Source organism: Plecotus auritus, assembly GCF_963455305.1.
Source record: "Plecotus auritus genome assembly, chromosome: 2".
In the NCBI taxonomy this organism is placed as follows: domain Eukaryota; kingdom Metazoa; phylum Chordata; class Mammalia; order Chiroptera; family Vespertilionidae; genus Plecotus; species Plecotus auritus.
The window spans coordinates 12181391-12324549 of NC_137771.1; the positions used below are offsets into that span (position 1 = coordinate 12181391).

The following is a 143159-nucleotide window of genomic DNA, read 5'->3' on the forward strand; positions in this document are numbered from 1 at the left end:
CCAATCCTACTTCCCAGGTTCGTCCAGAACAGAGCCTGGCCCAGGGAAGAGGGTGAGTGCCAGCTGGCAGGGATCTTTGAGAGGGTCCCAGCCAGCCTTCCCATGCCATTCCCTCCCACAGACAGGCCAGCCGAGGCGGGGGTTAGTGTGCCTTGTGTTAGCAGGGTAAGGAAATGCACAGCTGTGGAGCCCCGGGCTGCTGCTCTGTAGTGTCTCACCTGTCTCCGAAGCTGCAGGAGTCACCAGGCCACTATGATCCCTATCTGCTGCCATTCCGAGTTTTTAGGAATTAGGTGGGGAACACATTTTCCAAACACATTTAGCAATCCCATTTTACAGACAAGGAAACGGAGGCTCAGAGCGGGAGGGGACTTACCTAAGGTCTCAGAGCCAGTGAATGGAAGAGTGGGGATTTAAACCCAGCCCTGCCTGACCCCGAAGCCTATGGCTCTTGCCAATGCCCCACTGGAGAGAGGACATCTAGCAAGGAGCCAGCTCAGAGGCAGAGGGAGACCGGGTGAGGCCACCTCCTCTGCCCCTGCTGCCACAGCACGGCTAGTCCCCGGGGGTGGCACCGCCCTTATGGCAGCAGGAAGTGGACAGAAGTCCAGTCCAGAAGGCCCTGCTCAGAGGGAGCTTTAGACACCTCCTCACCATTGCCAGAGGCAGAATATTCCTTGGGGATCTCCCACCTCTGACCCCACTGGAACCAGATCCAGCCAGGCCTGCGTCCCAGTGCCCCGCCCACCCTTGCCAGCCACGCCCACCTTTCTGATACCCCCTCTGTTGGCACCATGTCCACAGCTGTGTTTGTTTGGGGATCGCCACATTCTGTCACCACCGGCCCTATTATTTACTGAATATTTTTCTTTAAAGTGACTAAATTTAACGTGGCCTCATCCTGAAGAATAATATCCACAAAATTACAGCCACAGGGCACTCATTATTCATGTTGATATCCATAGAGGTAAATACCCAGCTATTAAAATAAAATCTGCTTATTTGCGTAATAATTCAATGATCTAACATCACACCAGTGATATGTGTTTCAAATTCCAGAAAACTCTGACATATATGTACTTAATCCTCGCAACCTTCAAGTGGTAGGTTTATCATTTCTCTCAATTTGACAAATGAGGAAACTGAGCATCGAGCGACTCACCCATGGTCACACAGCCAGCAAGTTTGTGAGCCCAGGTCCCCTGGTGACTGATGTCCCACTGCTTTGAAAAACACAGTCACCCGTTTCTTCCTCACCAATGCTTCCCTGAGTCTCTGGCCATGACTCTGGGCCCACTGCTCTGCCAGGGCTGCCATCAGGAGGTCACGTGGTCTTCTCTTTGCTCGAAGCTCTGTTTCCTTGCAGCATCTGATCCATCACATGTAGTCCAGGAACCTTCCCGGATAGCAATGGTTTCTGTGGCAACCTAGAATGGACAGGGACAAGAAACGCAAAGCAAGCTGGGAAATCTGCCTTATCCTCATGTAGTCAAGGTACTGCAAGGGAGAAAGCCAGGCAAGGCTTCCAAATGACTTAACAGAGCACGTTCCAACTCCCTCTCCCCAAAGGACAGTCGGAAGAGAGGCTTTTCCAGAGGTAAAGCTTCTTCATGTCACCAGAGCATACAGTGCCATGTCTAATTTCTGTAGCCATGAGCAACATTAGGAATCTTTGATAGCATGCAACAGAAATCCACACTGACTTACTTAGGCAAAGAACTTCATTGGGAAGATATGGGGGAGCTTGTAGGTCAAAGGAAGACTTGAAACAGACAAGCCAGTTCTCAGAAGGGACAAGAAAACAAGAACCCACATAGCAGGAACGAAAGCATAATCCCTGCTGGGGTCCTGTGGGTGAGTGGTGCTCACCCCATCGCTGTCTTCATGTGACTCCCCTTCAGACAGTTCCAGGAGCTGTCCCAGGTTCTGTGTTCACCTGGCCAAGAGGTGATGGACAGGACACTTTGATTGACAGCCCCACCCATTCTGCCCAAAGCTTAGGAGGGGAGCTCACAAAAGGAGCATCAGAGCTGCACTATCATAAAAAGGAAGGATGGGGGCTGAGCAGGCAAAACACAGACGTCCAATGTCACCAGCCACATGGCCTTTAGAAGATGCTAAGGGGTCCTCCTTTTCACACTGAAGGCCATTCTACCCCTGTCAGAGCTGTGGAATTAGGTATGCTTCATCTTGGGCATTCTCAGATAACTAGCTAAACTGAAGGAAGCTCTCCGGGGGATGTCTGGGCCTATAAGGGGTTCTACCTCCAGATAGCTGTCAAGTCCTGTGGCGGTGACCAGAGGTCCAGGGGGAATTCTGAAGGTTCCTGCTCACTCATCCTCGAAGCCTCTGTGAGGCTCACTTTCAAAATGGGCACACGATCCCTCCCATCTGCTTGCCCCTTTGCAGATGTGGCTTTGCCACCTCTCCCACCAAGAGATGGAATCTGTTTCTCCCGCCCCCTGAATCTGAGCTGGCCATATGACTTGCTCAGTTGACTACTAAAACCCAGTGGATATGATGCTGTGTGGCTTCCCCATCGAAGCCTTAGGATAACCTGTGGCTTGCATTTTTGCCCCTAGTACCTGGCCCTTAGGACATGTTAGCTATTATGGACTGAATTGTGTCCCCGCCAAAAAAAAAATCCATATGCTGAAGCCCTAACCCCTGATGTGATTGTGTTTGGAGATAGGACCTTCAAGGACATAGTTACGGTTAAAGGAGGTCATAAGGGTGGTCCCCCTGATTGAATAGGACTGGTGTCCTTGTAAGAAGAGGAAGAAACCAGACATACATGTGCACAGAGGCCAAGTGAGACACAGCTAGAAGGCAGCCATCTGCAAGCCAGGAAGGGAAGTCTCACCAGAAACCAACCCTCCTGGACCTTGATTTTGGAGTTTCAACCTCCAAAACCATGAGGAAAGCAATTTCTGTTGTTTAAACCACCCAATCTGGTATTCTGCTAGGGCAGCTGAATCAGACTAATGCATTGCCCAACCTTTAGTTGATGGAATCTCTCAAAAATTAATCCTGTTCCCTTTCCTTATTCCACACTCTATTCCTAGTAGATCCATCCCAGTACTTAAATGCCACCTATATGTTGACAACTACAAAATACATCTTAACTACCCACTTCTCTCTAGCCCCATTGTCGTCATCTTCAATGCAACCTCATCTTAGTGTATTAGTCAGCTATTGCTATGATAATGCTACATAGCGAGCAATGCCCCCCAAACCTCAGTGGCTGGCCACAACAAACTTGTACTTTTCCCGATGACAGATTTATGAATCATGTGGGACGTCCTTCTTTAGGCTACAAGTTAGAATCTGGTGTTCTATATAGGCCTCATTCTCCAGGGACCAGCAGCGACCCAGGGCACCTTCTCATGGCAGGTGGCAGGTGCATCAGAGTGTAAGCCAAAACATGCAAGTACTTTTAAAGCCCCTGCTTGTGTTATATCCACTAACATTCTATTAAAGTAGGTCATATAGTTAAGCCCAAAGACAATGGGACAAATATGTATAATATATTATTTCTCCCATAGAAGTGAAGCTATCTCGAGCCAGGAAGGGAGAAAGAATTGAAGGCAAATAATGTAATCTACCACCCCTGAGCTACTCCGATAGCCTCTATAATGGGCATCCTCCCCAAACCACTGGAAAGACCATCTTTTAAAAAAACATTCTGATCAAGTTGATCTTCTGCTTAAAACCCATTGGTGGCTTTCCTCGCTTGTATTGAAGGAAGTCCATATTCTTACTGTTGCCTGCTGTGTGATCTGGCATACAAAGATAAGGTTGGGACACACACACACACACACACACACACACACACACACACACACACACAAGAGAGGCCATGTAAAGACACAAGGGGAAGATGGCCATCTACCAGCCAAAGAGGCCACAGAAGAAACTAACCCTACCACCACCTTGATCTTGGACTTCCAGCCACCAAAACCATGAGGAAATAAATTTCTGTTGTTTAAGCCACCTACTCTGTGGCACTTGGTAATGACAGCCCTAGGAAACAAATACACTCCGTGCTTTCCTTCACAGCGTGAATCACAATGCTAATGGCATGTTATTATGTAATGTCTTGTGTGCCTGTCTTTCCCACCTGACTGTAAACTATGCAGCCATACAGGTATCACATCACGTTATCTGCAGCTCCCTCCCCAGCACCTAGCATGGTGCTTGGCACATAGTAGGTGCTCAAAAAATTTTTGTATGCATTAATGAGCCTCATCGCAGGTGGCAAGGCAAGGGGAAAGGTAGGAGTCGGACGCGGTGCAGATCCACCCTGCGACTCCCCTGCCACACTGATTCTTTCCTCGTTTCTAACAACCCTCCCAACCTAGAGCAGTTCCACTTTGAGATTTGCAATTTGATTTACTCCCGAGTGACATCATAGCCATCACCATGGCAACACCCAGCGATGCCTGTCTGCCAGACAATGTCTCTCCCATTAAGAAAGGGCAAATGAACCCAAGATTGGAAGGAGTCGTTTGCGAGGCACAAGCGCCAGCCCTCAGCAGCGCAGGCCTGGAGGGGCTGCTGCTGATGTGTAACGGGCTAGTGTCCGGATGGAGGGAGGATGACTGCCCTCCCTGCTTATTGAAGAATTCTTTATCTCTGAGACAGGCCAGGCAGCCAGAAGCAAAATTTCGTGGGTGGAGGCCAAGTATAGCACAGGCACATCTTGCAGCCTGCCTGCAGGATCTGCCCCTAAGAACACCTGAGCAGGGATCAAAGCCCTAACTTTCCTGTCTGTCTGTCTGTCTGTCTGTCCATCTCTCTTTCTCTTCCTGATTTCTTACTTCCCTTCCTGTCCACTGTTCCCTTGCCCCTCACTTTCTCTCTTGTTTTGTCAACATCTACTAAGAACATGCTGCGTATCAGGCACTGACCCAGACAGAGAGTTCCTGGTGTCCAGACAGGTCTCTCCCTGCAGATAAGGAGTGAAGCCAGGGTCTCTCCCTGCAGATAAGGAGTGAAGCTGCCATCCTTGCCCTCGGGGAGGAGTGCTGAGGCTCAGGAGTGTGGGACACTGAAGACAAGAGACCTTGCTGGTGACATCTTGGAACGCGTTTCCTGCAGCAACAGGGTTGTGACAGTTCTGTAGAGTTGAAATACTACTAATGGTCCTCCAAATATTTGAGGGTCAAATGGGATTTTGTGGCCAGTCTGGAAATCCAAGCACCATCTTACCTAGGCAAATGGATTCCAGATAATTCTTCATATAAGCTGAGAGCCATAGCTAGTGGCCTCTCATATAACCCCACTGTGCTTAAGGCACTCAGAACGCTTTAATCCCCACAAGCAAAGGGATCAGCAACTTAGACGGTATCACAATTTTGTACAATGCTTGCCCTGAAGGCAGGGCTGCCTGGCTGAGAAACAATATGGTATGTGCTATACAATGATTGGTACAGGCTGCCACAGAGGAACCCCGACTGCTGCCTGGCTGTCTGATCTTGAGCAAGTTGCCCTCCTTCAATGAGCCTCAATACTTTCATATCTGTAAAATGGGGATAATGGACCCCAGATGCCAGGATTATTGTGGGGAGTGGTGATATCACCTAGAAAGAGCCTGGCCCACAGAGGGCATGGAAGAAACGCCAGCTATTCCAGCAGCTTCCTCAAGAAGGCAGAGCTTGCCTGACAGTCACCCTGCTGGCAGAAGCGTCAACAGGAAGAGCAGGATGTTGAGAGATGCCTCCTGAGCGGACCCTGACAGAGGAGCTGTGACAATCTGCCTCTTGAAAAAACTCAGCAAGCTGCCTGGGCCAGGGGAAATCCAACAATAACGACGTTGCCCGGACTCTGCAAGATGTCTCCTAATTGTTGATGTTCATGAAGGGCAAGCAGCAGCTGAGCTCATTCCTTTCCTTATCAATTTCAGCATCTGCCCCAGCCTTTACTGGAGGTGAAAAAAATAAGGACTTTCCGGGCATGACAACAGGCTGCCAACTTTCGATGAGTCACTGGGCCCTTCCAGAAATCAGATTGTCTAACTGGTCCCTGAATTGTCACTGATAGCTTCGATGGGCAGGAAATAGCACTGGCCTGTGGGTTCCTTGAGGGCCATGCCTTTTTGATCTGCCATATTCCCAGCACACAGTAGGTACTAATCAATGTTTGTTGGATGGGTGGATGGATGAATGGATGAAGTTCAGTGAACTGAAGTGAAAATTGCCTCCTTTCTGCCAGGGAATCCCATAAACACGTGAAGACCCTGAGCTGGAGGTGTAGTGGGGCTCAGGCTCTGGGAAAAGCTATGAGGACCACAAAAGTGGGTGAGCCCCTAATGACCTTGAGACCTAGGGTAAACCATTCCTTGTACGTGTGCAAGGCATCTTTCATAGAGTTAGAGACTGCGGCTTGGGGCCAACCCAGGCAGCCTCTCTTGCTGTAAATGAGGGCTTAAGTCTCAGTTTCCTCTTCACAGGAAGGGTACAATCATGGCACTTCCCTTGCTGAGTTCTTGTAAAGTTTTTCTTGAGTTAATGCTAGCTGGGCAGTTTGCACAGAGCCTGACACATATGCATGAACAATAACATATTCATGTTATAACATATAAATGATATATAACACATAGATGCTTATGACAGACAAACACCCAATATTAATACCATCGAGACAGTGAGACCTCGAGCAAGGAGCCCATACAGGGGAGTAAGAGGTTTGCCTTTATTTAGTTGCATTGTTTTCTGATTCTGTTCTTTCCCAGGTGCAATGAACCCCAGGAGGCCAAATGGCATGCCCTTCTCGCAGCCCTGCTCAGGGAAAGGCAGCTGCCATCGTGTAGAGTGGATTTGGGGGCGGGGGGGGGGGGGGCGGGTGGCAGACAGATCCCAATTCTGCCCCTTACTTGCAGCATAACCTTGGGCAAGTTGTTTTCCTTCTCTGGGCCTTGATGTTCTCCTCCTTAACTATTTTATAAATAACAATATTTTCTTTACATGACCATTGTAATGAGGATTAAATGAATTTATGTACTTTTAAGATCCTGGTCTGGGTTGATGCTCCAAAGGACATCAATTCTCTCTCTCACCTAAAGAGGCAGCCTGGAAATAAATCAGGATCTGGACCAACGTACAGGAAAGATGCCAGGCTGGGACCATCAAGGAGGATGAGGCAGAACCGTGGAGCTGGAAGAAGAAGACAGCATTCCAGGCAGAGCGCTTGCCTGGAGATAAAAGTCACCCTGAGTTCGGGGAGCTGGAGGGGAGCTTGGGAGGGGAGGAGAGGGGGAGATGTAACTGCAATGAGAGAGCCCCTCATTTCAGGCTGAAGGAAGGAAGACACAGAGAACCACCCTGCAATCCATGGAGAACATGCTCAGACTTGGAGCTTTGACTGGGAACTCTGCCAGCCATTGCGGGGCGGATGACAGATGGGAAATAGCCGAGGCCAGGAGTCCAGTTCGGGACTGGTTGGAGCTGCGTGGAGGAGATGAGATGCCTGAACCACGGTGCTGGCAGTAGGGAAAGGAGACAGATTTGGAAAAGAGTCTCAAAATATTTATTGAGTACTTTTCCAACCACCTCTGATCCCTCGATATCCACACAGAGCCTTTCCCCAGATCTTCACCTGGCAGCTGTGTAATCATTTCAAAACGGATCTGCCCACGTCAGCCCTGCTTTAAAGCTTTCTGATGGCTTCCTATTGTCCTCGAGATTAAAGCCAGCTTCCCCAGCACCATCTGCAAGGCCCTGCAGGGTCTGATCCTCATCCCGTCCCCACCCGACAGCCTTTGCACATGCTGTTCCTCCACCTCTGCTCTTCCTCCACCTCCTCCTCCTCTAGTTAACACGGACGCATTCGGATCTCAGCTCAAGTGAACTCCCCCACTTCCCTGATTAGGTCCAATTCCCTGATGTCAGGCAAGCACCGAGTAGCTCTCTTGGTGGCATTTGTCATAGTTGCTTTTACATTAATTAGCAGCTCCCTCTTCCACTAAAATGGAAGCTCCATAAGGGTCAGTGCTGTGTGTATTTGTTCTCTCCTTACATCTCCAGCACACATACGTGTGCTCAGTAACATTGGTTGAATGAATGCATGTACACTATATGTCAGGCACAGTGCTAGGCACTTTGGGGAGTCGTCAACAGGCAGGGAAATTTAAGGACTAGAGGACCACCCCCTAGGAGAGAGAGGTCCTTCTGAACCCCTGTCCCTGCTCCCTATTGGCTCATCTGTGGTATTCACAGCATCAGAGCATCTTGAAGGCCGGCATCCCCTTGGCAACACTGCCACCAGCCTGGCCTTAATCTAATGCTTATCTGGACTGTGCTGGCTGGGCCCAGCCTCAGAGGAGCAAAGGCAGATACCATGACAACGGCCTAGCTCCTGGGGATGCCAGATCAGGCTTCTCCATTCTCTGGGGACTGATCTGGGATCCAATCTCAGAGGGACAAAGTATTAAGGGAGAAAAACCATCTTCAAAGATGCTGGGAATGCGTCATTGCGATCAATCGCCTGAGATCCCAGGGGAGCCACAGATCAATTCATCCTATTGATAGGCTTGTTCACATGCCTGCAGTGACTGCCACCACAGGGGGCAAGGCTCTATGGTGGGGGGAGGAGCCACAATTAAAGCAGGTAACAGGAAACTTCCATGGAGGTGGGGGAGAGGAGCGTGGTGCTGAGGAGATAGGTACCTGGGTTCAAATCTTTATTCTGCCCTCTAATTCCCTTCGCCTCTCTGAGTCCCAGCATCCTCATTTACCAGATGGGATCACAATAAAGACATAGCTTGCAGTTCTGTGGTGGGGATCAGCTCTATTGACAGGTAAAAGCTTCCTGGAACATGGAGTGCAAACCAAATCATAGCTGTTTTCATTACGTCATCTGATGCTTGTTGGCACCAATTCAACACCAACAAGACTCCCCAGTTTGGAATGAGGTGAAGAAAACTTTATTCAATGCAAAACAGCTCAAGTGCAATGCAGCACGGCTATGAAAACAGCATGACTATGGGGGAATTCCTGGGGCCAGGCGGCCCTGGAGCTCTGCACCTCGCTTTCAGCTCCATTCTGCTCTGGCAAGACATCTTTGGTATTTCAGCTCAACCAGGGAAACACAGCCCAGCCTTCATTGGAAAGAGAAAGTGTACTCCCAGGAACAGAGGGGAACTGGTTTATATAGATAGACGGCCCCTGATTGGTCCATCCTTATGCAAATGAGGACTCCAAATCTTCACAGTCTGATTAGTACCAAAGGCACTATCCTGATTGGTCAGAAATGAGCTGTTCTGATTGGTCGATGAAGATACTGATGGGGATATAGCTGCACAGCTCTAATTGAATGGGGAAAGACTCAGTCCTATTGATTGAAATAGGAACTCTTTTATAAAGCGGGTGGCTCAGATGGCAGAAACACAGAACAGGCAGACAATTCAGTACAGATACAGGTAGTTAGTTCAGTGCAGGCTTTTCCCTAAAGTGCAGTTTGCAGAGGTCCCTGAGTAAAAATGGCTGCTAGGCTCTGATTTTTGTTGTTGTTGTTGTTTTAATTTGAGCCCAGTTAGCCACCAGAAGCCCTTCTTAATAGGTATCTTCTTTCTCCGGGCCCACAGTTAGCATCACTGCGGAGAGTGTAAACAGGGCGCTGCTAAACGGTGTGTTATGTTCTTATGTGGATACTTAGTAAATGGAATTGATAGCCTGCTGAGAGTGGTCTGCCAGGTCCTGGCTCTGCGACAAGGGCTGAGACCAAGGCATTTTCCCCAGGACCAAGTCATGTTGTTTCATGAAGACCCTCCACCTCTATCAGAGACAACTTTAAAAAGGTGGCTGAGCCTGACTCTGTTGGAGGATGCTGCAAGACTGGCAGCAATGCAGACAAATTTGCTAAACCCAAATGCAAATTAACTTACCACTAAGAGCAAAGGGCCAAAATGAAGGCAAGCAACCATTAGCAAGTATCATGAGCATGAATACACAAAACCTGCAGGCTGGGGCTCCACCAACTGGGTAGGATCTCGGAACCCCACTAAGTCACCTCCTTTAGGTGTTTCTGGAAGGCCTGGGGGGAAGAGTTGCCCTTCAGACAAGTCCATACTAGACAACCTGTGTTCTGGGTACAATTTTTGTGGGTGCTCAAACTGGTGCTTATGTTAGGGTGCTGCTACAAGGTTCAGTGCTCCCCAAGTTAAAGCCTCAAAGTGCCCAAATGCTCCTTTTCCCTTCTGTCCTCACAGTGTGGGCGACATGCTAGAGTCCATGCAGATTGGGGAGAATTGGTTCATGCAACGGCTACTTATTGAGCATCTACTATGTGCCAGGCACTGTGATAAGTTATGGGAATAAATGTGACATGCTATTTGTTCTTTGGGGAGTTTCTGGTCTAGTGGGTGAGAGCAACAATCAACAAATGAACAGAAAAATTAAAAATTATGAGAAGGTGCCCTAACCGGTTTGGCTCAGTGGATAGAGCGTTAGCCTGCAGACTCAAGGGTCCCAGGTTCGATTCCGGTCAAGGGCATGTACCTTGGTTGCGGGCACATCCCCAGTAGGGGGCGTGCAAGAGGCAGCTGATTGATATTTCTCTCTCATCCATGTTTCTAACTCCCTATCCCTCTCCCTTCCTCTCTGTAAAAAAATCAATAAAATACATTTTTTTAAAAAAATTATGAGAAGGAAATAAACAGGATGCTGTTCAATTACATAAACTAATTGGAGGAAGTACTTTGGGATCAGGTAGTCAGGGAGGACTTCCCTGAGGAGGTGACATTTATACTGAAACCTAAGAGCCATCTTGGCAAGTGAGAGACAGAGCACTCCAGGCAGAAGGAATTGAGAAGAAGGTAAGTGACTGGAGCACAGGTTGGAGTGAGAGAGGTAAGAGGTGAGGTTGGAGAGAGAGGCTAAGCCAGGTCATTCAAGACCAAAGTGAGGAGTTTGGATTTTGAGTGTGATGTGTTTTGAGCAGGGCAGAGATGTGAATTAACTTATGTTTTTAAAATATCACTCTGTGGGGCAAAGCAAGAGAGGAAGCAGAGAGAGCACGAGGAGGCTGCTGCAGAGTTCAAGGTAGGAGGTGCTGGGGGGGTAGGGGGGATGGTGAGAGGTGGGTGAATTTGAAAAATATTTTGGAAAGAGAATCACCCATGCTTGCTGATGAACTGAACATGGATATCTTGATTAATTTTGTTATAAAAATAACACATACTCTTTATGCCAATGCCTTTCTCAATCAGGTACTTTCCATAATTTCCCGTCTGGGCATTGGGACCCAAAGCTTTCTGCACACAGTTTTCCTTCCCCAAGCAGAGGTTGCAGCTCCCTACGTGTCCCAGGTTGTCCTGCATTAGCTTCAGCTCAGCCAGGAGCACCAGGCCACCCCAGTGAGCACCTATAAATTCCTACATGCTACAGACAGCAGGAAATCAGGCATCACAGACCAGTGCTAGGCTCTGTTTAAACACAGAGGTTGAGACTTACTCCAGATCACACAGCCTCCATCTAGTGAGTTTTAAAATCCCAAATGTAGTTATGTTGCTATTAGACCATATATGGTAATGCCAAGAAACATTACCTAAGAGATCCTTAGAGAATTTGCTTCAATAAATAGCTAAGAATTCATTTATTCAATAAACCCGCCGAGCTTCCATTATCTATTATGGCCATCAGTTCTCTATTCTCTGTCCCATGCCCAGCACCCAGCCAGCCTCTGGCGTTATGAAGATAAAGCCCTCCGCCCTCGCAAAGTTCACAGTTGTGTGGATGGAGGGGTGTTTGGAGGAGGGTGGTAAGGACATTTCCAAAGTAAAGGACTAAATGCAGTAAGACAAGTGCAGCAGCAAAGACACACACAACATGCTCCAGGAAAGCAAACCAAAAGCTGTAGAAGCCCCCTGACGAGTGTATTTAGCCCATTAATTTAAACCACCCACCAAGGCAGGCTCTGCGAGGCTAATGTAAATGTCAAGCCTGACTCCAAATGGTCCCAGGTTCCAAACTGGTTCTACAGCTGTTTGTCCTCTGCCTTTGAGACTGGCTTTGCTTCTGGGTGGCCTCATATAGCATAAGCTCCTTGAAGAAAGAGGTCATGTCTTTGGTTTCTTTGCATCTCCTCCCTTCAGTCTTCAATAATGACTTACCCGGTACCTACTACGTGCTAGCCGTGGGCAAACTACAGCCTGCGGGCCGGATCTGGCCCGTTCGGCTGTTCTATCCGGCCCGCAGAGCCGAAAGAGCGGAGGGTTCTCTTGCTCTCCCCTCCGCTCCTTTACTTTGAATTTATATTAGTTCACACAAACACTCTATCCATGCTTTTGTTCCGGCCCTCCGGTCCAGTTTAAGAACCCATTGTGGCCCTCGAGTCAAAAAGTTTGCCCACCCCTGTTAGGCTGTAGTTGCTGGGAGCACAGAGCAATGGCAATGGCAGGCATGGTCCCTGCTCTTATGCTATTTGCAATTGGTGCCCAACCAACTCTCAGAACCAACTCACAGGAGGTCCTGTATTACCATCTACAGCTTTACGACTCCTAAATTTGGTCTTCGGCTCAGTGTCATCTGCCCTCCAAACTCATATATCCAACTATGAACTCTACCTGGATACATGACTTGCCATAAACTCATTAGGTCCGAAACAGATTTCTAGATTCCCACCCATGTCACCACCAACCTGGTCCTCCCCAGCCTTCCCTACCTTTATGAATGGGACCATCACCCATCTAATTACATAAACCCATAATCTAGAACGCAGCTTATAGTCTTCCCTTTCCCTCCCCCCCGCCACACCCAATCTATTCATTGATCTCCGTCACCACCATCGCCATCATCTTTTACTTCTGTTATCGCAGTAACATCCCCACGCACATTCTCCCAGCTTACCCCACTCCAATTCATTTGCTATTCAGTGGGCAGGTTGATACCATAACTTGTATACAAGAGCATATCTCTCCCCTGTGTAACCTTTCAGGGACTGTCCATGGTTTTCAGAGTAAAATTCCAACTCCGCAGTCACCTGAGCTGTTCCTTGTCACCTCCTGCCTGCCCTCTGCTCAGCGTGGGCCACTCTCACCATGCCCGGCCCGTGTCGTCTCCTTTCTCTGCCTGAATCCACAGCCCCCTTCCCATGCTTTGCACCTGCTGCTTTGTCTCTGACTTCTCGTCTGCCCCGTTCTTTAGACAGCTGGATTCCTCCCTCATGCTTCAGATGTCACCTCCCTCATGGTCAGATGTCACCTCCTCAGAGAAGGCCCCCCCCCCCGCCCCGGCTTCCCAATCCAACAGACCAACCCCCACCCTAGTGACTCTGAGTCATGTCACTCAAATTCTCCCCTTCGTAGCATTCGCAAGACCAGATCTTTAATGGTCTTAAGAATGTAGACTGTAGGATTCATGGCGGTAGAGTTAGTGTCCGTCTTCATTCAAATATTTGTTGACTTGAAATAAAACAACAACAAAAGCTTCCCGGGCTGTTTTGAGGATTATGTGAAGGAGTGCTTGAGTGGGAACACTCACAGTGTCCCAGGTTGGCCTGCAGATTTCAGGAACTAGAAACGCATTATCCTCTTCTCCTGGGCAGAACGCCTGAGAGACGAGAGGGCAAGAAACATACGGAAGGGCTCTTGACCACACTGCAAGAATTTGTTTGACCTGTTTTCTTCCTTTCCTTCTGCAATGTGTCTATTTTTAAGAGCTGGAAGAGTGAGATACAAGAGTAATAGCTTCCGAGAGTCAGCCCTCTTTGTCCCCTGAGCAGCCCTCCCTCGCCTCTTTCCAATCGCTCTCAAGCAGCCACCTGTTCCAAGATGCCTGCTTCTGCCCAGCCTCCTTCTTTCTCTCCCCACCTCACTGAGCTGCCCGGGGCCGCAGGCCAGGCTGAGCTGTGCTCCTGACCCCGGGGAGGCTTTGAAGCCAGGAGTTGTCACTGCCTGTTTGATTGTACCCAGGCACCACGTATGGTAACAGATCATGAATAAGAAACGGGCACCTGATGGCAAAGCAGGCTTCTCCCGTCAACACTGACCACTGCCAGCAGTCATCTGCGAGCTCCAGGAGCCCACCTCCTGGAGAGGCAGCAGGTGTGGGGACGTGCACTGGAGCTGCAGGCAGAACCCATCTGAGCTCAGCAAGCAGGGATCGAGCCCCTCCGTGTGCCGGGAACTCTGTCTGGGTTCCTACCGGGCTCTGCTTCCAAGCAGGAGACTTGAGTACCGTCCCTTCGCTTTTCTGGCCGCCCGTTTTCCTGCTCTGTAAAGTGGGTGTAATAATAATTCCAAGCGGGTAGCTAGGATTCATATTTTTTATAAACAGAGTAGACACTCAAATATTTGTTGAATTGAAACAACACAAACAACAGCAAAAACTTCTCTGGGGACTGCTCTGAAGATTATGTGAACCCGTGTGTGTGTGTGTGTGTGTGTGTGTGTGTGTGTGTGTGTGTGTGACAGTGCTTTTTGATAAAGTCTTTTTCATCAATGGTTTCATTTCATGTCACTTAATTCAACAAATATGTACAGAGTGCCACCCTGTGCCAGGCACCATGCTATGTGTGACAATACTGTTGCCCAAAGTGATGAGGTACTGGCCTTCATTTGCATTGCAGTAGGGGAGAAAGACATCCTCCAGTGGTCCCATGGCAAAGTGTTAAATATTTAGGTACTGAGGCAATGAGAGCCTGAAATGGGGGATTCGCCTGCGAGGGTCCCCTGAGGCAATAATGCTTGAACTGACACCTGAAGAAGTAGAGGTGTCAACAAAGAGAGGAGGAAGGAATGTTCTGGGGAAAGGGAACAGCCTGGCCAAACCCTGGGTCAGAAGGTAGCCCAGAGCCCATGAGGGCCTGCAAGGAAGCGGGTGTGTCTGGAAGGTGCAGAGTGCGAGTGAAGTGAGAGAAGCTGGCAGGGACCAGGCCTGTCCTTGTTGAGTGAAGGACAGAGGGACTGTGTCTTTGTCCTGAGAGCGATGGGAAGCATTCACAGGTTTAATCAGGGTGTCATGGGAGCAGGGTGGATGTGTTGCCAGGTTCACTCTGGCTGCTGCATGGAGATGAGGTTGGAGGGGCCTGAGGGAAAGCAGGGGCCAGAAGGCTACCATAGTCATCCCGGAGGAAGATGAGGGCGTCCTGGTCATCCTGGTGGCAGCAGAGCTGGGGAGAGCATCCAGGGAGCTGGCTGCACCGAGGGATGGACGGGGCCGCTTTCACCAGCGGGAGACAGGATGAGAGAACCAAGCTTCAGAGAGGAGAAGTGGTCCCCACAAATGGCACGTGATGAGCCTAGGCTCAGCGCCAGTCTCCTGACTCAGAGGTTTGATGGAGGGGGGTGGGCAGCAGTGTCAGGTATCATCTTTTAGGCAAGTCTAAGTGGCTGAAGGAAGACTGGACCCTCAGGCCAGAGCGGCTTCTTTCCCAAGACTCATGGGACCAAAGGCGAGGAAAGCAGCCTCCAGGCTGACCAGTTCTGCCCAAGTCCAAGGAGGCCAGGCCTGGTCAGGAGGAGAACAAGCTCGAGAGCCAGGACCTGGAAAAGATGAAGATGTGCACTCTGGAGGCATGCAGGCCTGGGTGCAAATCCTGACTTTGTCTCTCCTAGCTGTGTGTCCCCTGTCCCTGCCAGGGCTTCCTGGAGTCAGACCAATGGACACTTGGGGCCATTATACCAAGACTATAACCCTTTGTAACCCAAGCTTGGTGCACTGAGATCCCTAGTGTCCCTTTTGCCTGAGAACAGCTGCCCTCTCTCTCTGAGGACATCCTCTGGTGGACAGACTCCTGTGGGGGTGATGAGTATCCGCAGCAGAACCCCAAGGCAGAGGCGGTGGGAGGGGTCATTGGGGAGGACTATTTCATCACTGACATTGTTTTACTTCACCAATGCAGGGTGAAAACAAAATGCAGACTGATTTTAGTCTGTGTGATTGTTTTTAAACTCTCCATAGACAATGCAACTCTAGTTGCTTGGTCTAAGAGCAGCTGGACCCCACCTTTCCTGCCCCTCATATGTCACTACCTCCCTCCCACCTTTTCCTGGTTTTGCCATTTCCTCTGGGGGTGAGAGGGGCAGCTTGATATGACTCTTTGGAACACTGAGATGATAGAGTCAAGTGCTCATTTATTCACTTAGCCAGCAAATCTTTATGAAGCCCTGATATGTGTCAGGGTCAGCATTAGATGCTAACAAATAAAAGTATATGTTAGACATGATACTGTCCTTGGGAGAGGCTCATTCATTCATTCCTACATTCATTTATTCACCCAATATGAGCACCTACTATATGCCAAGCGCTGTGCTGGTCATGGGAACTGTGGCCCCTCAGTCAGGTTATCTAACTGGGAATGTTAGTTTTCCTCAAGGAGATGCTACTTCAGCTCTCCTTTGCAGACAAGTAGAAGATGGAGAAGGGAAGGTATCTTCTAGATGGAGGGATCAACATGGGCAAAACCCCAGAGGTATGAAACTACATGAAGTCAGTGAACCACAAGTCATTCTAAGTAGCTGAGAAGTCCATGTGGGTGACTGGGCATGAGAAGGGCCAGGGAGAGGTCAGAGACAGATCAAAAAGGGCCTTGAGTGCTAAGCTAAGAAGGGGAACTTTTTACTAAAAGCCATTGGAGTGTCATTGAAGGGTTTTAGGCTGGGTTGAGAAAGGGGGTAACAGGTAGGGTGGCTGCAGCATGGGGAATGGATTGGAATACGTGAGACTGAAGACAGGAGCCCAGGTGGGAAGCTAGTAGGAGGCTGGAACTGAGGCAGGGGGATGGAGATGATGGATGTGCCCAAAAGACATCAAGATGGTGAAATCTACAAGGGGTGGCTTATCAGTTAGCGATTGCCAGAAAATGCTGAAAACCAAACCATTCCAAACTCAGGGACTTCAAACAACCTTTATTCTAGATCAGCGAAGAGTTGGTTGATGTTGGCTGGGCTTCACTGGGGAGGTTTGGTCCTGCCCTGTGTGTCCCCCTCCTCCTGGCACCAGTGGGGCATGTTCTTCTCATGGCAATGAGGGCACCGACACAAGGAACAGACCAAATCAGCCAAGCAGTTTACAAGATTTTCGTACCCGCCAACATCTCATTGGTTAAGTCATGGGGCTGAACCCAAGGTGAAGGGGTGGAGCTATATTCCACCTTTTTAGAGGCGGAACCTCCTAGTCACAGGGCACAGGACATAGATACATGGAGAAGAGGAAAACTGGGTCCATTCATGCAATTTCTAGCAGCAGATGAGGGTTTGGAAGGGAGGATGTAATGAGGTTTTTTTGGCCAAGAATGTGTGGCACATGTCAGCCCAACTGCCTCCAAAGCTTGGACCTGCTCCCCTTTCATCCCACAGCCATGCTCAGCTGGGTCCAGCCCCATCAGGAATTATACCTGAGACAGGGGTCATCTCAGATGCAATGTCTGTGCAGCCTGGCCATCCTGCTCAGGATGTTCTGAGGAAAGAACCAATCCCCACCCCAGCCTGAGCCCCACCCAGGCCTTCCCCAATCTGCCTGTCAAGCCCTGTCCTGGGTTCCCCAGCCCTGCCCTGGGCCCTCCAGCTTGAGTCACTGGAAGACTAGCCTTCCCTTCTCACTCAGACTGTGTTAATTACATATTTCTGAGACTTGTTTTCCTCCATGTGGGCAGAAACAGTCATGCAATTGCTTCCAGTCCTGCAAACAGAGGAGTGGGTGGGAAAAGAGGTGTGTGTCTGGGAGTGGGAGGAATCTACTACTTCTCTCCTCACCGGGATCCCCTCTGAACACACCTCTCCTCTCTTGCTGCCCCTCCAAGCTGTCTACCTGATGTCTCCAACTGCTGCAAGAATTAGGAAGGAGTTTTAATCTCCCCAGAGGGTAACCCTGGGGGAAGGACGCAGAAATGGCCTGTAAGCTGATGGCCCAACTGGGTGACCAAGGGGATGTCACCTCCCCTTTCTTGATCTCAGGGTTCACACCTATAAAACAGTAATATTGGACCAGGAATCATTGAATGTTTAACGAACACTCATATGATGCTTTCTAAGTGCCATGCTATCTTAAGAGCTCTGCAAATATTAACTCATTCTATTATCATAACAGCACTCCTCATTTTAGAGCTTGGAGACGGAGGCACAGGGCGGTTAAGTCATTTCCCCAAGGCCACACAGCCAGGGAATGACAGAGTGAGGGCTTGAACACAGGCAGTCCAGCGCCAGAGTCCACATTTTGCCACCACCTGCTTTCCTCTCCTTTCCCACTTTCTATAAATCCAAAGGACTGGCCTCTTGGAGTCATGCCTGTCTCACGTCCTTCTTTGTTTCCTTTTGAATAGGTTGAATTGTGCCCCCCCACCCCCCCACCCCCCACCAAGTCCTAACCCCTGGTATGTGAATGTGACCTTTGGAAAAGGGTCTTTGCAAATACAATGAAGTTATGATGAGGTTGTACTGGATTCAGGTGGGCTTTAATTAACCACCAGGGGTGTTTTCATAAGAGAAAGGAAAGGGTGATTTGGTGACAGACATATGGAGACCCAGAGATGCTCAGGGAAGATGGCCATGTGAAAGCAGAGGCAGAGATCCGAGTGATGCGTCTGTACGCTGAGGAACGCCAAGGAGTGCTGGCAGCCCCCAGAAGCTGGAAGGCGCCAGCAGGACCTCCCCTAGAGCCTTCACAGGGATCCAGCCCTGACTCCAGACTTCAGCCTCCAGAATTGTGAGAGAATAAATGCCTGTTCTTTTAAGCCACCCATTTTGTGGTCATTGGCTACAACAACCCTGAAAACGAACGCAATGGATAAGGAAACCTTGAATGTTTAAGCAGAGTCAGCTCTGGAAAACGCCTCCAAGCTGGCAGCCTTCTCTACACGCACCCCGCCCCCGCTTCATTCTCGTCTCAGATCCTCTGTCTCCTGCCACCTCTCATTTCTTCTTCATGGTATAGCCACCCAACCAAGCTGATCTTGATTCCCGGGGAACCTTGGTCCTGAAATGCAAGCTCCAGGCTTGGAATGACTGAGTTGAAAGGCTGACCAGTGGATATGGAACCTGGATGGGGACCTAACAGGGGGACAGAGATCTCAAACTTCATGGGGCTTTGGGAGCCTGGAGGAAGGCTCAGAATTCCAAGTGGCCATGCCCTTAAGCCCTAGTCCCTGACCTGGAGGAATCCGGGACCCTCTGAGCTGAAAAGTGGCTCAGAGCCACTCCAGGTGCCAGTCATGTCTGTCACCTGTCAGCCTCAGTTCCCGCCCATCTAGAGCAGGGCTGATTCTGCTGACGGCACTGGGTGATGGTGAGGATTAAATAGACAGTGAATGTGCAAAGACTTTAGGGAACTGTCGAGTGGGACAGAGGCTGGTTGGGAATCCTTGTGCCTCTTCTCCATGTGGCTAGGTACCTGGAATCTGGGTCTTGCTCACCATCACCTTCTCTAAGCACTGGAACCAAAGTCTGGTTCCTTGTGGGTGACCGTAACTATTAACTGAAGTGGATTTTGCCTTGTATATTGATCAGTCCTCATTATGACCAAGTCATCATTCCATTCCCAAAACCCTCATTTTCTACTTATGGCTGATCCCACACCCTCGCAAGCATGCAGAAGCAGCCAAGGCATAATAGCCACGCCGGGGAAGTTTGTTTTCCCACAGGCTAGCTGCTACCCTTTCCTCTCCACCCATCCTCCACTCGCCCCGCCCAGCAGTACCCCCCAGATCCCTCCCACCAGACTGTTCAGAATTCTCTTGCCGGGCCTCCCCTCTCAAGCTGGCTTGACACCTGCAGTGACAGGGTTTCAGGTTGACGTTTAATGAAGGTCTGGTGGGACTGACAGCTCTCGGGGATTCTAACGGTGACAGATATGAAAGACCGAGCCGGTGGAATGGAAACTTCCCAGCATGGGAATCTGACTGGCATGAATTTGCATCCCTGCCCTGCCACCTCCTTGCTGTGTGGCCTTGGGCAAGTCATCCCCCCCTCTCAAATCTGCAGTTTCTCTATAAAATTGCAATAAAGCCCCTCTCCTTGGGGTTTTTATAAGGATTAAATAAGATGCTTCTGGGGCACCTACCCTCTCAACTGGGGACCCTTTAGCTCTAGACTCCAAAGTGAGGTTTCACAGTCCCACCTGGCAGACCTCTTGGCGTCTAGATCTATTTGTCCTTGATCAGAATAAACCTCTGGCTCTGTGGGCTGTCCAATGTTGGACCCAGCGGCCAGGCCTCTGGTCTGATGCTTCCCAGAGCTCCACCTAAAAGCCTTGACATTTCCCATGTGGCTTTGGCATGACTGGGGCAGGAGGGGATGACTCGGGGACTCTAAGGCCGGACAGGCATGACCAAAGGTCTCAGTAGCTATCCTGCCATGCCCAGATATGGGCAGAGCCATCTGCTTGGCTGCATCATGGCCGTGGGGGGAGGGGAAGAATGGATTGACAGCTTGCATCATTTGGCCCTAGGATGGACTTGCCAGGGGACAAGGAGATGCAGAGGGTCCCCAGGGCCGGGCAGACCCTTCACAGTGCTCCATTTCCCAGGGAGGAGCTGCCCACAGACCTGTTAGCACTGGCCAGGTCCTCGCCATTAACCCCGGCAGGAATTAGCAGAGGCTGCTAAGTGGCCTCCTGCTTTCTCCTGTGCTGGGGAGAAAGGGGGAGGGGCGGGGTGAGGGGAGAGTAGCACCAGCGTGTGCGCATGGGGTGATTGTCATGGTTACGCTCTGACAAAACAAATGGCTCTGCTTCCTGCAGGCCACCTAAACAGCCATCGCAATGTGGGCATTGATCAAGCCGGCTGCCAGGCTTGGGTGCTGAGCCCTAGGTGCCCCCTCCAGCAGCTCTGGGTAAGGGAGGCAGCTGCTGGCACGCTGGACAGAAGGACTATTGGCCCAGACACGTGTTGCTTCTGGGGCAAGGTAAGGGCTGGTGCAGCCTGTGTGAGGATGAGGGGCCAGCAGCTGGGCTGTCCCGAGTGTGTGTGCACGGGAAGGGGTATGTATGGTGGATTTGTGTGTCAGTGGGCATGTGCATGTGTGAGTGTGAGTGTGTACTTTGTGTGCTTGCACTCATGGAGAGGTGCATCAGCAGAAGACCGCTCCGGGTGCTCCAGCATGAGAAGTGAGAGCTAACACGACCACATGTTGCTGCTCGAATTCTCTCTCTCTCTCTGCTCCCCCCCCCCCCCCCCGTCTGTCTTTTCTGTGTGATTCTCTCTGCATCTCCTTCTCCTTCTCCTGTCTCTCTCTCTCTCTCTCTCTCTCCCCTCTCTCTGCCTCCCCCCTTTCTCTATCCCCCCTTCCTACCACCTGTTTCCTCCACCTCCCAGTCCCCCCCATCTCTCGTTCATCCTCCAGAGCCCCGGGGCGGTCAGGAGCTCTCAGGCTGTTCACCCCTAGCTGACTGGCTCGTGCCTGCTGCCCTCCCGGTGCCCAGAGTGTGACCGTCCCCAAAGCCGCTGGCCGGCTGAGCGCCCTCCTCAGAGCCCCGAGTCCCCCGGCTCCTGGCAGGTAAGCGGGGCTCCAGGACGGAGAGGGGGTCCTCCGGAGGAGGGAGGTGGGCAGGCCGGCGGGCGAGGGGGACCACCGCAGTGCAGCAGTGGCGTCTGCTAACACGTCAAGCCCCGGCTGGAAGTCCCGTCATAACATCTCCTGCAGCAGCTGCAACAGTTTCCTCCCTGGACTCCCTCCGCGATCCGCACCGCAGCGCAGCGCGGGGGCCGCCCACCCTTAGCGCAGCAGACAGAGGCTGGGGGCAGGGGCATCCCTGCTCCCTGCGCTCCTTCCCTCGCCCCCCAAGAGCAACAGGCACCCCCTTCTCTGTTCCTAGTCTCCTTTCTTGCGTGCCTTTTCGGAAGAAGACTTGGAGGAGACAGAGCGCTCTTCCTCTCCTCCACGCTGGCTCGGGAGCCTATTTCCTGGGATCAGCTGTCTGAGCCCGGCCAGGACGCGGCAGCCGGGCAGAGGCTCAGAGGGCACAGGGAACCCCAGGCCTCCTGCTCAGGGGTGGAGGGCAGAGGGCACGGAGGCTCCCTTGGTTAGCTGGACAGGAGGGGGTGTCACTGAGTGCTTAAAAAGTGTCGGGCATGTGTGTGTAGGGGTGTGTCCCCGGAGGTGGTGACATGCATGGAGTGAGCCACATGAGATGGTAAGGAGGACATGTGTGAATGTACTGACATGTTTAGGGGTGCCTGTGTGGGATGCCCTGTGTCTGCGCTCATGTGAGCGCACACATGCACCTCTGCAGGCCAATGTAGATTAAACTTGACCTGGAGGTGGCTGGGCAGGCTCCCCAGGGCCTGGCGTGGCAGTTGCAGGCAGTCCCCTCGTCGCCCAGCCTCGGATGGCTTCTCTCTCCAAGGACAGTGCTTGGCTCTTTCCAATCCCGACCCACGCCGTGATGATCGAGGGCCCAAGGTGAGGTGGGCACTGTGCCCTGAGGAGTGGCCCGCAGGCTCACTGCTTTTCTGTGGTGAGGTAGGCCGAGGCTCCTGGGCTGGTGGCTGGGGCTCCGACCATCCTCCCAGCCCCAGGGAAGACCAGCCTCCAGTCCTGGCCAGATGAACCTCCCAGGAGGGACGCCAGCCATTGGCCAGGGCCTTGCTCCCTGGTAGAAAGCACTGCTAGTGACGATGACCTGGGCCCGGAGGGAAGAGTGGCATTTCTGTCCCTCCTGGTTTCTTTCCTTGTGTTCAGCTCGGAGCGAGCACCTGCACGGGCCGGTGGCCTCTCCTTAGCACACGTATTGCTGTTTGCGGTTCCACAGGACAAGGGACAATCCTGGAGGAACAGGGGCAGTGGGAGAGGCACCCAGGGGCTTTAGGTCGGCGGTTCCTCCAGGACCCTGGCCTTGGGCTCCTGCTCAGGTTCAAGTTGTCCTCTCTGCTGGGTGAATGGGTCTCTCAGCACTCCCCGGCTGACTGCCTCCAACTACATGTCCTGAGCAACCACTGGCCAAGCTGACTTAGCTTTCTTATGGCCACACGAGTGTCCCCAGTCCAGCCAGGTTGGAAAGGGGGCTTGGGCCATGCCAAACAGAGGCGCTGGGGTCAGCACTTCACACACAGTACCTCCCTAGTAACCCTCACAATAGCCCTGGGAGGGAAACTACCACTTTACGTGCCCATTATGCAGAGGGCAAAACTGAGTTTCAAAGGTTTTCCAGTGAGAAAGTGTTCGTGATGGAGGAGGCAAGGCAGGTCCCAGGAGCAGGAATCCGCTTCCTAGTCTGTCCTTGTGCCACTCGGTGTCCAGGAGGACACGGTACACGGGCCGCTCTGGTTCCCTAGAAGCCCCAGTGCAAGGGAGCTGTTCTGGAAGGGAGAGGCTACAGGCTGGATTCCACAATAGCCCTCTCTTTGCGCCATCATCCTGCCAGCTCCTCAGCAGTCAGGGAGTGGCGGGATGGAGATGCGGACGAGGCCAAGTCATGTAGAGAACCGTTTAGTGCCTTTCAATGGGGCCACAGGGATGCTGGCAGCTCAGCCGGGGGACCTCATCAGGCAAGTGTACCCCTGGAAAGGTGGGTGTAAGCTGAGCTTGTGTAAATGGAGTCCGATTTTTCCAGCGATGGGGGGCTCGTTTCTCAGGGACCCTCAGAGGGCAGAGACTCCAGTGCTGGAACCTCATTGCCCCCCAGGGAACCCACATTCATCCACCTATCAGCCAGCACCATTTATGTGTATTTAAACCACCTTCTCCTTAATGTTATACAACAAAGTCTCTCTTCAGAAACCCTACAGACAGCCCTTAATTATCTGGAGTTTTCAAAGTTGGATGTGGCTTTCTCCCTCCTTCAGCAGGTCTCGATGCAGCCTCCCAGCTACCTCAGAAGCCAGAGGTGGTTTGGGCTGACTGTCCCCACTGGCCAGCTCCAGGTATCTCAGGCCATGTGGGCACACTAAAAACTGAGAGACCTGGGCATTTTCTGTTCTGATCATCCCCCCAATTCCCCAGCCAAAAGGAGACTACAGCTATCTCTAGGATGGAATCCCACAGGCTTTGGGCTGAAATAGAGGCATTTTGCCCACTACTAGATTCTTTAACTGAACCCATAGCTAAGGCCTATTCCCATCCCTGACACATCCCATCCTATTCATTCCTCCATTCACCCACTCATCCATTCATTCAGCAAGTGAGCCCATGCCATTCATCCATTCAGTTCATTGTTAAGCACCAGCTATGGACCAAACAGTGGAGAAACAGAGCTCTGGTCTGGAGTTCTAGGAGCGGACAGCCTAGCTGGGTGGGTGGGGAATAGGACCAACACAAGGCCTCAGGGCAGGGTCCTTGTCCATCTGTTGACCTCTGTGGCCCAGCCTAATAAGTGTCTGACACAGTAGGTGCCCCATATGGACACCTACACATGGTTAATGAGATGGCTGACCTAAGAGATGCCAACTGTGCTAGTGGGGGCAATCATACCTAGCACGGGACTCTGAGAAGGCTCCAAGGAGTTGGTGGCATTTGAGCTAGGCCTTGAAGGATGGATAAGAACTCCTCCAGAGAGGGGTTTTGGGGTGGGGGTGGCATTCCTGGCAGAGCCAGCAGCACCAAAAGAGATATGGAAGCAGGGAAGCCAGGCTTGTCTGGAGAAAGAACAAGTGGTCTTGACTGGCCGGAGCATGGGGGCAGGGGGTGTCAGGAACATGGATTTGTTAGCTATATCAGCTGGGTATGGGCCCAAGGGGAAGAGCTGTGGAAGAAGGAACCAGAATGTGAGAACTTCAGGATTCTAGAAGCCTAGAACAATTGGACCATCAGACCGGATCCAGAGATCCTGCCCCCATTTTAATGGGGGTGCTGGTACAGGTCAGTGAGTGAATGGTCCTTGGAGGACAGGCTCCCAGTGGGGGCGTGATAGCATGGACTTCTAGTAGGGTCGGCGACAGGGAAAAGGATGAGGACCCCTAGCCCAAGGTAAGAGGGCAAAGCATCAGAGTAAATGAGCCAGAATTGCTTGGTGGGCTCAGTCTGCATCTGGTCCAGGCCTGGCTGAGCCCCCTCAGCCCCCCAACTCTGTGGATACAATCTGGGGGGATCTGGACAGGATGAGGGTAAGAGGTCTCCAGTGAAGGGAGGAGGTCTGCCATACTGTCTCTTGGACAACATTGAACTGGGGATGAAAGAGGACGAGGCAGATTCCATCTCCAAGGGCAGAATCAGAGGGTTACTGATATGGGCCCTTCGGAAGAGAACCAAGGATCTTCCCAGCTCTGCTGACCTGGCAGCCTGCACAGGGTCACGCAGCCCAGGAAGGGAGGGCCTATGGAAGAAGGCAGAGAAGAGAAGCCCTCAGCCCATCAGGATCCGCCCGGCTCCTGCCCACTCACTCAACAGGCATCCATTCTCTCCTTTATCCTCTCAGTTTCCTAGGAACTGGGCACCATCTTGGTCCCATTTTACAGGTGCAGAAGGCAAGGCACAAAGAGGTTAAGTAACTTGCTCAAGGTCACACAATATGCACATGGCAGAGTCCAGCCAAATAACTGACCCAAGGCCACCAGAAAGTGGCCATCAGGGATTCTGGTGCCAGGCAGTACTAGATACAGGGACCAGGCAAGTTTACCCCTTTCCAATCTCTTTCTGAAGCAAATATTCCCTGGCAAGGGGGGAGGGGGAGGCCTTCTTCTTGACCCCAGAAGCCCTGATGCAGGCATTCCCCGCCGCCAGCATGATGACTAAAGAGAGGCAGGGCCCCAGCACTGTTTTCCCTGCTCCCTTTCCTGCATGTCCTTTATTGCATCTAAATCAGGTCACACCACACCTGCTGCAGGTACCTGCTGGTCCAGTCTTTGTTCTCAGCCTAGAACACTGCACCCCAGGCAGCTGCAGGGCCCAAACTGCACCCCAGACCACAGGCCTCGCCAGTGGCCTCTTCTGGAATTGGAGAGTGGGCAGGGGCTGAGTGAGCTCAGGGTGCAATCAGGAAGCCCCGTGTCCCTAAGACCCACAATCCCAGTTCGCCAGGCTCCTGGTTCTCCCTCCACCTCATCTCCCTCCCCTCTTCTCTCCTCCCCTCCATCACGCTCTCCTGTGCTCAGCATAGACTGGGAAGCACCTGGGGAAGGGCAAGGACAAGCATTGGAGGAAGCTGCTTCCTGTCTCATCGAGCCTGACTACTCACCAGCTGCGTAATACTGGGTTCTGGACTTCTCTGCATGTCAGTTGCCCCACCTGTAAAGTGAAAGTGGGCATGAGCATTGGCAATGGTTGTAAAACATTAGAATCGGAAGGTGCCCCCATTAAGAGTCCCTCCTCTGAGCTGCGCCCTGTTCAGGAAGCTTGGATATGGGCCAAGAAGAAGGGGATGGGCCTGCTGTTCTCAGAGCTCACAGCCCTGGGCAGTGGGGGAGACAAGCTGTTATAGAAGGGCAGTTACAGTGCTTCATGATGTGGGATGTGACAGACAAGTGCTCATAGGCTGTGGAAGCCCTAGGAGGGTGTGTCTGATGGACTGGGGTACCAGGGGCGGCTTCATGGAGGAAGTGACAGTGGAACTGGGCCTTGAATGGTGAACAGGACTTTGTACAGTAGAGGAAGGCAACAATCATCCCGTAAAAGGCTCAAGGATGGGGAAGAACCTGACCTGTTCAGGGAGGTTGCTGACATCCATTTTTTATTTCACTTTATAAATATTTATTGGGCACCTACTACATGGCAGGCACTGTGCTGGGTACTTTACACATTTAATTCAATTTAGTCTTCACAGTGCCTGTGAGATGGAAGCCAGTGGCCCCTGCCCTCACCCAGTTTTATAGATGAGGGGACTGGCATTCAGGAATTAAATGACTTAAGGTGAGTGAGGCAGTAAGTTATGCACCAGGATTTAAACCTGAGTTTGGGTCCAAAGAGGCCTGTCTCAAGGACAGCGATCATTTGGGATTTACAAGTTCGAGACCATCAAGAAACAGTCTTAGTATTTAACACGGGAACCTCCTGGAACCTGTGTAGTATTCTCAGCGCTCAGGCTCAGCACGACATTTCATTCAAAGAAACACAGTCCGACACCCCACATCATTCAAAGCTTTCTTTTTGACCCTTAAAGAATATCGAATGGGGCCCAATTTGTAAATCAGGGCACCTCTTCTAAAGAATCCTCTTTTCTCCCCAGTTCTCCCCGTGGCTGCTCTAAGGCCTCTAGTAGTCCCCCCATCCCCATGACCCTACCCCTCCTTCCTCCCAACCCATTCAGTCTCCTTTCTGTTTTCTCTCATCCTTCTAGCCCATTTTCCAGATTCAGCATCACATACGTCAAGGACCTGGGTGAAGACAGGTTGGGTGGCAGATGAGGGGAAGAAGGTGGGGAGGGGAACATGTTGGTCCTGACGCACTAAACTCAGCCCATATCACCACGTCGGACCTGCTCACACCGTTCCTGGGGCTGAGCCCTCGCTTTTCACACTGTCCTGGACACAACGTCGGTGGTTTCTTCCCTGTCAAGTCTCTCCCAGGTGTTTCCTGTGGTCTGGTGCGCACTGGAGGCCCAGCTTGGGGTGGTTGACGGGTGGATGTTCAGCATTATTTGCTCTGGTCCCCATCTGTCACAGGGATGGCCCTGGGCTCCTCCCAGGAGAAAGCCCTACACAAGCGCCCATTGTACCCCTATGTCCTTCAGACACCCCAGATTCATGTGCAAACCAAACACATCTCTTTTGAGGCCTCAGTATCCTCATCTACAAGATAATACTGCACCTATGATTGATGTGGGGATTAAATGAGATCATATATGTGCCTGTCAAGTTTTTAATGGTCAACAAATTTCAGCTGCTCTTACAATTCTTCCCCCACTCCACAATCTCCTCTGCAGCTAGATTGTAAGCTCCTTAAGGACAGAGCTGTCTCGTCTTTCATCCCTCTTTGGACCCAAACTTAGATTTGAATCCTGGCAAATTTAGGGCATGGAAGGTAGTCATTGCTTATCAATGCTAGACGGATTGATGAAAATATGCATGAATTAGCCCCCAAAGAATTTCAAGTTTATTCTTCCCAAGCGGGCTGATATTATTAAGGGGCCGGGTCCCAGGGCCTTCCTTTGCCCTGTATTATCGACATCACTCATCCAAGCACCACTGCTCAGCTCAGGGACGCCCCCAGGAAGCCTGGGGTGGGCACCAGGCGTAGGAGGAGAAGACTGGATTGGATAAGTTGCCCTTGGCAACACTCCACCCCAAGATGGACTGAACCTTAAGTCCAAGTTCGCCCCACATCTGGGTGCTCGTTGCCTGCAGCTGCATTCCCCAATCAGCATTAGGGCCAGGAGTGAAGCAGGAGGAGGGAGGAGGATGGGAGTGTGGGTGGCCTGAGGTGAGATTCAGGAAATGAACTCCACTCTCTTGTTCTGACCCTGCCAATAGCCAGGCTTTGCTGAGGCTACCAGGACAGAGAACCCCCAGAGAAGGCAGCTGGGGATCCAGCAGCTCCCTGTCTGCTCCTTATCTACCTCCTGTTGTTAGTCAGCCTGCGGGAGATAAGCCAGGGCTGAGAGCTGTCTGGGCCTGAGCCACAAAGGAAAACATAATGAAAAAGACACTGCTGGCGTGGCAGAGGGGGTGAGGATCCCGGCGGGACGTGAGGGGGGCCTGGAGGGAAGAGTTCCGTCTTTGAGAAAAGGCAGAGCAGTCAGCACTCGTTGAACAGCCTTGCAAATAGGCTACCAGCCCCTGGTAGCTTCACCTGGCTCAGAGAAGAAAACCCAGAGAGAGCCTGCCCTCCGATGTATATTCCACACCCTTTGTTTGACTTCACTTCCCACTCCCACCCCATCCCTCAAGGGGCAGTGGTCATCCAGGGGGGTCTCAGGAGCCCAACAGAGAATGGATACACCGCCCTACGAAGTGCTCGGAAGTCTTTCATGTTGGAATGAGGACGGTCATCCATTCTTTTATTCCTTTAAGCAGCACTGAGGACACAGTGGGTAGATTTACTGAAATCAGAGAAGGAGGGGCTTGATGAGCTATTCCATCCCCTCCTTTTGCAAAGGAAGCATCTACAGCTCAGAGGCTATGGGGCTGACAGAGGGCGGGTCAGGCCAGGAGGGCATTGTCTGCTGGGAGAATGCCAGGCTGGACGGGGCTCTGATGGGCACCAGCCCTACCTGGGCACCAGACCACTGTGCAAATCCAGGCGGGTCCCCTGTCTTCAGGCCTCAGTTTCTGCACTGTGCAATGGAAAGAAATGCAATCACCACTTCTCTGCTAGTTCAGCATTATCGAGGGTCACCGACGGGGAAGTGCTTGGGGAAAGGGAAGAGAATGAGGCTCCGACTGCCTGTGGGGTCTAAAGTGAGCGAACTGGGTTGGTGGGGGGATGGGAGCCCCTCTCACTTCCTGCGCTTCCTGTCTCCCGCAGACCCTGAAGGCTGAGTAGCCAGCGGGATGCCCGGTCTGCTGAACCAGATGACAGGGGCAGCCCTGCCCCTCACTGCTTCTGATGTCACCTCCTTCGTCAGTGGTTATGCCCTGGGTCTGACTGCATCCCTCACCTATGGCAACCTGGAAGCCCAGTCTTTCCAGGGTAAGGACTCCTCCGCCATATTGAATCCCCACCCCAACAGGATGGACATTGGGCAAGGCCTGGGCCCTCTCCGAGTCTCAGTTTCCTCACCTGTAAAATGGGGATACCATTTCCGCCCAGCCGGCCTCAAAGCTGGTAGCAAGTCAGGTCAGGATTTGAGCCCAGGTTTGGGCTCAGCCCTGCCAGCTGGCCCAGCGCTGTTTAGGTCCCACAAGGCACACCCACCTGCCTCCACTCCTCCGGGAGCCTCACGGTGGGAGGGGCCTCGAGACCCAGTGGAAGCCAGGAGTTGCCAGCCCCAGGTGTGGCTCTGGTCCCTGTGACTCTGGAGAAGCCACTATCTTCCCAGAAGCAGGAAGCCCCTTCGCCTGTCCGGTGAGGTGTGGGGAGGAGCAGATGAGGTCTTGAGTGCAGAAGAACAGCGTGGAATAAAAACAGCCTGCGAATATGAATCATTGGGTGGGGCAGCCAGGACTATGGACAGATGTCTGCCTGGAGGAGTCATTTGTAAATCAAACTCCTCTCTTTCCACTTCAGGAAGGGAGTTACCGGGAGGCGCTGTGTGGTGGCTTGTCCAGGATAGGATTCCCTCTCACCCACAGTTGATCCCCTCCGAAATCTCCTGGGCAGACAGTGACCCTGTTGAAGAAATCCTGGAGAGGGTGGCTTACAATGGGACCCACTGGGGACCCAGGAGACTAATTACTGAGTAACTTGGGGATAGCCCCTTGGCTTTCCACATGCAAAAAGACCCAGTCCCCCATTTTATGGATGAGAAAACTGAGGTGCAGGGGGATGGGAAGCAGGGGTTTGGGAAGGGCTCACTATGGGCCCAGCATTGTGCCGCCCCCGAGTTGGTGGGCAGATTAAATGAGATACAACCTTGATCATCCCTGTGGTCCCCACGCCATGGAGCCATCCACATCACTCAGGAGCTGGTTAGAAATGCAGATCTAGGCCCCACCCCAGAACTACTGAGTCAAAATCTGCATTTTAACAAGACACACCCCCTCACCCATGATTTATGTGCTCTTAAAGGCTGAGAAGCACGAAGGTACAAAAATGTGGGCACATAGCTTAATAAATGGTGGCTATTTTTTCCATTTTCATGATGACCCTACGAATTGGGCTGTATTATCCCCATTTTACAGATGGGGCTGTGAGGCTTAGAGAAACTAAACATCTTGTCCAAGGTCACCAGGCTAGGAGAGGCAGCAGGGCCCAGATTTAAACCCTAGTTTACTTCCTCCAACGCCCCAGCTCCTGGGAGCCAAGAATAGCAAATTCACCACGCACATGTGTGTTATTTGGCCCACACAACAGGTCACATAAAAATCCAGATTGCAGAGTAAGAGTTGGCTGGGACACGGAGCTGCTGTCCCTTTTCCAGTAGCCCCTGTGCTCACAGAGTGCCGGGCCTGAGTGCAGAGCCGTGAGGTCCCAGCCCAAGTCCGCTCTGGCATCCTCTAAATGGCAGTGAGCACCAACCTAGGCTTGGGTTCCTTCCCAGGGGAGGGGTGTGCAGGGTGGGGCCGGGGCACCCCGTGATGCTTGGTCCTGCTCCGGCAGGCCTCTTCGTGTACCCGCTGGATGAGTACACCACGGTGATCGGCTTTGAGGCAGTCATTGCTGACCGGGTTGTAACGGTACAGATCAAGGACAAAGCCAAGATGGAGGGTGGCCACTTCAATGCCACCCACCTTCGAGCCACAGGTAAGGAGGCCAGAAGGGCTGTGGCTGGATCTGGGCCCGGCTGAAGTCTCGGGCAGGCTGAAAGGGTAGCAATGGCATAGGTAGAGAGAGCATTAGAGTAGGAGTCAGGAATCCTGTGTGTCACTGACCCTCTCTGAACCTCACCTTACTGTCTGTAAATAGAGGCCATCTCTCCTCTTCTCATCTAGAAAGCATGGTGAGGATCAGAGGATTCAACAACAGGTTCTACAGCTCTCTCTACAGATCAGAACAGCATGTCATTTATGCTCAGAGGTTGTGGAATGAGTCACACCAGGGTTGGACTCCTTATTCTAGTCCTTGCAAGCAGTGTGAGCTCAGATAAAAAATAAAAATTATCCATAAAATGAAGCTAATAATTATACACACCAAAGCTCAACAGAGAGCATGTATGCAGAGCATGCACCGCAGTCCCTGGTATAGACTAAGTACTCAAATTGCTATTGAGGATGCTGAGGCTCAGAGAGGGTCAGTGACTGGTCCAAGGCCACACAGCCCATCATATACATATATGTATAGCTGTTGACAGTATTATAGATGTCTCCCATTCCTCCCCTCCTTTACTCCCCTCCACATGTTTGAGACAGGGCTTGAATCCAGACCAAGTATCATATGATGTAAGTGATCGTTACCATTGGATTATGATCGAAGTGATGTTTGTTCATCTGATCATTAAAACATTCAAGAATATTTTAATGAGCACTTACCATGTGTAAGATGCAAAGTTGCCCTCAGGCTGATATGGCCACTCACAGCCTGGAAGAATAGCTAGGATGTGCCTAGCAGTGACCATGAGAGCAGGTGGAAGGTGGCTGTGCCCAAAGAGGTCTGGATAATGTCAGAGGAGGGAAAGAGGGGTACAGATTGGGGGCCAGGGAGGTGTTCCTGGAGGGGTTCCTGGAGGGGTTGGATAGATGGGCAAGACTGGAGAAGTAGCTGGGGGGGATGGGCCTTACAACTGAAAGGACAGATTAAGAGCAAAAGCATAGATCCCAGGGTGGGGCATGCTTGAATGTGGTTTCTGTGGGGATGTAGGGTCTGTGGATGGAGATGTGACCCGCTGTGAGGGTTTTGTGGGTCCCAGTCTCCCAATCCCAGCAGGGTACAAGTACACGGGCCTGGTGTCAGACCCTGGTTCAGATCCTGGTTCAACGAGTTAGTGATTTGCTGAGGAACTTGGCTAAGTCACACCCCTACACTGAGCCTGTTTCCCATCGCAAAATGGGTTACTCAGACCTACCACACAGCAAGCGTAGGGGGCAGTAGCGATAATGTATGCAGCGGCTGACTCCAGGCCTGGCGCTTAGGAAACATCCTGCGAGATGGGGTTTCCGTCGTCCCTCCCCCCTGCACACTGGGAAAGGTGGCTTTGGATGAGGATTTGGAGCGGATCCTCTTCGTGGTCAACCTGGGGACCATCACCCCGATGGAGAATGTCAAGGTCTTCATCAGCACTTCCTCAGAGCTCCCGACGCTGCCCAGCGGGGCCATGCGGGTCCTGCTGCCTGCTGTCTGCGCCCCGACCGTGCCCCAGTTCTGCACAGAGAGTGGTGACCCCTCCAGCCAACAGGCCCAAGGGTAAGGAGCTCCTGCCCGGACAAGGGGACAAGGATCAGAGTCTCAGGTGGGCAGTGAGGAGTCTGTCAGGTGAAGTCAGGGTGTGCAGGGTGGTGGAGATGGAGTTGAAGGTGAGGCTCAGCGCTAGAGGCCACCCCCAGAACAATGGCTCCTGCCCCGCTCACTTTTAGAGCATTGGGATCTCCCTGATGCCTTGGAATGGTACTGGCCAGATGTTCTGGAATTTGGACACTTTGGGATTAGAATTTCCAGGCTTTATTCTTTCATGCACTTAAGACACTGAGTTGAGTGTTAGGGATCCAAAATCATCACAGATCCTGCCTTTTTAGAACTTGGTGGGAGAGATCATTATCCAATGAATAACACCACTAATGTGGAACCACTGGTGCACTTGCATGCATAATTAATTATGCGAAAAGTACAATGAAAGAGACGTTCATTGGGCTAAGAGTATAAAAGAGGGACCCGCCCTGGCTGTTTTGGCTCAGTGGATAGAGCATCGGTCTGTGGACTGAAGGGTCCTGGGTTCGATTCTGGTCAAGGGCATGCACCTCGGTTACAGGCTCCTCTCCGGCCTGGGCCCTGGTTGGGGCACGTGCAGGAGGCAACCAATCGTTGTGTTCCTCTCACATCAATATTTCTCTCTGTCTTTCCCTCTCTCTTCTACACTTTCTAAAAATCAATGGAAAAATATCCTTGGGTGAGGATTAATATAGATAGATAGATAGATAGATAGATAGATAGATAGATAGATAGATGATAGATAGATAGATAGATAGATAGATAGATAGATAGATAGATAGATAAAAGATCGACCCAACCCAGGGGTCCTGGGCCAGGCCAAGCTTCTCTGGGGAGTGATATTTCAGCTGAGACCTGGGGGGTGAGGGGGATGTAGGCACAGATCTAGCATTCCTGCAGGGGAGAACAGCAGAGGCAAAGGCCCTGGGGCAGCAGGCTTGGCGTGTCTGAGGAGTGGTGGGCAGGCTAGTATAGCTGTAGCAGGTAGGAGAGTGAAGGAGAGAGGTCAGAGGGCTGATGTGGAGTCAGTTCGTGTAGGACCTTGAAGCCGAGGGTGAGGACACTTATGCCACAGCAGAGAAGCTGTAGGCATAAGCCAGTCTCAGCCCAGCGGACACCAGGTTGTATGTTACCTTCGTGGATTTAAGAGGCAGGTACTGGCGGAGCTGGGGACAGCCAAGACTTTGGCAGGTCAAGGAACAAGAGGCCCCTGAGGTGGCCCCAGGAAGCATGTTCCTGCCCACCCCAGCAGGTAGAGTTAGCAGAGGTGCTCGTGGGAGAGGCCTGCATCAAATCCTGATGAACCTCAAAGTTGCTCAGAGAGAGAAAAACAGATAATACCCAGGGTTGGCGAGGATGAGGCGAGAAGGAGACGTGTTCAGTGCTGGTGAAAGTGGAATCTGGAACAGCACCATGCAGAACAGTCTTGGAACACCCAGGGATCTCAGAGAAATCCTTTCATAAGTTCAAAAAGGGGACACAGATGAGGGTCCTCATGGTGGTGGTGCCCATGGACATGAGGTGGAGGCAAGAGCAAATAAGTACAATATAAAGTACTCACACAATACAATAGGTGCCCTGATGTATATGTCAGGTACTATGTCCGCAGCAATGACTTTGGTTGACACACTTGGACAGAGCTTAGAAACAGTGTTGAGTGAAAAAAAAAAAAAAAAGGAAGTAATGGCCCGGTCGGTCTGGCTCAGTGGTTTGAACATCGTCCCATGGACCAAGAGGTCCTAGGTTTGATTCCTGGTCAGGGCACATGCCTGGTTTGCTGGCTCAATCACCTGTAGGGGGTGTGCAGGAGGCAGCTGATGGATGTGTCTCTCTCATTGATGTTTCTGTCTCTCTCTCCCTCTCCCTTCCTCTCTATCTAAAAATCAATAAAAACATATTTTTTAAAAAATTAAATAATAAGGGAAGTAATAAGTGAGATTCATAGTAGAATATAATCTTTTCAGTTTAAAGTGCATTCACAACCAAACGCCACCACGTATATGTGCCCTTAAGGACATACATCAAAGACCTTAGAGGGTGTGCCCATGGGGAGGGCAGGAGAGGGAGCAGGATCACAGACAGGGTGAGAGACAACACAGAAAGAGAGCCAGAAACTTGAGCGCTCAGCAGGGGACAGACACTCATGAAAAACAACTATGTCATTATTATCCCCATTTAATGGATGAGAAAACCAAGGCTTATTCGAGGGCTCCCAGCTCCCGGACACAGAGCAGGGGTTTGAGAAGGGTTGTGATATAGTCAGACAGGAGCCAGACAGACGGGGTGAGGGTGCTCACTCTGCCAAGTCCCGACTGTGGGAATGTTGGGGCTAGTTGCCTCATCTTGCTGAGCCTCCGTTTCCCCGTGTGGGAGATGCGGGAGACGGGGGCCAAGTGGCTTTTTCCAGAGGATTCTGGGAAGAACAATGTGTGCTGATGCTGTGGAGCACTGAGCCTGGCCCCTGGCCCAGCCCTCCAGGGTCTCAGTGCCGGTGTCTGAATCCAGGCTGTCCCCAGGATCAGGTTGAATGGGAGAGTAAGGGTCTGGGGAGGGAGGAAGCTCCTCAGCCCCCTTTCGGGCTGGGCTGCAGGGGAGCCAGGGCTGCCTGAGACTCACTGTCCTCTCTATGTCCTCTCACGATGCACCCCCCTCCCCTTCTGCCTTGGTCCTGGCTGCCCGCCTCCTCCTCCGCCTCCTCTCGGTCCCCTTCCCAGCAAAGACAGGCATTGCTTCGGCGGCCGGGCCCTGGACTCCTGGAACAAGCTGTGCCTGGCAACTCTTCTGGACATGGATGTGTCCAACCCCATGGAATACGAGTTCAACTTCCAGCTGGAGATCCGTGGGCCATGCCTGCTCGCAGGTGAGAGGGAGCTGTCCAGACCCAGGTAGGCGCCAGGAAGACTTGAGGCCCCAGGCTGGGGAGGGCTCCAGGCCCAAAGCTGCCCAGGACAGAGAGAGAGTAAGGGGAGGGTGGGGAATGTGACAGGCCCGGATGGAGGACATCCTTAAGTACACGGAGCTGTACGGATTTCCATTTCCTGCTCCCCAGCATACAGCCAAAGACGAGCCCCTCCCAATGAGCCTTCAAGGCTGTCCACCCCACCGCCATGGCTGCCTGGGGATGTGCATGGAGCAGGTGGTTCTTGGTCCCCTCCCCGCGGTTCAGCCATAGAGCTGCTTCCTGCTTCTCACCTTGCACAGCGGAATCACCAGGGACCTTCCAGAATCCTACCACCCATCTCCCATCCGAACTTCGGGGGCCCTTGGTCTGGGCTATGCCTTGGGTATTGGCTATTTAGAAGGTCCCAGGCCATTCCAACATGCAGCCGGAGTTGGGAGCCATCGTTCTGACAGTTTCCCTCTCCAACCCACTCAAGGCTTTAAAAGGATATGGTTTCTCGCCAACAAGTGTGTTATCAGAGCAGCATGACATTCCAGCCTGAGAGACGTTTATGGAGTGCCCACCGATCGAGCGTTGAGCATCTTCTATCTTTATGTGCCTCCATGAGAGGCAATTCCTTTGACTCCCCGCCACTGGGTCCCCACTTTGCAGATGGGGAAATTGAGGAGACCTGTCCATGGCTACCCAGCAGGTCAGGCGCCCCTGATAGGCACGAGTGTCATCTCTGGCTTGCATCTTAGTGTCCCCCACAAAGGCCCTGTCTCTCTCAGGGCTCCTGAGCCTATCCCGCCTTTCTGTGCCACTCAGGGGTAGAGAGTCCCACCCACGAGATTCGAGCTGATGCCGCCCCGTCCGCACGCTCGGCCAAGAGCATAATCATCACCTTGGCCAACAGGCACACCTTCGACCGGCCCGTGGAGATCCTCATCCACCCCAGCGGTACCGTGCCCCAGGGGGGACCCCTGGGAAGCCTGTGGGGGCACAGACAGGTGGCCCCTCGCCCAGTGGTCAGCCAGGGAAAGGGTAGGGTGCGTGGCAGAGGAGAGGAGACCAGCCTCCTAGGAAACTTGGCTCTAGCTGGTGGAATTGAGTGTCTCCTGCCCCAGTCCTAGCCCCAGAGGCTCCAGGGTCTCATGCACCCACTGGGGCACTTTGTCCACAGGCCATCTGAGCAGAGGATCTTTGAAACCCAAGCTCAGGGAAGCCCTGGCAGCTCTGATCTCTCGGGGAACAACTCTTTTGTCTCTAAGAATTCATTAGAATGTCAGAACCTGAAAATAGCAGAGCAACCAGTCCCTCTCCCATTTTACAGATGGATAAACTGAGGCCCAGAGAGGGGCCATGGGTCAGCCATGGCCACCAGGCACTTCTGCCTCCCAGCTAAGGAGTCTTCCCATGGCCCCACCCTGCTTCAGGCAGCCAGGGCTTCTGTACCCCTCTTCCTTCTACAAGTCCTCCCCACTATGAGGATTCCGCCCCTAAGCTGAGGCCCCTGGCATCACCCTCACACTCGGACACGTACCAAGAGTTGATATCATCTCTGCAGAGCCCCACATGCCACATGTCCTGATGGAGAAAGGGGACATGACCGTGGGAGAATTTGAGCAGCACCTGAAGGGAAGAGCAGATTTCATTAAAGGGATGAAGAAGGACAGCAGTGCAGAGCGAAAGGTGAGGGTGACTGAAGGAGAGAGCCGGGGGTGGCAGAGCTGGGGTGGCACTGGGGACTTGGACTTCACTGAGTAGAATGAGCTGGGGCAGGGACTTGCCTGAGGTCACACAGCAGGTTGGTGGCAGGTCCTCATCAGTGTTTCCTTTGGGAGCGGGGGGCGGGGGGTGGGGGGCAGCAAAGGGCCGGGCACTGCGGGGCAGAGGCAAATGGCTCTCAGATGTAGCAGTCACCCGGTGCTGTCCTCACGCTGCCTGCCAGGTCACCGTCTAGTGCCTAAGCCAGGTACGTAAGGTACCAAGGCACCTAAGCCAGGTAAAATTCTCAGCTGGTGCTTCCCCAGGTATTACCCCGCAGGGGCACCCTACAGCTGGTGCACTCCCAGCTCTTTCTTTACTCCTGGGCCTCTGTTTTCCCACCTGTTGAATGGGTCTCTTGCTGTTCCTTCCTCTGGGTCCTTGGTGGCTATTACATAGACAGTAAAGACAGGGAAGGGAAAGCCTAACGAAGATCATGCCCCTCTGCCTGCCCTCTCCTCCATGAAGCTGAAGGACAAGAGACCCTACGCTGAGGGGTCGTGTGGGGAAGAAATGCTAAGAGGCTCGGCGGGTGGCCACAAATTGTACCGGCAGTCGCCCTCCTGTTCATGACCCTGCACACCAAGCTGGGTCCTCAAGGCCAAGATACCTTTAAGAATGGTGGCCCACTTCTTTTTATTCTCTTTGCTTGTTGGATGAAAAAACTGAGGTTTAGCACCCCAAAATAACTATGAGCTGGGGAATGGGGAAGACCATTCCCTTGTGATTTGACCTTGATGGCAACAAAGCTAAGGACTTAGACTCAATCCGAAGGGCAATGATGCTGGATTTAGGAGCCCTTCTCGTTCTTGCTGGCCTGACGGGCAGAGGATGTGGCAGCTGAGGAGTGTACAGAAACACATGTAGACAGCTTACTGCTCACCCCGACTGTTAGAGGTCCCACTGGAAGCACCTGCTCGGTGGGGGTTGGGAGGATGACAAAGGGAAGGTGTAGATGGCTCAGTGCCCATCACATCACTGCCACGTTAGCGACCCCACTGGAAATACCTCTCCCAGAAGTGCCCCCTCACCCAGATGAGTCAGTAGAGACAAGAGGCTAAGCCAGGTTCTCAGAGTGGGGGTGGCAATGCCAGCTGTGCACTGAGCTCTGAGGACTACAGCATGTGGACAACGTGGTTGGGGGGAGCAATGGGCCTCCCAGGCTGGGGCTGGGTCCCCCGCCTACCAAACCTTAAATCAATTAGCTCTGGGACCACTGAAGCGAATGAGAATTAGTTTGCCACCTTGGCTTGGTTATGCAAATACCCTGTATTCTCATGAGCTCCAGGAATGACAGCCACCAGCCTGAAGCTGCTAAGAAATGATGAGTTTATTATAATTAGATAATGGCAGCTTGAGGAGGCATTAGAGAATCCTGAGCCAGGGGCCCCCACTCTCTGAGAGGCTGATGTGGCTGTTACTGCCTTGGGCTCTGTCATCGAAAGAGCCAGGCTGGTCGTGGTTCTGGCAAAGGAGCTCCATGCGGGACAGAGAATGTGATCCTTTGCCAAGGAGGGAGGCGGGCAGCCAGAAGGCAAATGTCAATCAGGAAGAGTGGGAGGGACAAGCTGTCAAAACTGTGATTTAGTAAAGAGGGAGCAAATGGCACAGAAAGATAACCATGTAGGAAAGATGGCGATGCAGTGAGAAGCAGAGACAAATAGAGAAAAAGCAAACTTGCACACACAGGTCAGTGGTAGACAGACCCACACAGATTCATTCTCTCATTTATTCAGTCAACAAACACTAGGTGTCCAATAGATGTCAGGCTCCATTCTAGGCATTGGGGAGGCCACACGGAAAATGACACATCCTTGTCCTCAGGGAGCTTACCTTCTAGCACAGGGAGATAGACAGGAAGTAACCAGATGAGCACGGTCAGTTTGGAGAGGGCTGGGGACCAGGAGAGAAGTAAAACAGGACGGTGTGGGAATGAGTGGCAAGCACTGGCTGCTGTTCAGCCAGGTGTCCAGAAAAAGCCTGCCTGAGAATGAGACCTGGTGGAAGCAGAATAATGGTGACATGTTTGGGAAACAGGCAGCTGTGTGGGTGAAATGTGGGGAGTGGGCAAAGATGAGGTGGACAGGCAGGCCGGTCAGGCCCTGGGGGCTTTATAAGCCATGGCACGGGGTATGAGGGGAAGACATTGCTTAGGCAAGAGAATGGCGAGAATGATCTCGCTGCCTGCTCTACACAGAATGGACCACCGGGAAGTAAAAGTAGGGGAAAGGGGCCAGTAAGAGGCGATGGCAAGGACCGAGGCAAAAGATCGTAGTGTCCTGAACTTGGGTGGTGGCAGTGGAGACAGAAAAGGGCACACATTCAGGATGTGTTTTAGCTGCAGAACTAGCAATCCTTTGCTGAAGGAGCAAGGGAGGAAGCAACGACAAGACCTCCATCTTTGGTTTGAACACCTGGATGAGTGATGGTGTCATCTACTGAGTTGGGGAAGGGATTCAAAGAGACCAAAACTGAAAAACAGACACAAAGGGACATGTCCACCCAGAGGCAGTCAGATCAAGAGACGGAGAGAGGCAGCCCGGATGGAGCCAGAGGGAGGAAATGGGATTTGGTACAGAGTGAGTGGGAGCGTCAAGGAGGAAGGCTTAGCACCACATCAGCCAAGAGAACACACCAAAAGGTCAAGAACTATGGTGCTGTTCTCCCTTTGTTTACCAAGCCCACCTCTGCACCAAGCTCTGTGTTAAGCCCTAGAGATAAAAAAAAAAAAAAAGCAGCAGCAGCTCAGGCATGACCTACCTTCAAGTAACACACAAGCTAGAGGGGAGGCAGAGATATGAGCACAAAGCTGCATGTGAGCAATGCCTGAGCCCATGACAAACTGCAACGGTGATGATGGCTACCATTTAGCCCAGTGGTCGGCAAACTCATTAGTCAACAGAGCCAAATATCAACAGTACAACCATTGAAATTTCTTTTGAGAGCCAAATTTTTTAAACTTAAACTTCTTCTAACGCCACTTCTTCAAAATAGACTCGCCCAGGCCGTGGTATTTTGTGGAAGAGCCACACTCAAGGGGCCAAAGAGCCGCATGTGGCTCGCAAGCTGCAGTTTGCCGACCACAGATTTAGCCAATGACTGCCGGGCCGCGGGCTTCACAAGCATTGCATTTATTCATACACCTTGGCAAGACATGTACTCTTGTCCTTAGTTCATAGAGGAGGAAACCAAGTAATTGAGTACACCTGGAAGATGGGGGCAGGCTTTCCAAAAAGTAAAATTTAGAGAAAGAATAGAAAGTTATCAGTGGGAGAGAATCAGTAAACCAGAGAAACCAAGGTCACAGCCAAGATAAGCCAGAGAGCAGCTCAGACACTGAGTGTGAAAGAGAAAGAAACTGCTACTCAACTGAAGGCCTGCACATGTGCCGGGGCCTCCATCTGTGTGCCAGCTCAGTTCGTCCTCATAACCACCCTGAGAAGGAAACATTATGTGCCTCGTTTTTAAAATTGAAGAAACAGGCCCAGAGGAGGGACTTGTTCAAGATCACACAGCTAGACGGTGACAGAGCTGGGATTCAAACCCAGGTCTTCTGCCTCCAAAGTCCATGCTTGCTGTTGCAACCAGTGAAAAGCTAGCAAATAGAGAGCCAGGTGCAGTCAACCTGGAAGTCTCTCGTGCAGAGTATGAGCGGGATCTTGACAATACTTGGTGAGTAATGGGAGACCACGTGAGTAGCGCTGGACCCCTTGAATACCAAGTGAGAGGTTTTTCTTTCTCCTCCAGACAGAAATCATCCGGAAACGCCTCCACAAGGACATTCCCCACCATTCTGTCATCATGCTCAACTTCTGTCCTGACCTCCAATCGGTCCAGCCGAACCTGAGAAAGACCCATGGCGAGTTTATCTTCCTTGTTGACAGAAGTGGCAGCATGAGTGGGACCAATATCCACCGTGTCAAGGTACCTGTTAGAGGACCCCACCTCAGGGTCTTGTGCTCCAGGGTAAATCAGCGGTGCTCCCCCAAACCAGCTTCATCAGCACTTTTGGTTCCAAGAAGCCCCCCTTCCACATCTGAACCACCTTCCTAAATGGCTCTCCGTGTCTAAAAGGAACAACAACTTTTTAAAATCAGTTTGAACAGAGACACCCAAACGCAATGTGCTCCCAAAAGAAAACCCTGAAGTGGTATGAGCAGAGGCAGAACTATTGTCCACTTACAAGGGATGACGTCATCACATCTTCCCTTGACATTCTACAGCCTTTGCTGAGTGCTGCTCAGGCTAACACCCCTCAGTAGGTACTAAGTGGAGAAGGGTACAGCTGGGTGTTGAATCCAGCTAATAATCCCAAGGTCAGTGCTATCATCTTCATTTGCCAAAGTGGAAAGCCCATCCTGAGAGTTTCAATAACCTACCCAAGGTCACACAGCCAGTGTGGTCTAAAACTAAACCCATGTCTGTCTGTCCCTAGGACCTGGCATCAGAAATTCACTGGAGATGGCCCCTGTCATCAAATAATGTGTAGAATCCAGTTGAAAAAAACTTGGTTCTTTTTTGGTTTTCTTGAAATGCCTAATATGGGCAAAATTTTGTGGTTGGCCATCTGAAAAGACAACAGGTTGTAAACTCAGTTTCTGCCCTCAAACCAGTCATGTATGGAGCATGGTCTCGCAGCTGTGGAGACTTCTGATGAGTGAGGAAGACAGAGTAATCACCTTTGCCCCAACGTCCACAGGCATTTCCTCTCCCTCAGGAGATTATTTGCCTCGGTTTCAGCCTTATCCACCTCTCCCTTGTATTTCTCATTGTGCATGTCTGTCTCATCTGGAGTTATGGGAAACTCATTAAGGGAAAGGACCAGATCTTTGCTTATCTATTTCTCCCCATGGGGCCTTGCTCTATATTTAGGCATAAAAAGCCCCCAGTCATGGTTCATTGAACTGGGTAAAGGATCATAGTTCAAGAAAACAAGGCATAAGGGAAGGAGAAGGGAGAGGTCTCAGTTGTCACCTGAGATTTCACTCCTTTCCCAGTTTGTGCCTGGAGCAAACTCTTGTTCCCAGGGCAACAGGATAAGCAAGGAGAGGAGAGGTTAGGTGGGATCTGTGAGGCCAGCTAACTCCTCAGTCATGCTCTGACTGGGTTCTGTCTTGAAGCATGAGAGAGCATCCTACATGGGACCCAAGTTCCTGTTTGAGGCCTCTTGCCACTGGGATGTAGGACTGGTTGGTACCTTCTCCCCACCCCTGCCAGCCATCAAAAACAAATACTGGGGTGGGGAGCTGTCCACAGTGCTGGAGTGCTGAAGCACAGTCCAGTGCCCATGTGTATCCCATTCCACAGCTGGACCAATTTGTAAGGTGTCTCCACAGTTACTCTAAGTATCATGGGATCATAAAACATCCCTTCGAGAGCATTTAATCGGCCTTCCCTGCCCATTTTCAGGTAAGGAAACTGAGTCTCTGAGAGGCTGTTTTTTCCAACATCACAGTGCTAGGAAGGGAGCCTAAGCTTTCCATATCCTAGTTCAGTGCTCATTTTCCTCACCTTTCTGATAGGAAATTATACATACTCCCCCTTTAAGAAAAGCTCTCTTTTCTGATTATGTGTTTTCTGCTGCATGACTTAGTAAAAGAGAAATGCCTGGGTTCCAGGATCCAGTCTGCCATTGGCTGGCTATGTGGCTTTGGACAAATTGATTCTCACCTCTGGGCTTCATTTATACTGTCTGTAAAATGAGAAGGAAGGATTAATACAGGGAGGGCAAACATTTGTCCTATATCCCTTTGTTCCCTTCTCCCAAGCCCAGGCAGACATCAGTAGTTGACCATGACATTCTTTACCACGCTGAGTCTGAACTCAGTCTCTATATGTTTCTCATCAAGGTGCTCCAGGCCATTACTACCCGTTGAATGGAGTTGGTTCATGAGTGGAAATCCATTTCCTGCACTAAAGACCTTTCCAACCTTGACATTCGAGAATTCTCTGATGATGACTTCCACCAGGGCTCCTCTCACAGTTCCTTCCCCCTTGGAGTCTTTCTTGCTTGCTTTTCCAGCTCAGCTCCCTGGCTTCAAGGTTACCTTTCACAAATGGCTTTGCATCAGCACAATCCATTCTGCTACATACGCCTGCCCCTTTTAGAAAAAGACGTAGAAATTACTCAGGCCACACACCCTTCCCCACCTCCCATTGATAATGAGGTCATTGGGGGGTTGCTTGCATCATTAACTGTGGCCGATTATGTTGAAGTTTTAGGAAAAACTGGAATTAGGGATGTAGGAGAGAATAGAAATCCAAACAGCCACGCGGAAGGGGAAAGTTCAACCAATTTAATTTCCTGCAGCTGGTCTCATTCTTCAGCTGCCACTTGCTGCCAAAAACATGGCTTTGAAAATTCTAATAGGTGTGAGCAGAGACAATCTGTATGGATCAGCAACGTCTCCTGCTAGCAGGAATATACACTAGTGGCTAATGAAAAAATAAGCAGATCTGGACTTCTTTCATAGAGAAATAAAATGTATTGACACAAGCAACAAAGAGAACATTAATGTTAATGTTTACAGAGGGGGTGGGAGAGGGGCTGCAGGTCCTTATGGTGTGGAAGTTGCCAGGATCCACTTACAGCTGTTTACTTCTAAATTCTGGGGTGGAACAGCTTGTTTCCCTGAAGCCGTGCTGAGATTCCTGGGCTGCCATCAATAAACTATATGGGGGTGAGAGAGAGCCCTCCCCCCAATTCCTGAGTTCTGTGCCAAGGCAGAGCCAACATGAATGAAGATTTCAGAGCTGTGTTGTTGTTTTTTAAAGCTTCACTTTTTAAAGATTTTTTAAAATGTTTAAATTGATTTCTAGAGAGAGGAAGGGAGAAAGAGGGAGAGGAAAAAAAAACAAACAAACATGGATGTGAGAGAGAAACATTGATCGGCTTCCTCCTGCATGCCCCCTACTGGGGATCAAGCCCCCAACCCGGACATGTGCTCTGGCCAAGAATCGATCCAGCAACCCTTTGGTACACAGGATGATGTCCAACCAATTGAGCCGCACCGACCAGGGCTCAGAGCTGTGATTTGAAAGCTTCGGTCCTATCTTTAGGTTCTGTGATCCAGTACAATTCCTAAATGCTCTAAGCCTCAGTTTCCTCCTCTATAAAACAGAGGTATTAATATTAGTATGCATCTTGTTGGGTAGATAATAATAACCACTTGCTGACTGATTACTATGTGCCAGGCTGAGACTCAGAGGAATGACATAACTAGCCCAAGGTCAAGTTAGCAATAGTAAAGGCACAATTTAAACCCCAATATGTTTAACATCAAAGTGCATCTTCTTAACCACTCTTTTAGAGATTAAATGAGGTAATATAAAGAGTGCATCACAGTGCTTGATATGTAGTAATTGCTTGATACGTATCATTGCCTCATCATCAATATCATTCTTTTTCCCTCTTGTCATCTCCACTTTTCTTTTTTGGCATCATTTTTTCCAATATACCTTTACCCGGGTCTCCTGATATTGCATAGTTAAAGTAGGTTAAGATTCCAATGTTCACAGATTTTGGAGGCAAAGTAACTCGTGTCTGAGTCCTGGCTCCACTATTTACTACCTGAATGCTCACCAACAAGTTGCTCCCCTCTCTGTACCTCAGTGTTCTCTCCTATAAAATGGGGATACTATTGTGCCTGCTTCCAAGGTTATTGTGAAGAGTATATGAGGTAATGTAGGTAAAGTACCTTCTGGGCATTCACCAAATATGACCTAAAGAGACTGTCCCAAAGCGATTCATCCCTAGTCAATGATAATTGGGTGAATTCTGGTGCAAAAGGCCCTGGATGAGAGCCAGAAGCCTATCCCATCACCAGGGTGACCCGGACCAGGCCACATCCCTCCCTTAGACATCAATTTTGTTTTGGCGGAAAGAAATGAGTGCTCCCTGCTCTCCCTACCGCTCAGGGTCAGCAGGAGGTGAGATGGAACTGGCCACCATAATAGAATGGCTTTGAAAAGTCAGACTTGCTACACGAGTGAGAAATTTCATGAGATGGCTTTGGTCCAGCCTCCGCTCAGCATGAGCAGATTTCTTGGTCTGGGGGAAAAGGGGATGTTGGGTGCAGGCAGGGGGGCGGGAAGGCCTGTGTGGAGACAGATTCCTACTGGGATAATAATACCGGTGTGAAGCGGCAGAAGTCATAACTCCTTCCGAAGCCTGAAAATCCCTTTCTTGCCTGCCAGGATGCCATGCTGGTGGCTCTTAAGAGCCTCATGCCAGCCTGCCTCTTCAATGTCATTGGGTTTGGATCCACATTTAAGAGCCTCTTCCCTTCCAGTCAGACCTACAACGAGGTAAGGGAGGACAAGGCTGGGACCAGGAGGGGCGGGTGGTGCAGAGCAAAGGACAGAAAAAGAGAGAGGAGGCCTGCTCAAAGGCTGTCCACACGTATAGGACCAGGATGATGCCCAGGAGCCAGGAAGGAAAGAGAGGCTAACTCTGCTCGGGCAGTTTTCTGACATCTCAGCCTTCTGACTCCCTTCTCTTTACAATAAAGAATATGTTGGGCAAAGTGTGGGTGTGCACAGACAGGGGTCCAGGGAGGGGTAGGAAGAGGATGCATAGGCCTGCCACTCACTGAAGCCTCTGCCTTATGAGGACAGTAGATCCGTGCAAGGTTGGGCCAAAGAAGTGAACAGGAAGGGATGGCCGAGTGAATAGGTGGGTAAGTGGGCTGAGAATGGGACTCACGAGACTCAAGCTACAATTTTAAATAACAGGACTGTGGCCCCAGCAGCACGTTCAAAATTGCAGGCCTAGGAATGGGAGGGAGGGAGGGAGGGAGGGAGGGAGGGAGGGAGGGAGGGAGGGAGGGAGGGAGGGAGGGAGGGAGGGAGGGAAGGAAAGAAGGAAGGAAGGAAGGAAGGAAGGAAGGAAGGAAGGAAGGAAGGAAGGAAGGAAGGAAGGGAGGGAGGGAGGGAGGGAGGGAGGAAGGAAGGAAGGGAGGGAGGAAGGAAGGAAAGGAGGGAGGGAAGGAGGGAGGGAAGGAGGGAGGGAGGAAGGACTTAGGAGCCACTTTTCAATTAAAAGTAGTTTATGGTTTTTTTAAATACAATAATAATATATATTGATTATCCCACAGCCTTTGAAACTAGATAATCAAAAAGAAAAATATGTAAATCTCGCATGATCACATCAGAAAAACAAAAGGAAAAACAACATTAAGAGCTTAGAGTAAATCCCTCCAGATCTTGTTCTACGCATTACCCACAGTTTCAATAAAGATAGGACTAAGCCTTCCAGAAACTACTTTTCGAACACAACAGCCTATCATGAGCACATTTTATGCCACTAAGTATAAATCTGCAGCATAATTCTAGTGGCTGCCTAGTGTTTCGCTGCACGGACAGGCGTGACTTATTTAACTAAACCCCTGCAGTTGGGCACTGAAGTTGTTTCCATTTTTTTTTGCTTATCATCTTTGTATCGAAGGCTTCACATACCTCCTTCATGATTATTCCCTTGGGATAAATTTCTAGTCCTTCTGGCTCAAAGGTACATTATACACTTTAAGACTTTTGACATGTGCGGTCACTCCAAGCATGGATGTTGGAAGAGCATCTTCCTGAGACAGGAGCAGAAGGACATCAGATGTCCAGTGAGCATCTGTCCTTGCTATAGTGACATTCATCATCCGAGGCCAATAATCCTGGGCCAGAAAGGACAATGATAAGTTAATATAACACCACGAATGGTAGCATGGCAGGCGCTGGTGGGGGTGTGATTGGGCAGAACCATGTCCAATACCAGTAAGTGTCCACCTATTCTTCCAGGATGTGGGGGAGGTGAGATTGGGAACAGGACTCAACTCTAGTGAGGTTGAACTATTCTCTAGGGCAGCGATTTTCAACTGGTGTGCTGCAAGGATTTCTAAGACATGCAATACCTATCTATTTAGTCGGGGGCACTGACCTCTTTTCCCTTAGATTGTTACACACACAAATGACAGCAGCCAACACATTAGCCATCTCATGTGAATGAATCAAAAGTATACCTTTATTTTTGTTAGATCAGCAACAAATATATTTTTTATGTAATTTTAGTAATTAGTTTATGTTGGGGGGGGGGAGGGAAGGTTGAAAATTGCTGATCTAGGGAAACAAAAGGACTCCTCCTCCAAGAGGCTCAGAGTTTCCGTACCATAGGGTGATCCTGGGAATTATCTCCCCTGCCTGTGCCTTTCCTGCAGGAGACCTTGGCCTTGGCCTGTGAAAACATTCAGAGAATGCGGGCTGACATGGGCGGCACCAACATCCTCTCCCCGCTCAAGTGGGTCATCCGGCAGCCAGTGCACCGAGGCCACCCACGACTTCTCTTCGTGGTCACAGACGGAGCGGTCAACAACACCGGGAAGGTGCTGGAGCTGGTGCGAAACCACGCCTTCTCCACCAGGTGGGCACAAGCTGAAGGTCTAGGACATGGTTATCCTGGGCTGCCCTGGACTGGGGTTTCCAGAACCTGGGCCACGTGGAAAAATGCCAGAAGACGAGGAAAGAACCTTTTAGAGCTTTGCTTCCAAGGTGGTGTGGCTGACCTCAAAGTTTGCCTTTCGCCCTCAAAGTTCAGGGGGATGAGATGCCCACACCTCCGCATCCAGCTCCCAACCAGCAGCCTACGCAAAGGAAGCCCTTCCTGCTGCTTAGACTCTGAGCTGGGGTGGAAGTCATGGGCTTTATGTGTGAATGTAAATGCCCATTTGATGGCCCTCTTCCCCAGCCCTCTGCCTAAAGCTGGGCCAGCTGTGAGAGCGTCCGCCTGGATCATGCTCCCCATCAGGAGACAAAGATGGCAGAGAGGATGGGAAGTAGCAGCCTTTCTCCTCCCCTACCCAGGTGCTATAGCTTTGGAATTGGACCCAACGTCTGCCACAGGCTGGTGAATGGGCTGGCAACCGTGTCCAAGGGCAGTGCTGAGTTCCTGATGGAGGGGGAGCGGCTACAACCCAAGGTAGGTGGAAGGGCCCCAGTCCCTCTGCTGCTGGACCCTCAGTTTAACACATGGGGAAAATGAGGCCCAGGAAAGCAAATCGACTTGCTCAAGATCACTATCTGGTTCATGTTTTTGACACAAACTTTCTGTGTGCCCTAGACTAGTCACCACCCTCCTTTGAGTCTTGGGTTTTCTCATTTATTAAATGATAAGCTTAGAGAAGACAACAGCAAAAGTTTGCTCCAACTCTGACATTGTAGGAGCCTAAGAAGTGGCATGTTCGCTGGTAGGCAAGCCACCCCAAGGCCTCTTGTCACTTCTTCCCTGCTCACACCCCCGCATGGTCATACCCACCTGGGCTTCGTGCATCTGGACATACCCTCCCTGCTCACACATCTCCCCAACCAGTGTTCTGATTCTGCCCAACAGATGGTCAAATCCCTGAAGAAGGCCATGGCCCCAGTCCTGAGCGATGTGACTGTGGAGTGGGTCTTCCCTGAGACCACCGAAGTGCTGGTCTCCCCTGTGAGCACCAGCACCCTCTTCCCTGGGGAACGGCTGGTGGGATACGGCATTGTGTGTGATGCCTCCTTATACATCTCCAATTCCAGATCTGTAAGTATCTTAGAAATGCCAGGGGTCAGTGGGGCCCGGAAACATGCAGGAAAGACTGCTCCTGGCAGGAAGGAACGAATTGGATCTGGGCTTATAGTTGTGAGGTATAGTTGCCAGGCCATGGAACACAATCTACAAATAAGTAATGAAATTAGAAAGGCATAACTTTTCAACCTAGAAATCCCTTCTAAGGATCTAACAGAAATAAAGTGATATAATGGAGTTATGTCCAAGGATTCATGGTAGCATTTTTTGTGATGGCAAAAACTATGGCCACAAATTAATGCTGCTTCTCTCAAAATGTCACTTGATGTTACATGAAGCAGGGAAATATGGTGAAAGACATGATTACAAATGATTTTATAGCAAGAATATGAATTTCTCATCAAATAAACTTAATTATTGAGAGAGGGCAACAATTTGTATGACTGAACTGGTCAATTAGGTTTCTAATTTTCTCTTATAAATTCCAGGACTTCATAAACTTCTTTTTCTAGTCCAAAGGTACTCATACCCTCCCCAGACCTCCCAAACTGTTACTTAGTAGATCGACAATAATAGGTACCATAAGACACTATGGTCTCACATACTTATTTTAATTGAACTGATTTTTTAAGGTAATTTTCTACTCCATTTTTCCTGTTCTACTCTGGCCTCTTTCCTACACCAGGTGATTTATATTTTGATTGTCTGATCAGGCCTGACTTACTGTTGAAGCAATGAAGGTTAACAGCATTTTCTCTTTGTGGGTTTTTTTGTTTTTTTGTTTTTTTTTTATCCTCTGTCATCACCTTTTATTTATCAATGGATGACATGTTGACTTTTTGACTTATAAAACATTAAATGTAAATATAAATACAGCCACAAAGTGAATGCTTAACCATAAAGATGGTAGAATATTGCACAATCAAATGTTTAAAAGAACAGTTGATGTGCAGGATTTCCAAAATGTTTAAAGTGCAAAGTTCAAGATACTGCTAAATATAAAGTAATATCAGTTTTTGTAAAACAAAAATGATCCCCCAAAGCCTTTATGTTTTATATGTATGTGTATACTATGGAAAATGGAATGGGAGGAATAGATGGTTCATTCTGTGCATTTTGTTAACCTATTTGGAGACAGCAGTGGCATTTAGAATCACCTTTTAAAAGTTTTTAATAAAGAATATAATTTAAAATATAAGCAATGTAAGTGATATGAAGTAATTTTCTTTCACCATCTCATAAACAGAAGTCTGCCTAAATTCTCCAAGCTAGCAAGACACTTTTTTATTATTCCAGTTCTAACATGGACTCTCCACTGCTTGCTGCTCTGTGGATGTCCTTCCTGCCATCTAGCCTAATTCCCAACCTTCCTTCTCTCCCTTCCTCCAGGACAAGAGGAGACGATACAGCATGCTGCACTCTCAGGAGTCCAGCAGCTCTGTCTTCTACCATTCACAGGATGAGGGGCCCGGCTCAGACAATGCAAATTGTGCCAAGAGCTTGGGGGAGCCCCTCAACCTGAGGCAAGCCACAGATGCCCGGCCATCCAGCGGCGACCCCACCACCACTCCTGGTAAATCTGCCGCTCTTTGTGCTTCACTCACTTCCCCAGAAGCTATGATTGCTACATTTTACTGAGCACTTACTATGTGCTAACCGCTTTATACAAACAATTGCATTGAATAGTTAGCAGCTGCAGAGGTGGCTACCGCCTATTCTACAGATGAGGAAACTGAGACAGGGAACTTCAGTCACTTGGCTGTGCCCGTGGAACTGGAAAGAGGTCGAGTACAGATAGAGAGAGTAGACCTGTCTGCCTCCAAAGCCACTTTATGGTTTTAGTTTCCACTCAGAGGGTATTTATTGATCACCTACCCGGCTAAGTACTGAGCACAGTGTGAGCAGCAAAGGTGACTCAAACATGGCACCTGTTCTTCAGAAGCTCTCCATCTGGTGAGAGGGATACAATTGGACTTAGTTCTGAGAGGAAGCAGAGTGACATGAGCCACGGGAGGTTCTGGGCAGCAGACATTGCCTGAGCAAAGGTGTGGAGGTGTGCCACCTAGAAAATACATCCACAGTTGGTTACTCAGCCACTATGGAGCACACGGAACCTTGAAAAGGGAACAGAAAGGAGAGTCGCTGGGTGATAGATGAGGGCACGGTTAGGCCGGGTTTTCAATGCCAGGTGAGGTGAGGCACCCAAACGTATTTCAGTAAGTGAGCAGCGGAAAGCTTGAGAAGTTTCCAAGCATGAAAGGGTATGCAAGCCCCTCCCTCTTTGCCCGCTGTCCTCTTCTTGCACTCTGGTGGCTCCCCTATCACCACCCCTGTCCAGGTGTGGGCCTCTCCCAGCGACAGCGGGCATATAGCACCAACCAGATCACCATCCACAAGCCCTCCCCGAGGGCCACCACGGTCAGCGACCCCACGATGGCTGCCAGGAGATACCCGCTGCGGAAAGCCAAGCTGCAGGACCTCATCAACCAGCCCAGCCTAGATGCCCCGCCAAGACAGATTGATTTGCAGGTACCCGGGCGGGGCAGGGTGGAGTTGGGGAGGCCATGGGTAGAGTTGGGGAGGCGAGCTGCGTCTCCTGCTTCAACCGGAAGGATGGAGCCTGTCCACAACTGACTGAGAAGCGAGTCACCTCTTCCTTCATCTGCCTGACCCTCAAGGACCGCTTCCTTACAATGATACCCATTGGCCAATGACATCACCAGTTCTCTGCACACAGCACTTCCCAGTTGTCAAGGAGCCTCCCCATGTACTCTCTCATTTGATTTTATAGCACCCCTGGAAAAGGAAGGGGTGTGGAAATTAAGGGTAAAGGTCACACAGCTTGTCAGGAGATTAAAACCCGGGGCCCACTTCCTGCAAAGCTCTTGCTTCCCTCTCCATCACACACTGAACCTTCCGCAAATACCAAGGATGGTACAGCCACCCAGGGCAGGGATGATATCAGCGCTACAGCCACAGCAGGGCCAGTTGCCCCCTGTCCAGTTAGACCAGTTTCTCGGCCTCAGCACCTTGGACATGATAGTTCTTTGTTGTGGAGCGATTTTGTATAGAAATTGTAAAAATTTGACAGCATCCCTGGCCTCTATCAAATGAATGCCAGTTACACCACCACCCCCAGTGATGACAACTAAAAATGTCTGTAGACATTGCCAAATGTCCCTGGGGGAGGGCGGCAAAATTACCAGTTTGAGAAACACTGTCCTAAATCAAATTGGTGTCTGGTATTATCTGCACGCCTTACCCCATTTTCTCAAGGATGGGCCTTATTGTAGCTTCATCAGGGTGAGTCTGTGGTTCCATAGAAGCAGCCTTTCGTTCCCCGTGCCCACCCACAACCTCCATCCATCCCCACCTCCACAGACACATAAGCCCCTATGCTCCCCAGGGGCAGAGACACTGCCACCTTGTCTCTGAGGTCCTTCTCTGTCCTTAGCCAGGGATGCAATTGGAAAACACTGACCTTGGAATCAGGTAGATTCTGCTCCTTAAACATGTTATTTAACCTCTCTGAGCCCCAATTTCTTCATCTATGAAATGGGGAGAATAGCTTGTGCGGGTGGTTGAGCTAACAGCCATCAACAGATATGTATTGAGAGCCAACTATAAGTGGAGGACTCTTGCAGGCATCGGGTGATAAGAGATCAAATGCCTGGTGCAGCGCCTGGCACACAGTAGGTGTCCTTTAAATGCAGGTCTGATTAGTGAGAGCTCTGAGCAGTGTGTCTTCTCTTCTCTCCTACTTGCTTCTGGCCATCTTTGCTCATCTCTGCCCCATCCCCTGCTTGGCTTCTTCCCCAATCTGATTCTCCCCAACACAACATGTGCACACATGTATACACTCCCTACAGCCTCTGGCTGGATGAAGGGCTGAACCTGAGACTAGTCTACTGCCATGGAAACTGTAGCAGCTTGTTTCTCAATGTGGTGGTGATGGTGGGGCAAAGGTGAGAGGAATCCTAGTCTCTGATGAGGGAGGTGAGGTTAGGGACCCCCGGGGACTCAGCAGCCCTGGCTGGGTACCAGCTTCCACTGAGGCCATCCCAAAAGTGACCAGTCCCAGTCTTCTCCCACACCCTTGTACCACCCCAGGACCTCAGGTCCAGAGGAGACAAGAAGGAGCATCTCAGCCCCTGCCCCAAAGAGCCCCCATCTAATGGGGAGCACAGTCCCTTCCCAATAAATACTTGATAGCGATGAAAAAGACCACCCAGGGGGAAACCAAGATGGCGGCATAGGTAAACACCTAAACTGCTGCCTCGCACAACAGTTTCAAAACTACAACTAAAAGACAAAACGGACATCATCCAGAACCACAGGAAGGCTGGCTGAGTGGAAATTCTACAACTAGAAGGAAAGAGAAAAGCAAACTAAGACTCAGAGGAGCTGCAGGAGGCAGAGGTACTGAGGCGCGCGCGAGCGGAGAGGACTGGCAACTGAGTGCGCGGCTGGCTTTCTCAAGCGGGAGAGAGACAAAAGCTCCCAACTGCGCTGAACTCCAGTTCCGGGCAAGACTCTGGGGACCCAGACTCACATGGGGTGAAACTGGACTGTCAGGAAAGAGAAAAGCACACTGAGACTCAGAGGAACTGTGGAAGGCAGAGGTACCGAGGCATGCACGCAGAGAGGGCGGGCAACTGAGTACACAGCTGGCTTCCTCAAGTGGGTGGGAGACAAAAATTCCCAACTGCACTGAACTCCATTTCCGGGCGAGACTCTGGGGACCCAGACTCATTCGGGGAGAAACTGGACTGTATGGCAGCGGGCAGAACTCGAGGGCGGCTTTCTCTCAGAGGTGCTTGCAATGATTACTACGGGACACTGAGACACAGGGGCCTATTAGGGCAGGGCTGATGGGAAACCAATGCTGTCTGCTCTGTCCTGAGACTCCGTCCCATCCAAGCTGAGCACAGAGGCTTTTGCAGGTCTTGTCTTATAAGGGTGTCTCCAGCACCGAAGTTCTCCCAGCATAGACACAGCTGATCCTCACAGCCAACTGGCCTAGAGGTCAATTCCTCCCAGTGATACCAACAACAATCAAGGCTTAACTACAACAAGACTGTGCACACAGCCCACAAAGGGGTGCACCAAGAGTGTCCACCTCAGGTAACTGGGGAGGCTGAGCCACTGGGCCCTATAGGACACCTAGCACACAAAGCCACTCTATCAACTCAGGGAAGCAACCAAAATGCAGAGACAAAGAAACAGGTCACAAATGAAAGATATGGAGGAAAGCAAACGACTGGATATAGAGTTCAAAACCATGGTTATAAGGTTTTTCAAGAATTTTCTAGAAAAGGCCGATAAATTTAGTGAGACCCTCAAGGATATGAAAAAGGACCAACTAGAAATTAAGCATACACTGACTGAAATAAAAAATATTATACAGAGATCTAATAGCAGACTAGAGGATCGCAAGAATCAAGTCAAAGATTTGAAATACAAAGAAGCAAAAAACACTCAACCGGAAAAGCAAAAAGAAAAAAGAATCCAAAAATATGAAGATAGTGTAAGGAGCCTCTGGGACAACTTCAAGCGTACCAACATCTGAATTATGGGGGTGCCAGAAAAAGAGAGAGAGCAAGATACTGAAAACCTATTTGAAGAAATAATGACCGAAAACTTCCCCCACCTGGTGAAAGAAATAGACTTACAAGTCCAGGAAGCACAGAGAACCCCAAACAAAAGGAATCCAAAGAGGACCACACCAAGACACATCATAATTAAAATGCCAAGAGCAAAAGACAAAGAGAGAATATTAAAAGCAGCAAGAGAAAAACAGTTAGTTACCTACAAGGGAGCACCCATACGACTGTCAACTGATTTCTCAACAGAAACTATGCAGGCCAGAAGGGAGTGGCAAGAAATATTCAAAGTGATGAATAGCAAGAACCTACAACCAAGATCACTCTACCCAGCAAAGCTATCATTCAGAATTGAAGAGCAGATAAATAGCTTCACAGATAAGAAAAAGCTAAAGGAGTTCATCACCACCAAACCAGTATTATATGAAATGCTGAAAGGTATTCTTTAAGAAGAGGAAGAAGAAGAAAAAGGTAAAGATAAAAATTATGAACAACAAATACATATCTATCAACAAGTGAATCTAAAAATCAAGTGAATAAAAAAAATCTGATGAACAGAATAAAATGGTGAATATAATAGAATCAGGGGCATAGAAAGGGAGTGGACTGACAATTCTTGGGGGTAAAGGGGTGTGAGGGTGTGGGAACAGACTGAACAAAAATCATACACCATATGGATGAGGACAGTGTGGCGGGGGGCGGGGGCGGGTAAGGGCAGAGGGTGGGGTGGGAACCGGGTGGAGGGGAGCTATGGGGGAAAAAGAGGAACAATTGTAATAATCTGAATAATAAAGATTTATTAAATTAAAAAATAAAAATAAAATTAGTTAGCTGTTGGCCTAAAAGACTAAGAAACACTTTTTCTCTTTGTTACATCTAGTAAGTGCCCTTGCGCCCTCATCTCCTACCAGGCGATACAAATGTTGCCAGAGACACAAAATTCATTTTTAATTAATTTAATATTCTTTAATTACAAACATACTCAGAGTGTGCAAATCACACCCTCAAACAGTTCAGCTGAGTATAAAGTAAAAAGAAAAGTACCCCAACCCACTTGGTTTTAAGTGTTTCCTTCCAAAAATACTACACACACACACACACACACACACACACACACACATACACACACACACACACACAACATACGTAGATGTTTTAAATAATCACATATACAAACTTCCCTCCAAATTACTTTTCTAATATCTTTTTTTATTGTCTAAAGTTTTACATGTCTTCTTTTTCCCCGATTGACCCCCCCCCAGCCATTCCCCCCTCAGGCAAGCCCCCACCACCCCAGTGTCTGTGTCCATTGGTTATGCTAATATGCATGCATATAAGTCCTTTGGTTGCTCTCTAACCACGCCCCCCCTGCCCTGCCATTTGTCTCTGGATCTATTCTTGTTCATTAAATTATGTTGATCACATATGAGTGAGATCATGTGATATTTATCTTTCTCTGACTGGCTTATTTTGATTAGCATAATGCTCTCCAGTTCCATCCATGCTGTTACAAATGGTAAAAGTTTCTTCTTTTTTACAGCGGCATAGTATTCCATTGTGTAGATGTACCACAGTTTTTAATCCACTCATCTGCTGATGGGCACTTAGGTTGTTTCCGAATATTAGCTACTGTAAATTGTGCTGCTATGAACATAGGGGTACATATATCCTTTCTGATTGGTGATTCTGGTTTCTTGGGATATAGTCCTAGAAGTGGGATTACTGGGTCAAATGGGAGTTCCATTTTTAACTTTTTGAGGAAACTTCATACTGTTCTCCACAGTGGCTGCACCAGTCTGCATTCCCACCAGCAGTGCATGAGGGTTCCTTTTTTCTCCGCATCCTCACCAACACTTGTCATTTGTTGATATGTTGATGAAAGCCATTCTGACAGGTGTGAGATGGTATCTCATTGTTGTTTTGATTTGCATCTCTTGGATGATTAGTGATTTTGAGTATGTTTTCATATGTCTCTCAGCCTTCTGTATGTCCTCTTTCAAAAAGTGTCTATTTAGGTCCTTTGCCCATTTTTTGATTGGATCCTTTATCTTCCTTTTGTTAAGTTGTATGAGTTCCTGGTAAATTTTGGAGATTAAACCCTTATCTGAAATATCATTGGCAAATATGTTCTCCCATGCAGTGGGCCTTATTGTTGTTTTGTTGGTGGTCTCTTTTGCTGTGCAGAAGCTTTTTATTTTGATGTAGTCCCATTTGTTTATTTTCTCCTTAGTCTCCATTGCCCTAGGAGCTGTGTCGGTAAAGATATTGCTACAACATGTCTGCTATTTTGCTGCCTATGGAGTCTTGTAGGGTTTTTATGGTTTCTCATCTTACATTTAAGTCCTTTAGCCATTTTGAGTTTGTTTTTGTGTATGATGTAAGTTGGTGGTCTGGTTTCATTTTTTTCTAATATCTTCTTAATTCACTTTTATATATACAGTAAAATTACTCTTTTTGGTGTATGAGTTCTGACAATTGAATAGTCATGTAACCATTTCCATGATCAGAATACAGAAGAGTTGCAAATTTTTTAATGTTTCCTCTTAGACATCTTCCCAAATTAGTTTTTAAGAAATTGCCTGTTTTATTGCAGTGCTGTGTGGCGTTCCAACACATGGACGTACCATAACTTATTTGCCGATCTTATTAAAGTACATTCAGATAGTTTCCAGATATTCACAAAATCTTTTTTTTAACAAACTATACTGCAACAAAGATACAGTACATGTACATAGATATTTGCAACCTTGTGTATTTCCACGCGATTCAATTCCTAAAGGTGGAGTCGCTGGGTCCAGGGAGCATGGGCCTTGTTAATGTTGACAGCTAGCCCGGGGCTGCATCGTTCTGCACAAGTACATGTCATGCGCACTCCCACCAACCGTCCATGGGGGACCCCCATCTCCCCATTGACCACATTGCGTGTCACCAGACTTTACATATTTTCTAGTCTGGAAAATGGGGGAAATCATAATTCATTTCATTTCATTTTTTTATCCTCACCCAAGGATATATTGTTATTGGTTTAAGAAAGGGAGAGAAACGTCCATGTGAGAGAGAAACATTGATCCGTTACCCCCATATGCACCCCAACTGGAGATCGAACCCATAACCTAGGTATGTGCCCTGACTGGGAATCGAACCCTTGAATGATGCTCCAACCAACTGAGCCACCTGGCCAGGACTAATTCATTTTCATTTAGAGCAACACTCAAGAAGCTGGGCATGTTTTCATGGGTTTACTGGATACTTTTTCTGTAAACTGGCTGTAAATGCCCTTAATCCAGTATTTTATCGAGTGTCTCTCCACCCCCACCAGTGATTTATAAGAGAATTTTCTTGAAAATGAGCTTTGTCATGCATGTTGCAAATATATTTCCCAGTTTACCCCTTGCCTTTTGATGTTTTCTTTTTGTAGCAGCACAAGAATAGACAGATTAAGTCCACAAAACAGAACAGAAAGAATACCCAATGTGCATGAGAGCTTTGTCAGCATAGAAGTGGTGAACGGATAAGCCCTGGAGACTCCATAAATGAACCGTATTCAATAAACGGTGCTAGGATTCAAAACACCAATGAAAAGGCTGGTTCCCATTTCCTTACACGAAAATAAATTCCATGTGAATCAAAGATTTAAGCAAACAAACAAATACCACAAAAATTCTACAGAAATTTTTTTTTTTTTTTAGTGGGAAAGACCTTTTAAACATGACCTATGAGAAGACATAAGGAAAGGGTTAATTTTAAACACACACAAACGTTTTAAACTTCATGGCAAAAATAAGTGAGTGTAGATTATCTACGGTATGTGATTTTCCATGGTCTTCCGGGGTTTGGACTTCATCCATGGTTTGGGATCATTCATGTTGACATTTCTCATGGGTAGTGGAGAGTAAGTCGTTTGTCCTTGGGTGCTCCAGGGGGAGCTGGGATGCCCCTGGAAAGAGCTGTGGCTGGGGTGGCGGGGAGGGGCCCAGCCTCCTCATCTTCCTCTTGCCTTCCCAGCCCTTCCTGAACAGTGGCTGGGACCTGTGCCAGGGCCCCAAACTCCGGGGCCCAGGGGCCCGCAGGCCCTCTCTGCTGCCCCAAGGCTGCCAGCCCTTCGTGCCCTCTGACCAGGAGACCCAGGCCTGGAGCCCCATCAGGGAGCTGGATCTTGGGTACAGCCTGAAGCCTGTCTCAGACAGCCTCAGCCCCGGGGACCTGGGTAAGTGTCCTCAGGGTCCCGGGCCTGACTGGGAACAGGGAGGACTCCTTGGCTAGGCCTGACTTCCGATGACAGGCCCACAGGACAGATGCCTGTGCCCTTTGGGGGCTGGGGGGAGTCTGCTGTGGCCCCTTCTCTCCCTGAGGACCTCACCAACCCCACTATTTCCCAGTCAACCTGGCCCTTGGGCTGCCTGTCCCCCACCACGCGTCCTCCCTGCGTTACATTCTCCCAGAGGAGTGCCTCACCCCATCCTACCTGACCCCCCAGGTCCTGGGTTCCTGGGAGGTGGGTCTGCCCCACTCTTGGGGACAAGCCCATGCCACCCCACCTGTTCTAAGAAAGGAGTTTCGAGATCCCTGGGAGTGGGGGTGGGGTACTGTACTGTATTTGCTTAGGGGTGTTTGTGCCCTGGAAATGGATGATATCCCCTCGGGGGCTGGCTCTCTGTCCCCCAGTTCAGAGCACTGTCTTGTCCCTCCGCCCACAGAGCAGTTCCATCAACCCTCCTCCTTAGAGTCCCAGACCTCCCCGGCCTGGGAGCCTCAGGCCAGTACCGGCAGGCTAGCCACCCCAGACCCCGTGCTGGGCAAGGCCGTGGTCAAGGGCCTGCGCGACAGCCAGCGTTTACAATGGGAGGTGAGCTTTGAGCTGGAGCCCCCGGGCCACGAGCCGGACAGCGCGCGCGACGCGGACCTTTGGAGGGAGACCTTCCACCACCTGGCGGCCCGCGCCATCATCCGCGACTTCGAGCAGCTGGCGGAGCGCGAGGGCGACATAGAGCAAGGTGAGCGCCCTCCTCCTAGCCTCCGAGCCCCGCCCCCCCCCACAAGCCCCGCCCAATACCCCGCCCACTAACCCCACCCCCATGATCTGCTCACCTCCCCGGCTCCAGCGTGTCCCTTCTCCCCACAGACCTGCCACCGCCCAATGCTCCAACTCCCCAAAGCATCGCTGCTTCCAGGTGCTTCCTCACCCCCAGCACGTGTGCGAACACACACACACACACACATACACACACACACACACACCAGGGCTCCATCCCCTCCAGTATCTGCCCCCATCCCCCTGCCTCCAGGAGCCTGTCTCCTCCCACCAGCCCTGGGCTCCTCCAGCCCTCACCCTATAATCTGTCCTCTCCTCTCCTCCCTCCGTGCCCTCTGCTACTGGTCCCCCACCCCTCCTCACTCCCAACCTTCTCCCCACAGCGCCCTCTAAGACAGAACAATGGGGACAGCCCTATTCCACCTGCTCCGCTCCTCTGGGACCACACCTACCTTCCCACAGAACCCACTAGACCAGCGGTTCCTAACCTTTTTTTGGCCATGCCCCGCCTAAGCATCTCTAAAATCCTGATGCCCCCCCCCCCCCCCCGCATGACATATAATTCTTATTATTCAAAAAGTGAACTCCTATTCATGTGGAGGAAGCCTAAAAGGCCATTAACTTGGTCTAAACAAGCTTCCAAAGAACATGGCATCCATGAAAGAGAAAAATAAAAGACTGAAAGGACGGTTGAAGTACTGAGGAAGAAATCACTAAGAAATTGTTAAAAATAATAATATGAAGTGATATGAAAAAATAGCAAAGTTTCAAAACATATAATAAAGAACTGAAATGCATAAACATGTCACAATATATACTTATATACCGTATATGAGGCCCCTAGAACCATAAGAAATGCAAAAAATTCAGTTAATAACTCATTCTCGAATTGCCCCCCTTACAAAACAAATTGCCCCCCTGTGGAGTGTGTGTCCCACGTTGGGAACCACTGCCCTAGACCTACTCGGCCAACTCACTCACTCATCAAGGCCCCTTACTGAACTCGGATCTGGGGGGAGGGGGGGCAGCCTTGGGGCTGAGCACAGTGACCAGGGCATCCCTGCCCTTACCAATGCTGACACACACTAGCAGGAGAGGCAGCATTAATCAAACAAGTATAAAAACAATTAATTGACCGCATTTGTCCTAAGTGCTATTAAGAAGAAATACAGGGATACAAGAGATTGTATAACAAGGGTGGTGGGGGAGCTCATTCAGCTCAGGAATGGGGGCAGACTTTTATTAAAAAGTGAGTTCTGGATGCTGATGGAGTCCACTTTGAAGACTAGACAGATAGAGATATAAATAGAAAATATTTCTATTATTTGTTACTCGAGGCCCGGTGCACAAAATTCATGCATGGGGTGGGGGGGGGGGCGGTGTCCCTCAGCCCAGCCTGCACCCTCTCCAATCTGGGACCCCTCGAGGGATGTCCGACTGCCCATTTAGGCCCGATCCTACTGGGATCGGGCCTAAACGGGCAGTTGGATATCCCTCTCACAATCCAGGACTGCTGGCTCCCAACTGCTCGCCTGCCTGCCTTCCTGATTGCCCCTAACCGCTTCTGCCTGCCAGCCTGATCACCCCCTAACCACTCCCCTGCCAGCCTGATTGATGCCTAACTGCTCCCCTGCCAGCCTGTTTGCCCCTAACTGCCCTCCCCTGCAGGCATGGTCACCCCTAACTGCCCTCCCCTGCAGGCCTGGTCCCCCCCAACTGCTCTCCCCTGCAGGCCTGGGTTCCCCCCAACTGCCCTTCCCTGCAGGCCCGGTTGCCCCCAACTTCCCTCCTCTGCCGGCCTGGTCACCCCTAACTGCCCTCCCCTGCAGGCTTGATTGCCCCCAACTGCCCTCCTTTGCAGGCCTGGTCCCTCCCAACTCCCCTCCCCTGCTGGCCTGATTGCCCACAACTGCCCTCCCTTGCAGACCTGGTCCCTCCCAACTGCCCTCCCCTGCTGGCCATCTTGTGGTGGCCATCTTGTGTGTTGGAGTGATGGTCAATTTGCATATTATTCTTTTATTAGATAGGAGGATTAGATAGGATATAGGCCTGGTGCACAGGTGGGGGCCGACTGGTTTGCCCTGAAGGGTGTCCCGGATCAGGGTGGGGGTTCCCTTGGGGTGTGGGGCGGCCTGGACAAGGGGCCTGTGGTGGTTTGCAGGCCAGCCATGCCCCCTGGCGACCCAAGCGGAGGCTCTGGTATCTGGGATTTATTTATCTTCTATAATTGAAACTTTGTAGCCTTAAGCGGAGGCCAAGGCAGGCCAGGGCAGGCGGAAAGCCTGGTTTCCTCCATTGCCAGGGAAACCCAAGCCTCCTGCTCGCTCTGTGACCGCAGCCATCTTGGTTGGGTTAATTTGCATACTCGCTCCTGATTGGCTGGTGGGCGTGGCTTGTGGGTGTAGCAGAAGTAAGTCAATTTGCATATTATTCTTTTATTAGATAGGCTAGTTTATGCTTTAGTTACATAATATGATTTATATTTTATATTATTTGTAAATACTTCAGAAATAACAGGAGTAAAACCATTGAATCACTGAAGTAGTCATTAGTAAAAACTTATTGCACACACACGGAAAAGACAGTTCGCAAATCAAGAGCACCCAAACCAACACATGGAATGAAGCTCAGGGGAATCTATACTAATAAAAGGGTAATATGCTAATTAGACTGGGAGACCTTCTGGACATCCTTCCAGACAAAGCCATGGTGGCAGAGCCGAGGCAGAGGCAGTTAGGGGTGATCAGGCCAGGAGGGGAGGGCAGTTGGGGGTGATCAGGCCAGCGGGGGGGGGGCAGTTGGGGGTGAGTAGGCTGGCAGGCAGAGTGGTTAGAGGCAATCAGGCAGGCAGGCAGGTGAGCGGTTAGGAGCCAGTGGTCCCGGATTGAGAGAGGGATGTCCGACTGCCAGTTTAGACCCAATCACAGTCAGACATCCCCTGAGGGGTCCCAGATTGGAGAAGGTTGCAGGCCAGGCTGAGGGACACCCCCCCCCCATGCATGAATTTTGTGCACCGGGCCACTAGTATTATCATAAAGCAGCTTATAGAGTGAGGAAGCAGTGACAGTTAATTCTTTATGGTGATTGGTTATAAAGTTGGAATTTTCACCAGTTACCTTACATTAACCTTGGGAAACAGTTCAAGTCTCAGACGCACAAGCAAGAAATGACCCAGGTCACGTTAGTCTTGCAAAATGAGCTAAATTAAACTTTGTTTGTATAATGAAACTGGTTTTGTCTGCTCAGGGAATTTTCAAGGCTGATCTCTGTTTGGTTTTTATTTTAACATTATATAATGTGTTATATTTTCCCCATGAGCACTTCACCTTACAGTTTACAAAACGTGTCCCTTCTGCATGTCCTTGGCTCCTCACACAGCCTTTTGGAGGTGGCAAGCCACAGAGACTGCTAACTTGCTGAGTGGAAAGAGCTTGGGCTTCGGGAACAGACCACCACTAAGTCCTGATCTCAATCCATCACTACCTCGCTGTGTGACCCTGTGCTTGCCGCTCTCCCTCTCTGGTTTCCAACCTTCTCTGCAAAATTGTCCAAAGGGCCAGACCAGTGGCCCCCACTCAGCCAGGATGCTATGAAGTCCTGCAGCAAGACTCATCAGACAGCTACGAACTGAACATAGGAAATGCAGACAACACAGATAGCTTTGATTGTTTTTTAATAACACTAGTTATTTAATGGTAGTAACTGTCTTTTTTATTCTTAGATGTCTTACCTCTTTTACATTAAAACGCCCTTATTTTATGAAGTGATAATGGAGGATAACAATCTCGGGGGGTTTTATGTTCTTCATCGGCAAGTTGAAAACCCCTTGATTTGAAGGGCTTATTTCCTCCTAAAGATGGGACCACTGGTCTAGCCTTCCCTCTGGCTTCCTGACATTCCGTGTGGGAGAGAACATTCTGGGTCCACAGAGTGACCCCCGCTTCTCCCTCCGCAGGGTCCAGCCGCCGCTTCCAGGTGAACGCCGTGCACACCAGCAAGGCCTGCAACATCATCAGCAAGTACACCGCCTACGTGCCTGTGGACGTGAGCCAGAGGCTGTACCTGCCCACTGTGGTGGCCTACCCCAGCTCCGGTAAGGCAAGGGGGTGGCCAGGCAGCCCCCGGGGGCTGGAGGAAGTGGCTGGGATCTAAAGGGGCAGAGCGGCAGGGTGGGGTGCACAGAAGGACCTAAAAGCATAAAGACCCCAAAAGCAGATGGTGTAGCCACCACGAGGCACAGAGCCTGTGAAACCATCCCACTCCCTTATTGCCACCAAAGAAGCATGGCTTCACTGAATTTTCCCAGTTAGGACAATGATATGTGCTCACTGTAGAAAATTCCAAAATGTAGAAAGTCAGAAAATAAATAAAAGTGACTAGAAGTGACAGTCATCCAGAGATGAGTTCTGATTACCTCCTTGGTGACCACCCTTCCAGACTTCTCTCTATGGATATCTCCATAGAGAAGTAAAAAGAAACATAATTTTGCATGAATTGGATCATATCAATGTGTGCTGTACCTTACGAAATATGGGTGTGAAGGTGAATCAGTGTTTCCTGCTGCGGAAAGATACTAATCATAATAGTCAATTTGACAGGGATGGATGGGTATATAGATATGGGATGGATGGATATATGGATATGTATATACTAGTGGCCTGGTGCACGAAATTCGTGCATGGGGGAGGGGTGTCCCTGAGCCTGGCCTGCACCCTCTCCAATCTGGGACCTCTCAGGGGATGTCCGACTGCCAGTTTAGGCCCAATCCCACAGTCGGACATCCTTCTCGCAATCTGGGACCGCTGGCTCCTAACCACTCACCTGCCTGCCGGCCTGCTTATCCCCAACTGTCCCCTTCGCCCCCCCGCTGGCCTTCTCGTCCCCAACTGCCCACCTTGCCAGCCTGATCACCACCAACTGCCCCTGCTGCTGGCCTGTTCGCCCCCAACTGCCCTCCCCTCCTGACCTGATCGCCCCTAACTGCCTTTGCCTCAGCCCATGGCTTTGTCCAGAAGGACATCCGGAAGGTCTCTCAGAAGGCCTCCCAGTCTAATTAGCATATTACCTTTTTATTAGAATAGATAGAGGCCTGGTGCACAGGAGGGGGCTGGCTGGTCTGCCCTGAAGGGGGTCCCAGATCAGGGTGGGGGTCCCCTTGGGGGGCGGGGCCAGCCTGGGCAAGGAGGCCTGGGGCAGTTTGCAGGTTGGCCACGCCTCCATGAGGGTGGGGGGTCCTTGCTGGGGGGCGTGGCTGGACTGGGCGAGGGGCTGATGGCTGTTTGCAGGCTGGCCACACCCCCATGGGGTGAGGGTTCCCACTGGGGAGCGTGGCCAACCTGGGTAAGGGGCTGAGGGCTGTTTTCAGGCTGGCGACACCCCCTTCAGGGTGAGGGTCTCCGATGGTGGGCATGACCAGCCTGGGTGAGGGGCTGATGGCCATTTGCAAGCTGGCCATACCCCCATTGGGGTGAGGGTCCCCGCTGGGGGGCGTGACTGGCCTGGGTGAGGGGCTGAGGACCATTTGGGGACAGTTTGCAGGCCGGCCAAGCCCCCAGCTTTGTCCGGAAGGATATCCGGAAGGTCTCCAGAAAGTCTCCCGGTCTAATTAGCATATTACTCTTTTATTAGTATAGATAATCATTTAATCCTCAGACCAATTCTGCAAGGTAGATACTATTACCCCCATTTTAAAGGTGGGGAAACAGAGGCAGAGGGGGTTAAGTAACTTGTCCAAGGTCACACAGCAGTAAGGAGCTGTGCCGCGCCAGCATAGCCAAGGGTTTGGCGAGCCTGAGGGAGGGCAGGTGAAGGATGAAGAAAAGACAGACAAAGAGAATAAGCTGGGTCTAGGTGGATCTTCTGTGCGTGACTGAGACCACAGAACAGATCCAGACTGCAAGCTGATGCTTTATTTTATAGTCAGAGGTAAACAAGGTAATTTACAATGTTCTTGTAAGTTTCACTTGTTTTGGCAGCACTTACTGCACCTCCCACAGCCCATTAGCTACCCAGGAAAGATCTAGGGAGCAGTCACAAGATCAAGCTTAATTATGCTAACAGGGCTGTGCCCTCTAAGCTGGGACTTGTTTGCCGCTTTGCCAGCAGGTCAGTCCGAAGCTTAACCCTATAACCACTCCCTACAAGGGGCAGAGACAGGCTTTGAACCCCAGGGATCTGGCTCCAGAGTCTCTGCTCACCCAGCTCCTCTCCAACTTCCTCTTAAGGTTTTTCAGAACCTACTGAATCAGCCCCTCATTATTAGACCTTCCATTTATTCCCTTTTTGATTATTGTAAATGATGCTGCAAAGAACATCTTTGTGCACCTGTCTGGTTATCTGTTCAGGGTTAATTAACTCTCCGAAGTCAGATTGCATATCAAGATTGCCCATTTAAAACTGTGCTGGATGTTACCAAACCGGCCCAGCCCCAAAAGTTATTCCGATGCCCACCCTCACCAACACTAACTGCTGTTTATCTTTCTAAACCCTGCCAGTCTGATAGTGAGGAAAGACTCTCTTGGGGGAATTTCTTTAGTTTTTAGTTTTTGTGGGAGATGCTTTTCACATGTTTGTGAACTATGTGTTCTTTTCATCTCCTGGATTACTTCTTCCTGTCCTTTGTGGGTTTCTTTTTTTTTTTTTTTTTTTTAGCATACCTCCTGAAAGAATTGTGTTTGGAAACAAAATGTGCCTTTCCTCATTGCTCCTGTGCCCTGCACCCCTTTCATTTATAGTCATTGTTCTCAGTTCAGGCTCTGGCCAGCAGCCAGGCTGTTGCTCCACTAGCCATTCTTATTCACTGGGCCTTGTCATTCTGAATGACATGCTTATTCAAGATGTCTGTCCCTCCCACCCATCTCTGACCATCCTCCTGGCATCTGTAGCCACAGTCTGGGAGGTATGGGGACCATCCCGCCATCCCCAAAGGTCTGATCAGCACTTCCCAAAGTGTGATCCAGGGAACTAGAACCCTAGTTCCCCATGCCATCAATGGCCATTCAGCACAAAAATAGGAAATACCAGCCCTGGCCAGTGTGGCCCAGTTGGTTGGACATTATCCCATGCACCGAAAGGTTGCCAGTTTGAGTCCCAGTCTGGGCACATGCCCAGGTTGTGGGCTCAAACCCCAGTAGGGTTTTGCTCTCACATTGATGTTTCACTCTCTCCTTCTGCCTTCCTCTCTCTCTATAAATCAATTTTAAAAATTTTTAATAAAAAATACCAGATCAGGAAGAAACTGAACTAAATACCAGTTCAGGAAACACTGAACTAAATAAAGCTCAAAAGCTTTCTTCACAGCAAAGCCTCTTGCAGCCTTTGGGATGTTAATATACATCAGGAGGCTCAGAGAATGGACCATAGTATGCAGCTTCTTCAAAATGCATTGCCCAATAGAACTCTTAGTTTTTTTTTAAAGAATAGCTTATGGACTAGTGTTCTCATAGAGTGGGTTCCCCAAAACACACTTGGGTGGTATAGCTTCATCTCTCTTCCATCCATCCCCCATTGGTGATGCCCTGGGACTGCAGGGACCTGCCTGTGGCAGGGGGCATGGGACCTGGGTCTCTGAGACAGCAAACTGGGAATGAAAGGAAATGGGGTGTTCATGAGAAAACCAGCCTTTAGACTAACTAGAAAACATTGCTGCTTTCTGAACATTATCTCTCGGCAGTAGTATTTACCTAGCAAGGTCGGTATTATTATCCCCATTTTCCAGATCTGGAAATTGAGGCTCAGAGTGGTTAGCACCCCATCTAGCTACTAAAAGATGGGGTTGGGGTTCAAACCCAGGTCATTCTGGCTCCAAGCTCATGGTCTCACCTTGTACAATGCCTCCCTGTCTTTGGATAATTGACAGACTAAAGCCAGAATCCTTCCTGCCAGCTTGGGAAGGAGGCAAAGGACTGGCACAATTGCACCCACCTGACCCCTTCTCCTGTCCTCACGAAGGTGCTGCACTGCGGATGGCCAGCTCTCGGGCCCTGAACCAACAGTGGAAAGGCAGCTCTGCTGGCTTCAGTCAGTCCCAGACCATGCTCAGGGAAAACGCGGCAGCAGGACCTGGCAAATTTCAGAACCTGAGTAAGAGCCACCTGGGGCGGGTTCTGGATCCTGAGCTCCTGAGTCATGGCATCCTCATGCCCAAGACCCTGAGGCCTCACTCTGAGGCTGCACTTCGGGCCCTTGCAGGACCAGGGTGAGGCCAGGCCTCCCAGGCTCTCTGAGGCCTGAGATGGGCAGAGGGGTGCAGTATGGCCCAAGCATGCTGCCTTAACACAGCATTGCTGAGAGAGCCGCTCGGAGCCAGAGAGCAGCATGGACTCCCTGCCCGCGTGCCCACACCATCCCTTCACCTCTCCCCTCTGAAGGTCCGCCAACCCCGGTTGACTATTCCCTGCCTTCAACCTCTGAGTCCTCCCAGGCATCAAATGCCAGAAAACCTGACAAATAAGGGCAAGTGGGGAGCAAAGAGGCAGGTCCATCTGCTTGGGTCCTACCATCTACCTCGTTCAGGATTCCCAAAAGCTTCCTTCCCACCTTCACCTGATTGCATTGTGCCTGCAGCTTGGTCCTTGAAGATCCATGATTTGGCCTTTTTGCGACTTTACTCATTCACAGGAAGCTTCAACTCTCTGTGTCCTGAATGTCTGCATGTCTTCCTGTCCCTCTAAAGACAGCCTAACGGCTGCCCTAGTCCTAACCCCTTTCTTCACGCCCTCGGGTGTGCCGCGAAGACCTCCTGCTCTGTGCACAGGGAGAAGGACAGTGGAGGGCCCGCCTGGCCACAAGCCTGGACACCCAGATCATAATTTATTTTAACCTGAGGGTTAGAAAGTTCTCACAGACATTGGTGGGTTAAGAAGGGAACAGTGGGCCCTGACCGGTTTGGCTCAGTGGAAAGAGCGTCGGCCTGCGGACTCAAGGGTCCCAGGTTCGATTCCGGTCAAGGGCATGTACCTTGGTTGTGGGCACATCCTCAGTAGGGGGTGTGCAGGAGGCAGCTGATTGATGTTTCTCTCTCATCGATGTTTCTAACTCTCTCTACCTCTCCCTTCCTCTCTGTAAAAAAAATCAATAAAATATATTTTAAAAAAAAAAAAAATTTTAAAAAAAAAAAAGAAGGGAACAGTGGGTGAGGGGGCAGAGGAGCTCTTTAGAATTAAAGACTTTCTGCCAACTCTGGTTCCTTCAGAGCCTCCAAAACAAGGAACCTGCTCTTCCCTGAGCCATGCTGAGCCTCCAGTCTAAAGGAAATGTCTTTCTTCCTCCATAGTGGTGGCCCATGACTTCCAACAAAATCACAACGCCCTTCTCTTCTTTTCTTTTTTTAAAACATTTTTTATTATTATTTCAGAGAGGAAGGGAGAGGCAGAGAGAGATAGAAACATCAGTGATGACTTGAGAGAATCATCCATCGACTGCCTCCCGCACACCCTACACTGGGGATTGAGCCCACAACCCAGTCATGTGCCCTGTCCTGGAATTGAACTGTGACCTCCTGGTTCACAGGTCAATGCTCAACCACTGGGCCACGCCAGCTGAGTGAAAATCCCTTCTTTTCAATTGTCCTCTGATTCAGATCCAAGTGTCTATGATTTCTAGGCTGTTCCTCTATCCCAAGCACTTTCCGTCCCCAAGGGTAACAATCGCTGACACGTACTGAGAGTTTCCTGTGTGCTGGGCACTGTCCCAATTATCCATGGCTCCTCATAATCATCTGAGTTGGTTTCTTTTATTGTCCCCATTAAGAGATGAGAAAACTGAGGCTCAGAGAGATTAAGTGACTTACTCAAGACCACACAGCTGATATAAGGTAGAGCCAAGACTTGAACTCCGGCATTGTCTGGCCCCAGAACCCAGGAGTTTAACCACCAGGCTAATTGCCTCCTGGTTGCCTCAGTCACTAGTTCACTCCCATGCTGCCCCACTCCACCTGAGCACCCAGTGATAAACAGAGCTCCTTGGCCCTCATGGAGTCCTGACAGTCTCATAAGGGACCAGAGGCTCTGATGAACATATTTGTGCATGAAGCTTTTTCCATAATTTGGTTTATTCTTTTATAGTATACGAGAGGCCCAAATTCGTGCAAGGGGCTCATCCCTCGCAGCCCTGGCTGCCTCGGCTGGCTCTCGCAGCCCTGGCTGGCCCTCGCAGCCCCTCGCAGCCTCAGCAGCCCCTCACAGCCCCAGCTTCATCCGGAAGGTCGTCCAGACGGTCGTTCTGCTGTTTGGTCTAATTAGCACGTTAGCTCTTTATTATATAGGATTGCCCATCACTCTCCATCTCTTGAAATAATGATCCTAAGAATAACCACCGTGATTACACATTTTGAACAAACTATTTATAATTTTTACAGATGGAGAAACTGAGGCTCAGAGCCATGTTCTAGTGCCTCCTGGCATGAGATCCTCCTCAATGAGACATAGGCCTGGTGCTTCATGCCTTCTTCTCCCCAAACCCCCAACTCCCACCCTCAGCCCCTGACCTGCTCCTGCTTCCCTGATGGGTCTGTAGCTCAGGATTTTATTGAGCACTTACTACGAGCCAAGCACTAAGCACTATATGTGTATTATCTCACGGAATCCTTATAATACTGTGGGACAGACACTATTACCCCTAGTTTGCAATCAAAACTTATGAAGGAAGTCCCTTTGCCAGGATCACACAGCTAGTCAATGGGGGAGTTGGGATTGGAACCCAGGCATTCTGACTCTTATGGCAGAGCAATGGTGGTACCTTGAAGACAAAGGCCCATCCAACTAGGGATGGAACACTTAACCTTGCTCTCCAGCCCACCCCCAGGTTCTGTGAATTCAGCCATCACTCTCCTGGCAGCGGGGGGAGGGAGGGAGAGGAGAAAGGGAGAGCCACGGGGCTCAGGCCTCACTGGCTTCCCTCTGTTGCAGATGGGGAGGAAAGCCCCGCTGTGCCCTCCAGCAACGCCACATCCCCCGGCGGTGAGAAGTACGCTGCTTCTGAGGGTATGTGGACCATCACCCGGCTCTCCCCTTAATGAAGATAGTGATCGTGGTTGAACCTCGGGCCAAGAGAGTGTCTTAGCCCAACAAAGTCCTCAGTGGCTCATTTATTCCTCAGTGCAACCCTATGTGAGATAAATAGGAATATCCCCAACTTAAAGGCTAGGAAACTGAGACTCAGAGAAGTAAAGTGACTTGCCCAAGGTCACATAGCCAGTCAGCGATGAAGCCAGGCCTAGCGGACCATTCCACCACCTCACTCTGCCTAGAATCCTCTAGCAATGAGCCAGGGAAGGAAAATCAATGTCCCCATCCAGGGGCAAGAGGGTTTCACATGAGGCTGTCATTGCCCCAACAGGGAACCTTCCAGAAGATGCCAGGGGCCACCAGCCAAGGGCACTTGGAGGCCTGTTTCTCACACATGGGCCCAAATATTCCACCCCTCCCCATACCAACTGGGTCATAAACAGAAAGCAGCCTAACGTTCACCTAGATCCCTAGGGACGCAGGCAAGCCCCTGCCCCTCTCTGGGCCTCAGTTCCCCCCACTGGGCAGTGAGCGGTTGGACAGGGTCCTCTGTCAGGCAACAACTATCACTGTGTGGCTCTCCAGGTCCCCTGCACGGTCTGGCCACCAACACCCTTTCTTCCTTGAAGTCCTCTGAAACCCTGTTTGGAACCAGGTACGTGGGATTTCCATGGGGGTACACTCTCCCACCACCCGTCTTCCAGGGGCTCTCCGTGGCTGGAAGGCCAAAGGCAGGCGCAGTCTAACATTTAGACAAAAATGAACAATCCAAACCGTGCCAAGAAGGCCCCATCCAGGATATCACTGTCCTCCAAGTATCCCACTGCAGCAAACCCCACCTTTGTGGTTCATCTCCCACAATGGGGTCTCTTTGCAAGTGCAACCCCCTGGGAGGGCCAGCCTGAGACGCACTGAGCGCTGGGCTAAAAGACAGTCCTAAAAGCGAATAGCCTAGTCCTCATCCAGGTTGTTACTCACTCACTGAGGGCCTCAGGGGAAATGCACCCCCCAGGCCTCAGTTTCCCCAGCTGTCAAATGAGGAGATTGGAGGAAGCCACCTATCAGATCCCTTCTGGCCTGACTTTCAGAGGCTGCTGAGTGAGCGCTGGGGGTGGGATGACCAGGGACACCAGCCGGGTGGCTGTAGCCACTCTTCCCTGGCTCCACCCACACAGGCTGACTCTCAAAAAGTCCAGGCTGCTGACGAAAGCAGCCAGGGGCTTCCTGGGCAAGCCGCTGACCAAGACTCCAGAGTCAACGCCGGGGAGCCAGAGCTTCGACTACGTCCCACTGGTGAGTGCCCCAGACGCCGGCTGCTCCACAGAGGGGCCTTCCCAGGAGTCCCCTTCCAGACCTCCCCCTCACAAGGGAAGAAAACCCAGGCCTCGCACCCACGTAGTCAGCAGGGCAGAGGGGTCTGCATGAGACCCCCACCCAGGGTCTAGGAGTGTTGCTAAAAGCTAGCGGCAGCATCATCTTTGCAATCTGCTGCCTTTTGAAAAATTCCCGGGAATTGTACATTCTGCCCCACCATCTACATGTGTCTGTTTTTCAATGCATAAACGTAAGCCTTGAGAGGCCGCTCAGGGGAGTAAAATTCACACCCCACGGACATGCACTGTTGTTTGGCAAGCGGCTTTGCAGACACCCCAGCACGCTGTGGCAGCGTGGGAAGCCCAGGTGTGGAGTGGACAGCTCTGAATTGAGGAGCAAGGGAGCGTGGCCTGCCACCTCGGGGCCAGGTGCGTGGGGAGCGGAGGTGCTGGAAGGAGGGACATGTTGGAGTTTCACTGTGCAGCCCTAGTACCTGCACACCTGAGTGCACGGAGGCTTTCCAACCATCCAGGGCAGCAGAGCGCTGTGCGTGGGTTCACTCAACAAGGACTCGTTGAGCCCGGCGCAGTGCTAGGCCCTGGGAGACAGACTTGAACTAGATGAGCATAGTCCCTGAGCTCGTGGCACTGTAGTGGGGACACAGACCAGGAGCCAGCAATTCTGCTCCTTGGGCGCTGCGATAGGAGAGCTCGGGGTGGGGGGGCAGAGCAAGGCGGGTGGGGCGCCTTCTCCAGGCTTGCGGGTCGGTCGGATTGATGCACGGCTTACTGAGGAGCATAAAGGTCAGGCCGAGACCTGAAGGCCGAGGACTGATAGCTGGCACCTAGAGAGGAGAGAGAGAGCGGTGGCTGGAGAATGGGGCTTGAGGAGGAACAGTCAAGGACGAACCAGCGATTTGGAAATCATGGTTAGGACTTATTCTAAGAGAAAACTGACGCCACTGAACTGACGGCCTCCAGAGAGTGACATGATCTGTGCTTTACAAAGACCCCTTGGGGCGCTGGAAAGATGAGGGGGTGGGGACAGAGGAAGAAAGTAGAGGCAGAGACAACACGGGGAGGCGGATGGTGGACTCAGAGATGTTGAGAGAGCAGACCTGTTGGCACCTGGAAACTGATTGGCTTGGAGGGTGGAAGAGGGAGGTGAGCTGCCCAGAGCTGCTTGGTGGCCGAGGACGGTCTCGGTGGCCGTGATGGGCCCGAGGCAGGCTAGGAGTGAAGGGGTTGCGTTGGGCTTGGAGAGGGATCAGTTTGGAGTGCCTGTGGGATAAAGGAGGGAGCCGCTCAGTGGGCCTGGGTGCCCCGCAGATCCCCCAGGAAGGGGGGTCAAGCTGGAGAAGATGAATGGTGGGCTGTGTGGACCCAGACTTTTGCATGGCCTGGGATCCACCGGCTAAAAATTTGAGGCCCACTGAGGGGCTCCCCCACCCACAGGTGTCTCTGCAGCTGGCCTCCGGAGCCTTCCTGATGAACGAAGCCTTCTGCGAGGCCATCCACATCCCTATGGACAAGCTCAAGTGGACCTCGCCCTTCACCTGCCACCGAGTGTCCGTCACAGCCCGCCAGCCCGAGTCTAAGAGCAGCCCCTCGTCTCGGCACCCCTCTTGTGACACCTTCTCCGAGGAGCCTCTGGCAGGGGACAAGGAAGGCTGGGAGCTCAGAGCGGTGACAGAACACACAGGGAAGCTGTGGGCCACGGTGGTGGCCCTGGCGTGGCTGGAGCACAGCTCGGCATCCTACTTCGTTGAGTGGGAGCTGGTGGCTGCCAAGGCCAGCGCGTGGCTGGAGCAGCAGGAGGTGCCCGAGGGCCGCACGCGGGGCACGCTCAAGGCCGCCGCCCTGCAGCTGTTCGTGCTCCTGCGGCACTGGGACGAGAGCCTGGAGTTTAATATGCTCTGCTATAACCCGAATTATGTGTAGGGGGGCTGGGGCAGGGAAGGGCGGGGAGGGGACCCTGTGGGCCTGCTGGGGGAGCTTTGGAAGCTGTAATATATTGGTTGCTAGAAAGAACCCTGGACTAGCAATCAGGAGGCCTGAATTCAATCCCAACTTTGCTACCACCTAGCTGTGCAACTGAAGACCAGACGGCGCCCCCTGTCTAGGCCTCAGTTTCCCCCCCCCGGAAGATCAGTGGGTGAGGTGAGGTTGGACTAGATATCTAGAAGGGTCAAAGGTCCCTTTCTGCCTGGACTATGGGCTGCTGTGGGGTTACAGCCACTGAGGGTGGAGAGGGAGCACAACTTAAACCTGGGTTCCCCCAAGAGGAGGAGCACGTGGCCAGTGTCCCCTCAAATAAAAGGGTGAATGCGCAAACCCCAAAACGGCAAGTAACCAGATTTACAAGCTTATAGCTAGGCAGGAGAGACCACCTCTGCCTGCTGCATTGTGGGATAGGCACTCGTCTCCATGGTGACAGCCCAGAACCCCTAAATCACGCTTACAAACCCCCTGGAGGACCATCCTCCCCAACACTGGATAGAAGAGTCATGGGGGCCTTTTCCTCTGGCCTGGAAGCCTTTTGTGTATTTTAGTATTGATGCGTGACTTCCTAGGTAAGAAGAGCAGGTGAGCAGGACAAGGGGGGACACCCTGCAGGCTGGGGTGTTAGAATGAAGCGGTTGTCTGTGCAAAAACAGTCCCAAAAGAATGGATGTAGTCACAGAAGTCAGTGGAGAGCCCAGACAGCACTTTAAGTAACTTACACACTTTCAGGAAGTACATAATGCACTCTACCCATTCGTGCTGAGGGGCTAGAGAGGCACCCTGTGTCAGCTGCATTCTGGGACGGGGGGCGCTGTCCAGCCGTGTCACACTGTGGGGGACAGGGGCCTTCTTTGCAACAGGGAACCATGCTTGGCTGCAGTGCATTTGGGGCAGCAGCTCCAGCCAGGAGACGTAATATATTCAATGAAATGAAAGACTCTTAAAGCTTCCAGGCAGAGAGGCCCTGGGGACTTCCTCTCAGGCCCACCTGGTGATGCCATGTGGTGACATCCGTGTTGCAGCCTCAGATTCCCTCCTGGCTGCTGCCCAGCGATCTCTGCCCCACAGACTCCCCTGGAGGCAGGTCTGGACCTCACCAAGGAAGCCCACCAGCTTGGGGCCCCGGGCTGAATCCGCACACCCCACGCGCACACCCCTCTCCAAGGCCTTAATCTCGCCTCATCGAGTGGCCCCGTCAGGCCCCACGGCCCTGGCACAAGCTTCCCGCTTCCTGGAGACCCGGAGGGCCCCACACAGACCTGTGGAGCACGTGGACTCTGGCACCATCTCAGCCTTGGGAAGACTCAAAAATGCCCCGTCTTCAGCAGGAGCTGAGGGAGCCCAGGGGTCCAGCCCAACACCCACCAGGCTGGAGAAAAGGCAGCCCCAACAGGAAGTGGTACCCCGCACAGCCTCCCCTCCCCCAGGAAGAGCCCTCCCTGACCTCCTGCTGAGCTGCAACATCTCCCAGGCGCCTCTCTGCACCAGCCCCTTGAGGCCCTCACATAAAGCTGGGATCCATCCCCAAGGGAGGGGGCGGGCTGGAGGCTTAATATAAATCCCGCCAGCTGCTTGGCTCACTGTTCCGTTCTCACCCTCTGGCAGTCACTAACCCAGTGGCTACCACCACCCCAGGAGGGACATGATGCCAGAAGGGGATGTTGGCTCAATGTCAGCACCACCCAGAGGGATAAGGGCTGTAGGCTGTCTTGCTCAAGGCCTTGAGCAGGTGTGAGGACAGCATTGTCATCTCCCACCCCACCTCCTCCCCCCACCCCCAAAACCAAAATAACACTCTGCAGCTGTGCAGCAGCAGCCCCAGCCCCAGAGTAAGGAGGGAGGGGCGTGGCATTCATTAATGGAAAGATTGTCAGGCGGATGGTTAACGAACCTGGCACTAGTTTGGGCAAGTGGCATCTCTGGGTGCCCTGGAGCTGGGGCTTCCCCCACTCTGACTTTCCCAGATTCCCGGCCTCTGAGTCCTTTTCCTCTTAGTGACCATGGACTTGCTCTAATTGTCTGGGTGACCTTGAACCAGTCACATCTGCTTTGTGGGCCTCTTTCCTCCTCTAACGCGACCAGGTTGGACCGGGCTGTCCAGCCTCCCGAGTATCCTGATTCTGGTGTCAGGGCCCAGTGTGGACAATGGTTGGGGGCTCAGGATGGCCCGGCACCTGCCCAGTGTGGAATGAGACACCTGCAAGGAGTAACCGAGAAACCCAGCAAGGCCGAGGGCACACCACCCCCTTCACAGGGAGCATCCTCAGACCCTGCCCCGGTGGCAGCAGCTGGAGGGCTGGACACCTTGGATGCACAAGCAAGTTGCTGACCTCCGCACTCCCTGGCTCTCCCGCCCAGCACCCAAAGGTGCAGAGGAACACCTCTGGCGACGGGCCGCCCTGTGCCCCTGCCTGGAACCTGTGGGACACTCCAGCACCCACCATTGCCGAGCCCACATGCTGCCTCTCACTACAGCATATTGGACCGTCTCCGAGTGGCCCCCAGACCCAAATGCATTCCACAACCTGAGAGCCCCGGGAAGGGGAAGAGACGGGCAGGGCTACCCGGGGAATGGGCGTTGTGTTCATTGCCATGGCATCTGGGAGATCGTTTTCCCCACTTCTCCAGCAGGGTCTAGACGCAGGCGTCCTCAAACTACGGCCCGCGGGCCACATACGGCCCGCCAAGGACATTTATCCGGCCCGCCGGGTGCCGCTGCCTGTCCTGCTTAGCAGCCGACTCGTCCCGGGCCCGCAGTACACATAGGAATTTGTTCATAGTTTTTTTTTTAAACTATAGTCCGGCCCTCCAACAGTCTGAGGGACAGTGAACTGGCCCCCTGTTTAAAAAGTTTGAGGACCCCTGGGAGAGAAACCAACAAAAACAGAATGGGCGCCTTCCGGGGCTGTAGCACGCTCAGCGGCGCCAGCGTACAAATCAGCGGGCAGGGGTGTGGGCAGCCCTTTGCACTGGGTAATCCGCTCGCTCGGCAGAGGTCTCTCCTGAGGTAAGGAGCTCAGCATCTCCTGGCCAGGCCCCGGCCCCTACCATGGGGCTCCCTGAACCCCGGATTCGGCCGGCCCCAGCCTGGTGACCTAAGCCTCGGAGCAGCGCTATCTCCCGGGTTCCCTGACGAAGCAGGCTTTCTCCTGTTCATGCTGCAAACCTCCTCAGCTCGACCCGGCCGTCTTGAGCTTCTCGCCGCGTCCCAAGGCACAGCGCCTCGTCTCCATGTGGTCGCCTGCGGGGACACACGCAGTGCCGTTTCTCTATTTGCCCAGGTGGCTTTGGCTCAAGTGGCATGGCCGGTGCTTGTCCCCTCGGAGCCTCAAGTGCCTACAACGTGCTGCCCCGTCCCCTTGCCTGCTCACCCGTAATGTCCCCCTGGTGCCTGTGACACTTGTTCTTGGAATACACCTCACCTTTCTGCCCGGTAGCCAGTTGGGTGGAAGTCCTGCCCATCAGCCAACTAATGCCACCGATAACTGGCAAATCGCATCCCGGGCCGTGTGAGTGTGTCTGTTCTCAGAGGAATGGCTTATTTGCAAGTGGTGGCTACTGTTCTCGTGTAGGCTTTTAGCTCATAAAAACTGTTGAACGTGATGATGTGACAAAATTACACGTGTGTCTGCTCTTCTGTTCTCAGAGCTCAGGCTTGACTTTAGATGCGTGGTCCAGCCATCGGCTTGCCCAGGTGGTCACACCTGACTTGGTTTGGATTTCCCCAGGGCGACCAACTGTCCCACTCTGTCTGGGACTGAGGTAGGGAGTTCCCAGGATGTGGGACTTTCCAGTTTTAAAACTGGGTCGACCCAGGGGAAATCGGGACAAGATGGTCACAGTGGTTCCCCCAGAAGCAGAGCCTGAGATAAGGATTCGGTGCAGATGGTGTGTTGTGTGACCCAGGAAACACTCCCAAGGCAAGTGAGGCAGTGGAACAGCGACAGGAGCGACACTGATAAAGGGCGTGTCACTAGCAAGTCACTACAGGGGTGTGCACTTCCATCCCTGGGGAGCTCCCTGGGAAGGAATGGGGGTGGGGAGTGCCCATTCCACTCAGTCACTGGGTGAGGGTCACCCAGGCCATTCATTCCAGGGCGCTCCGGCCTGCCACCGGCGGCGCAGCAGCCCAGCTGGCCCCTGAGTTAGAGAAAGCCCCGGGCAGAGACGCACAGGGGCTGGCAGGTGGCCAGCCCACGTGCAGAGGGGAAATGAGCTGCGGGGACGGCAAGGCCCTGGCACCACGTGCTCCAGTGTCTTGGCGGAGCTGCTTCCCACGGTTCAGATTTTTCTCAGAAGCAATTAGTGATCACAAAGTACGTTTATGTGCAAATCATCACCAGTCACCAGTTTGCCTCCGAACCCACACACGCTGATCCCAAAATCAAACACAGGGCTCATCTGGAAATCCTTCAGCAGCTTACCTTGTTTCCTCAAAATCAATCATCACTTTGCAGCCTTCAGGGAGAACAGCTGGCTGAGATAGGAATTCCCCACAGGCCGAAAGCATTGCCTCGGTGTGCTACCAGCCCCGATAGGAATCATTCGGGGAGCCAGGAGACTGACTAAAAGGTCACAGCGAGATGCTGTTCAAGGCATGGCCCTCGTGGGTGATCTTCTCTGGGTGATGGCTTTCACTGAGATGGACAAGTCCTTTCTCTGACCCCGCACCCCCCCAGCTCTGGGCTGCTGGAGGACCTGAAGTCCTTTCAACATCTCACTGATGTGCATGAGCTGGTACTACCTCCACTTTTGTAAGAAACTCGCTTCTTTGTTCTCTTCTCCCATGGTGCATCCTGTAAAAGCCGTGTGTGTGTGTGTGTCCTGCTGGGATGGCAATAAGGGTCTCCTAGACCTTCATACTATGCAAAACATACTCAGAAAAGCAGGGACTCCACACTGGAAACTCTCTAGAAGGAGCGAATGAAGTGATCCCGGTGGTTTGGGTCTCTGGGTCTCCTGCCCCTCTGTCCTATGGTGGTCAGTCCCCTCCAAGTCACGGCTGGCCCCCTAGGAAACCGGGGCTCCCTTGGCTCAATTAATCTTTACCCTGGTCTGAAATGGGGAGCTGAGTCCAGCCTCGCTCTGCGGCTCTCTGGGTCTGCCACCCAGCAGCAGTTGTCCTTGTCCCCCCCTGAGCATCACCTAGAATCTGCCAACCATGAATCCTTCCTGGGAGCATCCAGACCACCCACCCAAAGTCCAGCCACCCCAGGTCCAGGGTTGGAGGAAGAAAGGAAAATGTGTCTTCCATGATATAATGAGACACAGGTCATCTCCTGGGAGGCATCCTCTCCTAGCCTGGGGGTGGGGGGCCTGGGAACTCAGGATGTTGTTACCCCAGCTCCTAAGACCCCGATCATATCTGGGGGGAGGGAAGTTGTCTATGATGAATGGCTCCCTCAGCTACCTCAAGCAGAACTAACTATCCCCTACACTACCCGCAAGCTCAAGATCCTCCAGGTTGCAGATATGGCCCCTGCAGGCACTGACCTGTCTGGCTGCAGCATCTGGGGCTTCCCCAGAGCAGGAAACCAGGGGCTGTTTGCACAAATGCCTTGACACTCAGACCCTCCAGTGCTGTTCTTATATCGTCCAGCAGAGAGCGCTGTGGGCATGCATTGCCTTCCAGGCCCAGGGCTGGCTGAGACATTTGGGGAAAGAGGGGCAGCAGGAATGAAGGGAGACTTTAGAAGCTATTCCTGTTCCCTGGCAACAGTCTTCTTTCTCGGCTAAAAGTGGGTAATTCGTGATAGCTGGTTAGCCCACTGAAAGGCTGTGCTGGTCACGTATTCACCTGTGTGTCTGGACACCGAGCTAGCTCACCTGGGACTGGAAAGGAGGGGGTGACTACTTAGTCCTTTTCCTGCTCTGCCCACTCCTCCTCTCCTCCACCATATTAGTACCCGCTCCTTCTCCAAACTTCCTGCAAGCCCACTTCTGAAGGAAGCCCTCCCAGGCCTCTTATTAGCAGCAGCTTCTTATAGGAGCTCCCAATCATACATGGGGTCTCTCCCAAGCCACAGAAAGGGCTGTGTCTCCTCCACTCGACTGTGTGCTCTGAGGCAAATGTTGGGTCGCTCCATTAGCACCTGTTTCAGGACTCTGTCCACCGACAGTGAGCAGTTTGGAGACAGCCCTCTTTTCCACACCCCCAAGGTGGGATCTGAGAGGCCCCCCCAAAGTCCCATGAGCTTTGCACATTGGGCAAGAGAAAGATGGGATTTGATCAGGTAAATGATCAAAGGATCAGGCGAAAGGTCCTTGGGAAAGAAGACCAGAAAGGCAGCAGGTGAGACTTGGAGATTGAAAACACCAGACCCCCTCGTCTGCACCATACCTTCGCCTTCCCTGCAGGTCCCCCACTCGGCCTGCACTGTCACCCAAGAGGTGGCCCTCATCACTGCCCACGTGTACAACAGTTCAATGCTGCCCTATTCTCCCTGCCTCCAAGTCGGCCTCTTTGCGTCCAACCTGGGCAATGGCCAGAGGAAGCCTTCTAGATCACCTTCAGTGGCTCCCTATCGCCTATGCAGGGCAAGTCTAAACTCACCCTGACACTCAAGACCCTTCACCATCTCGCTCATTTTCCCCTCATTGCCTTCACTTCCTGCACGTCACAGGCAAAGTTCATTCTTTCAAAAACTATGAACCGTGCTACCTACTAAATGCTGGGCCCTAGATCGGAAATACAAAAAAGAAAAAGAAAAAGGCTGTGCCTTTTCAGCTTGCTCAGGCTGTCATAACAAAGTACCACGGACCAGGAGCTTAAACAACAGAAATTTATTGTCTCACAGTTGTGGAGGCTAGAAGTTCAAGATGAGGGTGTCAGCAGGGCTGGTTCCTTCCGAGGGCTGTGAGGGAGGATCCGTGCCAAGCCTCTCCGCAGCTTCTGGTGGTTCCTCGGCTCACAGCAGCATAACCGCAATCTGCACATGGCATTCTCCCAGTGCCTGTGTCTGTCTGCAAATTTCCCCTCTTCATAAGGACACCAGTCATATTGGATCCGGTTAAAATGGCCTCACTTTAACGTGCTTACCTCTGTAAAGATCCTTTCTCCAAAAATGGTCACATCCTGGGGTGTTGGGAGTTAGGACTTCAACATATGAATTTGGCAGGAGACACAAAGCTATGACACTGCACTCGTGGGGCTGATGTCCTGGTAGAGAGAGCTAGACAAGACACACAAAATCAAGTAACTATATATTAGGACAAGAGGTGACAGGGCAGCAAAATGGAGCAATGTTAGCGGGGAGGGAGTAACAGGATGAAGAGGATGCTGTTCGTGCCTGGGCAGTTAGAGAAGACTGCTTGACTGGACTCCCAGTGTCCCCCAAGCAAGCCATTCATGTCCTTGCCATGTTTTCTCTGCCCATGATGGATGTTTACCCAGGGAAACTCCTCCTCCAGGAAGCCTTCCTGACCTGCAGCCCAGGCAGAGAGGACCTTTCCCACAGCCCTTTGTGCTCTCAGTAACGGCTGTTATGAGCTCTCTCAGTGATATTTCAAGGCTGTGTGTCCATCAAACTATAAGCAACCCGAGAGAAGAGACTGGGCCTCAGCAGTGCTTGGCACATCCCAGCTGCTCAGTAAATGTGTGCTGAAGTGCGAGGTTAGAGGGTGACCCAATCATTCTATGTTTAGTGCAAATACTCCGAAGTTATAATTTAGGGAGTCCTAAATGTCAGACATGATTCTAGGTCTTTCCATTGATTCACCTCGTTTGCCCCTCACAACTCTATGACGTACCATTTTAGTGTTACAGATGAGGAAACTGAAGTTCAGAGGCATTAAGTAATCTGCTCAAGGTCACCCAGCCAAACACTGGTGGGGGCAGGATCCAAACCTAGGTCTGCCCAACTCTTGGGCCAGGTCTCTCAATTTCAAGACATTCATTCATTCATTCGTTCATTTGTTCACTCTGACTTCTACCATGTGTAGGTACCCAGGCCAAGTTAACTGGGCCAAGTACAGAAAGGGGAGGAGAAGGAAAGAGAGGGAAAGGGAGGGGAGAGGAAGTAGGGAAGGGAGGGGAGGGAGCATTTATTCCTGAGCTTTCCATGCTCAGCCGTGGCACAGCTGGCTCACTGTCCCCTTGCCCACTAAGTCCCCTCCTTACCACATCACCCGCCGAATGTACATGTAGCCCAACTCTTCCTGTCCCTCCCCAGGAAGACAGCCAGGGACTAAAGACACAGGAGAAGAATCTGTGACAAATCCTCCTGCCGGTCCCTGCATATCACATGCCACCCAATGGAGCCCACAGCTGTTTGCCTTTTCTCCACTGTGCTTTCCCCGTTACCTGCTCCTACTCCTGCCCCGAGGAGGGAAGCAGCAGACGGCCCTGGCCTGGGGACCCAAGTCCCAGCTGCTCCTACTGGCAGTCTCAAGATGTCAGGGCTGGATACGGTGCTGAGAAACCTCCAAATGTCCAGCCCACCCCCTTACAGTAGGGATACTGAGGCCCAGGGAGGCATATGGCCTGGACCAATGTCACCCATTGTATCTCATGAATCAGAGGAAAAGCCATAGAATCATGTCTGGCATTTAGGGCCTGGACCAAGGTCACTCGGGCCCCCGAAAACCTTCCCTCGTTGTATCTAAAGGCAATGTCCTCAGAAAGGCTCTTATGAAAATACCCCTGTGTGGGTGAAGGCTAGAGACGGGGGACTGCAGAGGGGTGATACCCATAAGCTAGATACTTAGGCTGGGGGAAGCCAGGTTCTAGGGTGGCAGACAGCACTAGGGAGAGGGGAGCAGGAGCCGGAGCAAGGCTGGGACAACTGGAAATAAATCTTGCTGCCCTCCTCATTTTGTAGTAAAACCCGGATTCTCTGATGCTGAGGGGAGACCTCCCAACCATCATTCAGCAGAGGCACAGGTCATTTCGAGTGTGTAGTCTGTGCGCCACTAGGCAAGTTTCTTCCCCTCTCTGGGCCTCAGTTTCCCCATTCGTTAAAGGGGAGAGGTGGACTGGATCCCTGCCAAGGTTCCCTCCAGCTCTGAGGGGGTAAGTTTAACATCCTCATTCCAGAACATTCCAGGATGACTACGGGTTGCCCACACTCCAGCCTCCGCCCCCATGAGGCTGTGCTAGCTCTCCTGGAGACACGGAATCTCCCCTTGAGCCATAGGCATTGACAGGGCAGATTCCAGCATGGCCACACCTGGTCCCACATCTGGTTCCGGGGGATAAATGAGCTCTGGGACCCCGGAGCCCGCAGAGCAGACAGCAAGCCTGGAGCCTCCAGCAGCCACCAACCAGGCAGATGGGCCAGGATTCCGTTCCAGGAAGCAGAAAGCTGGGAGGCCACCACCACCGTGGCCCCTGGGGCCGGAGGCCTGATGAAATTACAGCCACCATCAATCAGAGGTTTGGCCCTGGGCAGTGGAAAAAGTGTGAGTTTCTGGGCTGGCTTCTCCCTCCTGCGTCTGCCTGTCACTAGCTGGGCGAGTCACTGCACCTCCCCGAGCTCTGGTTTGCCCAGCTGGGTGCTCACAGTTAGACGCACACTGGGCCAGGCAGCTCAGAAGAGGGACCCAAGAAGCCCCTGCAGCCCAGGAGTCAGTCAATCTTTATTGGGGGGCGGGGGTGGGGAGAAACAGTTCCTGGGTTTTATTAAATTGCAATTCCCAGTAGAGAGAGAACTTTCAGGGTGACACCAACAAGGCCTGGGAGCGGTAGACACTGTACGCACCAGCAATAAAATTAAATGACGAACTGTCCCCAGGTTGGCCCCGGCTGGAAACCAAGCCTGCAGCTGGGACGGGGCTGTGCTAATGGCGGGCGGAGGGGAGGCCCCCACCTGGCAGTGGGCAGAAGCCAGACCGACCGGACCCCTCTCCCCACTGTCTCTCCAGCCTTCCTCTCCCTCTGCTTTTGCGCAGCTGTATTTCCGGTCCCTCTTCATCGGCTGCTCTCTGCCAGTCATCGCCCACCCCTGCCTTTGTCTCGGTCTCCAGGGGCGCCCAGCCTGGTTCTCTCCGTCTGTTTCCCTGCTCCCCTCCCCATTCAGACAAGCACCCTCCCTCAGCCCCCGCGCGCCCCGCCTCCAAACCCAGCGAAGCCACATCTGTCCTAACCCAAATCCTGCCAATTAAGCCGCTCCCTCCGCTCCCTGCTCCTTGCGGCGGCTGCTGCTGACGTGGGGAGAGACGAGCGAGCGGCCACCGCCTACGCGGGTGGGGCGGGGTGGGGTGGGGAGAGGCGGCGGCCCCCTCCGGGGGCCTGGCCGTCTTCCGTCTGTCCACCCACAGCTGGCGAGACGCGCGAGGCGGTCCGAACCTTACTCCCACAGGCCTCGCGCTTGGGGTCCCCCACCTGCTCAAAGACCCCCACCTTCGTCTCCCTGCACTGACCCTCGCGCGCGGATATCCCCGCCTGGGCCCACGATTCCAAATTGCCCTCCAGCTCTGGCACCACCCTCGCGCTCTGGTTTCCCCCAGGCAGTTCCGAGACCCCCAGGAAGCTTCTCAGACCCCCCCTCTCCTGGGGGGTCCGCCTCCCGGCTCAAAGGCGCCCACCAGGCTTCTCAGACCGCCCCTCGCACTGGGGGATCCCCTTAGCGCTCCAAGACTCCAAATTGCGCTCCTGGCACGCCTCTCCATTCCCTAATTCCGCGACCCTCATCCCGCGTTCCTGGCATCTCCAACTCGACGAGTACTCGCTCCCAACCCCCTCTGCGCCTCCACCGCGCACTCCCCGCGTCCCCACGCGGCAATCCGCGCTTCCGGCACCCTCCACTCTCTGGGTCCTCGGTTTCCCCGTCCTGCAAGGCGCGGATCCGCCTCCACGAAGGCATAGCGGTGGGAACCGGGAGGGGGCACTTAAGAGCAATTAGCTCGCTCACAATTGGCAGCAATACCTTAATAAATAATAGTCTGAAAAGCATGTAAATAAATATTAGAGCGCATTACGTGGGCAGGAAGCGCGGCCGCCCCCTTCCCCCGCTGGTTTGAAATGCGGGGAGATTGGCAAGTGCCTGCGGGCCCCTGGGAGATTCCCTGCGCCCCGGAGGCTGAGCTGGGGGGGTGTAGGGAGAGGCCCAGGGGGCTGAGCTGGGGGAGTGGAGGGAGAGGCCCAGGGCGCTGAGCTGGGGGGTGTAGGGAGAGGCCCAGGGGGCTGAGCTAGGGGGGTGTTAATGAGAGGCCCAGGGGGCTGAGCTGGGGGGGGGGGGGGCGTGTAGGGAGAGGTCCAGGGGGCTGAGCTGGGGGGGGCGTGTAGGGAGAGGCCCAGGGGGCTGAGCTAGGGGGGTGTTAATGAGAGGCCCAGGGGGCTGAGCTGGGAGGGGTCGTGTAGGGAGAGGCCCAGGGGGCTGAGCTGGGGGGGTGGAGGGAGAGGCCCAGGGGGCTGAGCTGGGGCGGGGGGTGGAGGGAGAGGCCCAGGGGGCTGAGCTGGGGCGGGGGGGTCGTGTAGGGAGAGGCCCAGGGGGCTGAGCTGGGGGTGGGGGGGGGGGGGTGTAGGGAGAGGCCCAGGGGGCTGAGCTGGGGCGGGGGGTGGAGGGAGAGGCCCAGGGGGCTGAGCTGGGGGAGTGGAAGGAGAGGCCCAGAGAAGGAGCCCAGGTTGAGAGACTCAGAGAAACACAGAAGCGGTAGGGAAAGTATGAAAAAGAGGTGGAGAGGAGGACGGAGAGGGACTAGGCCCTCTGAGGGGAGCTGAACTGGGAGCAAGGACAGGGGAGAGGAGCAGAAAAGGCAGGATCTGATGCTCCGGGTTACAGAGTGAGAGTGTCTGCCCTTGGTTCTCTCCTGCCTCTCTCATTGCTCCTCGGTCTTCCTTGCTGCCTTCTCCTCAGGCCCCTGGCCCCACCTCAGACCGTGAGCCTTCCCTCACCTGTCCTCACTCACTGGATGACACATCAGTCTGGATGCTTTGAATGTCATCCCTGTGTGGAGGGCCGGCACATACACACTCCAGCCAGACGGGTCTCCTCTGGACCACAGACTAACACAACACTTGGAGGTGTAAACCCACCTTAACGTGCCCCAAACCAAACACCTGCCGCCCCCCCCCCCCCCCGCACCAACACACACACACACACACACACACACACACACACACACACGCCAAGTCTGCTGCACCCACAGTCTTCCCAGTTCAGCAAGTGGCAGCTTCCTCCCTACAGTTATTGAAGCCAAACCGCCTGGAGTCATTCCTGCTGCCTCTCTCACACCTCATCACTACCCACCAGCAATCCTGTCCTCTCTACCTTGAAAGTGCTTCTGGAATCCTTCCATTCCTCCTGACTCCATGGCCCCCACGGTAGCCTACTACACCCCATCATTTCTCACCTGGATTGTTGCAACAGCTCCTCCTCATTGGGCTGCCTCACCCCAACCCCACCTCCACAGTCTATCGGATTAGGCCACTCCTCGCTGAAATGTTTCCTTCAGAGGAAAAACCAACATCCTTAAAATGGCCCTCCAGACCCTAGCAATCTACACCCACCCCTCTTCCCCTTTGGCTAATGTTCTCCTCATCCCTCTCCCCTCCCTCCTTCCCTCTGCTCCAACCATCCTAGCCTCACAGTGCTCACACTCGGAGCCTGTTCCCACCTTAGGGTTTTCACACTCACTGTTTCCTCTTTCTAGTACATTCTTTTCCCATAATCATCCTAGTTTTAGCCCATTCCCTCTTTCAAATGTCTGTTCAAGTGTTCCATTCTCCAAGAGGTCAACCATGGCCATCCTGTTAAAACTGTGAATTTCTCTCACCCCACCTAAAAGAAACCTCTTCATCTTAATCACCCTGCTTTTTTTATTCCTCTGTAGCACTCAGCCCTTCTAATAGGCTTTGTCACTTATTTTGTTTTTTGTCTCTCTCTCTCTCAAAGAGGAAGTAAGCTCCGTGAAAGCTTGGATTTTGTCCTCCCTGCCCCCACAGCACCATAGCTCCAGTACCTAGAGCAGTGCCAGGAACATAAAAGAAATTCAAAACTATTAAGGGAAGAGGGGCGAGGAGTTGGTTGGAGGAAAGAGGAATAAGAGGAGAGAAGGAGAGACCTGGGGAAGGAGGGACCAGCATGGGCAGAGGCTGGTGGTATGGGCAAGCATCACAGGTGAGGAGTACTTGGAAGGGCGCTGACTGGTTGGAGTTTGGAGTGGCCCTGGGGCTGGCACATGTACTCCACCAGCCTGGTACTCTAGCTGAAGGAGCACCAGGTGGGAGATGCAGCAGTCCCATCTCAACCGAGCCCCCCAACCCCATGGCAGGGAGCCCCAGTTTCATCTCAGGCCCCAGCTGGGCATTGGACCCCAGGGCTACAGGCAGTACTGCATGGGTAGGCCCCTGCTAACAGGCACAGTAATTACTGGTTGTATGCGATTAGGGGATAATTATGCTTAATAAGTCCAAAAGTAATTACCATGCAGGCTGCTTGCTGCTTTGGAAAACAGAAGGCCCGGTGAGCAGGAGCCAGGGAATAGAGAAGGAGGAGAGTGGGCACCAAGGACCATCAGCGCGCTGGTCCATTTCTACAGCCGAAGCCTGGATCCTCTCAGTGCACCCCCACCCAGGCTTGCTCACCTCCAGGGACGAGGAGCTCCCTCTCACACAGGCAGCTCCTCCCATCCTTGGAAGTCTGCACATACCATTTTGGGTACAGTGTGGGCTAGTCCTGGCCATACTGGGATAGCCGTATTCCATGTTCTCGCTCTTCACTTTCTGGCTCAACATCTTAGCATGTGCACAGACACAGAACTACAGTCTCATTTGTAAAAGGAGCGAAGCATGTCATATGTACTGCCACTGGCTCTTATCGACTCACATCACTGAGGTGGCGTTTCCCACTAGTCCCACTACACACAGGTGAAGAGATTGAGCCTCCAGGAGGCCAAGCTCATAGACGTGGTGAATGGCGGAGTCAGAACTCATATTTCAGCCTGTCTGGTGCCAAAATCTACGCTCCTAACATCTAAGCTTTGTGGCTTCCCCCTAGGGCCACACGAAACCAATCCAATCCATCTTTCCAGAAATGAACCCATGTCCCCTTGAGTTTTTTCTTTTTTTACTCTAGACAGAAGCAGTGGAATCAGGAAGGAATATGCAACCTCAAGATTCCAGAGTGGAGAACAATTGCTACTGCTGTAAAAAATAATAGACCGCCAAGCTGCTCCATTAATGGGAAACATATAAAATAACATTTCTTTTCAGTGACAGTGTCAAAGTTACAATTTTTTCAGAAAATATCACTGAAAAACAACAACTCATTGGAGAAGTGGGCTAGGGTTGGGATACACAAATGCTCCCCAAGGTAGTGGGGTCTTGAACCATCCCTCAGAAGATTTACAAAAGTATGGAGGCCGGGCTCTCACGTAAGGAGATCGGATTCGGTGGGTGAGAGGCAACCCCTGGGAATCACAGTTGGATGAACTCTCCCCAGCAGATTCTGCCAAGTCTGGACTTGGGGACCACTGCCCAGGCGCCAGGGCATGTTTCAGCACCAGGGACAGGGGCAGATGCTTTGGCTCTCTCAATGCCTGCTCACTTTGCCTGTGGGGAATTCATTTCTTTTGCCTTTTGTTTTGGTGAAAAGAGAAGAGTGGGAACTTCTCACCTCCTCCCTCTGACTGGTTGGGAGGAAGGCTACGTTCTTTGTGGCCACTGTGGTTCAAGCTTTGCAGAGAATGAAACGCCAGTGAGGAAGGAGGGGTCTCACATGAGTCTCAAAGATGAACACCCTTCCCTCCCTGCAAAAAAGACCTCCTGCTTTTCCTTCTCGAAGAGGTTGGACAGGTAAGGGAAGTGGAAGAGTCCAGGGCTGGGAGTCCTGCATTAGTCTTGAGTCTCCCTCAGCTAACTATATGGCCTTGGGCAAGCCACTTCCTGACTCTGGACCTGACTACGACACTTCCTGGGTCCTGTGGCTGGTAGAATGAAGCTGGGGTTTGACCCCAGATTTTGGTGATGACTCAGATAATGCTTTCTCCCTCTACCTCTGTCACCATGGTCTGGAAACGATGAATAATCCCAAACCGGCATTTCTCCAACTGTGACCCTCAAAAGTGTGACACACTCCTAAGAGACAGGTGTTTAGTGCCTACGAAGCAGGGACAGGGAGAACTATAGTAAAAATAAGTTCGAAACTTGCAAGGTCACCAAAGTCAAACAGATATTTTAGCAGTAGGACTTCTGGGCCTTATGGTGGTTATTTCCAAGATGGTACTCAGTGCTTCTCAAACTTCCTCGCATGAAACACCTATAGACATAGCTAACAGTTACCTCGCACTTACTACATGCCAAGTGCTGTGCTAAGATCTTTCCATTTTAAGGCATTTAATCTTCATAACAACCTATGAGGTAGGTGGTTATGACAAGACGGTATTATTACCATTTTGCAGAAAGGGAAACTGAGGCACCGAGGAATAAAGCACTCACCCAAGGTCACATGGCCAGTGTGTTCCAGAGCAGGGGTTGGGACCCGGCAGCCGAGCTCTGTAGGTGTTTCTCTCTTTCCGCATCCAGCACGGAAAGAGAGCGGGTCCAGTTCCTGAGTAGAGGAGCTGGGGGTTGAGAAATAAAAGAAAGAAAAAGACCAGACAGGAAGATAGAAGGAAAAAAGCTGGGACCGGGTGGGACCGCCCGTCCTCTCTGATGGAGGGACAGGGACTCAGAGCCGAGGCAGCGTGTTTATTTATATTCCAAAATACAAGGGGGTTTCACCGAAAAACTTAGGATCAAAGGAACTTGGGTGGGCCCAGGTCCTATTCATTCCCTCATTCCCGGTGCTAGACTGGATTTACATATCAAAGCCCGCTCCCCGACACCTGGGCAAAGGTAAAAGTCAGTACTGATAACACTTCCGCCTTCTTGGGGAATGTGTATCCAAGACGCAGCTCTGCCTGTCGCCTCGGACTCAGCTGACAATAATTTAAATAAGTGCCCATGTGCCTTCCCAGGCGCTGTCTACAGAGCTCTAGGGCCTGTGCTTTAACCACATCCCTGACCTGCATCTCCCACTGTGAGGACTGGAGCTCTTAGGCCACAGTAGGAAACGCCGTCCCTGATGCTCATCTATGTGGCTCTGGAGGTTTTCCTTGTCAATTTTGTTTGCTTTGGGCTGATGTTTCCATTCCCCCAACAGTGGCAGGCCCAGAGGATGGCTGGGAGAGAAGGGGGGAGGGAGAAAGAGCCCAGTGTGGTTTGGTTTTTAATCAGCATCTCTATCTTTCTATTTTTCTATTTATAAAATGAGATTGGCTTTGGGGACCGGGGCGGGGCGGGGGGCGGGGACCTGAGGACCCATGTCTGGTCACCTGATGGGGACAGGAGAAAGGAGGGAGGGCTAGAGGAAAGAGGGAAGAAGAGAAGAGGTCAGAGAGAAAGAGAGGGGCTGAGGACAAAGGAGGGGGCGAGAGAGAAGGAAGGAAGGAAATAGCGGGGGTGGGGAGGGGAGAGACCTGGAGTAGAGAAAGGGAGAGGGACACTGAGGAGAGGAAAGAGGGGAACAGAAAAGGAGCTGAAGAGAGCAGGAAGCTGAAGAACTCCTCCCCTCTCCCCCTGCACCCCACTTTCCCTGGACCCCCACTCTTCCTCTTCCTCCTCCTCCGCAGCCCAGCCCAGGAGAGGCCCCTGTCTGGACAGTGCTTGGCGGACACCTGTAGGATTTGAGGCTGGTCCCGCCTGTGAGCCTCAGGACTGCGTCTTGGGAGCCCTCCCTCCCCAGAACCCCATTCTGGGCCTCGCCCTCTCTCCAGGCACTTTTCTGTGTTGCTTCCCCCCAATCAATCCAATGCCTGTCACCCACCACCGCCGCCACCGACAAGCTTTCCCTCCAGTGGCTCCTCCTTGCTTAGGCAGCTCAGTCTGCTCCAACACTCAGCTGTGCCGCTCGTCTTCCTGCCTTAAGAAAACAACCTGAACCATGGATCCTGCTTCTGTCTTCACCGGGAGCATCAGCACCAAATTGGAGCATCGATGGTGACAGTCCCTGCTCTGGGCCCAACCCTGGGGCTTCCTTGAGGGCATCAGGATGATGTCACCCCATTGGCTTGAGACACAGCAGACTTCAGCCCCATCCAGGTCAAGCCCCACCCCAGCCTGAGGCCTCTCACAGCCCAAGCCTCACTCCCAGAACCTCTGGGAGGAAATCTGGGGCCAATGTTGCCATGGCAACCATGATACCAGCCATTGTTATTCATTGTTCTCAGGGTATGGAATTCTATGACCTGAAATCAAGATGAGAAGCAGCTGTGGTCGGTGGTGGAAAGAGCACTAGACTGGGAGTCAAGGGGCCTGCATCCGGCCCCAGCAAAGTCACTATCAAGCAGAGTGACTCCAAGTTCCCTGTCTTTCCTGGGACTCAGCTGCCCCACCTGCCAAATGCATACCTGTGTGAATGTGGGGACGGTTGGGTGAGCTGATCCTCCAGTAGCTGGGTGACTACACCAAAGTCCCCTCAATACCTACCCACCAGCTCCTGGGAGAGGCTGAAGACACAATCAAAAGGGCATCATCAAAATGTCTTGTTAGGGTCTAACTCCCGTGGCTAGGAATCAGAAACCCGTTAGTCCAAAGGATGCCACCTCCCTCGTGAGCTGGTCTCCGTTAGAAAGAAACCACCTTCCTTGGGGTGGACTGCCAGGAACCTTGGACCTCTTCCCATCTGCCCACCCCCAAGCAGCCCTTCCTTTGGTCCAGGAATTCCCATTCCAGAAATCTCTGCTCAGGAAGGCGCCTGAAGTATAGAAAATGCTTGAACACAAAGAAATGCATCAGGGTTGCTGATAACAGGAAAAACACGGAGTCATCTAAACATCCAAACATAGGGGAACGGCTGGAAAATGGGGGAACCCTCCCCAACCAGAACATTGTGACAGCCAGTAACAGTAATACTTGCTGCACGTTTTTACAAGCGCAGGAAACTGCTTATGCGCGAATGTCACACAGGAAAAACAAGGTGGCAATGGGAGTGTGCTGTGTGGTTTCTTTTAAGGGCGTGGAAGAGAATGCTTGTGTTAGGGTAAACTCTCTTTTCTTTCTTGAACTCTATTTCCAAAGTTTCAACAGCTAGCATTTATTATTATACTCTGGAAAGATGAATAAATCGTTTTTTAAAAGTGGGCCTCTCAGAGACATAACAGGATTTGACAGTCCTTGACTGACGTTTCCAGCCATGGGCTTGATGGCTTCCTTCACCTGTCCATGCAACCGTTTCTAACATGGGGATGGAGATGCTACCCATGCCAGAGGCTGCTGTGGGGCTGGAATGAGACAAGGCCCCTAGAGCACCTAGCACGGGACCTGGCACATAGTAGGCGCACAGTAAACACCAGCTATCAGCCTGATTCTGTGTGGCCATCTTCTCAGACCTGGGCTGGCCGAGGTCTCAGCAGCCTTTTTGAAACGTGGCCTCTGTCTCTCAGCCTGCAGTCTTAACTCGCTCATGCTCTCCCAGCCCTGTCTCCAGCCCCATTTGGAAAGTCTGTCCCCTGCCCATGTCCATCCAGCCCATGTCCATCCCAAGCTACCAGCCACCCTAAATCCTACTCAAGGAGTTGCCCAGAGGATTCCTCCAGGATGCCCAGCTGAGTTTGCACACCCCCCCCCCAGCCTGGGTGCAGGCTGGACCACTTCTCAGGCCCCCTCCAGCACCCCGAGTTGGGGTCTGCCCCCGGCCAAAGATTCTTTGACCCCGGTTACTTTAAAAGAAATTCTCCAGCCCCAGGGACGGACATAGCATTTTCCTAGCCTTTGCCACTTTCTCTGGCTTCCAGGGAAAGAGACAGTGGGCCTAGATGGGCCTCTGCACCTGAGCCCAGCGAGGAGCATCTTTCTATGAACCAGCCACCATGCCTGGTGACAGACATGTTTTACCTCGGTAATGCCGTCATTTTGGCACCTAAGAGGCAGGGAGAGACGGAGCAGAGCAGGCAAGAGAATAATGAATATTTTGTGGGAGCCAGAGGCAACTGAGTGGCAGGCAGAGAGGAGCAGGCAGGGGAGAGGGGACAGGCTCTGGGTGTCAACCCTGTGGGTGGAGGGAAGAAGGGCCCCCTAGGGACACAGCCTGAAACCCATCCTCCCTCTCTGCCTTTCCCCTCACATTTATTTTTCCCTACTGTTTTCTTCCCTCCTACCCTTCCTCCTCCTTTTCCTTCACTTTTTACTTTCCCCCCTCCTTCCTCCTTTGGATCACCCCTCCTTTTGCTCATTAACTCATTCCTATTTTAAATTCTTCTTCCATCTATTTGCTCAAGCGATATTCCTGTTGCTCCTGCTCTGTACTAAGCCCTGTGCTGGACACAGTCCAGGTCCTCGGGCACACACTTTGCCCCCAAAACCCATCACTCTTAGCATGATGGGGGCCTAAGGAACCAGGATTGACCAGCCCTCTGGGGATTCTGGGAAGGCTTCCCTGAGGAGGTGCCCGCCATGCAGAAAGATGAGGCCTTGTCCAAGGGGTGAGGCAGCGTAAGGCATCAGGGCAGAGAATCGTGTCGTGGGGGAGGAACCAGGCAGGAGTGGCCAGAGGAAGGGTGTGGCCAGGTGGTGAGATGATGCCTCTGAGTGACTTATGGTGGGCCAGACACTTTGATCAGCACTCTCCCTTGAGGCTCAGAGAGTTCCATGATTTGTCTAACATCACACAGCCAGTAAGTGGTTGAGCTGGGTCGTGAATCCAGACCCGGGTGGTTCTAAAGACCATGATCTTGCCCCTTAACCATGATAAACCTCAGCACAGCAGGTCTCAGAGGTGCAGACACCTCGACAGGTGATTGCTGAAGGCCACTCCTGCAGCCTCAGGGCACACGGGTGCTTCCCTGCTGCCCCCGAGGCAAGGCGCCTGTCTGTGGGCGGGAGGCCTGGCGCTGCCCTGTGCCCCTGGGTCCTTTAGGCTGCTCTGTGCTAATTATGAGGCCAGTCTCCCTCTGAGAACTGTGAAGACCCCCGTGGTCAGGAAGCGCGCTTGTTCCTGTGTCCCTGGTAATGGCAGGTGTGGTTTCCTACGAGCCGATGGACACTCATTAAATGTCTGCTGACAGGAGTTTAAAAATCCGACTTCACAACCTGCTGGCTCTGTGATGGGCAAGTTTCTTAGTCTCTCTAGCTTCAGTTTTCCCATCTGCAAGATAAGAATAAAAAATGTACCTACCTGTAGAGTCATGTTGAGGATTAAATAAAGTTATACACATGAAATGCTTAGGTCTATGTCTATAACAGATAAAGCTCTTCCAATGTTAATAATTAACAGTATTATTAATTATGGTAGTGGTGGTGGTGGCTGTGTGGATGGCACTGTGATCATGGCAAAATTGGTGATACTGGTGGTGATGGTGATGGTTATGGTGACTGTGGAGATGGTAGTGGCAGTGATGGTGGTGGTGGTGATGGTGGTGATGGTGATGGTGATGGTGATGGTGGGATGGTTATGATTGTGGTGGTGATGGTGTGATAATGGTGGTGGTGGTGATAATGATGGTTATTATTAAGGTGATGTTGGTTGTGATGGTGGTGATATGGTGATGGAGGTGATGGTGATGGTGGTGGTGGTAGTGATCATTATGATGGTAATGGTATAATGGTGGTGGTGGGGATGATGGTGATGGTGATGGCGATGGTTGTTATTAAGGTGATGTTGGTTGTAATGGTGGTGAAGGTAGTGGTGGTGGTGATGGTGGTGGTGGTGATGGTGAGGGTGGTAGTGATGATTATGGTGGTGATGGTAATGATAATGGTGGTGGTGGTGGTGTTGATGGTGATGGAGATGGTGATGGTGGTAGTGATGATTATGGTGGTGATGGTGATGGTGATGGTTGTTATTAAGGTGATGTTGGTTGTGATGGTGGTGGGTGGTGGTGATGATGGTGGTGGTGGTGATGGTGATGGTGATGGTGATGGTGGTAGTGATGATTATGGTGGTGATGGTATGATAATGGTGGTGGTGGTGGTGATGGTGGTGGTGGTGATGATGTGGTGGTGGTGATGGTGATGGTGATGGTGATGGTGATGGTGATGGTGATGGTGATAGTGGTAGTGATGATTATGGTGGTGATGGTATGATGGTGGTGGTGGTGGTGGTGGCAGTGTTAGTGAAGAAGACAATGGTGATGTGATGGTGATAACAGCCCTGCCCAGGTCAGCTCCAGTTAACCCAGAATCAGCTTCCCCACTGGCCCTTGGAGCCCAGCTAATCCTTGGCAAAGCAGGCACTTGGAACCCTGACAAGGGATTTTGGCCTCAAATGCTGCCATTGAGTTGGAAGCAGAAAGCACACACCCACATGCAATAGGAGTTGAGTTTTCCATATGGCATGTTCTGCCAACAAAAGGTGAAGGTGATAATTTTGAAAGGAATGTTTGTGCACTTGAGTGGCTGAACAGCCATTTAAGACACTGCTCAGCAGGGAAGGTTAGGCATGTGGGCAGTGAGAAATATGTATCCATTACAGCCAGGAGGGCAGCTGATGCGTGTGCGGATCAGAGGCTGGGTTCCTCTGGCTTGAAGAAATCAACCACAAATCTTTGTTGAGCACCTACTGTGTGCAGGCCTGGCTCTGGGAAGGGCACAACTGTGCATGAAACCCAGCTGTTACCTTGAAAAGCTAGGTGCAGAGAAGGGAAGCAAAATGCATGGAGTAAAGGTACTGGTCTCTGTCCTTCGTTCAGCAAAGGCCCACTAAGCACCTAGTAGGTATCAGGCCTGCGGTAGATACTGGAAACACTCAAAAGAAAGGTTCTGTCCTCCAGGATCTCCCAGCCTTGGGGGGCAGGCGGGAGGACGGATGGATAAGTAAATACTCGCAGAAGAGTGGGCCCCAAGCCATACAGTGAGCATCGCTCATTAAGGGCTCACTGTAGGCCAGGCACTGGGCGGAGGGTGTTACTTCTGTCATCTCATTAAGTTAATCTGACCACAAGCCCATGAAGTCAGGGCTATTATGATCCACTTTACGGAGGAGCTGAGGTTAAGTAAGTTGCTCTAAGTCACAGAGCTCCTGAGTAGAGGAGTCAGGATTTGAACCTGGCCTTGGGCTCTTAGGCACTCTCCTGGCCCAGGAGAGGAAGGACTTAACTCTGCCTGAAGAACCAGGGAGGGTACAGAGGAGCCCCCTGAGCTGGGTCACAAAAGTGGAGGAGGAGTGGGCCAGGAGTGGGAGGTGGAGGGCACACAACAAGGCTCTGAAAGGAGTGGAGGTGGGAAGGCACACAGCATTGCCAGGGGACAGGGACAGAGCAACAGCACCAAGGGGCAAGTTCCTGCAGGGGAAGGGAGAGCTGAGGTGGCTGAGTGAGGGGTGAGAGCCAGGTGCAGACCGCTGGGTGGAGAGCAGAACTGCCGGGACACAAAAGAGCCCACAGATGCTCTAGGCGCCTGCTGGGCTGTGCACCAGCCGAGAGGCTCCTTGCCCTCTAGGCACCTGGTCCTTAAGAGAGACAAATCGTTCCTGGGCTCCAGATTAAAACTCCACTTTCAGATATGGCTGACGTGTTGGAAAGAGCATGAGCCTGGGTTAGAATTCCAGCTCCAACCCTAAGTACGGGTGCCACTCGGGGCAGGTTATGTAACCTCGCTGAGCCTCCGTTTTCTCAGCTGTAAAATGGGCTGATTAGACCCTCCCTCCCCTTTGTGAGAAGTTAATGACATGATACCGTGAAAAAGGAAAAACTAGCCTCAGGTCGAGCATCCAGGTCCTCTTTTCCTTGCCCTTCCTTCCCACTCCCTCCCCTCTGGTTTCCCGTTCCTACATTGCATGGAAACAATAGCCCGTTTTCTGAGATGGTCCTGATTTCAAGTATTCTGTCCCCTCATCCCCACACACTGTAACAAAATCCAGGAATTCTAAAGTTTTTGCATCCAGAATACACCCTCCGGAATGTGCACCGCTCAGGAACCAGCCTGGAAGTCCCTTGTGGGTGCTGACTTAGGGGGGCAGAAAAGGCCACCTCATATAGGGAGGATGCGAGGTTAACACACATAATGTGGGAAGATATTTATCAGAGTCCCCAACATTCCACCTGCCCTTGGATTAGAAATAAGCCAAAAATACTCATATAAAGACGGATGAAGTTGCTTCTGGAAGGTTAGACGCAAAGGGGCTCCTGGTGAGGCCCCCTTCCTGGGGCTGGGGGCTGGGGGATGGGAGGACACAACACCCCTGTCCACCTCTTCCCTGAGCGCCACACCCTTCTACCTAGCTGCCGCTAGGAGGCCTCACAGGCAATGCAAACTCAACAAGCCATAACTCAAGTCCTGCTCTCTGCCCCCAAACCTGGGCTTCCCCCAACCCATGTTTAGCTCAAAGGCTGTTCAGAAATCTAGAGGTCATTGTCAGCACGGCCTCCTCCAGCCTCCTGCCCCAGCCCCTTAACTCATCTATCACCAAGCCTCACCTATGTTACCGCCCGCTGACCTCACAGCTTCTTCCCCTTCTGTCCTTCTCCACCCTCATGACCTAACCCAAGCCCCTGCTTTCGCTCACCTAGACAATCCCAAAGGCTCCTGAATTGGTGTTCCTGCTTTCGCCCACCATAGTGCAGGACATCTTTGTAAAATGCAAACCTGATTATGTCACTTCCTAGCTTAAAAGGCATTATTGCTTTAAAGACAACTTTCCTTAATGGATCAGAAAGGCCCTGAGGGCTTGGCCCCAACTTCCTCTCTATTCTCACTTCACAGCCTCTTATTCGGACTCAGCACATTCCCCTCCCTTCTGCACATTCACTCTGCTGCTTCCCACCTTTGCACATGCTTTTTCTTCTCCCTGGAAGGTTCTTCTAGATAACATTGCGGGTACCCCATGTTGGGCTGCCAGTTGCGAGTGTACCCCCCCCCACATCCCGCGTGGGGTTCAGGGTTTAGGTTCAGGGTTCGGGCTCTGGAGGAGGCTGCACACAAATGAAAGAGACTAGAAAATATTAATTTGGAAATATTGGGGGCCAGGTGGGAGCCAAGCTCAGAGGAAGGACTCCACTTTGCTCTGGCCTTGTGATCCCTTTTATTCAGGTTTGGGATCCACCCATAGCCCTTAGGCAGGCAATTTCCAGTAACAGGCAAACTATCTTATCAGTAAGGATTTACATGAGACTAAAAGGTGGAAGTTGCTTCAGCTCCCTTTGTCTCAACTAGACAGTGGGTGCTCGGCTCTGACCCTTGCCAGAGCCTCAAGGTTGACCAGCCTTCCGGGTTCCTTGTCCACACCTCTCTGCTAGTGAAGACAATGGGCGGCTTCCAACATGACATCTTATACTTAACATCTCAGCTGAAGGACACTTCCTCCAGGAAGTCTTCCGTGACTAATTCTGGGCTCCCATAAAGCACTGCATGTCTCTTTATACCATTTGTCACAGTTGCAATTGTACATTGATTTGTGTGGTCATTTGATTAATGCCAGTCTCCCTGAAACTCCCGGAAGGCAGGGATCATGGTTGCTTTTGTTCATTTCAGGACAGAGGGTATTGGTATATTGTAAGCACACAATGAATAAAATTGAATGAGTGAATCAATCAATCCATAAAGTGATACTTTTTCAGGTACACACCCTCCAATTCCCCATCTTCTATAAACCCTCAACTCATACAAAGGCAGGTTGAGACAAGGAAAAGTGACTTGTCAGTTCACACAGTAAGTGTGCAGCTGAGCCAGGACCAGGAGAAGCCAGGTCCTGACTAGGACACTCTTCCTGGCGGCTGACTTGGGGACCAAGCTCCACAGGTGGGGAGAGATGCAGAAAAGGGTGCCCTAGGGGAGGATGAAGGGCCAAATGAGGGAAGAGTTTTATAGGCCTCGTCTCTGCACACCGGGCTCTGATCCAGGCTGGCAAGCACCCTGGCGAGAAAAATGTGTTTTCCCCATGTTCTGCTGGGCCCTGCAACACCACATGCAAATGTATGCAAATGATGTGCAAACACAGTCTCTGGCTTGGAAGAGAGAAATGGAAAACCTGGTACCATAGGGAACCATCTAAGACTAAACCAAGCTGTCAGGCCCTGCTGGCCATAAAGCTCTGACCCAACCCCGTTGGCTACACTACTGAAGTGGGGTGGGGGTGGTATTAGCAGGTGGGAGCCTCTCCCCTCCGGCTCTCCTGTAACACAGACCCCACCCCAGGGCACCAGGTGCTATGGTATGGACTGGGTGACCCAGCCTTGGCGTGCTGGCAGAAGGGTCTGCTCTCCAAGACCCAGTGGAAACATCAGTCGGTAATGGCTCCTCATGGCCCCACTCAAGCGAACTCAAAAACGGGTTCCATGGCCCCCTTCAGAGACAGAACCCACGGGGCCAGACACCCTCACCTTTCCCTTCGCTGACACACTCCTGTCCCTCCTTGACTCAGCTCAAGGACCCCCTATGAAGCACATCCCCCAGTTCCCTCATGTCCCCGTTAGCACGGACCTCCCACCCACCTTGGGTCTCAGACCCACAGCCCCTGGATGCCTCCAGCAGAGCCCAGCCCGCGGGTTCCTGGTTAAGGCTCTGTCTCCTCCACTGCACTGGGAAGACCTCAGGTGAACATGACCAAAAGGGAGAGGTAGTTCGGTGAGTGAATAAGTGAATGAATGAATGCAAGTGAATGAATGAATCAATATTTCTTTAGGAAAATCCCAGAAGGTCAGAGAGTGCCAGTGAGGCAGCAGACAGTGGGCTGGGTGGATCTGGCCTCCTGCCCCCAGGTGCCACTGAGGCTGGGCCCTGCCTTGGCTGACAACTTGGCCCCTGTCCCCCCTCCCTCCACCGCCCAACATCAACCTAACTGGCTGTCAACACCAATCTTTCCTCCCTAAAGTGAGCTATTCCTTGAAATCTCACAGCCCATGATTAGATCTATGGCAGCTTTCTAAGCAGCTCAGTAGTTCCCATGGCAACCCCACTGGTACCGAACTGGCAGCGGGCCACCTGGAGGAAAGAAAGAGGAGGGAGAGACAGGTGCAGGGCTGCTGCCTGAGGCAGGAAGAGGATGGACGGAGCTTCAGAGAGGATGGAGAAATCAGGAGAGCTCTGGGGAGGGAAGAAAGCCTGGGCACATGGGACATGGTGGTGAGCTGGGGAGGCTGGGAGGAGACACATGGAGAGGTCAAAGGAGAGGTTAAACGGAGCTGGGAGATTTGAAGTAGCTGAGGGAGACTGGGAAACAAAGGAACTGGAGGCGTCTGGGAGATGAGAAGCTGAGAACTTGAACTGGGAGGCATGGGAAGGCTGGGAGCAGAGCAGGGAAGATGGAAGCGGGGGAAGCTGGGCGAGATGGAGCGAAAGCCACAGGGGTGAGGGCAGAAGGCAGAGACCGCCTGGCCAGGCAGAGAATGGCCTCTGACCCCGGCCCATCTCCAGGCTTGGGGCACGGGGCCTTGGCATCGCCAATGAGGAGGCCCGTGGTAGCAGCAGTAGGTGCCTGGCAGTCGGAAGACATTTAAAGGTCAAGGAGCCTCACCAAAAAGTCGCCACGTGACTAATGTGCCCGGGTTCGTGATGAGGCTGACTGTATGGGGCCTAGTCTGTGGGAGGAAGCACTCTGCCCTCTCAGGCAAAAGGGAGGCTGCACAGAAATGCGATGCCACCTTCACCTTAGACAAGGGTCGGCCTTCAGCTGCCTTCCCAGAGCTAGCCGACCACGGCTGCGGGGTGGCCTACGGCAGCCTCCTCGTCAGGATGAGACCGCCGAGGAGAGGGGCCAGACTGGGTGGGAGTCAGGTTCAAGTCTTGCCCCCACCCGGCTGTCTGACCTTGAGCCACTTCAGTCAATTCTTTGGAAAAACCTGGGTCCGATTAGGCACTTGGCAGGAGTCCTTCACGTGTGAGTAAGAGGAACCCAATTCAAAGTGCCAAAAGCCAAAACCACATGCATTTACTCATGAAACGGAAGAGCCCCGTGGCTTTAGGCATGGCCCTGGTACCCAAAAATGTTCCCAGGAACCTCTCCCCCCTTTACTTTCCTCTTGGTTGCTTTATTCTCATGCAAGCTCTGCCCCCGAGGTGATATGTGCTCACCAGCTGCTCCAGGCTTACATCCCATCTCAGCAGAAAGAGACTTTTTCCTAATGGTGCCAGCAAAAGTCTCACAGCCGATGCTCATTGGGCAGGACTGGGCCCCTTGCCTGTCCCTGAGCAAAAGCAGTGACAGTGACCCTCCAGCAATTAGTTGCAGGCCAGGGACGGCTCTAGGCACTTTGTATGTATTAACCTATTTAGTCCTCAAAAATGTCAGGACTACTATTATTTCCGTTTCACAGATGAGGGGACTGAGGCCCAGAAAGCTTATATAGCTTGTCCAGAGCTGATGAGTAGGGGGCCTGGAATTCAGCTTCCACCCAGGCAGTTTGGTTTCAAGGTCCAGATTCTTCAGCACAGGAGGGTCCCCGGCAGGGCTTGTGAAAGCAGATTGTGCATTCAGGAGCCAGGGCCCTGGAATCTGATGCTGCCATCTGCAGGCCACGGTTTCAGCAACACTGCACAACCCTCAGATGTTTTTCAGGAGCCACGAGGTCCAGCTGCTTGGACCAATCACACCTGGGTCCCATGGCCAACCCAGGTGTCGGGGATGTGGGGGACAAAGCCTAAGCCACGTGGACCAGAAATGAGGGAGGGCAGAAAGAAGGAAGAAAACAGGTTCTGTAGTTACCTTGGTACCCCCTCCCTGTGCCTCAGTTTCCTCATCCATGGTTTGGGGGTATCCTGCCTCGGAGGGTTCCTGTGAGAATAAAACTAGTTGATACCTGAAAAGCACTTAGAATCGTGCCTGAAACAGAGTGAGCACCCAATAAAAATTAGATACAGCCCTGGCTGGTTTGGGTCAATGGACTCAAAGGTCCTGGGTTCAATTCAGTCAAGGGCATATGCTCCGGTTGTGCGGTCGATCCCCAGTAGGGGGCATGTAGGAGGCAGTCGATCAATGATTCTCTTTCATTATTGATATTTCTATCTCTCTCTCCCTCTCCCATCCTCTCTGAAATCAATAAAAATATTTAAAACAAACAAAAATTAGATACACACTTCAGGTGCATTAGCACAAACACACGCACCTATGCTGATCATTGTGAACAAGAACACAAAAGCACCCAGCCACACCCTGGCTAACACGCATGTGAGGATCCAAACACGCAGAACACAAGCGACACAATTTCAGGCACATGGCATTCATTTTACTGTGTGTGCAAAATCTCGAGGACACACATAAGGACATAGGTGTGAACATACACATGGACATGTGCTCAAAGACCTTTGCACACACAGTAAGTTGGCCCCTGGGTTTGTTCTCATGGACCCACTGCTGCTGGCTGGTCCCCCAAGTATGCTCTCCTGATGGGTCTCAGAGGGAGGAGGCAGGCCGGGACAGGGCAGCATCCAGCTATTTACATCAGTCAGCATTGGGCTTGTGATATTCTCCCCCAATCACTAGCAGGAAGACCTTGAGTGAGTTGCTTAACCTCTCTGAGCCTGTTTCCACCTTCAGAAAAGGGATGACAAAGCTCCTCCTTCCAGGGAGTGGGTATGAGATTTAAGCTCTGAGCTAGGGAAAGCGCTCAGTGAAAGATGGCTAAGGTTATTGTTTTATCATGATAACCACCTCTAGTTTCTGGGTTGGCTTTCAGACGTGGGGAGGAGTCCATGTAGATTAGACAAACAGCTGGGACTGGGTCAACCCTCAAAGCCGCAGTAGAACCAGGTTCTCCCTCCTGCCGCGTGGCAGTGGGGGCAGGGACAACACTGTCACTCTACCCTCCCAGAGCCTGGAGCTGTTGACAGCCTTCCTGGGCATCAGGGTTTCCCTGCAGCTCTGAGTGGCAGGGCGGTATCTAGAAATTGCAGCAATAGGTTACGTTTATTCAGTGATTTGTATAAATGGATGCGATCTATATTGGGTGTAGACAGACAGGGTTTGCATTGTCGAATGGCCTCCACAGCGAGCCGGCAGCAGGGAGCCTGGCTTGGTGGGTCAGCCTGAATCACCCATGACAGCTTCGCAGTCAAGGGCAAGAGGGTGTTAGGGACAAGACAGTACCCAGGACAGCTCTCTAATGTTCCCCATGGCCAGACCTCAGCTCCTGCAGACCCCTCTGTCCACCCTTCCACCCTTCCTGGCAGTCAAGCCAAGTGGTTAAGAAATTGGGATTTGGGAGAAACCAAGATGGCGGCATAGGTAAACACCTAAACTGCTGCCTCGCACAACAATTTCAAAACTACAACTAAAAGACAGAACGGACACCATCCAGAACCACAGGAAAGCTGGCTGAGTGAAAATTCTACAACTAGAAGGAAAAAGAAAAGCTCACAGAGAATTGGAGGTATGGCAAAGGGGCTTTGTGCGCGCAGAGAGGAAGGGCGGCTGAGAGCCTGGCTGACTTTCTCTGGCGGAAGGGGGAAGGAAGCCTCTGACCGCACTGAACCCCAGTTCTGACTGCACTGAACCCCAGTTCCGTGCGAACCCCTGGGGACACACGCTCTTACGGGGGGAGTCTGGACTCTCGGGTGGAGACTCGGGAGCCAGGGAAGGCGGAGGACTGAAAGTGCGCACGCGCGCGCCAGTGCGCACAAAGGCTGCGGAAGTTGCCACAGGCTTTTCCTAGTGGAAGGGAGTCAGAGGATTCTGACTGCACTGAGCCCCAGTTCTGACTGCAGTGAACCCCAGTTCCAGGCGAGCCCCTGGGGACCCACGCTCTTGTGGGGGGAGTCTGGACTCTCAGGCGGAGACTCGAGCTGGGGAAAGCGGAGGACTGAAAGCGCACATGCGCGCAAGGGCAAGGCTGACAGGAAGCCAAGACTGAGACTCCACCCCATCCAAGCTGAGCACAGAGCCTATTGCAATTTGGCAAGTCTAATCCTATAAGGCTGTCTCCAGCACCGAACTTATCCCAGCATAGACACAGCTGATCCTTATAGCCAACTGACCCGGAGGTCAATTCTTCCCAGTGATACCAACAACAATAAAGACTTAATTACAACAAGGCTGTACACACAGTCCACAAAGGGGTGCACCAAGAGTGTCCACCTCAGGTTAACTGGGGAAGCAGACCCACTGGGCCTTATTGGAAACCTAGCACAAATATCTACCTTACCAACTCAGGGAATCAGTGAAAATGCGGGGTCAAAGAATCAGATCACAAACGAAAGAAATGGAGGAAAACAAACGACTGGATATAGAATTCAAAACCACGGTTATAAGACTTTTTAAGAATATCCTAGAAAAGGCCGATAAATATAACAAGACCCCCGAAGATATGAAAAAGGACCAACTAGAAATTAAACATACACTGACTGAAATAAAAAATATTATACAGAGACCCAGAAACAGAATAGAGGAACACAAGAATCAAGTCAAAGAATTGAAATACAAAGAAGCAAAAAACACTCAACCGAAAAAGCAAAAAGCAAAAAAAAAAAATCCAAAAAGTTGAAGATAATGTAAGAAGACTCTGGGACAACTTCAAGCGTACCAACATCAGAATTATGGGGGTGCCAGAAGAAGAGAGAGAGCAAGATACTGAAAACCTATTTGAAGAAATAATGACCGAAAACTTCCCCCACCTGGTGAAAGAAATAGACTTACAAGTCCAGGAAGCCCACAGAACCCCAAACAAAAGGAATCCAAAGAGGACCACACCAAGACACATCATAATTAAAATGCCAAGAGCAAAAGACAAGAGAGAATCTTAAAAGCAGCAAGAGAAAAACAGTTAATTACCTACAAGGGAGCACCCATACGACTGTCAGCTGACTTCTCAACAGAAACTATGCAGGCCAGACGGGAGTGGCAAGAAATTTTCAATGTGATGAATAGCAAGAACCTACAACCAAGACTACTCTACCCAGCAAAGCTATCATTCAGAATTGAAGGGCAGATAAAGAGCTTCACAGATAAGAAAAAGCTGAAGGAGTTCATCACCACCAAACCAGTATTATATGAAATGCTGAAAGGTATTCTTAAAGAAGAGGAAGAAGAAAAAAGTAAAGAGAAAAATTATGAACAACAAATACATATCTATCAACAAGCGAACCTAAAAATCAAGTGAATTAAAAACCCGAGGAACAGAATAATCTGGTGAATATAATAGAATCAGGGGCATAGAGAGGGAGTGGACTGATAATTCTCAGGGGGAAAGGGGTATGGGGGGTTCATGAAGAGAATGGACAAAAATCATACACCTATGGATGAGGACAGTGGGGGGGAGGTAAGGGCAGAAGGTGGGGTGGGAAATGGGTGGAGGGGAGCTATGGGGGGAAAAAGGAGAAATAATTGTAATAATCTGAATAAAGATTTATTAAAAAAAAAAAAAAAAGAAAGAAATTGGGATTTGGCCAGGCCGGCGTGGCTCAGTGGTTAAGCAACGACCTATGAACCAGGAGGTCACGGTTTGATTCCCGGTCAGGGCACATGCCTGGGTTGCAGGCTGGATCCCCAGTGGGGGGCATGCAGGAGGCAGCTGATCAATGATTATCTCTTATCGTCGATGTTTCTATCTCTCTCTCCTTGTCCCTTCCTCTCTGAAATCATTTTTTTTTTAATTTTTTTTTTAAAGAACTTGAGATTTAGAGCCTAACAGACCTGGATTCAAATGCCAACTCCACCACCCTCTCCTCGCTGGCCTTCGGTGAGTCCCAGCAGCGGCCTCCTCTGTAAATCAGAGCAGGTGAAAGAGCTGGCTGCCAGGGTGGAGACTCTGAGAGATAACCCATACATATTGGCATGGAACAAGAGCTCAGTAGACCCAGTCCCAGCTGAGGATTTTCTACCCATTTTGACACCTCCGTTGGTGTTTCCCTTTCTTCATTCTTTTTTTTCCCAGAACAACCACCAGGCCTTGGCTCCAAGACATCTTACCCACTGGCACCTGCAAGCACCAATTGGCACAGACCCTCAGGGATCAACGGCAGCAGCTAAGCCCTAATAAGACGTATGACTCACTTTTGTTTTTTTAAGTACATTGAGCACCAAACTGAGATCCACGTGAGGGAGGATTTGTCGTGCCCACTGTTGCACCCTCAGCTCCCAGGTCAAGGTCCTCTCACTCATTCTATAAACATTATTGGCCTCTACGATGTTTCAGACACTGAGCACGGAGAGAAATCAAGCACAGCCTATGGGGAGGGAAGAATGCAGAGGCAATGTGCTGTCCCTGCTCAAGGTGGGGACATTTGAAAGCCACCCCCTCTCAGATAACTTACATTCAAAAAGTATTTGTTACTCAATCTTGAACCCAGCAAAGATGCCAGGAAGCCTAATTCTCCCTTTCAAGGACTTTTGAGAAGAGCCAATCCAGACCATTCCATCTGCTGCCCTAATCTCTGGAGTCAGCACAAACTGGTTATAAGTACATCACCCAGGTGTTTTGCTCATGAGAGTAGCTGTGTCCTGCCTGGTCTCCACCTCTTTAAAACTGGCATAAGAGAGTAGAGAGATCTCTTCCTGAGATGCTCAGACTCCACCAACCCCAGGATCTACAGACGAGCCTAGCTTAAGCCCTAATTAGACCCCAGTATGCACTTGGGCTGTTCATGCAAATTAACCCCTCTTCCTTGATGGCTGTCACAAAAGATAGCTTTCAATCTAAAGTCCTGAGGCAGGCATTCAATGACCATGAACAATCTGGCCCCAACTCTGGATAGATGGATGGATGGACGGACAGACGGATGGACAGGATGGATGGGTAGATGGGTGGATAGATGGGTGGATGGGTAAGTGGGTAGATGGATGGATGGGTGGGTAGGTGAAATGTTAACCTTCTCCCCACCTGTCTTTCTCATGAGCCTACCCCTCTAGGCAAGAAAACCGCAACATCTGGCCCCAACTCTAGATGGGGAAGTGAATGGATGGGTCAATGGTTATATGTCCTGTCGACTCCCTAATCTTGTCTTCCCCCTCAGTTGGCCTACTCGCTGAGCCTGAAAACCAATGCACCACTGTCCGGAGGGTTCACCACAGGCCACTAACCCAGAGCCCAGGAGAGGCAGCCTCCAAATTTTCCCCGTCAATGGGGAACCTCCAGTCTGCAACAACAACTAGTGCAATATGTGAGCAGATAGAGATAAACACTCATTAACTCGTCCATTCAGTCAACAAATATTCATTGATCACTTACTATGTGCCAGGTATTCTGTTGGGCACAGAGCATTAAGCCCAACCACCTATTGCCTTCAGGAACCTGACCAGGGTCAGCAGAGGAAACAAAAGGCCTGCATCCCTCCACGGTTTCACACACCTGTTTGTATTTACACAAAAGGCCCACCCCTCGCCCCCTACCCCTTCCCACTGAGACCTCCCCCAACCCAACCCCAGGGAGGTGCCTTCCTCAGGGTTGTCTGTCCTCCCGCTAGGCAGTAGCAAGGGCTGTCCTCTTCTAGGTCCAAACTAGCTTGTCCACTCCCCACCCTCTTCCTACATCGTTAACACGGGCAGCGGTGGGTGTGCTGGGATGCTTTGCTTTCCTGATCACATCCCTAAAGCCGACCACATTGTGCTTCTCTGATCAAAACCCTGCAAACAACCAGTCACTCTGTTTTCTCTTCCAGAAGCCCAATTATATCCAACTGATTTATCGCTTTTTACTTTCTAACCAAGGCTTGTTTCTCTTTCTAACCAAGCAGATAAAAATAGATCTACTTATTTTTTAAAAACACTGTGGAGAACCAAGTTGACTTCTGGGTCTGAATCAAAGTGGAGAAGATGCACTTTTTCCCAATTCCCCCTGCTGAGTACAGCTCAACACCTCGGACCTCACGGCTGAAACAAGCGCAAGCAGACCCTCAACGATGGAGAGAAGGCAGGCTGGTTACGGCCCGAAGGGATGGCGCGACGGTGAGCTCCCTGGGGTTTTTGTTTTATTTTGTTTGCCTTCTACATCTCAGACTGGGTGCTGAAGAAGCCAGCAGCCTGAAAATGCCATTGGGATATTTTAAAGCGGGAGAAAGAGAGAAAGAACTTGCTCTCCCTCGCCAAAAGGCCGGGAGAGATCAAGAACCTAGCCCACAGAAACTTTCTAAACAATAACCACCCAACCCCAGCCAAACACCGCAAGAAAAATCACAATCTTATCCCCATCTCAGGAGATGGGTCCTATGGCCCTATCTCAGCGCAACTCCTGAGGCCTATGTTGCCCCAGCCCTCCCACCAGGTCAGCTGTGCCCAGAGACAACTCCTTAGCCCTCTCTGAGCTGACTTCAGGGGTTGGCCAGAGCCAGGTTTAAAAATATAAGTGCCCATGTACCCTCGGTGCCAACTGCCCACACAGCCTGCAGGCTGTGCTACCCACTTCACAGATGCCGACGTGGCTACTGTGGGTGGCACAAAGAAAACAAGGGGGGGGGGGAGTCCAGAGAGGCCTGGGGGTGGCTAGTGAGGGGGACGGACATTCCTCAGAGCCTAGTCCACAGAACAGGGCTGTTTACACCATCTGCTCATACCCAGTTCTCTGGTCTCTGGAAAGAACCAGACCAATTCTGTGCCGACTCACAGTGGCCTAGGCTCTAGAGTCTGACAAGCCTGGAATCAAATCCTGGCTCGGGCACTGACTGGCTGTGTAAGTTTGGGCAGGTCACTTGACCACTCTGAGCCTCAGACCCTAATTGTAAATGAGGATGCTAAAATACATCCTTCACAGGGCTTTGGCAAGAACTCGGTGGGATGATGCATGGAGAGGGGCTTGGCATAGGGCCTGGCCAATCAGAGTAGTTATGTTGTCACTGCTGTTGCGATGTGGTGTGCCTGGCCTGTGTTGGGACTCAATCGGGAGCAAAGAAGGAGGGGATGTGATGTCCTGGCTCCTCCCTCCAGAAGCCCAAAGTCTAGGCACAGCTGGCACCAATGAAGCTAACAGGTGCTCATTCTCCTGTTAGACAAACAAGAACAGGGAGAGTACGTTTCTGCTCAGAGCCAAAGACTCAGAACCTACACATCTGGACTCTCTCAGCAAGGTGACAGACACAGCAGCCCTGGAGATGGGCGGGTGCCTGGAGATGAACAAACCACCCCTCCTCTGTTTTCCAGCAAGGGAAACTGAGGCCCGAGAAGGGAAGGATTTGTCCAATTCATGAAAGAGATGGGACCCAACCTAGGATTCCTGATGCCCGGGCAGTGCTGTCTCATTCCACACCACCGCCTCGCCCTCTCCATTCCTGCCCAGGTCCTGGCTGCAGCTCTCAGTTCCAGGTGGGCAGCTGAGCGGGGGGAACAGGAGCCTGGCCCGGCTCCAGAGGCTTTTGCTGGGGGCTGGGGAGGCTGCTCGGTCCCCCCAGTCCCACCAGGGCCTGCTACATCCTTGCATAACCTGCTCCCCATTACATAATCGGCTGCTGCTTCCTTCCCGAATGGGAGCTCCGGGAGCAGACTGGTGCGTGGGGAGAGACCGTGAGCTGCCTCTATATGGAAATAGGGTCATTACCAGCACTGGGCTCCAGGGCCAGCTAATGGCCTTCCCGCCATGGCCTGGAGCCTGCCAGCCTCTCCCCAGGCCCCGGGGAAGTGGAAAGGCCCAGGCAGGACTGGAGCGCCAGGCCCAGGCAGGGCACAGAGGAGAGGGAGGTCACCGTCTGCAGGGGGACTGGGGCAGACCGGTCCCTCCTGCTGCTGCTGCTCCAGCCCCCAGGCAGGCACCAGCCCCAGACGCCCAAGTCCCAGGCAAGTTCGTCAGCCCTAAAGAGTCCCCGGGGAGGGGGGGAAACCTGGAGGCAAGCGCATCTGGGGGCTATGGGTGAGGGGATCTCAGGTTGGAGCTTGAGTTGGAGCATCTTGTCACTAGCCAAGTAACCACAGACACGTGCACTCGCGTCTCGGCATCTTGGCTTCCTTATCTGAAGACGGGACGAAAAGGACTGGCCTCGGTGAGTGCTCGGCACAAAATAGGTGCCCATCTGGCAGATGAAAAACTGAGCCCAGAAGCTGATGTGACTTTAGGGTCACATGTCATCTGGAAACAGCAAAGCTATCCATATGCTAGAGAACCTGCCATGGGCGAGGCACCGGCTTGACATATACCATCTGGGCAACTCCCCCACACAGCCCTGTGAGACAGATACTATTATTCTTCCCACTGGACAGATGAAGAACCAGGCTGACAGGGGTTAAGTGACTTCCTCCAAGCATACAGTTAGGAAGTGACAGAGACGGGATTTGAACTCAGACATCTGGCCTCCGAGCGCTGCAGCAAGCAGCCAGAGAGCAGTCAGGAGGGATGCCCCACCACTTGTCACCGTCATTTAGAAATACAGTCACCCACCATCTGCCCGGTCTCTGGCCGCTGTGTGCTGTGTGACCTTGGCCGAGCCAGCTGACCTCTCTGGGCTCTCACCTCCCCACTGAAACAGGAAGCCTGATCCCTGAGCTAACAATTACCAGGGTTATTGTGAGGACGCATAAAGATAACGAGTTGGAAACTGCTTTTCAGCCGAGAAAGTACCGCACAGCTGCGATGGCTCATCACTTCCGCAGCCTTCAACTCCCCGCGACTCAGCAGGAACTGGCTAATGGACAGACACCAGGGGCCTCTCAGCATCTCTGGCTGTTCAAACAAACACCTCTCCCCTCCACTGCCCCAGCTCTGGACTGCCCTTTGGAGACAGAGGCAAAACTCCGGCCTTCTCTCCAGCGCTGGGGTGGACCAGGCTGGACTTCTGGACCACCCACCCCCTTCCTGCCTTTCTTTAAAAGGACAGTCATTTTAGTTGCATCCCCTACGTGCTTCACGGGCACCCTCACACTTAATCCTCACAATGACCTCCATGAGGATGCCAAAGCTCAGAGAGGTGAAGCCATGTGCCTGGGGTCACACAGCTGCCAACCCAGTGGAGCCAAGATTTAAACCAGTCCTCCCTGCCTGCAAAGTCCACACTATTTTTTTTAAATATATGCTTTTATTGATGTCAGAGAGGAAGGGAAAGGGTGAGAGATAGAAACATCAATGATGAGAGGATAATTCGTCGGCTGCTTCCTGCACCCCACCCCCACCCCCCACTAGGGATTAAGCCCATAATTCGGGCATGTGCCCTGATCAGGAATTGAACCCTGACCTCCTGGTTCATAGGTTGGTGCTCAACCACTAAGCCACGCAAGCCTGGCTAAAGTCTACACTCTTAACTTCCTCACCAACCCACGCTCCACGAAATGGGCGGTGCTGTGCCCATTTTTCAGAGGTAGAAGAGACGGATGCTCAGGAGGGTTAAGGCACTTGCTCAAGAAGCCAAAAAGGAGCCGGCTGCAAGCTCGGGCCTGTCTAGGCGGTGGCTTGCTCCTCCCCTGCCGCCCAGTGTCATGACCTGAAGCTCAGGTGCAGAGCCGCACAGTCCACCCTCCGGAGGAGCCCGACCAGGTGGGCGCCTTGAGCGTCGGTAGAGAAGCTAAAGCAGAGAGGGAAGGGCAAAGGAGTGCCCGGGTTCAACCAGCCAAGTCACCCCTTTCTGGACCTCAGTCTCCCCAACAGGAAGCACCAGACCCTGGGTTGGCTGGGGGGACTCCTTAAAGCCCCTCCAACTGCAGGCAGCTGTTTCCTGAGCAGAAGTCCCCAACCCTGGCCACTCACCAGAATCCCCTGGGAACTGGTTACAACCCCAAATGCTGGGCTGCACCCGAGTCAGATTTAGTAGGTAGGACTGGGAAGGGGCCTGGGAACCTATATTATCTGCATCCACTATAACCACCTTCACACCTACACCCCAAGCTTCTGTCATCAGCCATGTCCAAGCATCCCAGTTTGGGACAATTTTCCCAAGGTCACGTGGAACCCCGGCCACCCTCACAGAGTTCACACTAGGGCAGGAGGTGTACTTAGAGGCTGGTGTAAGTGTGTAAGTTGGGGGGGGGGGGGGCGTGTGACAGGTCAGAGGTGGCATCAAGGGGTCTCTAGTGTAGACCACAGTTCGGAACCAGGGGTCTAGTAGAGTTCTAGATGTTGGGTCGGGGAGGGACCTTGAGATGTCCCACCTTCTTATTTGACTAATTCTTTTTTTTTTTTTTAAATATTTTATTGATTTGTTACAGAGAGGAAGGAAGAGGGATAGAGAGTTAGAAACATCGATGGGAGAGAAACATCGATCAGCTGCCTCTTGCACACCTCCTACTGGGGATGTGCCCGCAACCAAGGTACATGCCCTTGACCGGAATCGAACCTGGGACCCTTCAGTCCGCAGGCCGACGCTCTATCCACTGAGCCAAACCGGTCAGGGCATTGACTAATTCTTCATTTAGCAAATAGTTAGTGGCAGTTGCCATGAGTCCGGCACTGTTTTAGGGGCTGGGAGTATAGCAGTGCCCATTCTCTTGAGATGCTTCATTGCCAGAGGGAAGATGGTCACGAAGCAGGCGAGACTGGCTGGGCCCTCTGCAGCCCTCCACAGCCTTCCCCACCTAAACCCCCTTAAGTATGACCCTAATCACAGACTGGGCGCTTCATCCTCATTTTACAGTTGAATCACTGAGGCCCAGAAGTCACTTCAGCAGCCTGTCTCCCTACTCCAGGCAGGCAACACCACCATGCCTCCCAACCAACCCTCTGTGTGTCTGCCTCTGAGCAGAACCTTCCCTGTTGCCATGGCAACCCCTCTGGGGAGGCCTGCCCTACTTTGCATCCCTGGCAGAGAGCAGGAGGCCTCACCCCACCCCTTAAGACAGAGAGATGGGGTTTATCCCACCATGGAGAGAACGGGTCCCACTGGGGAAAGAACTGGGCTCCTTCATTCAGACAGTCAATCAACATCTAGTGGCATCAAAAATGCACCAGGGACCAAGCCGGGCCCTGCGAGAGGAGAAGAAATAAGTCGTGGTCCCGCCCTTATAGAGCACACCACCTGCAGAGGGAGGCTGACAACGAACCAGCACAGCGTGTCCGTCAAGGCCAGAACGGCAGTGATGAGGGCAATAGCAGCTAAGTGCTAGGTGCCGTGCTAGCCCTTTTCATGGGGGCCGGGGGGCGGGGATCATCTTCATTCTACAGATGAGGAAAGTGAGGCTCAGAGAGGTTAAGAAACTTGCCCAAGGCCACACAGCTGAGAAGCAGCAGAGCCAGAAGTAGGATGCAGGGACATCCCAAGCCACACTATAGGTGCTCAGGGAAGGGACCCCAAACTCCATCAGCCTGGTCCCCAGGAAGCCATCCATCCTCGAAAGTGATCTCAAGAAGAGGGGACGAGGATAGGAATGGGAGCACGGTGGGAGGGGAGGGGGGCAGAGGCTCAAAGAGCTACCTGACTGCCGGGAAAGACCCAGTGCTGGGAGCAGTGGCCTGGTTCTTCCCGCCCTGCCCGATGGGGCCCAACTGGGCCTTGGGACTCAGGCTTTGAGGAAGGAAATGTAATGGCAGGCTAGAGAGGTGGGCTCAGGAGCCACAGCGTGCTGGCCCCTGAAAAGCTAAACTGCTCCTGGGAGCTCCCAAGGGGCAACTTGGGGCAGGTGTGCACACACACCACCTGCCCGTCTTCACACCCGTGGGTAAAACTGCCCTGTACTCACACTCCAATGAGAAGGAAAGGCCCAGGGAAGGGGCTGGCTTAGTCCTTGCAATGCCTGCAAATACAGGCTTGTATGACCAAGTAAGTGGCGTGGTCATGAGTGTGGCTCTGGAGCCCGCTGCCTGGGTTCAAACCCCAGCCCTCCTAGGTCCTAACTGTGGGAACTCAGGCAGGTTATCTAACCTCCCTGAGCTTCAGTTTCCACATGCATGAAAAAGGGGGTGATGATACAGTTAAATGTATATCATACTGTCTTGGTAAGGGCTCAATGAGTTAACCCCTCAAGTTCCCAGTGCCTGACACAGGGGTGTAACAGTCAGCTGTTACTATCTTGGTGGCACGTGGATGCACACGGGTCTACATTTTTACATAGATAGGTACATGTGGGTGTACAAGCCTGTGCGCACGAATGCACACCCATGACAGAGTAGCACTGTCTGTGCTGGCGCACGTGTAAATCTACTGCTTGTATAGAGCTGAGTGGGCACCGCTATGAGTGGGGAAGGCAGAAGCAGAGACTGGGGACTGGACATGCACTGTGTGCCTGCTGAGATGTGTGTCTTCACATGCACACCTGGCTGTGTATATGCGGTGGGCATCGGGATGCGTGCTGCAGGCTGACACCTATCCTATCTAATAAAGAGGGGAAATGCTAATTGACCCTCACGCCATCACAAAGATGGCGGCACCCACAGCCAATAAGGAGGGAATATGCTAATTGACTGCCATGCCCTCAAAGATGGCGGTGCCCACAGCCACAGAATGGCGGCACCCAGTCCCCTCAGCCCTGCTGGGGCGGCAGGTTCCACATGCCTGCCTCCGGGTCCCCTCAGCCCCCCAGCCACCCAGGGCCGCCCGAGGCTCAGGTAACCAGGGCTGGCCAAGGCTTGTGCTGCCGGTAGTGGCAGCAGAAGAGGTGTGATGGTACATCGCCTTCCCCTGATTGCCAGGTCACCTCCTGCCCCTGAGGGCTCCCGGACTGTGAGAGGGCGCGGACCAGGCTGAGGGACCCCCCCCCCCTCCAGTGCATGAATTTTCATGCACCGGGCCTCTAGTTGATGCAGGTTGAGGTGAAGAAGGACCTGGCTGAGTTTCTCTCCCAGAACCACTGTGATGGGATGAGATCTCAGGTCTGGAAAACACAGATCAATCAGCAGGGGGAAAAGTGCTTAAGGCATACACCTCCTCCCACAGGAGTGTGGAACCACAGTTCAGGAAAGAGAAACACAGAGAAGATCAAAGTCAGGAGCCACACAGGGTGAGTCTGGTGCCAAGTGCTTTCTCGTGTTCCCAGACAGGACACTGTCCCCAAGGAGGCCATGGCCCTTTGGGAAATACTCAAAGGCCTGTCCAGGCTCCAGCCCACTCTCAACCAATTGAGGAAATGGGTTTTTCTTGGAGGAAAAAAAAGATCCCACCTATTCCACCAATGTTACTTGGAGAGAATAGGATAAAAAGAAAAGGCTGTTTAGCAAGACTTTTCTTGAGAGATTGCCCTGAAGCAGGCCTGGGGGGTGAGGGGGGGGCGCTAAGGAATAGGGAAGGAGGAGGGTGTATCTGTGCCTTAGGCTAGCGGTCGGCAAACTCATTAGTCAACAGAACCAAATATCAACAGTACAACGATTGAAATTTCTTTTGAGAGCCAAATTTTTTAAACTTAAACTTCTTCTAACGCCGCTTCTTCAAAATAGACTCGCCCAGGCAGTGGTATTTTGTGGAAGAGCCACACTCAAGGGGCCAAAGAGCCGCATGTGGCTTGCGAGCCGCAGTTTGCCGACCACTGCCTTAGGCTATCAGCAATTATTCAAGATCATAAGCCCAGGTAGCACAGAGGGAAATAGGTTCTGAAATGAGGAAGACTTCTCTTATTTATTTAGTTTTCAAAGGTGTCATCTCACAAATCCAAATCGTATACCTCTGCAGTCCAGAGAGGTTCAGTAACTTGTTCAAAATCACACAGCATGCCCTAGCCGGTTTGGCTCAGTGGATAGAGCGTCGGCCTAGGGACTGAAGGGTCCCGGGTTCGATTCCAGTCAAGGGCATGTACCTTGGTTGCAGGCACATCCCCAGTAGTGAGTGTGCAGGAGGCAGCTGATCAATGCTTCTCTCTCATCGATGTTTCTAACTCTCTATCCCTCTCCCTTCCTCTCTGTAAAAAAATCAATAAAATATAAAAAAAAAAAAAAAAAAGAGCCGAAACCGGTTTGGCTCAGTGGATAGAGCGTCGGCCTGTAGACTGAAGGGTCCCAGGTTCGATTCCGGTCAAGGGCATGTACCTTGGTTGCGGGCACATCCCCAGTGGGAGGTGTGCAGGAGGCAGCTGATCGATGTTTCTCTCTCATCGATGTTTCTAACTTTCTATCCCTCTCCCTTCCTCTCTGTAAAAAATCAATAAAATATATTTATAAAAAAAATAAAAATAAAAAAATAAATAAAAAAGATCAGCATTTCATCTGCAAAGCTAAGGCTTGACCCCTTACAGCATTTCATCTGCAAAGCTAAGGCTTGACCCCTTTTCTGATTCCACATTTCATGGCATTTTATTTACACCATGTGCTGCCCAGGTGTGATATATCACCAGTGATTCTAGTAATAAAATAGTATGGGGCCTGCTCTCAAGGAGTGAACTGTCACAAATCCGAAAAGCAGAAAATAGGGGCTCATTTGGGCAGTTTTTCATCAAAGGGTCATAGAAGAAAGGAGGCCTCAGCTGGCCTGTGTTGGTGAGGAAACATTTTGTGGAGGATGGGGGACTTTTTCATGGGCCTTAAAGGATGAGTAGGGTTTGGATAAATTGTAAGGTATCGGGGCATTCCAGGCAGGGGGACATCGGACACAACGAGGCAGAAATTAGAAGGAGCTTGGGGGCAGAGGCGGGATGGGCATGTGTTGTTCTGGATGGAAGAATGTCTGTTTGGCAGAAGGGAGATGAATGAGGTGGGGTGGACCAGGTTGCCCAGATCATAGGCAGGGGCCCAACCATGAACTTCCTACCATGTTCATTCAGCCCAAAATGGTACAGGGCATTCAGCAGGTACTTAATATCTTTCTGAATGGATGGATGGATGATGGATGGGTCAATGGGTAGACAGATGGATGATGGATGGATGAATGGGTAGATGGATGGATGGATGGATGGATGGATGATGGATGGGTCAATGGGTAGACAGATGGATGATGGATGGATGAGTGGGTAGATGGATGGATGGATGGATGGATGATGGATGGGTCAATGGGTAGATAGATGGATGATGGATGGATGAATGGGTAGATGGATGGATGGATGGATGGATGATGAATGGGTCAATGGGTAGACAGATGGATGATGGATGGATGAGTGGGTGGATGGATGGATGGATGGATGGACAAATGAACAAATGAATGATACTGTTAGAAGAGGTGAGTGTGACAGCAAGGGCTCTGGCTGGGAACTGGGAGCCTGAAGGTCTGGTCCCTGCTCTGCCACTAACCAACTATCTGAGGGATGTCTCTGGGCTTCAGTTTCCCCTTGTTTAGAGCCCAGGAGATTCTCAAAGATCATCCACGCATGACAGTCTGTGGTTTTGTAGACAGAAGCAGGGGCTCGGGCAGGAAGCCTACTCATATAGTCCCAGGGAGGAGCTGGCAGCCCTGCTGGTGAAGAACACAGCCCCTGGGGGAGCCCAGCTGGCCTTCAGCCTGCCTCTGCCACGCGTCTGCTGTCACTTCCCCTCCCAGGGCCACAGTCTCGGCAGATGCACTCCAGCATTTTAAGACCCCGAGATTTATCGGAGGGGCCAAATCTCTGGAGCAAGGAGCCCAGCCCCCCTCTTCCCACTTAGGAGATTAAAGCAGCTCGGGGAAAGCACTTATTCTCAGCCCCTGGAATTACCCTTCGCTTTCCTGGCAGATAAATGGGGCAAACAGAAGATGCCGACGCATTTAAATGGAGCAAGGCAGGCAGAAGTTATAAGATGTGAATACACTTTTTGGCTGCTTTTGAATATTCATTTGCCCAAGGGAATGTGGGGCAGCCAGATCCCCGGCCAAGAGGGAGGCTATTTGAGGTTGGGGGAAGGAGACACAAAAACAGGATTGGCAGGAATCCCTGTTCCTCGGACCAATGCCAACGGCGGTCCTCTACCAGCTAAAATGTCACAGGCTCCCAGTAAATTCTGGGAGTTGATAACACCCCATGGTTACCGTTGCCATAGCAACTGCCTCCCTGTAACTATGTATACCAGCAGATCACAACAGATAAGACAAGTCCACTGAGGTGAATGATGGGGAGCCAGCCCAGCAGGTCCCCAGAGCTCTGAAATATGCCCAGCATTCACCCAAGGCTTCTCAAACAGCCCCGAGAATTCTGAAACAGAGCCCAGAATTCCCAGAGGAACAAGCCTGGGATTCCGAAAGCTGTCCTCAAATTCCAGAATATTTTCCCCAAGGTCTAGAACAAGGTCTAGATATCCAGAGAATACCCTCCATTTCTGGAGGTCTGGGCACAGTCTCTGGGTAGCACCCCCAGACTCTAAAGCATGCCCCGAGCTAGAACACGTCCTTAAATGAGTTGATTCTTCCCAGGAACTGGTTTTCTGTTTAACTGGGAGGACTGTGTTGGAAATGGGGGTCAGGGGAATCATCACAGATGTGCCCATCACATGCCAGCCCTCTACCAAGGTGGCTCCCCGGGCCTGGCACTCCCAGTGCCCTCCGCAGTGCACCTTGTTCTCTGCAGCGAAGATGAGTCAGCACTGAGTCATCCCATTCTCTGCCAAGGCCCCTGGGTGACCAGCAGCACCTTAATCCTGGGCCTGCAGGGAGGGCCACCCCAAACTCGCAGCCTGAGGTAGGGAGCAGCTGAGTTGGGAAGCCTTGCCCTCCTGACCTGGGGTGGGGCAGGGGCAGCCCAGCCCTCCGCCACCCTTCCCGCCAACGCAGCCATCCAGACGGTGCCTGGAGAGAGCGCCGTGCCCACACGCTGGTGGGAAACCTGGGCATCTTGTTAGTCTCTCCCCGCTTCCTTTCCCACCACACACATTCACGGCCAAATAGGCTCTATTCTCAGTCCCCTCTCCCTCCTGAATCCAGTCCCTCACTCACCCCCACTGCCTGGTCTGGGGCTCCCCACCTCTGCGCTTCCTCCCCGGTCCCTGCCTCCATTTCTGCCCTCTCCGTTTTATCACCCACACGGAGGCCCCGACGACTCTACTGTCCTGCTCTGAGTTTCCGTGCCAACTCCTGTGCCACATCACAGGTCAGGACAACCACCTCACCTTAGCATCCGAGGCCTCTGACAGCTGGCGTGCCCACCACTTCCTGTTAACCCCCTGACCTCTGCCAACCTGGTGGGCTCATGGCTGTCTGGAAAAGGTCCCTCCCCCTCCCGGGACTCTGCTTCTCCTCTCTTCTTCCTCCTCAAAGGCTCTTGGCATGGTCTCTAAATCTCTAAACCAGCTTAGGGCCACTCCTCAGGATTGGCTGGAACCCGTCCCCCCCTTGCCTTCTCTGGAACCCAGCACTTCCTGGCTGTTTCAGAGTTGGCTGTGGATGGTCAGAACTGCCAGGTTTCCAAACTGGGCTTTGTGGCACCCCATGGGGAGGGGGTGGGGCATGGAGAGGGGCCTCAAAGACCGTGGAAAAGGAGGGCAGGCGGGTGGAACAGCCAGTTGGGCACACGGCGCTCCATAAGAGTTCCAACCCAGAGCAAACTCACCTCCATCTGTGTTGGACGGGCATGAATGTATTCGTGCATCCAGTCATCAGATGTTTCCTGAGGACCGTCCCTGCATTCACTGCTATGAATAGAGACAAAACTATCCTCATGAAACTTATAAGCTAGTAGGGAAAACAGATCATAACATGCCAACAAATAAAGACACAAAGAAACATCAAAAGGTACTAAGTGCTGAGGACCCAGTAGAGCAGGGCTGGGGTACAGAGGACTTGGGGTGCAGGACACCATTAGACAGGCTCAGAGGAGGCTCTCTGAGGAAGGACCATCCCAGCTGACTCCTGAAGGACAGAGGAGGGTCAGTATGCACAGATCACTCTGGGGAAAGGATATTCACACAAGAGGGAAAGCCAGTGCCAAGGTCCTGAGGCAGAAACAAGCCTGCCATCTCCACACACACACACACACACACACACACACACACACACACACACACATTCACACACACACACACACACACACACACATCAGGGGAGTGGTGACCAAGGGCCAGGGCCATTCCAGGTGAGACTCCCACAGCCTATTCCACTTTGGGAAATTGGGTTCCACTGCTTTAAAGAATTTATAAAACACTGACCTAGTCTACTCCTTCCGCTTCACAGGAGAAAAACTGACCCAGCATGTCCAGGGATTGCCTGGGGTCCAACCAAGAGGTGGTTGCAGAGCTAAGACCAACACTCAGGTCTCGGACACTGCCCCAGGCACCATCTGTCACCCCTCATGACCAGTACAGGCCGCCCGGCCTCTGCTTATCCCAGCCACCGGCTGACCTGGCTCCTGGCCCCCACCCCACCCCGCCTTCGCACAGGTGAGAAGGCGAATGAGGTAATGTCTCCAGGCCAGCCAAGCTCCAGGGAGCAAGCAGCCAGCCAAAGGAAGGCTTTATTGGATTTGTTCAATTCGCATCCAGTGGCCAAGGGCCTCCTGGCACCAGATAGCATCACAGAGGGAAAAAGGAAATGCAGACGATGAAATTAAAAGGCATTTCATTTCCAGAACCGAGGCCGACACACGCGATTCAAGAACGTGTCTCTCCCTGGTTGCTTCCCCCTCCCGTCCTCAGCTTCTGCCTGTGGTGCAGCCATGCTGGCCGGGGGGTCGCAGCTCACAGGGCGACACAGGCTCCCTGGCAGCCATCGTGGGGCACCTGGCCCAGAAATCAAGGACCTGGAAGGGCTCTGGAGAAAGGAGGACACCCAGGAGATGTCCGAGAGGTCACTGAGTCTGCCCACTGTCCGAGGGCAAGGTCTGAACTGGGTTACCTCGACTGCCAATGAGCCAGCCCACCCCTCCTGGCACATGCAGGCGCTAAGTAAATAAAGGAGCTTGGAGCCCCCGTTTCCACATGACCTCCACGTGGGGGTAGGGGCCTGGAATCCCCATTTATTTACTCCCCACTCCCCACCAGACTCACTCCAGTTTGCCCAGAGTCTGATCAGAGCGAACTGCTTGTGTGTAAATACATTGAATCGCATAATATTTTCACCACTCCCACTGCAGAGCAACACCTGATTTCCATTTGTTCCTTTCGCTCCATCAAAGCCACTAAGATATTTGTACGTAAACAGATGCTGTTTCCCCACCACGAGATCAATGTGAGCGAGTGTGTGTGTGTGAAGGAGAGAGCAATTTTGTTAAACGCATGTCCCCAAGGCCAAGGTGACCTCTCTATTGTCTGTGATGCCCTTGAGAAAGGCATGCTCTGTGGGGATTGACCATGAGGAAGCCAGACCATTTGTAGATTACTTTAGAGGAGACCATGTCACTGCTGGCTCTTTTTAATGTTTTTTCGGCAAACATCTAGTGAGCCTTTAGTGTGTTCAAGGCCATGTATTACATGTATTTTGCTCACAAGAACAAACAAAACAGGCCCACCTCCTTTCCTCTTGGAGCTTACATATCAGGGCTGAGGGATCGGATGGTTAAGGGAATCCCGCATCTGTCAAATGTCCCCGTTCAAGGGGTGCTGGTAGGTGATCAGTGTCAGCCTGCGGGAGGTGTCCGATGGTGTGTCATGGATTCTGTCTCTGGACCTTCTCAGCAAGGACCGGATGATGGAGGAATCCTGGATTCAAGAAGCCCTGGGCCTTCATGCCCAGATGCTCACAGAACGCTGACCCCTTGAACACTGACCCCTTGAACACTGACCCCTTGAACACTGACCCCTTGCCAGGCACTGGAGAAACAGCTGTGACCAGGACAGACCAAAATCTCTTTCGTGCGGCAGGGAAAGAGCGTAAGTAGAAAAACTGATGAAAAACAAATGAAGTCTGGAGACCAGATTCTACCATCCACAGAGGAGGTTGCAAACGACCTGGGTGGCTCTGGTTCCCCCGGAAAGTCTGGATCTCTGGTAGACCTCTGAGCCATACCCCAACCCCCAAATGGGTGCCCCAGGCCACCCTCTCCCTTCCTGTCCCTGAAAAACAGCTGGAGCTGGCAGAAATGAGCTGTGCAAACCCTTTCCTGTTGACACATCCACCCACCACCACATGTCATCACTCAGTCATTTGACAAACTCTTCCTCCGTGTGGTGGAGGGAGTGAGACACAGTTCAGAAGGGGTCAGATCTCAGAGTCTCTGATCAACTGTGTGGCCGCGGCTGGGCCCCTTAACCTCCCTGAACCTGTTTCTTCATCCAAAAATGGGCACAAGAGTAGAACGCACTTCAGGGTTTGGTGTAAGTGCTTGTTAAAAGATAGCTATCATAATTTTATTTATTTGTTGGTTTATATCAAGCATTTTGCTAGACACAAAAGGGCTACCAAGTTGAATAGACCAACCCTGGCATCTTGGAGGGAAGTTTAGGCGTTTAACAATGAATTGGAGTAACGGAGAGATGTACTATTGGGAACGTCTATCAGGCCACAGAGTCCCCACTCCAGGCCCCCAGCCCCACATCTCAAGACTTCAAGGGAGGCCTTGTAGGGTCCCTTCCTCCAAAGTTTAAGGACCCTGACTTTAGTTGGAGGTGGTGACCTTCCAACGAAGACTGGCATTTGAAATCCACATGCCTTGGTTAGCGAAAAACTGTTTTTCGTTTTTTAAAAACACAATAAAAATGCCATCTTCCCCAAATCCTCAAGGCGGGCTCCCGGGTCAACTCTCCTCCTCTCCCTTACATCCCTGGTCCTATGGGCACGGCTTCTGCTCTGATGCCTGTGCCCTGCCGCCAGCCCCAGGGGAGGCCTCGGGTGCCCCGGCGATGATGTGTACAGTTTGGCTGGCGCACAAGGACAGGCCGTGTCAGGGCCAGGCTGTTTGGAGGCAAACACTAAGCGTAGACAGGCCAATCTCTGAGTGGCAGCAGGCCCAGCTGGTGGCCCAGGAACTCAGCCAGCTGCCTGGGCACAGGAGGAAGTCAGGTGGAGGCACCTGCCGCTGGGGGAGTGCACAGCCAGTGGGCTGGAGCGGGGGCACCGGCTGATAGAGCAGAGATTTCTCTCACAGGCCGGCTCCGTGCCAGGCACTGTGCAAAGCAACTGCATCCATTATCTCACTCGTGGAATGGGGGACTGTTTTTCAACCCATTTTAGATGAAGTTGAGGAACTTCCCCAGGTTACACAGCTAGTGGCCACCACTTTGACCACTCCCTAGTCTGCATCCTTCATTCCATTCAGTCCTCCTTTAGTTCCTCCGGCGGCAGGCCTTGCCCTGGGCTTCTGGGACACTGAGCTGAACAAGACCCAGTGTCTGTCCCAGAGGAGCTCGCCATTGAAGGTGAACCGAGAACCGATAAGCATTCTGGTGCTCACACTGATAGAGGATGTGCACAGCTCGGACAGCAGGCAAGGAGCAGCTGACTCTGCCCTAGGCAATCCTGGGGGGCTTCCTTGAGGTGGCATCACTGGAGTAGAACCTTGAAGGACTCTCTTAAAAGACTGTCCATCCAGCAGGGACAACTTCATGAACATGTGCACCTGAGGCCAGGCTCTGTTCTAACTTCTTACTCCCAGACAAGGAACGTGGTCTTAGTCTGACGTTGGGGAGAGCCAAGGCTTTGGAGGCAGACAGGCTGGGACTAAACCCCCCTCTGCCACTTCCTAGCAGTAGGATATTAATATTCACAACAACAGTAATAATGCATGGATGGATAGATGGATGAATGAATAAATGGAGGGCTGTAGACCCAGAGCTCTTTAAATCCTCTGCCCAGAACAGACTCAGTCCCGGAGCCAGGGCTAGGGCCGGGCAGGCATTCATTCATTCACTCACTCACTCATGAGGCAGGTATTTGTTGAGCCAGGCATTGTTCTAGGTGCTGGGAATATAGAGGTGAACAAAACAAGCCAGAGTCCCTGCCCTCAAGCCCATCCACTCTAGAGAGTAGAGATAAGCTGCGATCACTCAAGGAAATGTACATATGTCCAGTCTGGAGAGTTGCTCTAGAAAAAGATCCAGTGGGATGAGGAAGATGGAGGGGGCCCAGGGAGGAAGAGAGATGTACTTTTCAACAGAAGAGTCAGGGAAACTCACAGGCAAACGGAAGGAGGAGAGGGAGGGAGCCTGCAGGCGCCTGGAGGAAGAGGCAAAGGCAGCAGGCAGCAGGGAGCTGGCCGGGGGCTGTGAGATGGCCAGGCTGCCAGTGTAGCTGGAAGGGTGTTCGGGCTTCATCACGCAGGTCTTGTTGGCCTGTTAGGATCTGGACTCTTGATTGGAGTGAAGTGGGAGCCACAGGAGAGCTTCGGGGAGATGGGTGACGGGATATGACAGATGTGACCGCTGCGTTGCTGTGGGCAGACTGCGGGGAGCGCAGGGACAAAGAGGGCGGCCAGCTGGGCTCTCGCAGCGTCCAGGCGAGACAGCGTGGTGGGTGTAGCAACGCAGGTGGTGAACTCTGGATCTATGTTGAAGTGAGAGCTCACAAGACGTGCTGAGGTTGGATGTGGGGTACAGGAGAGAGAGAGGAGCTAAGATGACCCCAGAGTTTTGACCTCAGCAGCTGGAAGCATGGCGCCTCCATGGACTGGGATGGGCAAGGCAGTGAGAAGAGAAGACGTCCCTGTGGAGACGGCAGACTGAATGCACAGTACCCCCCGGGGCCCCCACACCGCGGGGATGCTAAAACAAGAGTAAAGGGCTTCTTCCAGTGTCTGAGGGTTTGCCTCCAGAAGAATGGGGAGAGTGGGAGAGAAAACCACAAAATTTCAGAATTAAGGAAAACGAATCAGGAAAAATAATTCCAAAAAAATCTCAGGGATTTGTCACATCAGGTACCTCTGGAAGTTGGGGTAAAGAGCGGTTCCAATAAAGAGGATTCTTCGAGCTGCCTAAGAAACTCTTCCCACCCCAGATCTCAGACACCTCTAGTCTAGGGAGCGCCAGGCACGGAGATGGCAGGAAGCAGGCGATGCCGAGGCCCCAACCGTCTCCCTCCCCTCGCTCAGGACTCGGAGCCAGGCTCTCCCACTCCAGGCAAACGATGGGAAGAGCTTTCTCTGAGGACCATGACGGATAGAGGAGAAGAGACCCTGGAGATACCAACCCGGGGGTTTTCCACCCAACAGCGCTGCCAGACCCCCTGCGAAGAAGCACCGCCCCCGGACCCACCCGTGTGCTCAGAGCTCCCAGTCAGCTCCCACTTTCCTGTTTGTTAATGTGCAGATAACTGAGCTGACCAGGCATCAGAAGAATGCCTCTGACCTGCAAGAGAAAAATGAAACAAACAGGAAACGCCAACGTGGAGATAACAGAATAGCAAGGAAAAGAGAAACCTGCCAATATCCTCAGAGAGTAACATAAGACATGCACAGGTGACATCCAAATAAGACTCTCATTTTCCAGACACATGGAGCACAGAATAGAAAAGCTTTTAAAAATGAAAAATGCAATGGCAAAAATTAACAAGGAAAAATGGGAACATAAGGTTTAGCTTTTGCAGAGTGACAGATAAAGAAAATCAGAGATGCCCTAGCCGGTTTGGCTCAGTGGATAGAGCATAGGCCTGTGGGCCAAAGGGTCCCAGGTTCAATTCCAGTCAAGGGCACCTACCTTGGTTGCAGGCTCCTCCCCAGCCTGGACTCTGGACACAGCCCTGGACATGGCTCGTGCAGGAGGCAACCAATCGATGTGTTTCTCTCACATCAATGTTTCTCTCTGTCTTGCTCTCTCTTTTCCACTCTCCCTTTAAAAAAATCAATGGGAAAAATATCCTCAGTAAAGATTAACAAAGAAGGAAGGAAGGAAGGAAGGAAGGAAGGAAGGAAGGAAGGAAGGAAGGAAGGAAGGAAGAAAGAAAGGAAGGAAATTGGAGAGAACAGTTTTTAAATATAGGATTTTTTCCAGGAGTTCCTTTTTCAAATAATAAGAACTCTAGAAAGAGCATTAAAAATGTAGGGGGCGGGGTCATCAATAAAAATAATTCAAAAGAGCTTCACAGACCCCAAAAATCGCTTTTAGATTTTAAGGACTCACAGAGGGCACAGCGCAGCAAATAACAGACGAACATCAGGCGCATCATCGTGAAATGCCACCAGGCTGGGAACTAAGAGAAGATGCTCTCCGCTTCCAGATTGAAAAGATAAGGAAAGCGACTAGCTTCCTTCTCACTTGGAAGCCAGACGGCAAGAGAGCAAAGCCTTCCGATGTTCTGAAGGGAAATAATTCCCAGCCTGGAATTCTATACTTAGACGAACAGCGGATCCGGGGCGAGCAGAATAAAGACATGTTCCATTGTGCAAAGTCTCAAGCAATGGACACCCCAAGGGCTTTTCTCAGGAACCACTGAGGGATGTGCCCACCCAAACCAAGGAATAAGCCAGGAAGGAGAGAACCGGATGCAGGAAGCTGAAGGCCCAGCACAACAGAGAGTCCCCGGAGTCCTCCCGCTGATGGTGAGGAGTCCAGGATGACGCTGGGCACCAGGGGTAGAAACCCACCGTGGCAACCTGAAGCAGGTCAGAGGCTCTGGAAGACGTCGTCAGGAAGATGAAATTGACAGAAAACTGCTGCATCCAGCCCTGACTGGTTTGGCTCAGTGGATAGAGCATCAGCCTGTGGACTGAGAGGTCCCAGGTTCGATTCCAGTCAAGGGCATGTACCTTGGTTGCAGGCACATCCTCAGTGGGAGGTGTGCAGGAGGCAGCTGATCGATGTTTCTCTCTCATCGATGTTTCTAACTCTCTATTCTTATCCCTTCCTCTCTGTAAAAAATCAATAAAATATATTAAAAAAAAAGAAGAAGAAAAACTGCTGCATCCAAATATCTTGACAGGAGAGTCACACTACTGACCGAGAGTTTGGCGTCTACTTGGTTGTAGGGACAAGCAAAGGTACATTTTTTAAAGACAATTAGAAACTCCAGGGAAAACAAAAGCTTACACAGAAAAGGGGGAAACATCAAGCATCATGGGGAAGCCAGGAGATTGGGAAGAGCGAGGTAAGGGCGGGGGAGGGGCCACAGAGCTACATCCCCATCTCCCTTAGTGTCAGGTCCAAGAGCTGGAGTTCCACTCTGGCCCAGCCACGTGAGCAGCTCTGCAGACCTGCTCCCCAGTAGAACTGCTGGAAATTGTTTTAAGACAGCCACTTAAAGTCTCTGAGAATGGTCCTCAGGGCACACAGCAGATGAAGAAACATGTATTCAAGAAAACCTGGTAAACCTCTTAGGAACCACAAGAGTCTATGGCATTTGAACTATGATCCACTTCCTCCCTCCCCACTCCCAGCTCAGCAGGATGGCAATGTAATGCCACTCCAGATGGGGGCAGCCAACAGCACAGGGCTCTCTCTGCCCCAGCTCCCAGTTGGAGGCCTGCAGTATCTTCCCAGGAAGAGCGGGATATTGGAATTTCTCATCTTGCCCAGCTTACTGCTACAGAGGCTAAGTTCTGGGGAGTGGGGAGTGCAGCTTAGAGATGGGCGCTCCTCTCTTCCCAGCCCCACTAGGGGGATGGAGGCTGAGAAATACTGGGCCCCAATCACCATCACGCTGGCTCTTTCATAAACAGAGCTGCCCTGCCGGGAGGGCAAGCTGAGAGGACTGGAGGCTGCCCCCCCTCCCGAGTGTCCAGTGCCTACAGCAGGGCTGTCGCTCAGGGCAGAGCGCCATGGTCCCCACTCCCAGTTCCAGAGCCCTGGCTGAGATCTTGCCCAAGGGGAGAGACAGACCACAGAAGAGAGAGTTCCCAAAAAGAGTCTCAAAAGAACTGAATTCATTCGCAACACAATTGGGGGAAGTTAAAGATGGAGCGTGCTCTCAGAAGCAACAGGGGTTTTGGTGGAAAGTTATGTACAGGAGATTGGCGGATTCCTGTGGGGTAAAAGGAAAACCATAAACGGACCAGCTTATCAGAGAGAACCAGGGAAGGAGGCAGATAAGAGGAGGCCTCTCGGGGTCAGAACAAACCTCAAACAGTGATCTCAAAAACTATGTCCACCAAGGAGGCCAGCATTGCTACCATACATTATTTCAGAAGTCCGATTTCCAACAAAAGAAAATGCACAAGACATGCATAGAAACAAGAAATGTTGGCCCACACACAAGAAAAATAGCAACAGAACGGCCCGTGAGAGGGACCAGATGTCAGCTTTAACAACGAATTCTAAGCAGCTATTATAAATATTTTCAAATAACTCGAGAAAGCCATGCTGGTCAGTGGGAATGTGAAATGGGGCTGCCTCTGTGGAGAACATTCTTGCAGATCCTCCAAAGTTGAAACATAAAGCTACCCCATGGCTCAGCAATTCCACTCCCAGGTATAACACACCCAAGAGAAATGAAAACCTATGGTCACGCAAAAACTTTGACATAAATGTTCAGAGCAGCCTGATTCGCAATAGCCAAAAGGTGAACACAACCCAAAGGTCCATCAACTGATGAATGGATAGACACAATGTGGCATATCTGTCCAATGGAATATTATTTGGCCATAAAAAAGCAATGAAGGGTTGACACAGGCTACAACAGAGATGAGCCTTCAACATATATGTGCAGTGAAAGAAGCCATTCACAAAAGAGCACATACTACATGATCCATTTATAGAAAATGTCCAAAATGGGCAAATATGTAGAAACAGAAAGTCCCTATGTGGTTGTTCAGGGCTGGGGAAATGGGGGGACTGGGATAGCTAAAGGATACAGAACTTTTTTTGAGGTGATGAAAATACTCTAAAATTGATTGTGGTGATAGTCACACAACTATGTGGTATACCAACAACCACTAATCGTACACTTTAAATGGTAAATTGGAGGGTATATGAATTATCCTATATAATAAAACCCTAATTGACAGAACAGTGAACAACCAGTTGCTATGACGTGCACTGACCACCAGGGGGCAGACATTCAATGCAGGAGCTGCCCCCCACCACCACTCAGCCAGAAGCCAGGCTCACGGCTGGCGAGTGCAGTGGTGGTGGCTGGCGGGAGCCTCTCCCGCCTCCACTGCAGGCGAGCAGTAAGGAGCGAGGGGTCCCAGACTGGACTGCAAGAGGGTACAGGTCCAGCTGAGGGACACCCCCCCCGCCCCCAGTGCGTGAAATTTTGTGCACTGGGCCTCTAGTCCTACCTAATAAAATAGTAATATGCAAATTAACCAGCACTCTGCTACACCCACAAGCCACACCCACTAGCCACGCCCACCAGCCAATCGGGAGGGACTATGCAAATAAACCCAACCAAGATGGCTGCAGCCACAGAGAGCAGGAGGGAGGCTTGGGTTTCCCTGGCAATGGAGGAAGCCAAGCTTTCTGCCTGCCCTTGCCGGCACAGGCCTCCACTCAATGCTACAAAGTTTCAATTATAGAAGATAAATAAAGCCCAACAGAAATGGCGGCAGCCACGGAGCTGGAGAGAGCAGGAGGCTAGGGTTGCCCGCGGTGATGGAGGAAGCCAAGCTTCTGCAGCCCTGGCCTGCTTTGGCCTCCGCTCAAGGCTACAAAGTTTCAATTATAGAAGATACATAAATCCCAACAGAAATGGCTGCTGCCACAGAGCAAGCAGAAGGCTTGGCTCCACTCCAGGCTACAAAGTTTCAATTGTAGAAGATAAATAAATCCCAGATCCCAGGGCCTCTGCTTGGGTAGCCGGGGGGCGTGGCCAGCCTGCAAACCACCACAGGCCCCTAGCCCAGGCCACCCCACACCCCAAGGGAACCCCCATCCTGATCCGGTACACCCTTCAGGGCAAACCAGGTGGCCCCCACCCATGCACCAGGCCTCTATACTATCTAATAAAAGAGTAATATGCAGATTGACCATCACTCCAACACACAAGATGGTTGCCCCCATGTGGTCAAAGATCCTACCCCCATGTGGACACAAGATGGCCGCCACAAGATGGCCAGCAGGGGAGGGCATTTGGGAGGAACCAGGCCTGCAAGGGAGGGCAATTGTGAGCGATCAGGCCAGCAGGGGAGGGCAATTAGGAGGGACCAGGCCTGCAAGGGAGGGCAGTTGTGAGTGATCAGGCCAGCAGGGGAGGGTAGTTGGGAGGGACCAGGCCTGCAAGGGAGGGCAGTTGGGGGAGATCAAGCCTGCAGGGGAGGGCAGTTATGGGGTGACCCGGCCGGCAGAGGAGGGAAGTTGGGGGTGACCGGGTCTGCAGGGAAGGGCAGTTGGGGGGGACCCAGGCCTGCAGGGGAGAGCAGTTGGGGGGTACCAGGCCTGCAGGGAAGGGCAGTTAGGGGTGACCAGGCCTGCAGGGGAAGGCAGTTAGGGGCAAACAGGCTGGCAGGGGAGCAGTTAGGCATCAATCAGGCTGGCAGGGGAGTGGTTAGGGGGTGATCAGGCTGGCAGGCAGAAACGGTTAGGGGCAATTAGGAAGGCAAGCAGGCGAGCAGTTGGGAGCCAGCAGTCCTGGATTGTGAGAGGGATGTCCAACTGCCCTCAAGGGGTCCCAGATTGGAGAGGGTGCAGGCTGGGCTGAGGGACAACCCCCCCCATGCACGAATTTCGTGCACCGGGCCTCTAGTATCTTAATAAAACTGTTACCCCAAAAAGTCAAATAACTAACGAAAAAATTAACATTCAAGAAGTAATAATGCAAGCATGCTATTTAGAAACATGAATATAAACACCAAAATAATCAGCTAAAAGAAATCAAAGTACATAGTTGCCTCCCTGGGGTCAGGGAAATGGAGCAAGGTCAAGGGACAGCTGACTTTTATAATAAATCTTGTAGAACTGTTTGATTTTTAAAACTATGTGCATGTATAACTTTGATGAAAATGAAAACTTTTTGAACTTAAAAATAAAACCTCTGGTCTTGAGGCCTAAAGCATCTAAGTTTGGAGGAGAAAGGGTGGCTGTAGGGAAAGAGGGGAAGGAGGGATGCTGACCAGGTACCTTAGATTCACTCCCCCAGAATCAACAGCTTGTGCATTTGGCCAAGGGCTGGGGTCTGGCCCCAGTGGGGACACCAGACCTGGCCTGCCCCTGCCCACAGCCCCGCAGATCTGGGCCTCTAGCTCAAGGGAGAATCCCTGAGACTCTGCAACACTAGGACGCGAGACCATTGCTGTCAGGGCTGACTCTGGCCCAGATCCACGGGCATTTATTGAACACCTACTGTATACCCGACACCTCCACAGATGTCCTCTCATGACCCTCTCAAGGACCCCGGGAAGCAGGTGGGTTGATCCCCATGTTCATGTTCAGACGAAGAACCCGAGGCTCAGGGAGGTTTCGCCACTGATCTGGGCTCACAAAGCTAAAGAGCCAGGTTTAGCTCACAGGTCTGGCTGCATCACGTCCAGTTCTCTTTTCCCTACAGGGTTTCCCAGTGCAGGGGAGGAGGCAGGGAAGACCATACCTGAGCCCGGCCTACTCCCGAGGCTGGATTCTCAGCTCCTGCTTCTGGGTGGGTTGCAGTGAGAAGCCTGAATTAATCATGAGCTGGGAAGGCTCTACCTCACACTGATGGCTCAACAAGCTTGGGCCCTGGAGCTGCGGGCAGCAGTGGCTCAAAACAGGCTGGCCAGCCCCCTCTCCTCCCAGAGCCCCTAGCAGCCCAGTCACTAGATGGCTCAGCCCATCACCCTTCACCTCTGTTGGGTCCACCCAGGCATTGAACATGACTTTCTGGCTACCCGTGGGTCTCTGGTGCCAGTTATGGTTGCCCCACATCAAACCCCAGGAGAATGAACCAGCACCAACCTCCTACTCGGGAAGAAACCTTAGTGTCATTTAGCCCTCGTTGTACAAACGGGAGACAACACCCTCGAAGACAAAGGGACTTGCTCAGGGTCACACAGCAAGTTGGTAGCGGAGCCAGCTCTCTAGGCAAAGCTTTGCCCATGATGCCTTTCCTGCTGCCCCTTCACTAACAGGTGAGTGAGTGCCAGCGCCCTCCTGCTGCCATGGCAATGCCCCACCCTGGACGTGCCCCCTGATTACTTTCTGCTGCTCTTACATCCAATCTCAGAGCCGGGAGAGAAGTTACTTATTCGCACTAAAAAGTAAGTGGCTGATCAGCGCCCATTTTCCCCCAAATTTTAAAAATATCTCAGAATTCCTCTCCCATGACACACTCAATTATTGCCTTGATGACAACAGGGAAAGGTGGCAGTGGGTCCACGAACATCAGCAGCAGTGAGGAGGGCACCTTTGGGTTCAGACAGACCCGGGGTCCAATTCTGAAACTGACATTTAGTGACTGTGTCATCTTGGGAAAGTCACTCAGCTTCTCTCGGCCTCAGTTTCTTCATCCGTAAAGCGGGGCCACACTATCCACCTCTCAGGGATGTGGCAAGGATGAAGGGAAGGCAATGCATGAGGAGTCCTTTACACAGAGCCCCGAGCAGCGAGAGCACCTGGCAGTGTGGATAAGAACCGTCAGAGATAAAGGAGGAAGGAGCCAGAAAAGGAGGGAACATGCGCAGACAGGTTTTTCTTTTTTCTTTTTTCTACAACATTCAGACTTGTCTCTCCAGCTAGACTGGGAGCTCCCTGATGCTGAAAACACAGCTTCCCCCCTTCTGAACCTCACCCAACCCCACCCCCATCCCAGGCACAGGGCTTACATCATAGTAGGGGCTCAATAAAACTTTTGTCTCCCTGCCCATTGATGCAGAGACCAGTGTGAAGGGACAGACCTTGACTGTGGCACCAGCAAACCTCCTCTGGCCTGGAGTTCAGAGCAGCTTTCCACAGGGGCTCTTGGAGGTGGTCAGGACCAACTCTCCCCATTTCAGATGGGGAGACTGAGGCAGCCAATAGTGAAAGGGCTCTCCTCGGGCCACAGCCTAGAGACCAGGGTCCTCATTCTCGTCCTCCCTCTGGACGCTGGGAGGCTGGCTCCGCCTCTGGTCCCCCTTCTGTCCACATGTGAGCCCCACAGTGCTGATGCCACCGCCAGGATGTTCTCTCAGTGCCTGTTTTATTTCCAGGTGCTCTAAGGCTATTGCGGAAACAGAAGAGATCCACATTCCTATACAAACATGCTGTCATCACTTTGAAATGTCCATGTCTTCTCTGTCACACAAAGGCCACTGGGCCTTCTATTTTGCCTTCCGGCTGCTCCGGTCCACACTTGCACCCCTACAGCCCAGGCAGCCGGCCCTGCCCACTCCCCAGCTCCTCTCCCACCTCATTCTTCCTCTCCCAAGCCTCCGCCACACTCCACACGGGACTGCCTGCAGTGCCTGGGGTCTCGTTGCTCCTCCCTCCCAGCCTTTGCATGCGCTATCCTCTGGCCTGGAGGGCCTTTCCTAGTCGCCCCCCTGGGCCGGACCTGCGTCCTTTAGAGCTCGGCTGACGCCAGAGCCGGCAGGGCTCTCGGGCCTGCATTCCACGGCACCCAGAACTTTTCTTTTGTGACACGTTACACACATTTATAATGACCTAAGCATTTACCATTTAAAAATAGCTTCAGTTACATAGAATCATCTCATCCTGGACAGGTTGAAAGCTTCATGATGAAAAGCCCTGTGGCTACCTTGTTTCCGTTTGTCTTTCGGTGCCTAGCAGAGCCCCTAAGCCCCTAACATTTCTTGACTGTCTGACCTACTAAGGCAGAGAAAACTCCCGTTTGAGTGTCTGCTCTGTGTGGGTTCCTGTATGTTATTCTATCCAATCCTCGCTGGTAAGATGGGGTTGGTTGCCCCATTTTACAGACGAGGAAGCTATAGCTTGGAGAGGTGATGTGACTTGCTAGAGGAGGTGAGAGGGACCCATGGAAACTTCCTTCTTTCCAGGTCCAAGAGAGTCCCCCCCGCCCCCCGCCCCCGCTTCTAAAACTCCCTGAGGTTGTTAGGGGAGGTCATTGTTACATCCTCTGCCCTTGAGGTCAGTCCAGACCTGCCCCAGGCTCCAAGCAGGCTGGAGTGTCCCAGCTCTACTGAGGACCCATGCTCTGGGGCTTCCAGCCTTCAAGGCTCCCTAACGGGTCGCAGGCTGATAAATCATAGATGACCATAGCACCTCGGCGCCCTCTAGTGGTGGCAGGAAAGAGCGTCCAAGGGGAAAGGGGGAAGGGAGGGAGGGAGAGGGGAGAAGGAGCAGGAAAGAGATGGGGAGAGAACCTTAGAGCTGAGGAACGGGTTGGGCAGGAGCAGGAAGAGACAGGCAAGGCATTTTGCCCCTGGTTCCAGAGTCCCTCCTTTACCCCCTCCTCTGCCAGCTGCCTCTGGGTTTCTGTCCTTCAGCTCAGCCTACATCCTGGGGACCTCAGAGAGACACCCCTGCACAGGCTGAAAGGAAGGACCCATCTCTCCCTCGGGACTGGGACAGTCCATCCCTCTCCTGGGATGGAGCTGCTGACCTCTCCCGCCAAAGGCCTCACCTAGCCTTCCTCTCCTTCCCTCTGCAGAGAGAGTGGGGCTCTGCACGTGGCCCCCCCAAAGATCACAGGGACCATGAGCCCTAGGTCTGCCCCGCCCCATTCACTCCCTCCCCTCTCCCATCCTACTTCCCAGCCCAGCCACCCCAAAATCCCAGCAGCTGTGGTTGCCATGGTAAGAGCACCCCCAGCCCCTGGCACATCAATAAACTGCAACCTGGGGACCTGGCGCTACCGGAAGAGGCCGAATGTGCAATGTGCAGCGCCAGCTCATTTCCCGCTCCTCTCACTTCGGGATAATTAGTGCAAATTAAATTTCACACCCCTTCTCTGAGCAGCGAGAGCTCCCTGGGAATGGATGCCCACGATTCCCAGGGGAACGTACCCCACGGTCTCTTTGCAATGTGCAAACGTGAGAGAACATTTCTCAGCTGCGAGTCCTCAGCGAGTCCCCAAAGTTGCTGACGCCCAGGCTCAGACACACTTACCCGGCGGCGCTGTGGGTGGAGAAGAAGAAGAAGTGGGGAGCGAATTCAATCCCAGCTCTGGCACCCTTCCCCCAGGCTTTCCTCATCTGTAAAACCAAAAGGATGGGCCATAGAAAGGAAACCCTCAAATCACCAAGGCCTCAAAAACATGCGTGCACATCCACACCCACATGCCTGCGCTCAGAGCTGCTTCCTCCCGGGACCTGGGTGGTCACACAGGCCTCAAGCTAAGGGGTCACACAGGCCCCAAGCTAAGAGGTCACACAGGCCCCAAGCTAAGGGGTCACACAGGCCCCAAGCTAAGGGGTCACACAGGCCCCAAGCTAAGGGGTCACACAGGCCCCAAGCTAAGGGGTCACCCAGGCCCCAAGCTAAGGGATCACACAGGCCCAAGCTAAGGGGTCACACAGGCCCCAAGCTAAGGGGTCACACAGGCCCCAAGCTAAGGGGTCACACAGGCCCCAAGCTAAGGGGTCACCCAGGCCCCAAGCTAAGGGATCACACAGGCCCAAGCTAAGGGGTCACACAGGCCCCAAGCTAAGGGGTCACACAGGCCCCAAGCTAAGGGGTCACACAGGCCCGAAGCTTAGAGGGCCAGCGCTTGATTTCAGGCTCCGTCTGCCATCTAAATTTTTAACTAGAGGCCCACATTTCATTCTGCACTGGATCCTGCGAATTCTGTAGCTGGTCCTCCCAGCACTCATTCATTTTCACATATTAAGTATCTGAATAAGTAAACCGCTACACACACCTCGACACCAATCATAACAATAGCGGACCAGACGCTGCCTTCAGTGCTTCCTATAACTTCACCCCGTTTAACCCTTGCAGCAACCCTGGGAAGTGGGTTCAGACAGAGCTTCTAGAACTGTGATGCGCTCGGACCTGGGGACCGTGTTCAAATGCGGGTTCTGAGTCGGCAGCTCTGGGCAAGGCCTGTGAGTCTACATTTCTAACAAGCTGCCAGGGGTCGGGGGAAACCTGGGGGAGGAGGGGAGCCCCTGGAAGGGCCCCAGGGAGTCTCCTGGTGGCAGTGTCCCTCACGGAGGACAGGATAGTGGCCCAGCCTCACTTCCCAGAGGCAGGATCCAGCCACCCTTCTCCAGCCCTCAATTGTGGATCTGACGCTAAGCCCTCCCCAGGCCGTTCTAACTGGGCTTGACATTTTCTACTGACAGCACATTTTCCTGTTTATTACGACATGTCAAGTAGAGCTTTCGCTCATTTTTATTGATTTGAGAGAGAGAGAGAAGAAAGGAGAGGGAGAGAGAAAAACATTGATGTGAGAGAGAAACATCAGTCGGTTGCCTCCCATATGCATCCCCACTGGGGATCGAACCCACAGCCTGGATTTATGCCCTGACTGGGACTCGAGCCTGCCACCTTTGGCCGACGCTCCAACCGACTGAGCCATCCGGCCAGGGCTAGAGCTTTCACTTTTAACCTTCCAAGTTTATTTACTTATAAAACGTTTGCTTTACCAAGAAGGGTACTGTGTGCACATTAATAAAGCCATGTACCCCCAGCGGACGATATAACCGCCTCTGGTGGAATGGGAGTGAGACCACATTAGACTCTCTGCCGCATCATTTTCGCTGGCCCTGCCACTGAACTTCAGCCCCTGTCATATTCCCAACTGCAAATGCTTCTTTTTCTAATCTTTCCGAAAAGCAGTGACTCATAAACAAGAACAGATTTCTCTTGCTTGCAGAAAAGGTAAATTGCTGGCAGAAATAAATTTGCAGATGCTAGAAATTCACAGAAAGGAGCTCGTTGGTGGAGAGGGTTTGATATCCTGCCCTGTCCCTCACATACACCCCCAGCCTTTCCCTCCTCCTGTCTGTACCCTTTCTCTTCCCTGCTAAGCCAAGCTGGGTGCTACCGGGGCTTGCTGGGCTCGATGCTGGGGTGCTAGACATGGGGAGGAGGTGGGCTCCACTCTTGAGAATGACTCCCCTGTTTATCTCCTGGTTCGTCCCAGTTCCTGGGCCTGGGATAGGGCCAGGGGCCCCTGAGGTGGAGAACTCCGGCATCCCGGCTCCACACAGTACACTGACCTCAATTTATGTGGGTTACTCCCAGCCTGTGGACCTGCCGCCTGGTGAGCAGAAGGCCTGTGGGACCTGCCCAGGGCCTGCAGGAGGTGGTTCCTCGCTCAGGCAGACTGTGCTGCCCAAGCCAGTAGGAGCGGGTTCTAAGAGTGAGGAGGACCTGGGGGCGGGTCTAGAAACCTCTCCGACACAGAATCCATGGCAGAGGGCAAGAGTGGTGCCATTTCCTGTGTTCTCACCATGCCAGGACCCCACATGCATTTCCCTGAGCTCTCACCATGCCAGGCCTCCACATGCATCTCCCTGAGTTCTCACCATGCCAGGACCCCACATGCATCTCCCTGAGCTCTCACCATGCCAGGCCTCCACCTCCATCTCCCTGAGCTCTCACCATGCCAGGCCTCCACCTCCATCTCCCTGAGCTCTCACCATGCCAGGCCTCCACCTCCATCTCCCTGAGCTCTCACCATGCCAGGCCTCCACCTCCATCTCCCTGAGCTCTCACCATGCCAGGACCCCACATGCATCTCCCTGAGCTCTCACCATGCCAGGCCTCCACCTCCATCTCCCTGAGCTCTCACCATGCCAGGCCTCCACCTCCATCTCCCTGAGCTCTCACCATGCCAGGCCTCCACCTCCATCTCCCTGAGCTCTCACCATGCCAGGCCTCCACCTCCATCTCCCTGAGCTCTCACCATGCCAGGATCGCACATGCATCTCCCTGAGCTCTCACCATGCCAGGCCTCCACATGCATCTCCCTGAGCTCTCACCATGCCAGGCCTCCACATGCATCTCCCTGAGCTCTCACCATGCCAGGCCTCCACCTCCATCTCCCTGAGCTCTCACCATGCCAGGATCGCACATGCATCTCCCTGAGCTCTCACCATGCCAGGCCTCCACATGCATCTCCCTGAGCTCTCACCATGCCAGGACCCCACATGCATCTCCCTGAGCTCTCACCATGCCAGGCCTCCACCTCCATCTCCCTGAGCTCTCACCATGCCAGGACCCCACATGCATCTCCCTGAGCTCTCACCATGCCAGGCCTCCACCTCCATCTCCCTGAGCTCTCACCATGCCAGGCCTCCACCTCCATCTCCCTGAGCTCTCACCATGCCAGGCCTCCACCTCCATCTCCCTGAGCTCTCACCATGCCAGGCCTCCACCTCCATCTCCCTGAGCTCTCACCATGCCAGGATCGCACATGCATCTCCCTGAGCTCTCACCATGCCAGGCCTCCACATGCATCTCCCTGAGCTCTCACCATGCCAGGCCTCCACATGCATCTCCCTGAGCTCTCACCATGCCAGGACCCCACATACATCTCCCTGAGCTCTCACCATGCCAGGACCCCACATACATCTCCCTGAGCTCTCACCATGACAGGACCCCACATGCATCTTCCCCAATCCTCACAACCACCCCTGGGAGTTATTGCACCCATTTTACGGATCAGGAAGCTGAGACATGGGAGAGGAAGTCACTCATGCACCCTCTGATGACAGATCAGCAATTCAAACAGACCCTGCAACTGGTCTCATTTACATTTTCCTTCACACCCTCCTTCCCTTTCTCCTTCTCTCTCCTCTTCTCCCAGTCCTCCTCCATGCCACCCCATCCTCCCTCCACTTCACTCTACTGGAATCCTTACTCTCTCCTCCTCCCTACTGCTCTTTTCACTCTAAGCACAGAGCATCCAAGAGAGAACATTTTTCCAAAGAAAACAAATGTACTGAAGCCAGAAGTGGGGGTAGGAGAATCTCTGAGCCCAGTAGGAACAACTCAGCACCCAACAGCAGCAAAGGCCTCAGAGATGGAGGCCAGATGAGGCTTAGACCCTCCCCCGCTGCCATCAACACCCAAGGCCAAGTTAGATTTGCAGTCCCCCACCTGCACTTCCAGACTACCTTAACAACTGAATTGTAAATTGTTTAACAGCCCTATACTTCCCTCCCATACCTAAAGCCTTTAATTTCTATTGAAGTTCAAGTTTCGAACCCTCCTAAGCCCACTACCCTTCCAGAAGAAGTTAGTTATTTACACTCTAGTGTGAATAAGTGTCTGACCTCCCACCCCTTCCCTGAGAGAGGATGTTACTAGCAGAGGTGAGCCCCAGAGAGAACCATGGGCTCTCTCAATGTCCATTCTTCTCCGGCAGCTAGAGGGACTCCATGCTGCATCATCTCTAAGGGACTCCAGGGCTGAGAGCTGCCAGATGTGGCCAATGGCTGTCCCAGAACAGGTCGGGTGCCTCCTCTCACTAATTCCTAGCATGGCAAAGGCCTGACTGAGGTCCCTATAGACAGCAGATGGCAGGCCCACTTCTGCGTTGCCATAGCAGCCCTGGAAGGGGGGTGAGGAGACTGCGCTGTGTCTTATGCCTAGACTACACGAGGGCACATGGATGGATAGATGCAAGTTTCAGATGTTATTATTCCCTCCCCCAACCTCTTCAGGTGGCTGCAGAAGTCCCTGGAGGTGCCCTGGCAGGGTGGGGTAGGATGGGACCCAGGACCTGAATGTCAACAGACCTGGGCTCCAGGCCACCCAGCTCCTCTGGCTGGATCAAAGCCAGCTGTAAGGTCCGGTGCACCCAAGGGGCTTCCTTGTGGGAGCCCACACCCCCTTGCTTGGAGGTTCAAGGACCCCTTATGTATAGGGCCCTCAAAGACAGTAGGAGTCCCAGAGGCAAAAGATCTGGGGGCCACAGATCAAAGGGCAGAGTGACCAAAAGAAGCCAGAAGAGGTGCAGGTGCCGAGGTCTCTCATTGGCACCAGTGTCCGGTTCAGGACCCACCCCGAAGCGATCCTCTGCCTCCAGCTCCCTATAGGCATCCCAGTCCCTGGGGCTGCCTGAGCTGTGGGAGCAGGCACCCCAGAAGCAGGATCTGAGGCAAGCTAGCAGGACTGGGCAGGACATGCACACAGCACTGAACCTTGAAGCCCTTCCCCCTCCACTCTTAGAGCCAATCCTGATTCTCTGAGGACTGACCACCATGTGCATTCACAACGTGTATGGTAAGTGGTGGGAATGCAACATGCACACATGCAATGTGCACACGTGCAATGTGAACACACTCAGAGTTCACATACAGTACATACATGCAGTGTATACAGTAGATGCTCAGGGTGTGAGCACATCATGCACCTGCTCCAAGGACTCCCTTATCCACCTGTGCATGCACACACACTGTGCACCACTTGTGTGCACACAACTCATGCATAGGAGACCCACACCTTGGGCAGAAGAAGGTCCAGCAAGAACTTATGTGGCCCTAACTGGTTTGGCCCCGTGGCTAGAGTGTCGGCCTGTGGACTGAAAGGTCCCAGGTTCGATTCCGGTCAAGGGCATGTACCTGGGTTGTGGGCACATCCCCAGTAGGAGGTGTGCAGGAGGCAGATAATCGATGTTTCTCTCTCATCAATGAGTCTAGCTCTCTATCCCTCTCCCTTCCTCTCTCCCTCATCAATGATTCTAGCTCTCTATCCCTCTCCCTTCCTCTCTGTAAAAAATCAATAAAATATATTTTTTTAAAAAAAGAACTTATGTGAACACACCCTCACACCTACTTCCAGTGAGCACACAGAATGAACACGGTATGCATGTGATTAACATGTGTGCACACGCGCACACACATACACACACTGTAGGGCCAGCCTGTGGAAGGGACACAAAGAGGCAGGGAACCCCTTGCCTCCTCCCTGGAGACAAACTAAGACATGGAGGATCATCCGCGGAGGCAGGCTGGGGCCTGGGGAACTCCTTACTCCGTATCTGTGCTGCCCCCACTACAGACAATGAGGTCAGGGATCCACTCCCGAGAGGGCCCAGGAGACAATGTCTGGGCCACAGCCAGGCCAGCAGCCCTGTAATCACCAGGGACAGGGATGGGTTGGAGGACAGCCCCAGGAGGCTCCCTGAGCCAGGCTGAGGCCTGGCATGGGGCAGGCTCCACCCTGCCTGACTCCTGTCTTCTCTTTCAGTTACGCCCACAGGAGTCCAGGTGGTGGTGGGGGAAGGAGCTGAGAGAAAGGCCCAAGTTGAGGGTCAGGAGGCCTGGGTTCTAGGCCTGGCTCTGCCTCTACCTAAGTAGACATACTGGACAGAGCCCGGCCCCTCCTGAGCCTCAGTTTCCCCATGGATACCCAGGGAGCTAATCTTGCCCTCTGTTCTCACTGAGGCCTGTGTCACATGGGTCATTAGTCACCTAAACACCTGACCTGACAAGGTGGTTGGCCCTCCAGGAGCAGCACTGGCTGGGCTCATGGGAAAGATCAATGAGAGCTTCGCCACAGGAGGTTCCTGTGCGGGACAGGGTGCGGGGTCTTGCTTGAGCCGCCAAGCCCAGAAGCACGAGATCCCACCATCATGGAAGGAGCGCCAGGCTACAGCCAGGGTGTGATGGTTCCAGCCACTGCCTGTGTGTGGCCTCGGGCAGGTCCCACCCTGGGCCTTAGTTTCCCCACCTTTAATCCAAGGAAGCTGAACTGGAACTGGTCTCCAAGGGACACCCAGTTCTGAGATTGATTCCACGTCACCGGAAGCAGCTGGCGGGTGGAGGGGGGCACAAGGAAAGGGGAGATCTGCCAGGAAGGCCCCTCCCCAAACAGATTTCCCAAGCACCCTCTGGGTCAGGCCCTGGGTCAAGCTCTTTATACCCCTAAGCCCATTTATGAAGAAGATGCCAATAGAATCCAGCATTTACAGATCAGGACATGGCAGCTTAGAAAGAAGCCAAGGTCGCACCCCCAGCCCAGGTCAGGATTCCAGCTCGGATTTACCTGACTTCAGACCACACGTGGGCATGGTTTTTCTAAGGGATTTCCATGGATTAACTCACTTTATCTACATAGCAATCTCAGAGGTGGCATCCATGATTATCTCTGTTAGGTAACTTGCCCAAAGTCACACAGCTAGAAAGTGGAAAAACTGGGTCTGAAGCAAGGCCGTTTTTATCTAGAACATAAGCGTTCCGCCATCCCACTAACCCCACCCTGCCTGGCCCCCAAGGGCCACAACAGACCCAGCAGAGGTCACACGGAGGATCGCAGCCACACTCTTTTCCACGGACCACGTGTATCAGTTATCTACTGACTCAGCAATGCTGCGTAACAACCACAAAACCTCAATGACATGCCATAACACACATTTATTTTCTCTCAGCAGTCTGCAGGTCAGCCGGGGGGTTCTGCTGCTCGGGACCAGGCTCTCGGTTTATCTTGTTCTGTGTCTGCTGACACCTGGCAGGTGGGCTGAGGGTTGACAAGTCTAGGACGGCCTCACTCTCACCTGTTTGACAATTAGCTGGCTGTCGGTGGGGATGACGGAAATGACGAGGCCACGTGTCTCTTAAGGGTCACAGTGAGGGAGGGAATGTGAGAGAGAGGAAGGGAGGAAACGAGGGAAGGAGGAGAAGAGAAAGAGAAAGAGAGAGAGGGAGCTGCAGCCCTCTTGAGGCCTAAACTTGGAACCGCACGTTGCCAACTCCTTCACTTTGCATCAGTCAAAGCAAATCACCAGGACAGCTGGGCTCATGGGCTGGAGAAATAGGCTCCGCCTGGTGAAGGGAGAAGCTGCAAAGTCATTTTGTAAATGGCGTGATTACAGAGAAAAGAGAAGAACTGGGTACATTTTTGCAACCCACCAACCACACTGTGTGTCTCTTTTCCACTTTCATTTTCACATATCCTTTTATTCTATTAGAGTTATAGAAAATCAGAGCTGGGGCAGAAGGCTTAGAAATCAGCCCATCTCCAATCACCCATTCTATATATGGGGATCCTGAGGCCCTAGAGCAGCCGTGGGCAAACTACGGCCCGCGGGCCGGATCCGGCTGTTCTATCTGGTTCTCTTGCTCTCCCCTCCGCTCCTTTACTTTGAATTTATATTAGTTCACACAAACACTCCATCCGTGCTTTTGTTCCGGCCCTGGGGTCCAGTTTAAGAACCCATTGTGGCCCTCGAGTCAAAAAGTTTGCCCACCCCTGCCCTAGAGGGACAGGAACGTGCAGGGGGCCCCGGCCCAAGCCTCTTCCCTTTGGCTCAGGAATCAGTGCAGACTGGCAGCCTGCCCTTGCCTCTTAGCTGCCAGTGCCCTCACCACCATCCCACTGAGCTGGCACTTGGCAATTAGCGCCCAGGGAGGACGGATCTCATCTCAGCCTCACCCCCTCCCACTCTCCAGACTGAACACTTCGTATTTATGAGTCACAAAGCCCTGGCACTTGTGTCATTATCCTCCACGTACCAAGTGCCTTCACCCATTATTCAATCCCCATGTCACCCGAATGGGAGGGCAAAAGCAGTCATAACAATCACCCTAGCATCTGCTGAGCGCATTCGAAGGGGCACACATTGTTCCAGGCGCGCATTCAATGCTCACACCAACCCAGTGCAGGAGGTATGATTGTTATCCCAAATTGCAGCGGGGAGAGTGTGGTTCAGAGAGGTGAAGTGCCTCACCCAAGGCCACTTAGCTGGTAAGTATCAGAGCAGGGACACAAACCCAGGTCGGTCAGCCTAGCTCCCAACCACACGCTATGCCAAGTCAGTGAGGTCCGGACCCAGCCCCAAGGGGGCCTGAGGGGAGGGGTGCAGACCCCTGGACAGTGACAAGCCTGAAGAGGGGCCTTGGATCTTTAGTTTTATCTCCCCAGAGTTCTGGCCTGGTGTGAGGCTGGGGGTGGGGGTGGGGCCCCTCACCTCCTGAAAAGGGAGCTGTGCATGAGTTCCACCAGCAATCAGAGTAGTGGAGGTGGGGGGCAGAGAGAAAGAGAGAGAGAATGAGAGAGAGAGAAATTGAGAATAAGAACATAAGAGCATGGAGTTCAGCTGACCAGGTTCAAATCCTGCTTTGGTCACCCAATAGCTATGACTTTGTGCAATAAATTTCATTTCTGTGCCCTCCAGTGT

The 143159-nt window shown here is 52.1% G+C and overlaps 1 protein-coding gene across 2 annotated transcripts; it reads left to right on the plus strand.

Moving 5' to 3' along the window:
• Nucleotides 1–21339: 21339 nt before the first annotated feature.
• On the plus strand, nucleotides 21340–73846 carry VWA5B1 (von Willebrand factor A domain containing 5B1; the record flags this gene model as incomplete). Of its 2 annotated transcripts, XM_080655616.1 has the most annotated exons (22): nucleotides 21340–21427; nucleotides 29267–29431; nucleotides 31001–31144; nucleotides 32470–32740; nucleotides 35476–35621; nucleotides 36471–36602; nucleotides 37210–37334; nucleotides 41157–41333; nucleotides 45606–45716; nucleotides 47612–47814; nucleotides 48255–48369; nucleotides 48781–48966; nucleotides 50341–50524; nucleotides 51290–51480; nucleotides 58560–58761; nucleotides 59252–59548; nucleotides 63542–63679; nucleotides 67537–67668; nucleotides 70494–70568; nucleotides 71178–71247; nucleotides 71768–71885; nucleotides 73361–73846. In XM_080655616.1, the coding sequence occupies exons 2-22, from the start codon at nucleotides 29293–29295 to the stop codon at nucleotides 73844–73846; spliced, it is 3642 nt and encodes a 1213-aa protein (XP_080511742.1). In that variant the 5' UTR covers nucleotides 21340–21427; nucleotides 29267–29292. The 2 variants fall into 2 exon arrangements, with proteins under 2 accessions (XP_080511742.1, XP_080511743.1); XM_080655617.1 differs by lacking the exon at nucleotides 67537–67668.
• Between the last annotated feature and the right edge of the window lie 69313 nt (nucleotides 73847–143159).